The following is a 111,094-nucleotide window of genomic DNA, read 5'->3' on the forward strand; positions in this document are numbered from 1 at the left end:
AGGGGTGGGATGATTTGGGAATAATTCTTTCTTTTTTTAAATAACTGAGGCTTTGAGTTTAGAGGAGCTAGTAACTGAAGGAAAAGAGGAGGAAATGGTGCTGTGAAATTCTCTGTTGCACCAACAACAAAGAATGTAGCACCATTAAGTATCCCAGGAACATAAAAGCTGATACACCCTGGCCAGATTCCTTTTTCCGCGCATGTGACATAACGCGTGCCAGGGACACCAAGGGCCACAGGAGAACCCAGCTGATTTTAAAAGCTGCAACCTCAAAGCAAATATTGCCTCCTAGCAATGCCAGTGCCTTGACTGGAATCTCTCTCTTTTTAAACATATAGATAGGGCTTAATCGTTTGGTGACAGTACAGATAATACACACTCAAAGTAAGAAAAATACATATATAATAAATAAAATTCCATAAGAAAGCTGAAAGTCTTTCCCCTAGGATATTTATAGCCTTAAATACCTACGAGGCCTGACAATTACATTCGCAAACTCATCCTAGAAAAAGTGCTACATATCTCATTGCTGAGTATCACTACGGTCACCTTCGGAGCACTCCCCTTGGGAAGCTATGCACTGACGCCAGCACCTAGTCCACCCTTTAAAGCAATTTTGGTACTCTTTTTCTAGAACAGCCATCAGAGCTGTCGTCATTTTACCTTTGATGTCCTGAATGTCATCCAAATGTCTTCCTTTCAATATTTCCTTTATCTTTGGGTAAAGAAAGAAGTCATTGGGGGGCCAGATCAGGTGAGTAGGGAGGGTGTTCCAATACCATTTACTTACTGGCTGAAAACTCCCTCACAGACAGTGCCGTGTGAGCTGGTGCATTGTCGTGATGCATGAGCCATGAATTGTTGGCAAGTCATCTAACTTTGGCAAGTCAGGTCATCTAACTTTTTCATGCAGCCTTTTCAGCACTTTCAAACAGTAAACTTAGTTAACTGTCCAGTTGGTACAAAGTCATAATGAATAATCCCTCTGATATCAAAAAAGGTTAGCAACATCGTTACAAGTTCACAAACTTAATTGTTAGACCTTATACATTAGAAGAAAACACAGAAAATTATTTAGCTAAATGTCTAATTAGAGAAGTTAGAGGAAGAACAACAAAGTATACCCTAAGAAAACAGGAGGAAAGAACTAACAATGATATGAGCATAAAATAAAAAACCAGAAAACAAAGATACAACAAAGCTAATGAAATCAAAGCTGTTTCTTTGAAAAGACTAATAACATACACATATCTCTGGCAATATTGATCAAGGAAAAAAAGAGAAAGCATAAATATTGTTTGTAATGAAAAGGGAGTTTAACTACAGATATAGCAGATTAAAAACTGAAAATATAGTGAAAACCTTCATGCTAAATATTCAAACTTAGAGTGGATAAATTCTTAGAAAAATATAATTTACCAAATAACATAGATTATATATGTATAGTCTATATAGTCTACATAATATCAAAAACATATCTTATATATACATATATGTGTGAGTGTGTATATGTGGTTATATGCAGTATATAACATATATATCTCACAAAGAAATACCATGCCCAAATACTTTTAAAGATAAATTCTACCCAAATATTCAAGGAAGAGATAATCCTAACATTAAGCAAGCAAATTACCCTGAGGGAGGAGAAGGGATAAATTGAATCTTGACCACATGCCAGAAATAAAATAAATTCTAAGCAGACTAAAACCCCAATATGAAAAAATGCTGAAAATCCTGATAACAGAAATAATTACCATTGCATACTCAACCTTTTGGCAAAAACAACAACAAAAAGCTGATAATACCAAATGTTGACTGATAAGAGGTAAATGTCCCAAATATCTAAAGAACACATAGAATTCAATGGTAAAAACAACAATCTGATTAAACAATGGACCGAGGAAATGAATAGAGGTTTTTTCCAAAGAAGACATTCAAATCGCCAGTAGCTACATAAAAAGGTGGTCAATATCACTAATCACTAATCATCAGGGAAATACAAATCAAAGCGACAATGAGATATCACTTCACATCTATTAAATGGCTAGCATCAAAAAGAAAAGAAATAACATGTGTATATATAATGGAATATTATTCACCCACGAGAAGGAAGGAAATCCTACCATTTGTGAAAACAGGATAAAATTTGAGGCTTTTATGCTAAGTGAAATAAGCCAAGAAAAGACAAATACTGAATGGTATAACTTATATGTAGAATCTATTAAAAAAAAAGTTAAAACTCATATTTTTCACCATTAATTATGAGATTAGCGGAGGGCTTGTCATATATGGCCTTTATTATGTTAAGGTATTTTCCTTCTATACCTATTTTATTAAGTGTTTTAATCATAAATGGATATTGTATCTTGTCAAATGCTTTTTCTGCATCAATTGATATAATCATATGATTTTTGTCCTTTATTTTGTTTATGTGATGTATCACATTGATGGATTTGCAGATGTTGAACAAAAAATCTGAAGACATTTATACATAAAGACACGTGTGCTCCAATGTTCACTGCAGCTTTGTTTACGGTGGCCAAGACATGGAAACAACCAAAATGTCCTTCGATAGATGAATGGATAAAGAAGTTGTGGTATATATACACCATGGAATACTATTCGGTGGTAAGAAAAGATGATATAGGAACATTTGTGACAACATGGATGGATCTTGAGAGTGTAATGCTGAGCGAAATAAGTCAGACAGAAAAACAGAGAACCATGTGATTTCACTGATATGTGATATATAAACCAAAAACAACAAAAGAACAAGACAAACAAATGAGAAACAGAAACTCATAGACACAGACAATAGTTTAGTGGTTACCAGAGGGTAAGGGGGGTGGGGGGTGGGAGATGAGGGTAAGGGGGATCAAATATATGGTGATGAAAGGAGAACTGACTCTGGGTGGAGAACACACAATGGGATTTATAGATGATGTAATACAGAATTGTACACCTGAAATCTATGTAATTTTACTAACAATTGTTACCCTCATAAATTAAAAAAAAACACAACTCATAGAGACAGGATAGAAAGTGGTTGCCAGGTTTGGGTGGGTAGGTAAAGTAGGGAGAGGTTGGTAAAAGGGTACAAACGTTTAGCTGTAAGATGAATAAGATCTGAGGCTCTAATGTAAAACCATAGTTGATAACACTGTATTGTATATTGAAATTTGCTAAGAGAGTAAAGTTTAATTGTTCTCATAAAAAAAGATAAATATGTGAGGAGATGGATGTGTTAATTAACTAGATAGGGGAATCCCTTTCATTATAAATGTATATCAAATCACCATGATGTACTCTTTAAATATCTCACAATTTTGTCAATTATACCTCAAGAAAGGTGAAATTTAAAAAATACCAAGTGTTGCCAAGGATATAGCTTAACAGGAATGTATATACTGCTCTTGGGAATGTCAACTGGTACAACCTCCTTGGAGAGTGTGAATGTGAATATTAATTGCCTAAAGATTAGACATTTAACAATTCGTTTTCCTTGTTTACCATACCTCAATATGTTTAGGGCAGAATATCCTTAGGCTTAGTGTATGAATCATGTTTGGTTTAACCAGTCAAAACCATCCCATAATCTTTTGCCAGATACTAGCTTTTCCAATGGGTTGCAACTCCATTGTGGTCCATTGATTGTAAAGGGAAGTATGATGAAAAACTTCTGGTTAGTAGGACATTAAAGACTCCAAGTCCAGTGGGGTAAGGGGGATCCCTCTGTTCCTCAACCATGTCCCCATCTTTAGTCAGAAGTGGCCTACTCCTAGAAACATGGGAAAGTTTTTCCTCCTCCCCAACCCCCCCCCCAAAAAAAAAGGAGGAAGGGAGAGAGGGAGAGAGGGAGAGAGAGAGAGAGAGACCATTTTTCACATATTCTTTTCTCTTGTTTGAGACATTGGACTGAGATTGTATTGCCTAGAGTTGTGGAAGCCATCTTGTGATCATGAGGTGACAGCAAGAGAACCAAAGCCATGACACTTAATGTATAAAGGATGGAAGAATGGGAAGTGGCTGGGTCCTTTGTTGACAGTGCTAGATAATTAAATCTTTATTGTTTAAACAACAGTTATTATAGTTGTTTTCTGTAACCAAAAGCTTTCTTGATAGAACAGTTATCTAGTAAAGAAAAGCTTAAGATCTAGAAATTTCACTCCTAGGTATATACCCTAAATAATCCTCACAAATATGCACAAGAAACATGTCCAGAGATATTCATTGCAACAGTGTTTATAATGATAAAAAACATTGAACAATCGAAATATTCATCAACAGGAAATATGGATAAATAATTTGAGTTCTACTGTGTTTCCCTTAAAATAAGACCTAGCCAGACAATCAGCTCTAATGCATCTTTTGGAGCAAAAATTAATATAAGACCCAGTCTTATATTATATTATATTATTATATTATGTTATGTTATGTTATATTATATTATATTATATTATATTATATTATATTATATTATATTATATTATATTATATAAGATCCGGTCTTATATTATGGTAAAATAAGACGAGGTCTTATATTAATTTTTGCTCCAAAAGACTCATTAGAGTCAATTGTCCGACTAGGTTTTATTTTCAGGGAAACACGGTAGTCATACAGAAGAATATCATACTAAAATTTAAATAAATAAACTGGAGTTACGTGAATCAATAGACTATCTTAAAAGAATGTAGAGCAAAACATACAGGTTGCAAGAGGATTCATATAGTATGCTACATTTAGACAGAATTTCAAAACATGGAAAACAATATTATATTTTGTTTATAAATGAACTAATATATAATACAAATGTAAACCATGCATGGGAATGTTAAAGATCAAATTCATTATAGAATTTATCTCTGGGGAGAAAGGGAGGGAAATGGTTTTGTTGGCTTCAACTCCATCTCAATATAAAATATAAAGTGCTCCACAAATACTAATTAATATAGATAATAACAAGAATATTCTAAGACTTCTCTAAAGACACAAATGCTGTAGCATTTCATTACTTTATAAGAACCGTCAGTCAAGTCCTTTGTAGTCTACCCCACCCATCATGTATCAAAGCGTACAGCATTTAAATTGCAAACGTTTGAGGCCTATAATTAGTGAGAAGTAGCAGACAGAATAATCTCAATGTATTACAAGACTCCCAAGGTAATGTCTGTTGGTACAAAATAATTGTGAGCCATATATTTCTTTTAAATGTTAGTCATCATCCTTTGCAAAGTACACCAATCCACACAACCCTGGATTCAGTGTACGTATAAGTATCACTCCTACAATTTCTCTCATCTTTGTCATCCTTCATTTTCAAAGACAAATTGAAAAATTAAAACATCTTCATCCTATTGTCAGAAAGACCCTGCATTTCAAAATCACAAACCTTTCCCAAGTTCGGATACTAAGACAAATAAGAAGTTACAAGGGAATTCAAGTTTATTGAAAAGGAAAGGATATGGGAGAAAGCACTGTTTTCACCAGGCAACCTAGACAATCTTCATTCTACATCAAAGGCCAGATAAATATCAGATATAATTAATATTTCACTCTTTACGGCAGGTTTTTCCCAGTATCTTAGAAGTAATATTTCTTGCATAGAATTCAAACAGAAAATTGCAAAACCTTTGTAGACCACTGTAGTAAAAGAATTATGTGGAAAAGAGTTGATGCTGGAAGGGGACAAAGAAATTCTAAGTCCTACGTCAGGCAAGCAACAAGGGGCCAAATTTTTTGGATAAATGAAAACTATCAATCTGTCACTGTCCCAACTGTGAGTTCAAGAAGTAGAGAATCAAAGGAATAAAGCACTCATACCACACTAGTGGGGAGGGGCTGCTGGGTAGGTTACCTTGACCATCCGCAGAGGTCCCAGAACTGAGTGGCTCTGCTTTGCCTCCTTGAGTGAGTGGCCCCAAGTGTCCAGCAATTCCCTGGCAGTTAGACTCCCTTAAGAGAAGTATTAATTCCAATATGGTGATTGTATTGTGAGTTAAAAGGACCTATAAGCCTTCAGAGCTTGGACCAGAAAGGACCCTTTCCTTGAATCAAGAGGGTGGGAACAAGAGGGTAGTACCATATTTCAGTCCAACCGTGGCACCCTTTTTATAAGCTTCTGCTGTGAGAGCTGACTGTCCAGGGTGAGACAATAAAGTGACAATGGAATATGGACAAGAATGGTCTGGGAGGCTGATTAAGTCAGAGAACTGGAACATAGGCACACAGCGGGGCTACAGATAAGGTGTGCAGAGGCACCAGAATATAGTGAATAAGGAAGGCAGGTACTCTCTAGGTAGAGAGGATGGGGTGGGGGGAGATGAAATTAGGATGAAGAGCAATAATCAAGATCAAAGAGGCCAAAGGTCAAGTGTAGGATGAGGCAATAATGCATTAAATGTACAAAACTAAGGAAAAAGGTAAGTTCTGGTGGGCAGGAGTGGGTAGCAGGCTGCCCCCATGTCTTGCTTAGCAGGGCTCCAATCACCCTAAGAACACAGTGATGGCCCAGAGCCTTGGCCGCTAGCCCCCAAGCCCTACTGGCCCCACCAACTAGACGTACTGGCCTCTTTGTTGGTGCCTCGTCTAAGGCTCCACTCCTCACCAGCGTTGTACACACTGCTGGTACAAGACTCCCTCATGTTTCTAGTTACCTCACTTCGGGTGCTGACTTATCCCACTGTGTGTGTGGTCTCCTGTGAGTCTGAATTCCCTGTTGTTTCCAACTTTCCACTCAGTATTCCCCCTTTGTCTGCTCCAACAATCTGACTTCCTGGCCGTGAACCTGATCACTGACCTTTTGGTCCTCTCTCCAAAGGCCAGCCTTTGGCCTGCTTCCCAATTGGGAGAAAGCTTCCTGGCAGATGCTTTGGGGTTCCACCTGCACTGTAGAATAAAACGGAGATCAGCACAAATAGAGCAGAAATGTCACAGAGAATGAAGGAAATGGAGACAGTATTGTGGGTGATGTCTGAGTGGTCAGTTTCAAAAACACAAACTGGAGAGTCTAAAAGAAAGAGAGGGGAAGGAAAGGAGGAAGGTACACAGGGAAACAAAAGAACTGCTACATGAAGCAAGTAAGCTGAGGCCATTTTCTGACCCACTTCTGGCTGTCTTCATTTCCCTCTTGCCCCAGAGGGAAATGCTCTCTAAATGAGAGCTGCAGAAATTTCTAGGGGAAGGCAACTGGAAACCAAGCTTGGGTGACATGTGTGGTGAGAAAAAAGCATTTCCTGAAGGCAGCCTCTGATAAGGACATGCTTTCAGCTGTTGTCTGCTTACTGCTCTTTCAAAGGAAAGCTCTAGTTGCCCTACTGAGTTCTAAATTTTCAATATTCTATCTTGGTAAACACAGAAAGAAAGAAAAGGCAGCTGAGCTTCCAGCTCTGCAGGTCCCTGTTCTCAGACTATCTTTTCCAATCCAGTTTGGCAGTCAACTTGCTTTCTCAACATCCTCTTTTTGGCCTTTAAATCTCAGTCTGAAACAAAAGCTACTGTACCATAGTTTTGAAAGTTGCTAAGAGAATGAATTTTTAAAGTTCTCATCACAAGAAAAGAGAACTGTAACTGTGTGGTGGTGGATGTTAACTAGACTTACTGTGGTGATTGTTTCACAATATACAGATGCTCCTTGACTTGTGTTGGGGTTTATGTCCCAATAAACCCATCATAAGTTGAAATATCTTAAGTCGAAAATGCATTTAATACATCTAACATACCAAACATCATAGCTTAGCCTAGCCTACCCTAAATATGTTCAGAATACGTACATTAGCCCACAGTTGGGCAAAATCATCCAACACAATCAACCCACTGTAGAGTGTCAGTTACCCTGATCGTGTGTCTGGCTGGGAGCGGGGGCTCGCTAACCCTGGCCAGCATCACGAGTGAGTATCGTACCACATATTGCTAGCCTGGGAAAAGACCAAAATTCAAAATTCGAAGTACAGTTTCTATTGAATGTGTATTGCTTTCATACCATCATAAAGTTGAAAAATTGTAAGTCGAACCATCGTAAGTCAGAGACCATCTATATACTTATATCCAATCATTATGTTGTACATCTGAAACTAATATACTGTTACGTGTCAATTATATCTCAGTTATATATTAAAGAAAGAAAAGAAAACTAATTTTAAAAAACAGATAAATTAGCAGATTGTTCACGTTTGCCAAAGTAGTTGCTCATTTTGAAAAGTATCACCATAGGGTTTTTTTCCCCAAACTTACTAAACACAAGTTTTCCATAATTATTAGTGGACCAGCTCCCTGGATAATGTTTATTTTCAGATGATTAGAATCATTCTTTTCTTCTAACACTCCATGGATAAAAATTAACAATCTAGGATAAAAATTAAGTTCATATATAGTTATAGATTTCTTTTCAGTCCAAATTTGGCATCACATTTTGGCTTGGAGAGAAGCTTGAGTCATAACTTCAAGTTTGCAAGAACTTCATGTAGTGGAAAGAACTATTCCTGATCATTAAAGTTGCTTTTTCCTGAGAGAAAAAACCAAATGTTTAAGAGTAATAGCCCTTAATGATTCCACACAACATTGTAAATTTATTATCACAGGGTCCCTCTCTTTCACCTGAAAGAGCTGGTCCTATCAGTGCCAGATAGCAGGTAAACAAACCATACAATTCATATTCCTTTCATCCCCTTCAGTAACTGAACCTTGATTATCTAATTTGTGTCAAGTGCCATTCCGAGCCTGCAGGGAGAGGCAGAGAATGCATGCACAGATCTATCAGACCCTGGAGGCTTCCTAGAAGTAAAAGGTTGGTGGGAGTGATAAACTGCCACTAAACTGCTCTTTCTGTATGTCAATTCAATTTCCCTTCGGTTTTTAAAGTAGCCTCAGGGGAACTGGAGCAGCTCTGAGACTGTGTATTTAATGGAAAGAACAAGGGCTTGAGCGTCCCATAACCCAGGCCTGATTCTCTGCTCAGTCACGTAATAGCTACAACCTGTACTAATGGATTCATTACTCTTAAACTCCAGTTTTCTCATCTACAAAATATTAGTAAAAATATATCGTATACCTCATGGAGACTTGCATGAATTAAATCAGTGTAGTCTAATTCAACGAGGACCCTGGAGTCAGACTCATTGGGGTTCAAATTCTGGCTCAACCCCTTCTTTCCTGTGCGAATCTGGGCACGTTGCTTAAAGTCTTTAAACCTCAGTTTCTCCAATACATATAACATTCATAAAAATGATTCCTACCTTACTAGGTAGTTGTGCCCAGCAAACGAGTTTATCCATAGCAAGAACGTAGCACAGTGCCTGGCACACAGCAAGCATTCAAATGAATGTCAGCTGGTATTAGAGAAAGCACTGCGCATAATAAACGTCATTTCCTGTTCTCTTAACCAGGCTGAAGATTAATAGGAGACAGTTGTGCTAAAAGTGCCCAAAGGCAGACCCTTTCCTGTACAAAGCACTTCTTTCTCTTTTTTCTCTTTTCAAAAGTGTTCTGGCACACATTAGCAAAACGCCTTGGGGGAAGGGAGCCGAGAAAGACTTTAAGTGTATGTATTTCCTTCCCAATGAAATCCATATGCTTTCAGAAGAAACAGTCCTGGGAAGAGGCCAGTTAGAGACTGTGCCTAAGACCGGAAAGCACAAAAGAGACTTCATGAGTCCAAATTAAAGATAGATCATTATTACCATTACTATCTTCATTCACATTTTCCTATGTATGCTTTTTAAAAAGTATACATTGTGGTTGGTTTACAGGTTAAATTTTATTTAAGAGGTATTAAAAAACAAAATTCAACTGAATAAATATGACGATATAATTGGATTTATTTAACGATTCATGAATCAGTCAGCATCCCATCTAGCAGATAAAAAGGAGCTCCGAAGAACTTTATATTTTATATTTTAAAAGCAAATTAAGCCTCTTGGGAAAGCATAAAAATATTTTTGAAGTTTTAATGCTTGAAAATACTGGTAAAAATCATCTCATGAAACTAGAAGGGATTATTTTCTATTTTTCAGAGGAGGGTGGCTAGAATAATGATGGGAACCATGTCTTTGTGCATCTTTGTCTGACTGCATGATGAATTGTGCCTGTGAAACTGTGACTTTCTTCTCTGTTTCTGTTTTTGCGTCTTTGTCTCAGCCTTCTTTTCTCTCTCACGCATGCGCCGTGCTGTAATAATTATACTTGGTGTTTGTCCAGCATTCTTCCCATTTATTCCTTGAAACAACTCTATGAGGTAGAGGGTGGTTAAGGCAAATATTACTATTGCCATTTTTCAGATTTAAAAATTAGATACTGAAAGGATAAGTGACACAAGGCTAGGTACAGGAAGAGCTGGTCCTAAAACCCATGTCTTGTGCTGGTTCCACAGCTGCAGCCGGGATTCCAGAAATCATGCAGTCCATGACGGGAGCAGGGACACAGCACCCCCAGACATATGGCTCCAGTGAATTTGACAACTGGTGGGTGTGATGCTCAGCACAATTCATCGTTAAGTTCCCCTGAAGGTGCTCCCAGGAGCTCCCGTCCTGGCTACTGAGTAGCCCCCATCCACCCAAAATAGAGGGGGGTGTAGAAGGTGTTCGGTTGGGGGGACCCAGCGACACATATACCCTCTGGACTTGGAGACTAGGATGCGGAGCTCCTCTTAAAATTAAAATTTGCTACTGAGTTCAGCCATTTTTAGTCGAGATAGCTGGGGAGATATTACAATAAAATTATTTCTGAAAAGATTAATTTAGTTGTCATTTTGGATTATTATCCAGTTAATTCTAGCTACACAGATACTGGAGTTGAGTAGCTTAAAAAACATGTTTCCATTTTCCTTCTCAAAGGATTGATTTAGTTATGTAAAAATGCAAAAGATTAGCAAAATCACCTTCATATTGTGATTAATTGAGATCGTTCATGCTGTATTGTCATAACTTATGAACCCTTCATCAGATTCCTAAATGAAGTCTGTATGTTCCCTTTTTATTATATTAAAAAACAAATCCTGGTCTGAGAAGGCTGAAAAGAAACTTTTAAGGTGCACCAAAAATAGTTTCTACCTTTTAGTCTCCATTGCTATTGACAATTACACAGAAAAGAAAAGTATTGTGAGAAACATTCCACCCAGAATACACTCAGGTCACAATTCACATTCCCTTTCTTAAGATGCCCAACTGTGACTAGAGAAAGCGAATTCAATTTAATCTTTGTGGCGCCCTCTAGCGGCTGAGAAGAATCATGAATTCAGTGTATGGACCCAAAAAGCCAGTGATCTTGGATGCATTTAAAAAATAGCCATTACTAAATTTCCCATTTAACATTGAAATTGTGTCCAGATCAGGAAAGCAGGAGGGAGTGGAAAGAATGTGGAATCACAAGACTTGGACCTGAGTCAAAGCTCTGTCATTTACCAGCTATGCGAACCTGTGTCTGGCTGGTCAGTTTCTGCAGCGCTGAGGTTGAATCTGGAATTTCTTATCGGAGATAAGAGGCAATGTCAAAACTGGAGGGGTATGTGATTCCATTTATCTGATATGTCCAGAAAAGGCAACTCTATAGAGACAGAAAGTAGATTAGTGGTTGCCTGGGGCTGGAGATGGGAATGGGGATTAACTGTAAATGGGCACAAAGGATCCGATTGGGGTGATGAAAACATTCTAAAATTGGGTTGTGATGATTTTTGCACAACTCAGTAGATTTAGTAAAAATCATTGCAATGTACATTTAAAATGGGTGAGTTTTGTGGCATGTAAATTATACCTCAATAATGTTTTAAAAAACAACTGGGGGCTGCCGGATGGCTCAGTTAGAGCGCAAGCTCTCAACAACAAGGTTGCTGGTTCAGTTCCCGCATGGGATGGTGGGAACTGAGTTACACCCCCTGCAACTAAGATTGAAAATGGTGACTGGACTAGGAGCTGAGCTGCGCTCTCCACACCTAGAGATTGAAGAGCAATGACTTGGAGGTGATGCGCCCTGGAAAAACACACTGTTCCCCAATATTCACCGATAAAAAATTAAAAAAAAAAACAACTGGAGGGGAAGGCAGAGTGGAAGGCAGAGTTAATAGCCCGTTAATACAGGTACAGGTACAGAGCTAGGAAGCCTGTACCTTGTAACTGAGTCAGAGGAAAAGGGAATGTGGTACAGTGTAGGGGTGAGCAGGAAAAATGCTTAGGGCAGGTGCTGCTGTTGGCAACTTTATTTTGTCCACTTTGTATTGTCCGTAGCTCCTGCCAGGTGAATCACCCGAGGTTAGCGTGCTAGAAGCTGAAAGGATAAGCCTCTGGGCCCAGTATCCTATTGCAGGGCCTCCATGGACCCAACGCAGAAAGTTCTGACCATTCAGGGGCATTTCTGAAGGAGGGAAGACTATTAAAGCAGCCAACTTGATGCACTTGCATGAAAATGACCATTTTGAAATGTAAAAACTGTGTTTTCTTCCTAACTTTTCTCAGTAACAGATAATTCAGTGTGGTTGGGGAATTAGATGAGATTAAGGAGTAGGCTAGGGAAAGAATGTCTATTTTTTTACATTACTTACTAATACAAAACTTGAAAGTATGAGGATAGATAAAAGTACCAGAAGAAAGTTCAGGATATCTCTGTTTAGTTGGGTAGAGAGAAATTTATTAGGAATAACACCCAAACCAGAAACTCTAAGAGAAACGATAGATGGATTTAGAGAGAGAGAAAGAGAGAGAGAGAGAGGAAGGGAGGAAGGAAGAAAAGACACAGATGATATATTAGGAAATAATATTATATGGTACATACCAAACAGGTTTACTATAATAGACACTTACAAACCAGAGAAAAATGGGCAAAGGCTGGGTACAGATAATTCACAAAAGGAAAAATCAATGAAGAAATACAATCTGTCAACTCATGAAATAGCATTTAGTCTGGCTACTAATGAATAAATGTTATTAAGAAAGCAATGAGTTATTTTTCACCTATGAGATTAGCAAAGATTAGGAAGATTGACATTGATTTCACTCTCAGTGTCAGGTAAATTGGTACAGCTTTCTGGGGTGCAATTTGGCACTGTACTTCAAAATGTAAATATGCATACCTTTTGGCCCAGAAATTTCACTTTTGAGAATTACTTTATGGTAATAATAGGACATGTGTGAAAAGATATATAAGTTAGGATGTTCATGACTGAATTACTTGTAAAGGCAGAAAAATAGAAAGGTTTTCAACTGCCCACCAAAAGGGATTTAATTATTGCATATCTAATAGAATATGTGCAGTAATTAAAAATGAATGTGATCTATATTTTGTGGCATGGGGGAATGTTTATATTATGTTGCTAAGTAAAAAAGATCAGTATCATAAGAGCATAAGTGATGTAATTACATTTTTGTTTAAAATTCTACTGTGTGTGTGTGTGTGTGTGTGTGTGTGTGTGATGGACATGAAGATGCACTGCCCAGATCTCCCTTCAGAAAAGGACCTGTTGCCGAGCTGACAGCCCCTTCAGGAATTGCCTCAGCTGCAGAGACACCTCTCCCAATGTTTTTCCCTTCTGAGCAGGGTGGGTGGGCACATCCTGAGGGAGGCAGGGTATAACGCTAGTCATTTCAGCTCAACAGAAAACTCTGATGGGCTCTGTTCACTCCAGAGCTCCTTCAGGGCCAACCAAGGCTGTCAGCAGGCCTGCACCCCAGCTCAGTTTCTCTCTATCCAATTCTGCTTTCTTCCCCTTCTTTACACAGGTGTTGACCCCCTAGATAATTCTTAAACTCCATCTCAGAATCTGCTTCCCAGAAAACCCAACCACTAATTTTTATACCTATCCAGTGGAGAAATTCTGGAAAAAATATCCACCAAGTATTTTGTGTTGGCTGGTTTTTATGTTACAATTTTGGGCATGGTCTGCCTTTTGTAAAATGAGTATTGATTATTTTTGTCATCAAATTAAAATATAATGAAGTGGTTTTCATTTTAGAAAATAAAATGTTAATGGTTTGGTTTTATTCTGGTCAAAATGACCTCATGAAAGTATTAGGATCAAAATGGCAGCACCTAAGCCATCTGGTGTGCACCCTTATGAATAGGGAGGTGAACGCTTCTGAACACCCTTCTGGCCCACACCCTTCCTACTGCTCTAGGTCTTGGTCCTCAAGCCTCCCACTCCTTTACCTTCGGAGGAAAATGCTGGTGTTTCCTGCTTAGTGGTCTGCACCATTTCACCTCCATCCTGATCAAAACTCACACACATCTTTCAGATCTGATCCATCCAAGTGAGAAGCACCACCAAAAATGAAGGTTTGTGTCAAAAAAGGCCGAGAAAGGGAAGCAGAGAACAAGAGGCCTGAGTAAGCTAAAGGATAGGACAGAGTGGGAGGCTGGGAAGGAGGAGAAAGACGATTTTAATGAGTGAGACTGGAGATTATAAACTGTGCTTCCTTTTGAATGTCACTTGAGAGATACAAGTACAGATTAGAATTAATTTGCTTTTGGTGGCTGCTGCATTCTCTGATAGTGTCACCATAGAAAAAGACTGGGCTGAGGAGAGTGAGATATTTTTCTCTCCAACAGTAATAGCTCAAGCCTTTAACCCACCTCTTCATGAAGGACTTCAGCCACTTCCCCATTCACCAATTCTTTCCAAGAGTCCTAGATATCGTCTCTCTTGTAGTCAGGAGCTCTAACACTCATTGTGCTGCTGGCTGCTCATAAAGTGACAAGGCGGCAATCCCCCTCCTCCATAACTGTCCCAGGGACAGCTGATGTGCCTGCACACAGCATGGTCTTTATATGCTCCCAACAGCCTCTGTCCTAGTCCCCTGGTCTCTAGGATTGACCGAGGAACAGGTACCTGAGATACAGGTCCGCCTCCTCTTAATGTTTCTCCCAGATGCATATGCAAAAATTTAAAAAGTGGTATCTTTCTCTTTCATCCAAGAAACCACCACGCACTTCACGCTCTTGTGGTCCTACCCCCTAATTCTAAGCACAAGCCAGAACCAAGCTGGCTCAAACTGGGACCGCGCCTTAGTCAGTCACACCAGCCTGCAGCAGAGTGAACTGAGCTTGGGATCGTCAGCTCCTCGGTCTCGGGCTAAACATCTGAGGTTAACACACCTGAGCTGTCGTGTGGCTAGGCAGGCAAACGCAACTGCCAATGGTTGCGTGGACTTTGGGACTCCACGTGGGTCTTTAAGAGGGTGGACAAACCCCCTTTCGTAGTTCCTCAGTCTGCTGGACTCACAGTAAGAAGACAGAGCTAACAGTGGTCTCTGAGCTTTACTAAGCGTTACTCGCTTGTGTAACCAGAAACCTACAGCCAGATTATTGAATGTTAAATATTCAGGGAGTTAAGTTATTATAAAAAATGCACTGTGTTCTTGACATTTAACAGCTATAATTTTGCTTCAGTTGTTTAAGATACAGCTTCTCATGACTGGTAAGGAAACAATCTGCTGTGAAGGCACAAAGCAGTGACATTTACGTAACACAGGACCTTAAGGCAACAACCATACAGTTCATTTTGGCTGACGAGTGAGAGATCCCTGCGAGACTGTATGTGAAGAGGGGTGGGCAGGCATTATTGGAATTTCTGTTGTACCAACTGAGAATTAAGGAGCATTTACTGAATGGGCTTCCTGGGTATCAATATTTATTAACAGAATTCCAGGATGCATAAGCCCACAGGATCAGTCATTTATTCAGTATTCTGTGGGAGGCATTGTGCTGAGTCCTGATACTTTAACAGAATATTAACTGTCCTAATGCGCCTTATGTAGAGGACATAAAGCCTGTAGCTATTTGAAACTCCCAACATTGCAAAATCTATGCAAAAATGTGTAGTAAAACACACACACGCACAGGTGTACACACGCAGGTGTACACACACACACAATCAGTGCTTTATGGGAATGGAGAAGAAAGCTGGGTTTCCCTCTAATTAAATGATATGTTCTCTAACTTTTTAGATACTTGAAAGCTAATTTAAGCTCTGGAAAAGGTAGGACTCATCTATTAAGTGATCTTTGTGATGCCCCAAGGTGACAATAGATCCTTAATGTAACCACTGAAATGCCAGCATTTTTTTCTCCTTTTCTGCAGTGTTACAGAGGGCTCCATTGTCTATTCTCTCAGGCAGCTCTTCCTGGCAGATTCCACATGAAATCACAGAGGGCAATTCTCCTGCCTTGGGAATGGGAATGCTGGGGGAGGAGAACTCCCCTCTGCCATCAGCTCAGCTCACACAGAGAGGAGAACGGCTGGGTGGACCGGCACTGACAGGTGCTGAGATCTCAGGGCCAGGTCCGCACTGGGATCGGAGCCCGCTGACCACACTGTGAGCCTGGCGCTGGGTGGAGGCAGGACACCCAACACCCCAGCTTCACCAGGCAGCCAAGCCCCTGTCTCTGTGCTGAAAATCCAGAGTTGAGGGTCTCCTCTTGGATGTCACCTAGAAGTGACTGAAGGAAACTGAGTTTTGGGCAAATGGAAAGAATTCCCATGGGATGAAAGAAAGGGTTGTCTCCCCTAGGTTTGTGTGTGCGTGCACACGTGTTCATACGTGTGTGTGTGTGTCCGCCGTGGGTGTCCTGTAGGTGGGGTTGGGAGGTGTAAGTGGGTAGTAAGGAAGCACTGCCAACTCTTCTTGGGAGCTCAAGACAAAATCCAATTAAATTTCTACTTCATAGGATGCAACAACAAAAATGAACATTTTCAGATGGGTCATCTATATGTTAAAAAGTAAAACCCTAAAGGAATGAAAAAGAAAAAGAGAGCTTCTCAGTGAAGAGATTGTAGGCAGATCCGAGATAATATTCAGGATCCTCATTCCTCTTTGTGACTGATTAGATATGAAAAGCAGGGCCTGGTGACAGATTTCTGGCTTCAGCGCCTGTGGGAATGTGTCCGCTCAGAAGTGTGGGGAAGGACAACGCTCGAGTCACCCATCTGCACGCCCCAGGCTGCTCTGTCACCAGATTCAAACAGGTAGTCCCTGAATTGCCCACTACAACAATTACTTCATTTTGCCACATTGTATGATGACATTTTTTGAATAAAAACTTGGGACACGCAGATTCCTGTGTGTTCTGACAACGGGGCAGGGCTGTGCCTCTACATGAGGGTGCACGGTCCTCAAGTTGGTTCTGCTCTTGGAATTCAAGGACATGTTCAAGTGTGGGAACTGAAACGCTGGAAGCGCTTGGGCGGTGTGTGTTCTAGGTCTTCGGTCATTAGGAGAACCATGTCTGACCTCACAAAAGCACAGTAAGAAGATTGATCTGGACAAATCTCAGGATTCCATAATCCCCACATGAGGCCTCTGAAAGAATTCTTTTTCCAAAACCATGTTTGAATCTCAGAAACCCCAAAGGAATTCAGAAAGGAACAAAGTACCTTATTTCTTTCTTTTTCATTAACTAGGTAAAAAAAAAAAAGAAAAAGAAAAGAAAATCCCTGATGCAATTGCTTTCAATGGGCTACAGTTTCAAATCTAGCCTAATTGGAAATCACACGAAGGAAAACATCAGTAGGCCCTTTGTCAGCTATGGGAGCAGGAGGCGCCAGGCATGCTGTTCAGCACAGCTGAGGTGCTAGGATTAGGTGCAGGCAGCGGCTGCCTGCTGTGCTGTGAGTAATAAGGTCCTTTGTCCCTGACCAGGAGTCTGGTGTCTTCTGCCAGCACCAGTGAAGCTGTGATTGGCAAAGTTGTGAGTTTGCAAGCAGCATAAAATTTCAACCCCTTCACAATTCTTGACATTATCTTGTATTGTCATCTCTTTGGGCCATCACTTGAGATGCAACTTTAATGTTGCTCTTGCCAGGTTCCTGCTAGCTTCCCAATTACCTTGACTCTTTCCTTACCCCCATCAACGCAAGCATCAGGCCAGTGTGTCACTGGGCACACATTTAGTTATTTTTATTAATAGCTCTATCGTGTAATGAGTGCCTGTAGGTGCCAACCACTCCTTAATACACGATCACTGTTATTTGCAACAGTTCTGAGTTTAGAATTATCCCTGACCTGAGGCTAAGGGTTAAGAAACTTGTCCCATATCACAGAGCCTAGTGACAGAAACAAGATTCCTACCTGTACTTATCTGGTAGCAAAGGTCGAGTTCCTCCCACCACAACCCCATGACACCTCAGTAACGCAAATGGAGTTTCAGAGAAAAACAAGAAACATTTTAATGGTGACCCTGGCCAGCCTGCTTAATAATGTCCTCCCCCGAATGACTACAATGACCCCATTCCCTGATTTGCTGTCCTATTTTATTTGACCCCGATCATTGCCAATCCACAGTAATGCCTCAACCCTTTTACCATCAGCATCTCTTTTTCAAGGTAGAAATATTAATGGTATTTTTTCACAGATCATTAGAAATCTGTGTATGAGGAAATGCGCTAAGAGGGATTGAGTCATGCATGATCTAAGACAACAATGACAGGAAGTACAAGTTGAACTGACCCTTGACAGCAGTGAGAATGTAATCCATGACCTCAGCTTCCAGTCTGTGGGGTTTAATATGCATCCACAGGAAGCCTGAGTTGGGAGTTCACAGCTCCAAGTCTTCTCCATGGGGGCTCATTTGAGGGATGGCTGCTGTCCAGCCCTGTACTTCCAGGAAATGAGACTTCGATTCCTTGTAGTGTTAACTTTAAAGGAAATGCATTAAGACAATTCTTGAAAAGAGAAGAGCATTTGAGACAAAGCTGAATGAAAAGATAGAAAAATCCACAACTCACTTTCATTCTGTCGCCTGGCAGCTGCCGCCACATATGCACTGGCTGTGAAATTCCCTGTGGTCGGCAAGCAGGTGGTGGAATATCCACTAACTGAGCCACTGAATCATACGTTTCCAAGTTCCTCTACTTTCCTAGAATTCACTAAGCAACTCAGCCCTGGGGATGCCTTGGGGTATGGAAAATTTGAAAACAAATTATGTGTGTACAAATTCACCCCCACTACATGTTGTAATGTTACTGTATTTTCCCAGCAGAATTTCTGTTCATTGCTGTCTTCAGGGTAACGCCAAGGGTAAATGCGCGCTAAAATATACCAGGATTCAATAGCTTACTGTTTGTGTGAACTATCATCAGAGCTGAGTAGGCAAAAATTATACATTGAAGAAGCCATTTAAAGAGGCAGAGATGCCAAAAGTCCAGAGAATATAAGAGGAAAAGGGAGATGGTTCCAAACAGTAGAGAATGAAAAATATTGGTACGTGCGAATAACTGGCTTGATCAAATCACTGAGGTTAATCAAGAATGCCCAATGAGTGGCAAGAAATTTGAAAATCCTCCTTGGATGTTTCTTCTTACTCAACTTTCCATTCTGGCCAGGCCTTGTAGCCCAGCCCTCTTAGACCACGAGGCTGTGCAACATACTGAACAAGGACGAGACCAAAGGAGGGAGCAGGCCTGGCCTGGCAGTGTGCCACCAGGTCAGGGTCCTATAAAGAAAGAAGAGAAAGTCAAGAATGAGTGCAGGTTTGGATCTGCTTACCAGCAGCCTCCGGCCACTTCTATGTACAGTGAAACCGACCACAGTTTGCAGCCCTGTCAGTCCAGCCAGCTGCTGGCCAGTTTTGGGGGCTGATGTAAATCACCGTCACTGGAAGTCTGCTCAGACTGACTGGTGCAGAGCCATACTGTGGTTTGACTGGCAGAGCACTAGGTTCTCTTAGCATTATCCAAAAGTATCGTGTGTGTGTGTATGTGTGTGTGTGTCAAAAATGTTGAAGTGAGAAATCTCCATCCCAGTCAGATTCAGCCTTCAGCATTATTTTATTCTGGCTTGTGGAACAAGGCTTACCTCTTGTTTATGTATGTAATTTGTTTTGTTTTTTTTTGGTTTGGGGCAAAAAATAGGACAAAGCTTCTAAAGCAATAGTATCTTAAAGATGGGGTGTCAGATATGAAATTTGGGGTGTTATGGCCCCAATATGACTGTTGTATTTCTTCCTAGCGTATGTTTTTCTTCCTATACGTTTCTGGGTCTGAGCACGTCTTTCTTTGCTTTTGTCTCAGCATCACTTCTCTTTTACACTCTCTATTTACCTGTATCTATTTGTCTCCTGTTTTTGCCTCTTTATTACCCACTCTTTCCTCTACTTTTCTTCCCATTCATTTATTCAAAGTTAGATTGAGTGCCAACCGATGTATATTGTCTCTGAGAATTGTAAAATTCCTTCTCTCCCCCAACTCTGAGTCAAGTGCAGGTATTTCAATTGATTTCACTTTCAAAGGTGAGTGCCCTTGAGAAAAAAAATTGTTCTCGACCATTTCCCTAACCCAAGATGGAGTTTTCTGGGGACGCACATCATGTTGATGCTGTATTAGTTACACAGAACGTTGGTGCCCTTGAAGGCTAGTAGAAAATACGTCGGGAAAAGGAGAACCGAGACTCTCGGGTATAGAAAAACGAGACAATAATTTCTGTAAAAATGAAACATTTAATTAAACTGCTTGATTTTCAATTTTTTTCAAATATGGAACACATGGTTCTATAAAGCATGGGACAGGAGCTAAAAATGGGATAATCTAGTCAAAGTTTGAATTTTTTCAAATCTACAAACAATGCTTTTCAATCTTAAAATGACTCACTCCTGTGACTGGGAGGCTCCCTAATTTATTTCTCTTACATTGTCAGAAAATAGACCTCCTGAGGGCCTCAGGCTCTGAGTGCTTCTGGAATCCTAAACATGATGAATCCCGCAAAGACACACCAAACCACCTTGCAAGTAGTCAGCACTAGATACACGGAGCTGAAATTCATTAGAGAAAAAGATAGTATGCTGGAAATTATTTTTCCCCTGGAATAGGCTATCACACTTTCTAAGAATCTCTCAATTGCTTATAATTACTGGAAGGTCTCATGTTTCACGTCAATAACTCCAGTATTGTGGGAAACTCAGAAGACATGAGGAAAGACAGAATTCATTATTAATGAAAATACCGCCGCCCTCTAAGGAAACACAGTGCACTTAATGCTCAGCTTACCTCATCTTTCCATCAATAAATCCATGCTCTCTAATTGTTTATGACATCCCTTGGTAGGCTCACTGGAGAGGATGACAGCTAATTAACAAACACATTTTGGCCTTAATTAAGCTATCCTTTCCTGTCTATGAGACTACTTCAATATAAATGGAGACTGTTTCTGCTTTATTTTATTCCCAGTATACAACTGAATTCCAGATTAATTCTTTTAAAACATGATCCTATTAAGATTCCCTTATCTAATGAAATACACATATTTTGTATTTTAAATGAGGAGGAGAATTCTCTTAAGAGGTTAATTTGTTTTTCGCTTCCCCCCTTTTTTGCTCTTTCTTAACTGATGGTCTTTGAGGGTATTAGTTTGCTAAGGCTGCTATTGCAAAGTATCACAGACTGTGTGGCTTAAACAACAGAAATTTATTTTTTCACAGTGCTGGAGGCTGGAAGTTCAAGATGAAGTTTTTGGCAGGGCTGGTCTCTCTGAGGCCTCTCTCCTGGGCTTGTAGATAGCGGTCTTCTCTCTGTGTCTTCACATCATTTCCCTCTGTACGTGTCTGTGTCCATATTTCCTCTTCTTGTAAGGACACCAGTCAGACTGGATTAGGGTCCACCCTAACAGACTCATTTTAATGTAATCACCTCCTTAAAAACATTTTCTCAAAATACAGTCACATTCTGAAGTATTAGGGGCCAGGACTTCAACAAATGAATTTTGAGAGGACAAAATTCAGCCCATAATAGTGAGGAAGAGGTGACGTTTCCAAGAAGTGGTAGAGTGTGTGGTTAAAGGTGCCACCTCTTGGAGCCAGACTACCTGATTTCAGATTTCAGCTTTTCCACTTGTCAGCTATGTGACCTTGGGGAAGTCTCTTAAGTTCTCTGCCCTTTGTTTTCCCTATCTGTAAAATGGGTTAATAATAATGCTCAGGGAGCTTTTAATGAAGATTAAATAGATGCTTTATACATAGAGAGTTGTCTGTAATTATTACAAGCTTTTTCCTTAAAATGCTTAAAGACTATAGGACCTATACATTTTCCCCACAGAAGACATGGATGCTGTGTCAATAAACTAAAAATGTGAAGAACATCTTGATCCCCATAGTGTAGTCAATTGAGATGATTATTTTTAAAATGACATTCACAATTTTCTTTTATACTCAAACTGTATAATGACTCTTGCATTAGGGTGTGAAATGGGTTTGGGCCACATGCGACAGATTTCACTGAAGACCATACCCTGCCACCCTCCTCACCCCAGTTCCATTATCTTCTCCCCCATCTGAACCAAAGGCAGAAATGGGTGCCTAGTTCTACCTAAGCAAACCTGGTCCAAGGTCAGGGGCTCCAAATTCAGATGCCTGCTTCTGTTTTCACAACAAAACTCCAATTCTGGACCAATGTCCCTCTTTATTGCTATCCATATACTGGTAGCGAAGTATTTTTGGAGCAAGTTGCCCCACACAGGCCAGTTCCACTAACATATTATGGCTGCCAGCCTCTCCTGGGCCCTTTGCTCTGCACCACTGATCTTTTTCCTTACCCCTGATCCATACCAGCTCCCATCCTCCTAACAGATCTCCCCATTCTTACCTCTGCATTCAAATACTATACTCAAAGCACAGCTCTCTCTCTCAGTCCATGATAACATTCTTTAGTTTCAGGTGCACAAACCAATGTAATAGTTAGACATTTATCATTTATATCCCTCACAGTAACAACCCCCTCCCCCATCCACTACCCCTCTGACATCGCACACAGCGATTACATTTCCACTGTCTCTATTCCTAATGCTGTACTCCGCTTCTTGTAACTATATATATGTATAAAATTGTAGTTGACATTCATTACTGTTCAGCTTCAGCTTCAGATGTACCATGGTAACATTCTTATTCTTCCCCAGGAACACAGTGGTTCTAGCAACGCCAAACTGCTTAATTCCACACACATCACGTTGAATCTCCCTGCTGGGCCTTTGCTCTTACAGAGAATGCCTTCTTTTTCTCCATGCTTCTCTGCCTTTGTCTGACTTACTTTTACGCTTCTTTGAAGACGTGGCTCAAACATCACACACCCCTCTCCGAAGCCTTCTTTGATCAGCATCCTGCTTCCCCTGAGCTGGTTGTGAGTTCCTCCTTGGTGCGTCCAGGACTCCCTGCACACGTCTGTAGCACTGTTTTTATGGCATTGGTATACAATTATCTGTTGATGCATCTGTCTCTCCCAATAGACTGAGTTCCTCATTTCTAGAAGTTCTGTGTGTTCATTACTGAATCTAATTGTCCAGCTAGTAGATGCTCCAAAAGTATCCTGTCTTTCCTCAAGTACACAGACTGCCCTGAAATCATTGTGTGCTGAGCTCCTAAGGGACAGGGGTCAGTCTTAATTGTTCTTCCGTATCCATCGGGGTTCTTAGCTGCAACGAACAAAATCCATTTGTGTCAACTTAAATATACAAGGATTTTTCTAAAAGGAGCTAGGTAGCTCACTGAACCCGTAGAAAGATCAGAAAGTTGGGCTTGAAAATAGGTGTGAAAAAAGGAAACTAAAAGAAGCCAGGGGCACATTCAAAAGCACACCACCAAGCCAGGCCACTTGATGTCCAGAATGTACTGCCTTCCCACTGGCATTGCCCACTGTTCCTGGAAACTAGAGGTCATTTCAGCATCTGCCATAGCCCTCCCCCTTGGTGGGTCATCCACCTTCCCTACTTCCTGGCTTCTCTGGCTCCCAGATCACACTGGGGTGCACACATCTGATTGGTTAAACCTTAGTCAAGGTGCCCAGACTCTGAATGTAAGAGACACTAAGAAGGTGAGTAGCTGATGTTTTCAGCCTGGTCAGAGAAGGTCAAGGAATTCTTTAAATAAGGGGGGTGGCTCAGGCAATGGTGGCCTGATAACAGCAAATATCCATTATAGACCCCTCAGGCTTAGCACAGGTTGGCAAACAGTAAGTGCTAAGTAAAGGCAGATAAAAAAATAAAGTATGAAAGAATCTCCTTTGTGTTTCCAAAACCCACATTTTTATTGAATGCATTCGACATATAACTTGTATAAATCTAAGGGGTACAATGTGTTACTTTGATACATTTATATATTGTAATGTGATTATAGTTGTTGCGATATTCTTCACATTACACAATTATAGTACAATATTGTTGTCTATATTCATTATACTGTGCATTCGATCTCTATAGCTTATTTAGTACTCATTGCAAGTCTGTACCTTTAAACAACATCAATCTTATTCTTCCCCACCTGTCATCACCTGGTAACCACCATTTCACTCCCTGTTTTTCAGGAGTTTGACTTTTTTTAAGATTCCACATATAAGTGATATCATGTAGTGTTTGTCTTTCTCTGTCTGACTTATCTCACTTAGCATAATGTGCTCAAGCACACACAACGGAATACTATCCAGCCATAAAAAAATAGATTATCCTGCCATGTGCTCCAGAAATTCACTTTGCCGGGGAAAATCTTGATCTGGCCCACAATCCATGTTTTTGAAGAGGATGGGACAGGAGAGAAAGGACAGGAGAAGAAAACTAACACGTATTAGGTGTTGTGACGAGCACTGTGCAGGCACGTTAGATACGTCCCTACTGGTGACAGAATGTCACATGCAAAAGGCAGGTACCACATCTATCTTATCATTTATCTGATGCCTAGTGCTTAGCGCAGCGCCTGGCATATAGCAGGTCCTTGATAAATAAATACTTGTTGGTGTTGAACACTGCTACACAGGAGGTACTGTGCTATTGTGTTCATGTTCAGATTAGGTACTTATGCCAGCACAAAGCTAGTGAATGGCAGCTGTGTGGCACTCAGTCCCATGTTTTCTCCATCATCACATCTGTGTGGATGCTAAAATATGGATTGCCAATATGCAAGCTGTTGGGAGGAGCGACGTCAGCAATCCGGCAGCATAGGACTGATTCTAGACTCCAGCCAGAAGCCCACTCATGACATGCTGGGAAAACCTCACCTGAGGATCCCCCCAGCTGGCCCAGGGGCATTCCCAAGCTCCAAGTGCCACACCCATATCTCCTGTAAAACTCCTAGAAGAAAACATAGCAGGTAAGAGCCTTGACATCAGTGTTGGCAATGATTTTTTAGATTTGACACCAAAAGAAAAAGCAACAAAAAGAGAAATAAACAAGTGGGACTCCATCAAACCAAAAAGGTTCCTCACAGAAAAGGAAATCATCAATAAAACAAAAAGGCAACTCACAGAATGGGAGAAAATATGTGTGAATCATATATCTGATAAGGGATTAATATCAAAACATATAAAGAATTCACATAACTCAACAGCAAAAAAAATAAAAACCCAAACAATTGATAAAATAACGGACAGAGGACCTGAATAGACATTTTTCCAAAGAAAACACAAATGGCCAACAGGTACATGAAAAGCTGCTCAACATCACTAATCATCAGGGAAATGCAAATCAAACCACAATGAGATCTCACCTCACAACTGTTCGAATGGCTATTATCAAAAATATAAGGAATAACACGTATAGGATGTAGAGAAAAGGTAACCCTTGTTCAGTGTTGGTGGGAATGTAAATTGGTGCAGTCACTATGGAAAACAGTATGGAGGTTTCTCAAAATATTAAAGATAGAACTACCAGCAATCTCACTTCTTGGACTATATCTAAAGAAAATGAAAACAGGATCTTGAAGAGATATCTGCAATCCCATCTTTAATGCAGCATTATTCAAAATAGCCAAGACATGAAAACAACCTAAGATGAATAGATAAAGATGTGGTACACACATATACCGGGGGTGCCAAAAAAATGTATACACCTGACTTGTATTCATCTTTTGTTATTGGTATATATTCAGCATTAAAATTTAATACCTTTTTTCTTTTCTTAAAATGTGTATACATTTTTTTGGCACCCTCTGTATATGGAGTATTATTCAACAATGAGAAAGAAGGAAATCCTGACTTTTATGACTGACAACATAGATGAAACTTGAGGACATTATGCTAACTGAGATAAGCCAGACAGAGAAAGACAAACATTGTAACGATATCACTTATACAAGCAAGCTGAACAGGTAAAAACAAAGAGTAGAATGGTGGTTACCGGGGGTGGAGGTATTGGGGAGATGTTGGTCAAAGGGTACAAACTTCCAGTTGTAAGTTCTAGGAATATTATGTGCAGCAAGGGGATTATAGCTAATACTCCGTTATATACTTAAAAGTTGCTGAGAGACTAAATCTTAATTGCTCTCACCACAAAAAGAAAAAAACATATATATATATATATATATATATATATATATATATACACACACACACAATATATATATATGTATACACACACACATATCTATAGAATTATGCAACATGATGGAGGTGTTAGCAATGCTGAGGTGGTGTCATATTGCAATGTATAAATGTATCAAATCAATACCTTGTACACGTCAAACTTACTCAGTTATATGACAATTATATCTCAAATTAAAAAAATAACGCAGGCTATTGCTTGTGTGAGATTCTGGGATTATTTTTTAAAGCTTTGATTAACAAAATCTCCTGAGGACCTTGTGGATTTACAATCTGACTGCCTGCCCCCACCTCCCAAAGAAATCACATTATTAAACACATATTCGTTTAGATTACAGGCTTCTAGAAAATGGAGTCTGACCTCATGGCTCAGAGGGTTTCAAAGCCGTGTAGCAGTCCCGCTCTTCAGGTACACATTTTCAGTCTTCAGAAGTTGGAGCAGTGTTTCCATAATGATCAAATGGCATGCCTCCTGAGGTGCCCTCCCCCGTTCTGATGGCCTGCTTCTCAGCTGGATTGTGTGTCTGCTGGAAGTGCTCATATGAGACTGGTTTTGGAAAAAAACGCTTTCATCATGAGTTGAACACAGGCATGCCTCCAGCTTTTGCTGGTCAATTTACACTTGCCAGCCCGGTTAGCTCTTCTGTCAGAGACACTTCACGCCCCCTAGTGGTGTCAGCAGCAGAAAGAACAGGCTGACCTAGATTCCCTTTCCAGGGCCTACTATTCTTCACTCCATGGAGCTATCGCTGTTCCAGGCAAGTAAGTGCAGGAAACGAACAAACAAAACCCCTTCAGGAGGGTTATCTAGGGTCCAGTGGCTGAAAACTTTTTAATGAGGAAAAGTTCTCTTTGAAAAAAAGCATTTGAGCATATTTGGTGGAAAATAAAAAGGGAACTTTATCAGGGCCGCACCCGGCCATCCTGCACTGTGTGTTCTGTGTGGACAGTGCCCGGAACCCAGCGTGTTGCAAATGGCCCCCCTTGGCGTGGCTCAGTACAGCTGCCCTGTGGGATTCCTGCATTTTCTTGGGAGCTAAACCAAAGCCAAGGCATTGAGGATCCACCTGCTGTGGCCTATGGAGCAGCTGCCGAGGTCTGCTTGCAGAGGAAAGGGACCTGCCCTCAACCTGGCACTGGTGCCCTGGCTTGTGACCATCGGGAGAGGGGTGCCCCACATCTGTCTTTCTGGAAGTGCACTATGGCTGAATGAAGGATGAGCCGTGACCCTTACAACTTGGGCCTTGTTCTGATACACTCACATTTCTTTTGGGAGGTGACCTGATATACAGAAGGTATACACATTTTAAGATAACATCTGGTGTTGTTCTAAACCATTAAAAACAAAGAATCTCAGTGAGTTAAAGCCAATTCCCATTAACTATAGAAAAATGAGATCGTTTGTGTCTTGCCAAGGCAAGGGTACAGAAGAAATGCCAAGCATCAAATCTCCAATGTCATTTTAACACAAAATACGAGCCTGCCAAATAAATATTTAGACCTGAGAAATTTCAGAAGCAGGTGAACTGAGCGGTTGGTTGTCTTGCCTCTCTCTGGAGCAAGCGCCAGAACTGCAGACTTAGCTGTGTGACCTTGAAAAATTAGTCTTCTGATCCTGTTTTCACCTGTAAAACAGGGTTTATGACACCTTTCTCACAGAATTTCTGCAACAGTTAAAATATCTGTATCTCATATATATTATACATATATGCATGATTATATAAAGTATCTACTATAATGCCTACCATAGTAGATGCTCAGTACAAGTCAGTCCCTTCATCCCCTATCTTCACAATGGGGTGCTCTCCTTCGATGTCTCTGCACCTGGGAGGATGCCGTCGGTACATGTGATGAGGCAGGTCCCCATCAACACTCCTGCCGCCTGCAGGTACGGCGCTTGCTCCAGAGAGAGGCAAGACAACCACTAAGTTCACCTGCTTCTGAAATTTCTCAGGTCTAAATTTTTATTTGGCACGCTCGTGTTTTGTTTTAAATGACGTTGGAGATTTGATGCTTGGCATTTCTTCTGTACCCTTGCCTTGGCAAGACACAAACAATCTCATTTTTCTATAGTTAATGGGAATTGCCTTTAACTCACTGAGATTCTTTTTTTTTTTTAATGGTTTAAAACAACACAAGTTTATTTTCTTACAATCCTGAAGGTCAGAAGTCCAAAATTGGGGCTTAGGGGGGATAAATCAAGGTGCCCGCAGGGCTGTGTTTCTTCTGAGTGTCAAGGAGAGAACCCATTCTTTGCCCTTTCCAGCTTTCAGAGGCTACCTGTATTCCTTGGCTCTTGGTTCCACATTACTTCAACCTCTACTTCTATCAACACATCTCCTGTCACTGAGATTCTTATCTGATCTTGAGTGGCTAAAAAAATAAATTTGGTTGTTGATGTAAAAAGTGTAAAGTGTGGTGACAACAGGTCCTGCAGCGAGGAGAGAACTTACTAGATAGAATCAGTGGCCCGCAGCCCTGGCCACTACGTGCAAACGTGCTGCCAGCTAGCCCACACTCAGGTGTCTCCATGTACTAGCGTCAGCCTAGCGCCCCCCGCAGGCCTCTCACAGCTCTCACGGAGACAGGAAACAGTGAGCAGCCTGCTGAGCATTAATTACACTTGCCACTCTGCATCTAGTTTTTCTGTTTAACTTTTGGTCCTGGAATTCTAAATCCATCTAGACTTAGGGGGCTGGACAGTTTTTTAGGGGCAGTTCTGAAAACCGTTTCTCATAATTATACAAGCTGACAACTAATAGCTGTAGTTAGTTAAGACAATGACATGCACTCCATATATCCCTTAAATCTGATGATCAATTAAGAAAACATTTTTAAACACATACACCTCAAAATTGAGCTTTGTAATAAAATATATCCTGTTTTGTTGAGATGCTTTCCCTCAGTCGAGCATAGTTCCCTCCAAGTCTCCTGGGCAAGGTGAAGGCAGCCTCTTGTGTAGTCAATACTAGTGGAGAAACACTGGGGGGGAAAAGGGGGAAAGGGGGAAGTGTATATAAGTGGTCATTCTTTCTTCAAATGCCTTAACTGTCTCATTCAACAAATATTTATTGAACACTGACTATGTGTTATGAATAATGACACTCTTGGGTGTATACCAGTGACCCAGACAAAACCTCTGCCCTCACAGAGGGGACATTGCAGTGAGGACAGATAGATGATGCCATGCTAAACAATATTGGAGCCTAAGGCAAACAGTGAATTTTAGTATTTTACTCATCACGGATTTTTCTTATTTTGCATTTTGATTTTTGAAAATATTGCATCAAGATATTTATTTTGATTCTCTTTTTGTGCCTGAGGCACATCTTCCTCCCCTCTAGTCCCGGCCACGAGACGGATGCTGGCAGATGCATGCTGGGTCTGAAGAGCACTGCCCACATTTCCCCTTTAAGACCTTTGCACCCATTTTCCCCAGCTGCTGAGAGTGTTGACAGCTCAGAGCCTGACCTCAAAGATTGCCTTCAGACGCTCAGTGCCCTAGTTCAAGGTCATGCCCTCTCCCCAGAGACAGTCTTCATCCAATGGTTGATCAATGAGGAGAGCCCAGAATACCAGAGGCCAGATGATAAGGCTTAACTGCCAGATGTAAGATGGGAGCAAATATCTCACTGAACAGCAAGGTCAGAGCAGCAAGCAGGGGGATGGATGCACAGAGAGCTATGGAAATGGCTGGAGTCCCAAGATGCAAGATCAATCTATACCATGTTCTCTAAGTGTGGTCCCCTGACCAGCGGCATCAGCGTCATGTGGAAAATGGTGAGAAACCCCAATTCTCAGGCCTGAGCCCCCACCTACCCAGTTAGAAACTCAGCATTCTGTATTTTAACAAGACCTCTAGGTGATTCCGGTGCACTGATCTGTATCGTCAAGAGAAAGGAATGTGAGGAGGCTGAGGGCAGCTGTGTCAGTAAAAAGTCAGAATTCTTTGACCAGCTTCTGGACCTGAGCTAATTTTAAGAGTCCACTGACTAAAGGGAAGGCCAGTCCTCAGGAAGAAGTTCCCTGCAACAGCTTGGCAAGTCTCCGTGTCAACTGATCTAGTCCTCCCCCAACAGGACCAACAGACATTTACTTAGGTAACCGTACCCTGGGGAAAGGAAATAGCCCCAAATTTTGAAAACTAGTGGACACAAGGTCTGATATTGTCAACGTAAGAAACGTCCAAACCTGTGGAAAATTTTTGTAAGAGTTTATTTGAACCCAACTGACCACATATGCCAGGGAGCAAGATCTCAAATGCTCCAGAGAGTAACAGTTTTGCAGCTTCTTTTATGCATTTGAAATTAAGGAGTGGCTATAAGGAAGATTGGAGAAAGCAAGGTGGGAAGTGGATAATAGGATAGTGGCCAAGATTACTGCTCTCTTGAGAGTTAATACCCCCTTGAAGGGGTATTACTGCTGGCATTTCAAAGGTGTGTCAACCTAGAGGCTCAAGAACAATGGACAGGGCTTGCTGAAGGCAAAGATAAACCTTTTACTAAAGAAGTTATAGGCCTGGGGCTTGACTACCAACCTTGACCTGCCCAATTAGGAATTTATGATTTGATCACCCTGTGAGGTTACTTTCCATAGAACCCTCCCTCCTCCACAGAAGCCACTGGAGCATTTGAGGTAAGAAGTAACATGATCTGATGTATTACCAGGATCACCCTGATTCCTGTGCTGAGAATAGCCTGTAGGGAGGCAAAGCGGGGGAGACAAGGCAAGAGAGCAGTGGCTTGGACTAGTGTGACAGCAGCAAGTGCAGTCATAAGCTCCCAGATTCTGGATGTATTTTTAATAAAGATCCATAGGATTTGCTAACAGATAGGGTGTGAGGTACAAGAGAAAGTACATTGTAAAGGATGACTCCAGTTTTTTGGCCTAAGCAATTAGAAGAATGGAGTCTCCATTTAATTTACCAAGAGGGATAAATCTGGGAAAGAAGTTTGGGAGACAAGATCAGAAGAATAATTTGGAATATGTTGAGGTTAGATATCCTTTACATAGCCAACGAGATGGATAGGAGTTGGATATGAGTCTGGAGTTCAGGAAAGGAATCATCAACTAGTGGATTTTGAGAGCCCTCAGATTCAGTACAGGGAACAGGTGGGGATAGGAAAGAAACTTTAGTCACTCAAACATTAAAGGTCTAGGAAAGTAGTTAAAACTACGCAAGGAGCAGAAAAGCTGAGGAGGCTGGAAGAGGTTAGTAAGGAAAACCACAGGCATGTGATATCCTGGAGGCCCCATGACAAAGGATTTCATGGAGGGGATAGTAATCAACTATGTCAAATTGGTAAGGTAAGGACTAAGAATGAGCACTGAAGGTCACTGGTAACTTTTCCCTGTTTTTTTTAGTTTCAGGTGTACAAAACCATGTAATAGATATTTACACCCCTCTGACATCATATATAGCTGGTACAATTCCCTTGACTCTTTTCCCTATGCTGTACTCCACATCTCACGACTATATATATATTAAATTGACATTCAATATTATTCAGCTTCAGCTTCAGGTGTACACTGAAGTGGTCAGGCACCTACACCGTCCATGCAGTGGTCTCCCTAATGAGACAAGTGGTGACTTTGATAAGAGAGCTTAGACACAGTGATGAGGGCAAAAACAACTGTTGTGAGTAACAAGGGGGACAAGAATTGGAGGTGGGGCATAGACAGCTCTTTAAAAAAAATTGCTACAAGAGGAAACAAACGTAGAGAAGGAAGTAAGGTCAAGAGAGGTGTTTTTGTTGTTATTAAGATGGGAGAAATATCAAGATATTTGTGTGATGGTGGAAATGATACAGTAGAAGGGAAAACTGATGAAGCAGGAGTGAGGGGGAAAGGCGGGAGCCATGTAGAGAGTAGGCAAGAGGGGAATGGGATCTAGTACACAGGTGGAAGCGTTTTCTTCGGCTAGCAGTATGGATAGTCCATCTGTAGTAACGGCGAGAAGGCAGGACGGTGGGAAGCTGTCCAAGGGCATGGCAAGGTGAGGAGTTTCTTGTAGGTAATACTTTCCAATCTCATTTCATGAATTAGTATAGGTATTACATCACTAACTAGTTAGTGTAAAAGGATTTCAATGTAAAATGGAACCGGAGGATATGAAATAAGGAATTTTACTCATGCGCCCTCAGAAGAATGGGACTTAAGAACTGAAAGACTGATTTCCCATAAATGCCTGATTTACAGAAGACTGAGACTTAATCTCCAATGAACACCTGCCAAGAATCCCTCCTCATCCTTCAGCCAATGAACTTCCTGCTTGGACTCTGGCTGGACTTCCCCCACACTGAGCTTGTTGCCCAGAAACACAGCCCGCCCCAAACCATCAATGGACTTGGCTGTATCTTTCATGAATTTCATGAATTACAATTCCTCTGCCATTCCTGAATAAACTCTATTTCTCGTAACTTGAGCTTGCCTCAGTTTACTTCTTTAATGTAGGCTGAAACTAATAATGGTCAAGTTATTTTATATTTCTAAACCACAGTTATCTAATTTGTAAACTGAGGATACTATTTCCTGTATTATAGATTATTGGGAGGATTAAATGAGTTAATACATTAAACTAAGTATTGGAAAATCCTGAAAGTATAACTAGTACATACTAAGCAATGTAAATAAGTAACCTTTACCCTTTATCAATAGATATTATTTTTAATGGAGCAATAAAAAGTGACAGAAGGAGTTGGGAAGTATATGTTCCAGAACCTAATCTTCTTTCAAATAAGGTATGTTAAAGACATTTAAAAAAAAATCACTTAAATGTTTGAACTTTTTCCTCATTTGTAAAATTAGCTATCACCTGAATTACAAAGATCACTGATTGTGAAAATCAAATGTTGCCATGTATTATGTTTTTGAAAACTAAGTACTAAAAAAAGTTTCTAAGAAACTTTGAGATTCAGTTTATTTTAGCATTTTTAGAGAAAAATATTATATCTACATGTCTAATTACAATGACATTAAAATTCTATTGCTTTTGTAACCTACATGAACACATAACGATACTGGGAAGAAAAACAACCGGACAGTGTCTGGCAGCTACCTTCCCATTCAAGGATAGATCGTGTTGTACAGACACTTTATTTTTTTCTACCTTTACTAGTTCTTAGGGGCAAGTCTTACAGACCAGGGAGTCTCTCCAGGGATTTCTGTATCCCAGGCAACAGTGTCATCCCCGACACAGAGTCCCCTCCAGGACAGCAAATCAAAGCTCTCTGATAAGCTAGGTCCCTCAAAGCAGCTTTGGGTTCACCTTTTCAAAAAAGTTTAATCTCCCAACAATGATCAAATAAGATCATTAAAGATCAATATTACATTAATTATTGATTTAAAATTATTCTGGGTTACTGTAATTCTAAAAAGGATTAAAATAGGCCTATAATACTTAGGCATTTCCCTCTCCTCATAGTGGATCCAGTCTCTACTTTGTTGGCAGTTATAAAATTGAAGATCTGAAAAATGTTAAAATATGTCTTAACTACGGAGATTATTCCTAAAGTATATTTCACAGTAATAGTCTTCACACACTCCCATCTATTTTGACTTTCATCTAAGTATTTCTAAAAGCTATGATGTAGTTACTATGAGCCCTTTACTCATGAGAAAATGGAAGCTTGAAAACCAGGGGACACAACACAGCTTCCCCTGTGGCCTATAACACAAGCCACACCGTCAACATTGCCAAAAGTGGCTTGCAATCGCTGAAAAACAGCTGCTTGCTGTCAGGTGAAGAACTTACATAGAGCCTTGGGAAAGATGATTCAACTACATTTAGAGGTATGTTCTCTCAACCCAATAACCAATAGAAGCAATAAAGGTTGAGAACTATAGAACCTATAATCAAAAACCCTGTGAAGACAGTGTGTGATAGGCTGGCCCAGCACTGCCTCCCACCCCACTCCTGGGAGGCTCTGGCTGCTGTTTGTACCAGGTGGACACTGGCTCCATTACCCCCCACTCCCTCTTGAACCAAAGTGAACACAGAGCCTGAGTCATAACATGAAGGTGGATGCATCATCTGGGTCAAACAGGCCCCAAAACAGATCAAAAGCCACGAGGTACTTAGAAAGGAGAAGCCTTGAGTGTGCACAGAAGAGCAGTAAATGGGAGCAAACTCACCCAGAGAAGCAGCGACCAGCAACCTTGAGGACCTTGGAGAGGCTGAGAGCTTTCCATTTCGAGGGCCATGTAGCCTGGTTTGACTTTGTTTCCTGCCCTTAATGAGACACCCTGCTATATCCTTATAGTAAACCCACTTCTATTTCAGCTAGCCTCCGAGGTTTTCCTTTGCTGTAACTCAGGAACACCTGAATCAGAAAAACACCTGAATCAGAAACACGTCCTCCTATGCATTTACGGACCAGATCCCTGAAGACAGCAAGGTCACCCTGCGGCAGTGATGATTCAGTTCTAGAACCCAATTTGCCTGATTCCCAATTCTGCTATGCTACCCAATCTCCTTTATGAATCAGTAGGGACTGAAAAAGTTTGATCAGAAATACTAAGCAACCTTTTTCAACATTGGCTTGGTTTATTACTAAAGTCCTAAATTAAACCAAGTTTGTGCCCACATAAAAATGCTTGCTTTCTGGTGGTTCATCTCAGCCAAGGTTTAAAGTACTGACCACACATAAATTAGAGTGGCCTAAAATCCATCTGTAGTCACAAGATAAATAATTTGCACCCTACTTCGTGGTGAGATCAGGCCCAACGTGTATATCCTACTTCCCTTGTTGGACTACATCCTGCATTGGAGTGTTTACATAGACACAGCAACGATTTGGTGAAGCCTGATTGAATATTTCTGTTAAGTTCACATTTACAAATATTACCTTCAGAAGCATTTTTAAACCTTTAAGAGGGGAGACAGTGGAACTGCTGTAAGAATAACTGAAGAGTGTGTCCTAAGGGGCAGTTACCACAGCTTCCTGTGTCCTGAGTGAGTGTGGGTAATGGCTCCCCGTACACATACGTAGAGGGCTATGTCACCCGCAAGATGGGATACAGACAGCAAAACCCCTATTGGGATGAGTATTAATGTGATCCAGGGGCCTTCTTTTATCTTTCTTGAATGCTAAAAATATGGAATACAGACACGGAAGATGGTATTCTGAACACTGAGGAATATGGACTGGCCTAGCTTTCCACACTGTGAGTTTGTTAAATTTGGAATTTGATGAGCTGCATCTGAAAGGTTAACCTGCTTCTGGGTAGTCCCTAGTGACCTGGCCTTACGGGCAGGTTGGTCTCAACTCCCAAATGTGGATTGGCTAAGAGATATTTAGGGGTCCTCCTTGTGGTTGACCTAAGATTTTTGATGGAACTGCTATTCCAGGTAGGCATGCAGGGCTAGTACTTGGGGAAGGCATAGAAATCAAGTACGATATACACATAAAGATTATGTAGGTTTGTTAGAATTAAAATTTGTCAACCAAGAAAAGAGGTTCACTCAAGTTTTGGTATACCTTCAGAAAAAGTTTAAAGTTTGGCTAATTCAGCCAAAGAGTTAAAGATACCAGAATAGTTTGCTTGTTTTGTCTGTTTCCAAGAAGACACTAAAAACTACAATAATAAAATCCCTATTATAAATTTTAGATTACCACATATACACTGAAGAGTCTATCTTTCACAGTGTCAGAAAACTCAATTCTTTTTATATAGTTACAATAGAATTAAATATGTGGTTTGGTCCACTCACCAAGAAAATTAGACATAGCTTTTATTGTGTTTAAATAATTTTACGTTATTAAAATGTTTTCAAGGTCTCAAATAAAAACATTCTGTCATGTGGACTCAGAATTAAAGGTTATTTTTACACTTTCTTTTGTAGGCCAGATACATGATTTTTGAGACCTATGTGCTTCCTGATACACATGTTAAATACCATGTTAAGTCTTAATTGTTGTGAAATCACATTCGTAAGAAAAGTAGGACGCAGCAGGATAACATAATGTGACTTCAGGGCATTACACATTTTTAGCTCTGAGACTACAAGGGACCCAATGGCAGTGGCAGTACTTTTGCCCACTGCTAACTCCTCTGCATCCCTGAGACCCCCAAGTGTGGCCTCTAATATCACTGGCTTCTAAAGGAAAGAGTGCCTTGGGGGTAGCTTATTTCATCATTTGAGGCAGGAAAACAAATCAAAATGGGTTAGGAACATGATGTTGTTTTCAGAGAGCACTGATGCTTTTAGAAATGTCAGAGTCATAAAAGGACATTAACATTAACATAAAGGGACTTCCTACTGGTCAAGTTGTGAGACTCTGAGCATCTAATACAAGCACAGCAAGATAGTCATACAAGTTTAATTTTTGTATGGCTGTGATACAAGTTTAATTTTTTAGTAAGTAGGGGAGCGTACACACTGACTATTTTATTTCTTCTAATAATTTTGTCTGTTGATAATATTTACACATATAGTTATTGCTATCCGGGTAAGTATTCAAGAATAAACACATGGAACTGTAATTTGGCCAAATGATCCTGGCAGAAGTTACAATAAAAAATAGGGTGGCTTTATTAGCACAAATAATAGGATGTATGGAGAGCACAAGTAACAGGATGTATGGTGAGCACAAAAAATAACTAGGTAGAAGGTAACATGATGGCCATAAACGTAACTAATAAAAAGACACAATTCAATGTATTTTAAAATATGAGTTACTCAATGTGCTGAAGAGACAAGTTAATTGCATTCAATCCCTCATTACTAAGAAATGAAAGCTGTAGAATCAAGATTCTATGTCTTTTGTCAGCTGTTTCAAGATTTCAAAAGACTCATCCAAACTATGTACTCATAGTTTAAAATTTTTCCTAAGATTTAGTTAGTTTTAGAATTAACTTTTAAATGCTCAAGAAAAATTGGGATTCCTAAATTTTTTTTCCATATAAATTTAACAAAGTGATCATTAAGCAAAATACATATAGTTTTGCACATTCTTCCTGTCTAAAAGTCCCTCAGACAACGAAAGAACCTATTTTTTTTTCCTTACAAATTCATACTTCAGAAGAGAAAGACTGTAATTATAGATTCTTAACAGACCCTGCTAGAATCCAAAGGAAGAGTGATTTTAAGAGGACTTAAGAAAGACAAGGCTTGAGTTGTCTATTCTTACCAAATACAGTCATTTGCGTGGTTTTAAAGACAAATGAGTCATAACTTAGCAGGAATTACCTTTCCATATTAACCACTTGGGTAGATGCCATGAAATATAATTGAGACTACTGCACACTCTTTTTCCTTCTAACCACAAGACTTAAGTTGTGATGGAGGGAGGTCCCCAAAAGATAAAAAGAATCTGAAGCACAAAATGTTGGCCCAAGAAAGAAAGGACAACTCAAAATGTCAATACTTCAGAAAGCTACTATTTGACCAGTTGCCAGATCTTTAGGAATCCCGTGGAATTGTGAAGATGCTTCTCAGAGAAAGAAAAACATTAGTCGCATTTAATCTGACACATAATAAACACAAAAATATTAGAAAAATCATGATTTTGTCAAATCATAATAAATATTCACCATACTCAGCATATCATGTGGGGGGGCGACGGGGAGAAGAAAGAATAGAAGAGTTCATCTAATTTGGTAGCTTTATGAGCATTACCTTCCCAGCATTTGTTCTGGAGAGAGTGAAAGATGGGTCCTGGAAAGACCCATCTCTTAAAAATAAAACAAAACAAACAGAAACATCTTTGGGAATACAAGTACTCTGTCTGCAAAATTATGCACAATGTCAGTTAATTCAAGTGCTGGTATCACACTGATCTGCACTGATTACACAACTTTTTTGAGTCATGCAGATAAACCTGACATGATAAAACCTGATGGGGGAGCTGTATTCAGAATGGCACTCAATATGGCCACAGTTCTGTCCATAAGTAAACACCACGCTGATACACTGAAGCGGCTGTGTTGAGCTGGGGAGGGTGAAATTCAACCAGAAAGCTTTTCATAATTATGGCTTTTTTCTCATTTCTTCATCCCAATCAAAATCTAATGCTTCATCTTCTAGTTCTGGTAAAGTAAAGAGAGATTTTTCAGAAAGAATGAATCGCTCAGTGGATCCCTCCAACTGAAAAGTTTTCCTTTTCTTGCCAAGCATTGTAGCTGTGGTCGTGGGAGGAGGGTTTGGACCTGTCTCGCCCCAGTTCTTACTTTTAGAAAAAGGAGATTCTGATTTGGACTCAGAGGAGGAAGTAAAGGAGAAGTTGGCCAATTTGGCTAGTGTGTAAGCATGAACCTTGCTACTTTGGTTATTGCATGAAAGCACTTCCTCTTTGCCTCTTTCACAAGTAAGATGCAAATGCCCAGTCTCATTCCGAAACTCAAATTCAGGATGAACAAGTCTCTTGTCAGGGTCATGTTTCCTCCTCTCTCTTGATCCGTCTTCCCCTGGTGGCTGCTGTGACACCTCCTTTGCCTTCCTCTGCACCTGATTGGAGCTTCCATTTCCTGAGGCAGAGGTCAACTTTTCTGGACCCTTCACAGGCAGAGCTGCTTCTCCTCTTGTTCCATGCTGGGAAATTTTGTGACTCTGAACTGCTATTTCAGTTGTGCCAGGAGACACATGGATGTGGTCTTCAGGTGAGTGGATCAGTTTTGACTTCCGTTTGAAAGTAAATTTTGCCAGTCTGGCCACAGGAGGATCCAGACTCTCAACACTTTCAAGTTCAGACTCTTCCGCCTGAGCAAGGGATTTTTGTCTCTTTCGCTTGGGAGTCTCCAATGCTCTTTCTGGGCTATGCATAGGGATGCACGGAGAATGGGAAGGGCCTGTGGGCTGTGCAGGTGCCCTGGCGGGGTTTAGGCACTGCTCCTGGGCCCTCTCCGTGCGCAACCTGTGCAATCTCCTGGGGACGTGATGAGTCAGTACTGAGTCCAGTTCAGCAGCAGTGACAGCTGCTTCAGAAACTACTGCTGCCTTTTTATCCTTTTTACTCTCAACACTGTCTGGCCTCAGTGGAGCTTCTGTCTCTCCTGGTGCTGGAAGCTGTCCACTTTCCAATTTGCTCTTTTGGCCTGGCTCACTCTTTTCCTTACCCTGAGATTTGTTGTTGGAGATTTTCAAAGCCATTTTTGCCCCAGTTGTTTTGGGACCAGGAGACACAGGAACAGTGTTTTTAGGTTCAATCTGATGGATTGCCATGGAGTCAAACCAATCCAAACTGTCATCTCTTCTCTCATGCTCAGCTGAATGTTTTCTACTTGTTGACCTATTAGGCCCCAGATGGAGTGGGGGATTGGTAAGTGGGCTTCCCTGGGGACTGCCTCCAACAGCGGGGGTTTGCATGCTACAATTCATTTCCTGCTGTGTTGATGTTGTGAACTGAGATTCTTCCACTGGATCATTTCTCGAGAATCCTGCAGTAGTCTCTGCCCCCACTGTCCCTGGCTGGGATTGGTTCACACTCTGATTCTGTAACCTGTAGCAGAAATAAAGAAAGAAAGGAATGTAGTAAAGGGAAGAGAATTTGCTTTAACCTTTTCATTTCTTTAGGGTCTGAGATGCCATCTAAAGGGTTAAGTCCCACATAATTTCAAGTTAACATCAAATAAGGTCTCTCAGAGCAGTGGGAGGAAATGATACTTTTTCATTATAATAGAATTTAAGTGCTCCAATAATCATTCTAATTTAACCTAAAGTTGTAGTAAAATAAAGAAAATGAAGTAGTCGATTTGTCTATAGTGTTAGTTCTCCCTGAAAGTCCATTTAATTCATTTAAGATTGTCTGAAGGTCAGTGTAAAATGCGCAGTCTTATCTTTTGTGTTAAATGTGCAACAAGACAAACTTGTAGCTATTTGCAGAGCAGCTTATTGCTGATCAAGAAAGTGGCTCTACTTGCTTAGTAGCCAGTTTGCAGATCAGAACCCAAGTGAAAGGCTAGAAATTATGAGCTCTCACATCTTTGCCTAATTGAAGTACTGCATTTTAAGGCATCTAAAAAGTCACCTTCCTCGAGAATGAAGACTGTGATTTCTCCATACCCTGCTTCCCACTGCCCCATCAGGCAATCACGTTCGTGGTAGACTTCCCCCAGGCAATTGTGGACATTTTTCCTGCAAAGCCAGCCGTGTTTCAACATGTGTTCTGGGCAGCCACTCTCCATCAAGTTGATACAGAGTCAAGTTGATACAGACCCTCCTTGAATGAGGGATCTGATCAGTGACATCCATTTTAAATCTTGGGTATGTAAGAAACTGAAATAATGCCCGAGTACTAACTTCTAACAGAGATTGTAGTTTCTCAAAAGGAGGTCCTTTAGAAAGCCCTTCCTAACAACCTAGAAACGCCTTTTCAGCGTAAGGGGCAACATGACCCTGCTTCCGTGTACTAAATCTGAAAAAGAATTACACCAAAAAGCAGATGAATAAATTATTCTAAAACTATGTGCAATCATGGAAAAAGGAATAGAATACATTAATTTTAAACAAATTTTAAATTTAAATATACTAAATACATTAAAATGTTAATAAGATTACATGTGATTTTTATCTTATTAATTCATTACTGTTATTTTTCAAAATACTCTTGTAAAGAACATATACCAGTATTAACTCTTACAATCAGGAAAAAAAATCACAAAAATTTTATTGTGAAATATTGGGCTATATTCACACATGGCAGATTTGGAAACATCAATATAGCAAATCCATGTTCATTGTAGTCACAAACCAACAAACAAAAATAGCTTTTACTATTACAACTATCTAGTATGGTTTCAGCATCAAATTGCGGTCAAGAATAGTCATAATTGTCAGAGCTCCATAACCATGTCCTAAAAAATAGGGAATGTTCAGAGGCAGAGTAATTTAGCCCTATTATTTTAGTCCAATTCTGACTTTGGGAATTAAATTCTGCCCTACATAAAATGTCTACAGTTTTGACTACAGCCTCCTAAAAGACAGCACGTTTGCACTCTGGTTTGAGGTGGGTAGAACGGACACCATTTGAGGCAGGCTGTCACTAAATGCATTTTTCTGAAGAAAAGTGTGATAAAAATACAAATAGTTTTATTATTGATACGTGATATACTTAAGGCATAGAGAACTCCTTCCCAAGGGGAGAAACCCATGTTTTCTCACATGATAAGATGAGCTTAAGACAGTATCTGGGGTAGCTGGTTTTGTTGCTTTGAGGATCAACACTGAACAGGGCCCTGCAGTATAAAGAAATGTCAGAAAAAGAGAACATTTTAGGCAGAATTTTATTTTTTAGATCATCACCTACTCTTTTTTCCTCCAGGAGAGTCATTTTGAATTTGGTAAGTTCAATTGCTATTTTTCTCTCACATAACACTGATTCTGAGCCTCACATTTCTTCCCTGCCTGAATCCAGCATGTTTTTGGTATCAAAAAGAGCAGTTTGTGGTCAGTCAAAACGAGCAGTCTTTCCATAAGCAAAGCCAAGCCCAGGGCAGGCCGAGGGGCCCGCTCCGTCAAACCATAAAAGAACCACAAGGATAGCTTTGCTTTTAACACCATGCTCTGGATCATTAAAAAAACCAGGAAATCAAAAGAAAAGGGGGGTGATTTTATACCAAGTGCAAATTCATTGCAGGCTGGCATCTGGGTGTTAGCTGGACAAAGCCAGCCCCACACTTCCTAAGGAAGGCTGTGCTGAGGTTTTACAAATTAGAAAGAGAATGCTGCTGGGTGAAGGAAGAGAGTGAACAGGAGAGAAAAGCCAGGGAAAGCATTCTAAAGTTTCACTTAATGCAGTCAATACTCCTAGTGTGGCCCCACAATGTCCTGCAGCTGCTCCACTTCCACAAGAACTCCAGTCACCAGCCCCGGCTTTGAGATCAACACCAATAACCAGGTTAAGGTCAGTTAAGAAGCCACGCAACTGATCATGAAGATACCCAAATAGATGCACTTGCCATTCCTCACTCCTGTTTCATAGGTACGGATTCAAAGTCTAGCTTTTTAGAAGCTCATGTATTTAGGGAATGTGCCAAATGTTAAAATTCAGGCCAAAATTCTTGAGGTAATGCATGTGACAGAGTCCTTCCCATGTATCCACATTTTAAAAAGTCGTTAGAAAGGTGATTTGTGAAACATAGCTTTTGAGTTGTTACCTGTAGGATGAAAAACTGATCTGCCTCTTTGACATAAAACACATCATTCTCACCGGGGATTTTTTTCAGTCTGACTGCTAAATATGTAAATTTTTTAAACTCATGGATTTGGGCATGTAGGAAAGGAAAACCATGATGCTTAAGGGAGGGTCAGAGATGCTGCTAATGAACCACAAGGGCCTTTTCCAGGAGCAAATTGGTACTACTTATCTCCACTTCTGTAACCTTCCCAGCATACTAGTAGCTCAGGCTGGCCTGAAACCAGTCTGGGTCTCAGTCTTCTTCTACTTCTGATTTTTTCTCACCAGGATTACATAAAGACTAATGATCAAATATTCATTATGCTGGGAAGAAAGCTTTAAAAACAATAAGAATAGGGGCAGCCCGTTAGCTCACTTGATTAGAGCGCCATGCTCTTAACAAGGTTGCCAGTTCGATCCCCACGTGGGCCACTGTGATCTGCGCCCTCCACAACTAGATTGAAACTACTACTTGACTTGGAGCTGATGGGTCCTGGAAAAACACCCTTAAATAAATAAAAGCTTAAAAAAAAGAATTACAAAAGACCAAAACAATAAGAATAAAATATTAATGAACACTAAGACTCCCTATGTAAACTCCCTTGTAAATGTCCTCCCCTGGCAAGGAAAAATGATATGGCCAAATTATTAAAATATTTTGTGTCTGGGTCTGGCCTGGGATAGACTGCTCTCCTGGAGTCCACCTTCTTCTTTCTTAACAGCAGGCTCAGCTGCCTCTCTGAATGGCATTGCTCTACTTCTTATATTGAGCCAAAGAAAGAGAAGAGGAAGAAATGGTGGTAGCAAACATGATAAAGCCCATTCACCAAGGCGTCTCGATTCCACAGCAACTGTGAATCTTGGGTGTGAATTATAGGTAACCTACTTTAGTGCTTCTCATGTAACTGTCACCCAGGGTGATAAATTTTGCTATATGTAGTAAAGAACCAGTCTGTGTTCTCCATGAGGTTCACCAAACCAGCAAGTCAAGGAAACACAACTATAGAAGGTGGTCTCCAAAGATGGTAGCCATCAGGTCCCCCATTGCTGTACGTCTGTGCCACTCCTCCCATCAAGGTGTGGTGTCTATTTCCCTTTATCTTGCATGTGGCCTTTATCTGACCTTGTGACTTGCTCTAACCTATAGAAAGTGACACTGCACCAGTCTTGGCCCAGCCCATAGGCGGCCTGGTAGCTTCCACTTTTGCTCTGTTGGAGTCCTAAGCTATCGTGTCAGAATTCTGACTACCCTGCAGTAGTGAGAGCCCAGCCAGGCCCCAGTCATTTAAGACACCCAAGCAAATGCACCACATATGTGATGGAAGCCATCTTGGATATGCCAATCCCAGTTGAGCTCCCAGTTAAATGCAGGAGTATGAGTAACCCCAGCTGACACTTTGTGAAGCCCAGATAAGCCATCCCCACTGAGCTCTCCTGAATTTCTCTGACTCCCAGAAAAGTGAGCACTAAAATGGTGGTGGTATTTCTTTTTTTAAGCCACCGAGTTTTCGTAGTTGCTTATAAAGCAATAGGTAACTGAAACAATCCTCTATAGATAGTACACACAGATTTTTCACTTAATTTATAGTTCCTTCATTTCACTAAATTTGCCAAACAAGGATTTTCCATTATATGCCTTTCTTGGTTTTCTTTTCTCACCTTTCAAGTCTTGTTAGCTCTTCACTCAAGAGGTCATGCAGCTCCAGCTTTTGCAGAATGAGTTCACACTGCCTCTGGTACTGCTCTAGGGGGTTTTCAGGAAAGGAAGTGTGGAGCGCATTCACACCTCCCAGCAATGCACCTCCCTGAGGGGATGAGAAATAGAAAATACCAAGGAGAGTCAGCAGGCTAGCCTACATAGAAGAAGTACACACTAAGGAACACTGATCTCAGATGGCGCAGAACAGCGCTTCACACCCCGATCTTGGACTCAGAATCACCTGGGAGCCTTTTCCAAATTTCAGTCGTGCTCTCCCCCATTCTTGGTGGCAAGCATAGCTCTAGGGAGCCACACTCTCACTAATGGGACCATGAGCATCTCTTAGGTATGTTAAGGAGCAAAGGACTGACACCCACTACTTTATACTGATGGGAAAAAGCAATGCTACTGATGCAGAGAATGTTTCCATGACAATGTTTTTCCTTCTTTTAAATGGTTCCCTTTGGGTATATTTCCAGGAATTATTAGCTCTAGAATGTGATAATTTTTATAACTCTTGATATACTATAAATTGTTTTTCTAATGCTTGCAATTACAGTGCTAATATTAGGTACAAAACATCCTTACCTGCATTGAGGACTCCATTACTGACACCACTGTAATAGCATCTTCCAGAGTCACAGTGTCACGAAACATCAGGCGAGCATGAGCTAAGAAAAGAAGATGTATTTGAAATTATGATAGGAATATTTTATAAATATTTGAGGTGATAAATGTAATATTACACCTGATCCCCCTCAAAATTGTATTTTATGAATGAGCTAATAAATTAATTTTACTCGACAAGCACAAAAACTGAGTTCAACTAGTTTGAAGATTGTTTCTCTAATTCTTCTGCACAGCCCATGGCAATTCTGCGTGTTTATATAAAAAAGTAGGCAGGGCTCCAAAAAATTAAGGGGCTATATACAAGCATATTTTTAATATTCAACAACCTCTAATCCTCACTTTCTGGTCTATTATAGAAACACACAAAATTAAACTCATTTCTCATCTCTGGCACTTCTGTTTATCTGTGAGCTTTTCCAAACTACCAAACTCATGAACCTGAATTTTGGGTTTTTCTTGCCCTAATATTAACTATAAATCCTTGAAAAAGTGAAGTGTATTTGTTTTATAGAACTTTTTATTAAGCATATATTATGTCATCCTACGGTAGTCAGTTCATGTGAAATTTCTTTTTCAATTATTTAAAGGGCTAAATGTAAAAGCCAATGTTAGAAAAAGAAAGTCTTGAGATTCTGTTAGCTGTATTTTTGCATGTAAGTCTCATGCCTTAGGGGTGGGCTAGAGCATGGCATTATTAATTTGGTGTCATTATGTTAGTGGCGGATTGCTAATAGGAAACAAATCCAAATAAGGCCGTATCCCACCCAAAATGCTAACAAACTGCCACTGAAAAACAAAACACCAGTAATTAAGACTTTCTAAATAACGATGTCTTAAGTTATAGGAGGTCCTGAGATTACAAAGATTCTTCTTCCTTAGTGCTACATTTCACTCAAGACCCCTATCTGTCCCAGAAGAGTGGAGGTTTCCTAGCCCAGAGCCTTTACTTTGTAAGCAGCTCTGAGCATCTCAGAGTAGGGATTATTCTTTGAATAATCTTTGAATTTATGGTGCTAAGTCCCATGCCTTGTACACACTGGGGACCCCAAAAGAAAATTCATTTCTTGAATGAAACCAACCTTCTGCTAAGCGTATCAAGCTTTCCAACAGGCGGATGGTTGTCCGGGCAGCGTTCCGGGAATCGCTCTGCCTTTGCATCTGGTAGTACCGGAGAAGAACCTGATTACCCACATCAGACAGTGTGGGCTGTAGATTCCGAATGAGGCAGAAGTAGGTTTTCATCTTTTCCATGCTCCAGAGCTTCTCTGATTTGCTTGGGTAACCTGTATACATCAGGTGTTGGGTCAGTAATTTCTGTGTCATAATTAAGTCTAGTTTTCTTTGTATGCAAGAGGAGTAATCATGTATCCTAAGATTGCCCCTTCATCACAATAAACAGATTCACTACTTTAATCTCACCAGTGGCAGGTAGAGAAAGACCCTTTACTTCTGGTCAGTATTCTGGGTTCAGTAATTGGCTTCTTTCACTGCTTTTGCTCTAAGCATCTCTCTATTGCCTGTTAGGTAGGGTACCTTGGGTATTTATTTAATTTTCTTCAAAGAGAGTTTCATTTGGTTACATATATTTTTTCTATGTCAATTTAAATGATTTGTCTCTGCATACCTTTGTTTTCTAAGATAAAGGATGAAATTACACGATCCCAGTCTTCATTCTTCGTATCAAGCAAAACCAGGATCAGGTCAAATCGACTTAAGAGGGGGCTGCCAAGGGCGATGTTCACAGACACAGACTCGTGCGGGTCGTACTGGCCTTTGGGGTTAGTTGCTGCCAGGATGGTGGTCCTTGTGTTCAGCTTGCACACGAGGCTACCAAAAGAGAAGGTACAATTCACTGACCGCTGAAATTCAAATAAAAAACAAAATGACACTTGTTCATAAAAAGGGGCAGCTGTTGCACCTTGAAAATCTAGAGAAACCCATGTGCAGGAGAATATGGAATGATACAAGGAGGTATCACAAACACCAAGTTCAGCAAAGTACATTTACACTAGCCTGTCTTGAAGAAAAATAAGTGTTCAATAAATACTTATCACCTTACTATGAGCAGAGCCCTCTGCTGGGTGCTAAGAGGCATACAAAATTAACTAAACACCGACACTGCTCTTAAGGAGCTTGCAATCCACTAGCTATAATGGTTAGACAAGGCAGAATACCGTAAGTTCCAGAAGTATTAAGGTGTCAGGAGAAGTAAAGATGATGTGTATTCATCTATGTGGATGGAAGAGACGATCAGAAAACCATTACAAAGTCGGTTTTGAAGTGGGCCCTTCATGACCTGTGGATTTTTAAAAATTTTATTGGGGAATATCGGGGAACAGTGTGTTTCTCCAGGGCCCATCAGCTCCAAGTCGTTGTCATTCAATCTAGTTGTGGAGGGGGTGAAGGTGGAGGGTGAGGGTGACTTTGGAGAATGGTGACTAGTTGAAATAAAAACTTTCTGTGTGTTCACTTTGTTTTGATTTTTCTAAAACTGAAAGAAAAAAACAGAGGTGGATGGGAGGAGGGAGGAAGAGAGGGAGGGACGGAAGCAAGGGAAATTATGAAAAATAAAGGTTCATTAGTATTTTTTTTTTTTTTAATGGGCAGTGGCCCATGCGGATATCGAACCGGCAACCTTGGTGTTATTAGCACTGCGCTCTAACCAACTGAGCTAACCGGCCACCCCAGCATCAAGTTTTTGAAGAGAAACCGTGAAGGAAAGATTGAAGGGAACTGGCAGTGGTGGTGGGCTTGAAGGGGAAGGACCATGGAAGGGACACATCGAGGAGACAAGAGCAATGGTCCAGGAAGAAGCACCAAGTCCTAAGCGGAGCAGTGGCAGGATAGGTATGGATGTGCCATAACATATACACTGCTTTTTAAAATTATTATTGACGGGCAAATCCTCAAAGTAATATGGTACAGTCACTGACAATAAGAAATGTAACATTTTCTCTGTAAAGCTGTATGCTCTCCACTCAATGACTGCTTTTATAGTGGTGTACCTGCCTTTCAGGAGTCAGAGCCCTGCGACATCAGCAAACGTGCTACATTTGTTAATCCCTGATCTATTTCCAGTTGGTTCTAGCAATTACTTCATGCCCTAAGACCGACAAAGTTTGAGAATCTTTGTGGTAAATGGCACAAGAAGATACTCATTAAAGAAGAAAAAGAGAAACAAGGTACTTCCACTAAAAACTATAAATTCCTTTTTTAAAAAAAATTTACTGAAAGATGAAAATTCAGACAGTCCACATTTTATAACTTATGTGCCAAAATGCTTTTGTAAAGGCAGTTGTTTAGCACTTGGAATCCAGTTTCCCATAAAAAGTGTAATAAATGGTTCCTAACTAATCCCATAAAAGCACATTTAATCCATATTGAAGTGAGGCTGTTCACATTTATCATAAAAAAGGAATATTGCTGCAATACTGGCAAGAAACAAAATACAACTGCATATGCAATATTTTATAAAATTATTTTTAATGTGCGGTAAAATTATTCTTACTCTCACTGATCAACAAATATTTATAAGCCATTTCCTATGTGCAAAGAGCTGTGCTAAGAATTTAGAAAGGTATACAGCTGGTCCTTGCCTCCAATTAGTTTACAGGGCAACTCAACACACTGCCTGTCAGACAGTGCATGCGCAATGGATGATAGTGTCTCCATCAGCGAACAGAAACCCCTGTGGGAACCTCTGGGTATCAATAACGTGTGAGAAGTAAAATGAACTAGCAAAGACAGAAAGAAGGTGGTTAATTGTTCCTAAGGTGACTGGAAAAAAAAAGAAAAGAGTCAGCTTAAGGAAGAGGGCTAGAGAAGAATTATATGTGAAGAAAAAAGGTTGCCTGAGGGGCAGTTAGTAGAAATGCCACCAATGAAAAATAGAGGAGTGGGCAGGGAAAGCAGAGATTGTGTGAGATAATAAGTCAGGCAGCTGCCTGTAGCAAAGGAGGAGGATGGGGGCAGTGCCAGGAGATAGAGAGGTCTCTGGTCATGAAAAAGGGGAAGGCAGTATATAAGCCTGTAGTTGCAGACCTGTGCTACAAACATTACTGCATTCAAAACTGAACAGGGCGTTCAAAACCACAGATACACATACATAGTCGAATCCTAAGTACTTCGTCTACAGTAATAGCTCACTACGTTACTGAGTGAATGAACTCACAAATTAGTGTAAGACAATATTGATTTTTCCAATTCAATATGAACTCCACCTTACTCAATAATAGTAAAGATATCTTCCATATCTGTGATACCGAGCACCGTGTTAGGCTTTATGCATACATAGTATTCCTAATCTTCACAATAACCTGAAAGGTAGCTATTTCCATCACCGATTTAGAAATTAAGAAACTAGAAGTCCAGAGATATTAATAACTTCCCCAAGGTTACAGAGAGAGCGGCAGAGCTGAGATTCAAACCCAGATCTGCTTAGCTCCAAAACCAATGCTCTTTTACCCCCAGACTGTCACCCCGGTGGTGTAACATTTCTGATACACAGTTCCTATAGTCTTAAAGATTTTGCTTGATATTTCAGGTATTTAGTTACTTGCCTTATTTTTTTCCTAATAAATTTGATCTTCCAGGAGGGACTATCACTTATCGTTATAATCCTCACACTGCCTGTCACATTTTAAGTGAGCAATAAACATGCACTAAATAAGTGATAAATAAAAAATAAAAATAAATAAACCTTTACTTAGTTCAGTATTTCTAAAATTCAGAGTCATTTTATATTCAAAAGCTTCAATAGTCACAAAATAATCATGCTAATATTTTTTTCCTGCTTAACTTGGAGTGAAAACATTCCAGTTTCTGAAAGAGCCACTTTCCATTTTTAATCTATATATGTAAACTTTCTTACAAACATAGTAGTAATTTTTCTAAATATTGTAAAGTTGGGTTACATAAATCATTTTTACCACTATAGGCCCTCCAGCAAGTGGCCTTGCTTTTTTGACCATCTCTCATTACATCCTTTATGAAGATCCCCATCTTCACTCACGGCTTTATCATCTAAATTCCATCACGTTCCAAATTTAACTCTAGATTGTGGTAGTAGCTGCTATATGTTCACCAAACCTCATTTTCTTTCTCTCTGGGTGCAGAGCAAGATTGTATTTCCTATTCCCCCTTTACAGTTAAGTAGGGCTGTGAGACCAAGTCTTGGCAATGGAATGGAAGTGGAAGAATCTATGCTACTTCCAGGTCAGGCATCTAAAAGCCTTCTTGTGCAACTGTCCCTGTTTTCTCTCTTTTTGCCAGCAGAGTCTAGATGAGGAAAAGGCTCTGGAGTCAGAAATCCACCTGAGGGAATGAGCCTGGGCCCTGAATGATGACGTGGAGCAGAACACCCCACCCTCAACCCATCAGACTGTGACATGAGCAACACATCTCTTGGCAAAATATTACAGGAAAGAGCTGAGTAAAGAAAAGAACTGACCAGTTTTCAAGGAGAAATGGAAAAGAAAAAAGACAGCTCAGAAGTTTGAGGCTTTGAAGGGTTAGGAAAAAACAATTGCTTCTAGATTCCAGAAAATATGAGGGAAGATTGAAAAAGGCTTTGAAACAAAGGCACAGTAAATTTTCTGTGTGTCCAGTGACCCAGATTAAAGGTTAAGTCTTCTGCCTAAGACACCCTTAGGGTAGCCATGATTAAGTTGAATAAGAGCAATGGAGGCCACACCCATGTTCACGGCAGCACTATTCATGGCAGCCAAGAGGTGGAAGCAACCCAAGTGTTCGTGGATGGAAGAACGGATAAACAAAAGTGGTCTATACGTACAATAACATATTATTCAGCCTTAAAAAGAAAGGAAATCCTGTCACATACTATAGCATGAGTGAACCATGAAGACATGATGGGAAGTGAAATAAGCCTGTAATGAAGACAAATACTATATGATCCCACTTATATAAAGTATCTAGAGTAAATTTATATAAACAGAAAGTAAAATGGTGATTGCCATGGAGTGGGAAAGGAAAAAATGCAGACTTGTTTAATGGGTACAGAATTTCAGTTTTACAAGATGCAAAAACTCTGGACGTTGGTTGCACAACAATGTGACTATCCTAACACTACTGAACGATACACCTAGAAATAAGTAAGAGGGTAAATTTTATGTGTCTTTTCAGCACCATAAAAATAAATAATGGAGGTTGTTATGGATTGAATGTGTCCCCCCAAAATTCATTATGTTGAAGCCCTAACCACCAACGTGATGAAATTATGAACTGGGGTCTTAAATAGGTGATTAGGATTAGATGAGGTCATGAGGTTGGAGCCCCCAGAATGGGATTAATGTCCTTATAAAAAGAAGAAGAGAGACTAGAACTCACTCTCTCCACACTCATGCACTGAGGAAAGGCCATGTGAGCACACAGTGAGAAGGCAGCTATGGACAAGCCAGGAAGTGGCCATAAAAAGGGAACAAACCATTGATACATGCAACAACATGGATGAACCTTGAAAACATTATGCCAAGTGCTAGTCACACACAAAAAGTTTCATCTTGTATGATTCCATTTATATGACATGTCCAGAATAGGCAAATGTGTACAGACAGAAAGTAGATTAACATTGCCAGGGACTTGGGGGATAAGGGAAATGGGGAATGGAGGGAATGGAGTGACAGCCAAAAGGTATGGGGTTTCCCTTTGGGGTGATGAAAATATTCAGGAATTAGATAGTGATGATAGTTGCAAACTCTATGAATATATTAAAATCCATGAATCTGTATGCTTTAAAAGGGTGAGTTTTATGTGGTATGTGAATTACATCTCAAAGCTGTCATAAGAAAAACTCAGAGGAAATGATCACAATAAATGGTACATTTATAAAAACAACAATCTTTGTTTCCCTAAAAATGAGCATTTGAAAAATGGGGTAACCACCCCACCCCCACCCCCACACAAAACTATACAAAATGAAAACTTGTTAATGATATTCTCATAATCCATTCATTACACTTATTTCTGCTAACCTTACATGTTAGGCACACACACGCTCCCCCTCTTTTTAACAAGGTTGATAAAGTTGACAAATTACCTTTTACATCTAGATTGACTCAGTGAGTGGTAACGTGAGATTCTCAAGCCGTGGGACTAGGAAAGAGGAAAGGGGTGGAAGTACGGCTCATATATATCATCGAGAAAGAACTGAAAACTCTCAAAGTACTTGATCTGAACTTACAATTTCGCATGCTTAGATGCCTCTGTGGAAGGCTTCTCAGCATGTTCCACAGCCCCTTCAGCCCACTCGGGGTCAGAGACCTCTCAGCTTGGCAGAAAGGCTGGCTCCCTCCTCTCCCATCTCCCCACCTTAGCCTGAGGCTAGTTTATAAAGGATGTCACCAGACATGCAGCTTCACCCAATCCGGAGGAGAAGAGGCAAACAGGGTGCCTGGGTGTGGTGCAATCTTACCTGGAAGTTCTGGTCCCTAAACCAGCCTCATCAGCAAGAACCGAGGTAGGTTTCAACAATGCAGATTCCAGGGTCCTGTCTCAGATATTCTCATCAGTAGGCCTGGTGTGCACTAGAAAACTGACAATCAGCAGAATGGGGACGGGTGCTGTGGCTCTTCTACGGCTCTTAGAATCACAGTGCACAATAAATGTTTACTTGTGCATCTTGCTATAAGGCTGTGAGCATCTTGAGAACAAAGGCCTTATCTTTTCCTCTGTGGTGTCAGTAACTAGCAAAGAGCATGACACTGCTTAGTGCTCAGGCAAGTTTCCTGAGCAAAACAATAAATTGCCATCTTGTTGTTTTTAAATTTTAGACTGTACTTCCTACCTAGGCATGTGAGTATAATTTGGTAGCACCAAATATATATAATTTCAATGTCAAATTTTCTACTAAGATGTGTCCTCAGCAAATAGCGAGGTATCCTCTATTATTTAAGACTCTATTGATACCCTGCCCTTGATGAGATACTATCCTAGTTAAATTTGAAAAGAACCTTCCAAATAATGAAATGTTATCTTCCCCAAATCATTATCTTTCCCAAATCATTATTTAGTTCAGCATTCCACAGCCTTAAAGATCACCATCGCATAAAGCTCTCTCAAATGACTTCACACTCATCAGGCACAGCAACTGATCTGCATAGTTTCAAAAGACAGCTCAATTCAAATACAGGTAAAATACTGATAACCCTTTTTAAGCTCATATTGAGCATTTGCTTCTTGGTTTTCTTTTCAATCTCATTAAGCAGTCAGGACAAATGTGAGGGATTAAAATCTCAAACTTTAAAAATGTTTTCAGATTTCAGTAACATAAGCAAAGAACAACAAAATTATTGGTTTTCTCAAACATGTATTAATTCAATAGGACCTATATTTTGGTAAATTGATACTGTTAAGTTACATTTTAGTAGACTCCAGGTATCCTGAGTGTTTTAGCAATTTTTTTTTTGGTATTCTGACTACCCACAACAAGCTTTTACACTGCGGAGACCATACTAATTGGTTCCCTCCCAGCCATCTGCACATCTGATCTGAATGGTGGGTGTGTGGTTTATGATATGGATAAAGTTTAACCTGGAGTCAAAAAAGAATTTGTACGGAACAATTGAGTGTGTGGTTCTTATTTTTAAAAAGAACTCTCTAACTTTGTGCAGTGTATATAAAGTGACAAAAACTGAAAAAATCTCTGAGCAACTCCCTGCAGCCTTGGAGGCCAGCCAGATATTCTGAGCCTGGGGTTCGCACTAACATCCATAGGGAGACTAGACTTCAAATAAAAAATCCTTCACAAATCAATCAGACTTTAGTCACTTGAGACATGAGAAACAGAGAGAGAGAAAACAAAAGCAGAGATTTTCAGGAGATCCTGAAAATGATAATCCAAGGCATCAAACATCTCAAAAGAAAAACCTGGGGTGGTCCTAGAGAAAAGGCCCAGAATATCTGGATGATGATGGCTCAATGAGATTCCTATTTTAGGGAATAGAAGCCTTTGTATTACAGGTCATAATATATGGCATATGCACTGTATTACCTTCCTAAAATTAAAACAAAAACTCTGAATTCCAACATGCATCTGGGGTTTCTGAAAAGAATTGCAGACCTATAACAGTTAAATAGCATTTATTACACTCCAGGTTGTATCCTAAGAACGTTACATGGATTAACTCACTGAGTTTCCACAACAGCCCTACAAAATAGAGTAATTCTCACCATCTTACCGATGAGCAGGCCAAGGCACAGAGGAGTCCAGTAATATACATGCCCAACTGCAGGTAGCAGAGTTGGAACCTCAACCCAACCAGACTAGATCTGGAGATTCTTGTGCTTAATTATTACAATAATACACCCAATGTATTCTTGTGGTCATTTTATTTATTTTTTTTTGTGTGTGTGTGTGTTTTTTTTTTTTTGAAAAGCTAGGGCTTATTCTATGAATCCTTAGAAGGTCTATGTTTCTTTTTTTTTGTTTCTTTTTTTATTTTTTTATTTTTTTTAATTAGTTTCAGGTGCACAAGACAAAGCAAAACTTAGACATTTATCATTTATATCCCTCACACTGTGTGAACCCCCCTCCCCCATCCACTATCCCTCTGTACGTTCCCAAAACCTCTCACCTTCCCCTTATCCCCATCTAGCATTTCCTCCATGTTTCCAAAACTGTTTCTGATTAGTTCATTCACTTATTCTTTTCTTTAGATTCCGCATATAATAGATCATATGTATTCTTGTGGTCATTTTATAGAGAGAGAGCTCTTGATGCAGTTTCCATGTCTAGCACAGACCATGTTCAATATATCATGACATAATGTGAAACCATATTTTATGTATGTACATATTCTGCAATAAACCGGCCAGCAGCTGAATTTGTTTGTCATGGCTGAGCTTGTGGGCCAGCCCACAATTTGCAGCATCTCACAGGTGGCACCTTAAAGGTTAGCCATTTCCTCATTAGATGCTTGAATTCCTTATATAAAATTTTTCTATTCTAAACTTGAAGACCTCTGCAACCCTATAGCAGGCTACTTGATCTCTAGACAGCTCTAACCGCTAAAAAGTCTTCCTTGTACTAACTCTAAATATGCTTCATTGAACCTTCTAGCCATTGATTCTAAGGGATACAGAACAAGTCTAATTCCATTTCTATATCTGAGTCCTTTGAAATAATTGTAGATAACTCTCTCTCCAATTTTTTCTATAAATGCCTGAAGGAAAACATGGTTAATGTTTTTAAACCACACAGCAAAGTTGGTATTATGAGTTAAACAAGAAAGAATAACTTTTAAAAATGTGTATTTCTAGGTTTTCATAGGATAATGGCAGCTGCTTATGTCCAAATCTCTCAACATATTTTCCAGATACATACGGATAAACCCGTAAAATAAACTAAAAAGTGTGTGTGTGTGTGTGTGTGTAAGACAGAGAGAGAGAGAGAGAGAGAGAGAGAGAGAGAGAGAGAGAGAGCGAGAGCGAGAGAGAGAGAGAGAGAGAATATACTAGAAACTTCGATTTCCCATCCAAGTACTAACCAGGGGGATAGCAGATGAGGGTAAAGGGATCAAATATACGGTGACGGAAGGAGAACTGACTCTGGGTGGTGAACACACAATGTGATTTATAGAAGATGTAATACAGAATTGTACACTTGAAACCTATGTAATATTACTAACCATTGTCACCCCAATAAATTTTAATTTAAAAAAAACATTTCAATTTACACGTAAATAGGCAAATAGACATTAGAAACCAGCAAAGCTAATCTAGAGCCCATACTGAAATAGAAAGATCAGTGCAGACTAAGCGAAAAGCAGGAGCGAGCCAAAGGGTCCTCATGATAGTGGCACACAGATAAGGTCACCCCTAGGCAGAGAGAGGCTCACAAGGAGGGGGAAATATAGAGAACAGGTCTGAGACCTTGTGAATCAAAGCAGTAACTACTTTAGTGGTTACCAGAGGGTAAGGGGGGTGGGGGGGTGGCAGATGAGGGTAAGGGGGATCAAATATATGGTGATGGAAGGAGAACTGACTCTGGGTGGTGAACACACAATGGGATTTATAGATGATGTAATACAAAATTGTACACCTGAAATCTATGTAATTTTACTAACAACTGTCACTCCAATAAATTTAAAAAAAGAATTAAAAAAAAAAAAGCAGTAACTACTGGGGAACAGAAAGGAACCTGAAAGTTTCTGGAACCAGAGGTGGCAGTCTTGGGGAGGGTCATGGAGAGCTGGAAGGCTGAAATACTGGTCATGATCCATGGCACAGTTCAAAGAGGTATGAAACTCTGGATAGTAGCCATGACAAAAGAGAAACATTCAAAGAATTTTATCTTGAAAAGACAATCATACAAATGTTTGCCATAATAATAACGATAATGTCAATGCCTACCATGGTGCAATGGTCTAAAAAGGAAACCCCAGAGAAAAGTTCATTACATCAAAGCGCTCAAAGTGCTTCTCAGGCAAAACTCCTTTCAATACAGTGTACATTTGACACACGGTGTAAAGGAGAAAAATTGACTGTAAACAGTAGTAGCAAAATAGAGTTCCAGTCTCATCTCCCAGCTGTGTGAGTCCTCGCCTTTCCCAACAGACAAAAGAAATCCAATTTGAGAATTATTCTTTAAATAAATTATTTCCCTTGGAAGATGTCACTTCAATTTTGTAAAAAAGGGTTTTACTGATGATACATGTATCAGTCTCCCTGGCACTGTTATTCCTTCCATTCCCTTCCCTTATATCCTCACGTGGTGTCTTACTGTGCAAGTTACCATCAGTGCTCACAGCTTGGGCTATGAACCTGTACCTATTCACATGCTGTTACCTGTTAGGGAAGAGATGAGTACAGAAAGAGTTAAGTGTTTAGAAACTCCAATAGCAATTTGATAGCGATTTCATGTCTGTTGAATCTAAAAATAAATTATTTACATTTACATACTTTTAAAATTATAATTTACAGGAAAATTCAAAATTTTAAGGTGCCCTTCTGCAGTCAATCCTCTCCCCTGACCCCCAATCCCTGGCAGCCACTAATCTGATTTCTCTCTTTATAGTTTTTGCCTTTTAGAATTTCATATAAATGGAATCATAAACTACATTGTCTTTTGTGCCTGTCATCTTTCACTTCACATAATCCTTTTAAGATTCATTCATGTTGTTGCATGTATCAATAGTTTGTTCCTTTACATTACTTATTTGTATTTATATCTCATTGCATGGATGTATAAAATGTGTTTTGCCATTTACCACATGGTGGATTTCTGGGTTGTTTTCAATCTTGGGTGATTATGAATAAAGCTTCTGTAAGTATTCATGTACAGGTCATTTTTGTAAATGGATGTCCAAGTTTACCAGCATCATTTTTTTGAAATGACTATCTTTTTTCCATTGACTTATCCTGGCATCATTATTGAAAACCAATTGACTATACCTGTGAGTCTATTTCTGGACCTGTATTCTCTTCCATGGGTCTATATGATTCCCAATATTACAGCAACTTTGCATTCCTGAGATAAGCCCCACTTCGTTATAATATATAATCCTTTTTATACACTGCTGGATTTATTTACAAAAGGATTGGTAAGAATTTCGTGCTATGTTCATGGGGGGATATTGGTCTGTAGTTTTATTTTCCTGTAATTTCTTGGTCAGGTTTTGGTGTTTCCATGGAATTTTTCTCTATCCTTTTACTTTTAACTTACCTATGTGTTTGAATTTACTCAGTTTCTTGAAGGAAGTATTTAGGTGGGTCTTGCTTTTTTATCCAATCTGACAATCTCTGCCTTTTAATTGTTTAAATGATTTATTATTAATTATTGATATGGTTGAATTTGAATCATCTTGCTGTGTTCTATTTGTCCCATCTATTCTTTGTTCCCCTTGTCTCCTTTTGGATTATGTTTTATGATTATTTTACCGCTGCAACTGGCTTACTGGTTATGCCTCTTTCATTTTCTAGTGGTTGTTCTAGAGTTTCCACCTGTAACTTATTACAGTCCACCTTCAGAAACTCTTATAGCACTTCACGTATAGTGTGAGGTCATCACAGCTGACTGGGTATTGGCGCTGTCACTGCTGTCCTACCCTGTGTGCCAGACGTCAAATTCTCCCAGTATTGAGCTGCCATCACGTCTTCCTCGTGTGAGGACTGCAGTCAGCGTTGGGAGACTACCCTCAGTGTTTCTGCTCTAGCCTCAGCTTCCAGCAGGCACTGCACACCTGCACCACAAAGGGGCCTCTTTCCACACCCACACATTCCCCAGAGGCAGACTACTATTGCTTGTTACTCGGGGTGAGGAGTATTTGAGGTGAGGGGAGATCTAAGGAGAGCGATCGGCCTTTCTGTCTGTTCCGTCTGTGGCAGCTGAATCCTGCCATGTGCATGGTGGTTCCTGGGCAGGAGAGGTTTTTCCGTCCCACTGTACACTCTGCTGTATACTTGTTTAGGGCCCCGGACTTTCCTGCCCTTCCCTCAGGGGAAGATAGCTTTTGCTTCTACCCTTCTCCCAGAGGCAGCACCTTTTCCCTTGGTTCCTGTGGGAGGGAAGGAAGCTTCTCTAACCTCCTGAGGCATGTTTTTTGCTTCTATCCTTCTCCCAGAGGCCCTGCTTACAGTGATCAGGTTTTGCTTTGTATGAGAGATGTGTCTGGGGAAGCAGCAGGGTTTTGTGCCTATTCCCCAGCAGCAATCACGTCTCAGGCTTGCACGACTAGTGAGCGCAGGGAAGGGTCACTCTGGTCTTCTGTCCTGCCCATTTTTTCGTGTGAGCATCTGGCAGAGGCCCATGAAGAAGGGCTTGCAAGTGAGAACTCCCCTCGTGTTTGGAGCTCCCAGTTATTCTAAACTGATATGCTAGCCCACACTTGGCATTCAGGGAATTTAAAATTAATTTTAGTTATTTCTCCTTATTTGCTTTTATGGCAGCCATCTCTTCCTCTCATGCTGTCCAAAGTGACAGGTTGTGTGCCTCATCTCTTTTTGGAGGGGCCTGTTACACTTCGGAATTAAGTTCCCTTGATTTTCCTTGTAAATTCAGCTCCCTGGTAAGTTCAGGGAATGTTATGACGTTTGTGGACTATCTGGATTTTTCTTGTTAGAATGGGAGGGACATGCTCTTACTGCTTTCTACATCCTAAGTGGAAGAACTTAGGCTTGCAATTCATATGTCTTTGTTTTTTTTAATTTAATTTTAAAAATAATTTTATTGTATTTTATAAAAATATTGCTCTCCGATAGACTGAAAAAAGCATTAAAACTAGTCCTTCCCCATAAATAGTCTGGAAAGCACTGTTCCAGTGCATAAAGTGGTTATAGTTACTACAAGATTGCCCAAGCAGTGGGTGCCACGGCAAAATGTTTATCTACCGGGACTTTTCTTTTGGAACTTATGACACAAAAGGTTCATACTAAGTCACACTTAGCAGAGGGTAAAGGCAGTAGGAGTGGTTAATAAAATATTTTCACTTACAAAGATTCATTCTGCAGCCTATATTATATAGCACTGCCAATGTTCTCCCTTTCAAAAATACCTTCATAGCATTTGTTCCAATTTTCCCTGATGTCAGGGTTAACTATCTAGGAATCTTTCAAAATGCCTCAAATTTCCTCTGGAAAAGGTATAGCAAAATAAACCATAGATTCTACAAACCAGTAAATGTACTAATTGAATGGAGACATAAAGAGAAAAGAAAGTAGCCTTGAAGACACTTAGTAAACTATTATCTGTGATTCCCCTGATAAACAGTTTTGAAGCAGTAATTATTTTTAAATATGTTCTCTCATAACACTTTTATCATGGACATATCACTTTGCTGCTCATGTCTAGCTTTCCCAACAAAGCAGTGAACACCTCAAGGACAATGTCATATTCATCTTTGAACTTCTCAGTGCCGAGCACAGTGCCTGGCATACAGCAGGCTCTTAATAAAGACACATTTGAGTCAATATCTGCTGAGTGAAACGAACAGATCTGATAATGGTTTTGTCTAGTTTTTCTTGTATCTTTTTCCTTTGGGCTATATCCTGCTCTCACCTCTCTTACCCTTCCTTTTTTGCTAATGTATATGAATAGATCTCACAGACTCTATGACACAGTGTCTGCCTGGATCCCAAGTAACCACTACTGTTTGAAGACTCTGCTGGCAGCCCTATCTGCCTGATCAGCTGGCCTCAGACTTCTAATAGTAACATTAGGGCTGAGATAGTTCAGGCTCTGTCCTTTTCTTGGACGACCTGGCAGCCTGCTTGGTGGTCAGCTTTTGTAGCCAAATAAGTTTCCCATAACCACCTAGGGCCTGGATGAATGGATTTCTATCCGAACCTGCCTATTTTTCCCCTTCATCCAGGGACTCACATACCTCAACCCAAGCCTCCTCGAGTCACAACAGGTACTTCATCTTATGTTAACATACATTATTATTATTCTGTTTTCCATATGCTGTGATCAAGCTTCCATTAAGCTATACAAGGAGAATGCCATTGAAAGCAGACATTTTTTAGATGTTGTTTTTCCCAACAACTCATTTTTACTTCCCTCACTTACCTCCATGGGAAAACTAGTATGTGTCTTGAAAGGTGTTAACTGACCAGATATATGCTGCAGTTCAGTAAGGTTCACATTTTTCCATAATCATGTATTAACTAATCTCTCCATTCCAATAGATTTTAAAGAAAGAAACTCTTACCCAGCCTTAGCGACACTTATGGTCTGCTGCTCCATTGCCTCGTGGATACTGGTTCTGTCATGCTCTTTGAGGCTGTTAAACTCATCGATACAGCAAAGGCCTGCATCTGCAAGCACTAAAGCCCCAGCTTCCAAATTCCATTCTCCTGAGTCCTTTACAGCCGTTACCGTCAGACCTAAGGGAACAAGCTGTGTCAGCTTTTGTTTTCAATAGCAGCATACTTACCCATGAAGAGAAATAAATACCTATATTTTAAATGGAAGGTCATAGAGTCAAGGCTTTTATTTCTAGTATACCAAGAATGGATGGCATCAGGACAACTACTTCAGGTATCCAGTCACTGGGAGGTCTTAGAAGGTCCTATGTTCTAAAATCTAATAGACGTTATCGAGTATTTTGTGACAACCAGAAGTCTCCAAATTCTCTGTCTCTCCTTGATAGGTACCCTCACTGAGCAGCCTAAACTTTCAGGAGTAAGCAGATCTCCAGAGATCTTATGACAAGAGGTTTTATATTGTATACTGTTTACAGAGAAGGGTCCAAAGACAGAGAACAGCAGGTATTATAATCCAATGATGAATGAAAAGTTTGCTCATAGTCACAGAGGATTCCCTTCATATGTCTTATCTGATTTTAATTCACTCTTTACACCAGTCAATAAAGCAGAGTGGTCAAAAGCTAAGGCTTTGGAGTCACCTATATTTGCATTTGAATCCTGGGTCTGTCATTCTGGCTGTTATATTGTAGGCAAGTTTCCTAATATATCCAGGCCTCAGTTTATTCCTCTATGAAAGGGGATAACAAGAGAAAACTGTTATCTATTTTATAGATTCTTCGATATTCAAATAGAATATAAATATGATTCTTTATAAGGTGTATGATACATAATGAGTACTTATCATAACTTTTGTTGATAAAAACTGATAAACCTCTGGCTAGACTGATCAAGGAAAAAAAGAAGACAAAAGTTACAAGTATCAGGAATGAAAAAGAGGGCATCACTAGAGGCCCTACAGACACTGAATTAATAATACAGAAATACAATGAACAACTCTAAGTCCTAAGTTTGACAGCTTATATGAAAGGGTCAAATTCTTTGAAATATATAAACTGCCAAAGTTTATCTTTAAAAAGATAACATGCACAGTCTTATACCTACTTTGAAAATTGACTATGTCATTAAAACCTTGCGTCACAGAATTCTACAGGCTGAGATGACTTGATGGTGAATTCTACCAAATCTTTATGAAAGAAATAATATCAATTCTACACAAAATTTTCAAAAATATAGAAAACCAAGAAACACTTCTCAACTTATTTAATGAAACCTGCATCATCATGGTACCCAAAACAGATAAAGATATATTAAAAGAAAACTACAGATCAGTATTCCTCATAACATAGATTCAAAAATCCTCCTAAAAACAAAAAGGCAAATCAAACAATACATAAAATAACAGACCACAAACACAAATAATGATAACAAATCATAACTAAATGGGGTTTATTTTGCAAATACAAGGCTAATTCAACATTTAAAAATTATTCAATGCAATTCACCATATCAACAACCTAAGGAAGAAAAAGCAAACTACCACCTAAATAGATACAGAAATAACACTTGACACAACTCAACAATCATTCATGATAAAAGACAAAAACAAACAAACAAAAAACACTTTCAGAAATCTAGGAGTAGAGGGAACCTCTTCAATCTTATAATGGGTGTTTACAAAATTCCTTCAGCTAACATACTTAATGATAAAAGACTGAATGCTTACCCCCACTCCCATCCTCACCACTATTATCAAAACAAGGCAAGAAGATCTACTCTCATCACTCTTATTCAAAATCACACTGGATGTTCTAGCCAGTGAAATAAAGGAAAATAAATAAATAAAAGACAGATTGAAAAGGAAGAACTAAATTTTCTATATTTACAGACTATGATTATGTAGAAAATTCCAAATAACCTACAAAGACGTTCCTAGAATAAGTGAGTATAGCACGGTTAAAAGTCAATATATAAAAATTAGTCTTATTTTTATATACTATAAAAAAATTAGAAATTGCAATTTAAAAATAATACATTTATAATAACACCCCCAAATACAAACTACTCGGTTGTAAATCTTTAAAAAAAATATGTAAGATCTCTATGCAAAACTATAAAACACTGACAAAGGAAGTAAAAGATGACCTAATCAAATTGAGAGATATTCTATGTTCATTGAATGAATTGAAAACCTCAATATTTTAAAGATGTTTCCCCAAACTGCTCTATAGATTTAAAACAGTTCCAAACAAAATCCTAGCAAGATTTTTCTTTGTATAGAAATTGACAAGACGATTCTATAATTTATACAGAGAAGCAAAGAAAATAGAAAAGTCAAACCAAAAACAAAGTAGGTCTCATTTGACCCATTTCCAGATTTACTTCAAAGCTACAGTAATCAGTTCAGTGTGGTATCGGAGGAAGGATATAGACAGAAGAATGGAACAGAGTTCAAAACTATGCCCACACATGTATGGTCAAGTAATTTTTGATAAAAAAGCAAAAGCAATTTAATGGAGAAAAATAGTCCACAAATAATTGTATATCCTTATGCAGAAAGAAAAAAAAAATCAATCTTGCTCCGTATCTCACATCTCATACAAAAACTAAGTCATAATGAATTAAAGACCAAAATGAAAAATGTAAAACTTCTAGAAGAAGACTCATAGAAGAAAACATCAAAGAAAGCTATATAAATTCTTCCATTTTCTGGTCCAGCATTTATGGAGCTTAGAAGTTGCTACTCCATCTTAACACCAACTAAAAACCTGAACAAGCTGAGAAAGCAACAATTCTAAGATCCATCAGAAAATGAAGTCACAGGGCAAACTACTGCCCCCAAAATTATTAAGACAGAAAGACAGAGAATCGCAATTTAGCAGAGCAGAAACCGCCATGGGAACAAATACTGGGATAGGAAAACCTAAACTGCAATTGAGAAATTGCTGGAAAGTCAGTATAGACAACTCTGAGGATTAAAAACTCCAGAGGAACCAAGTCATGGGGCTGGGAGGGGGGAGTGGTCCCCAGACTTTTGTGAGTTTTAATTCCAGGAGCTCTACCAGGTTCTTACATTGAATATAGGTGATTTTTCTCTGATATTGTAAGCGGAGAGATAGAAAGTCTAAGAAATAATCAAAAATAAATTCTAGAGATCCAAAGATCAAAAACACTGTAAAAGAAATGACGAATGCCTTTGGTGGACTCATTAGTAGACCAGACATAGCTGAGGCGAAAAGAAATCTGATAGTCAATAGAAACTTTTAAAACTGAAAAGCAAAGAGAAAAAAAGACGGAAATAGAACAGAGTATCTAAGAACTATGGAAACAACTACAAAAGGTATAAATACATGTAACATATGTAATGGAAATACCAGAAGAAGGAAGAGAAGGAACAGAAGCAATATTTGCAGCAATAATAACTGAGAAATTCCTCAAATTAATGGCAGACACCAAACCACAAATCCAGAAAACTCAGGGAACACAGAGCAGGAAAAATGTTAAACAAAACTACACCTAGGTGTATATTTAAACTTCAGAAAAATTAATGAAGACAAAATCTTGAAAGAAGCCAAAGGGGAGAAAAAAACATTTATTTATACAGGAGCAAAGATGAGAATTATAACTAACTTCTTCTCACAATATTTGAATATAATCTTAAAAATACATTAATGCAAGAATAGCATTCACAAATGAAGACATAATCAACTAGGTTCTGCACTGGTTAGATAACATCCAGGGCAGGAGTCAGCAAACTATGATCTGTGGGCAAAATCTGGCCTGGCCACCTGTTTTTGTAAAAATGTTTTTTTTGGAACACAGTCATGCTCATTATTTACATATAGTCTATGGCTGTTTCACACTACAATGGTGGGTTCAAGTAGTTATGACAAACACTGAATGGCCCTCAAAATCTAAAATATTTGTATCTGGCCCTTTATAGATAAAGGTTGCTGACTCCTGATCTGGAGTAGTAATGTCTACTTTGAGACCTCGAATTTTAAAAGAAATAGTAAAAAAATAAATAAATAAATAAATAAATAAATAAAAAAGGAAAACAGATCATGAAGGACATGTTAACAATGCCTTAAATTTAAAGACTAGTTCATAGCATGGTGTGTATGATTAGCTTGAAAGAAAGGTTTAGAGACATGAAAAGAATTTTTACGTATTTAGAGATCTATCCTATGGAAGAAGAATTAAACTAACTTGGGGCAACTTCAAAACAAATAACCTAGAAAAACAAGTAGATTTTTACAGGGAAATGCTGGAAATCTTGAGGTGTTTAAAAGGGAGTGGGCTATCTTACAAAGTAGTGAACTTTTCCTCAAAGTAACTATTTAAGCAAAAAGTGGAACGTTCACTTGTCAGAGACAATGTAAAAAGGTATTCATGCAATGAATAGGTAGCTGGACAAAAAAAAAAAATACCACAACTTATGGGATACAGCTAAAACTGTGCTTAGAGAGTAACATAACTATAAATGCCTACATTAAAAGAGAGGAAACATCTCAAATAAATAATCTATGCTTTCACCTTGAGACACTGGAAAAGAACAAAGTGAACCCAAAGGAAGCCGAATGAAGGAAATAATATTAGAGCAGATATTATCGAAATAGAGACTATAAAAACAACAGAAGAATGGAAACATAGAGGAAACCAATGAAACCAAAATTGACAAACTTTTAGCTAGACTGACCAAGCCAAGAAGAGGTAATAATCAAATTACTAAAACATAGAATCAAAGAGGGGACATTATTACTGATTTTACAGAAATAAAAAGGATTACAAAGGAGCACAATGATTAACTGTATGTCAACTAATTAGATAACTTAGATGACTGACAAATTTCTAAAAAGTCACTACCAAAACTGACTCAAGAAAAAGAAAATCTCAACAGATCTATAATAAGTAAAGAGATTGAATTTGTAATTTAAAAACTACCCACACACAAAAGCTTCACTGGTGAATTCTACCAAACATTTAAAGAATCAAATACCAATTCTTCACAAACCCTTCTTTAGAAGTAGAAGAGGAGGAAACACTTCCTAACTCATTCTATAAGAACAGTACTACCCATATACCAAAAATCAAACAAAGACATCAGAAGAATACTAAAGACCAATATCTCTTATGATTACCAATACAAAAATCCTCAAGAAAATACTAGCAGACCAAACTCAGCAGTTTATAAAAAGGATTATATATCATGACAAGGTACTGTATCTAAGTAATGAAAGATTGGTGCAACATTTGGAAATCAATGTAATATTCCCATATTAATAGAGTAAGGGATAAAAGGCACACGATCATCTTAACAGAGGCAGGAAAAGCATTTGCAAAATTCAACAAACTAGGAACAGAAGAGAACTTTTTCAATCTGATAAAGGGCACCTACAAAAAAATCCAGAGCTAACATCATTCTGAATGGTATAAGTAAGTCTAAACGTTTTCCCGCTAAGATCAGAAAGAAGACATAGAAGTTCACTCTCACTACTTTTATTCAATATTGGACTGGAAGTCCTAGTAAGGGCAATTAGTCAAAAAAATGAAATAACAGGCATCCAGAAGGGAAAATGAGAAGTAAAACTATCCCTGTTTACAGATGACATGATCTTGCATATAGAAAACCCAAAGGAATCTACTAAAAATTATTACAACTAATAAACAAGTTAGCCAGGTTGAAGGATACAAAATCAATTTTTAAAATTGTATATTGGGAGCATTTGAGAATTTGCTGCCCAGCACATGTCATCAGTTTGGCTCAAACTCTTATAAAAATTCAAAAAATAAATAAATAAAAATCAATACTAGGTCTATACACTTGCAATGCAGAAAACAAGAGTAGATTAAGAAAATACTAATTCCATTTTACAATAGCATCAAAAAGAATAAAATACCTAGGAATAAATTTAGCAAAAGAAGTACAAAACTTATACTTTGAAAACTACAAAACACTGTTGAAAGAAATTAAAGATGATTTAAATAAATAAAAACACATTCCACATTCACTGACTGGAAGACTTTTAAGATGGCAATATTCCCCAAAGAGATCTACAGATTCAATGCAATCCCTATGTACATCTCAGTTAGCTTCTTTGTAGCAATTGATAAAGTGATCCTAAAATTCATATGGAAATTCAAGAAATCTCAAATAGCCAACGCAATCTTGGGGGGCGGGAAATGGCATAACCACACTTCTTGATTTCAAAACTTACTCCAGAGCTACAATAATCAAGACAACGTGGCAATGGCATAAGGATATATACCAAGAGAACAGAATTCACTGTACAGGAAAAAGACCATACGTTTGTGGTGAATTCATTTTTGATAAGGGTTCCAAGAGAATTCATTGAGGAAAGAACAGTCTTTTCGAAAGATGCTGATGGGAAACTGGACATCCACATGCAAAAATAGCAAGTTGGACCCCTACTTCACATTATGCATAAAAAAGAATTCAAACTGGATCAAAGACTTAAATGTAAGATGCCGAAAGTACACAACTCTTAGAAGAAAACACAGGTGTAAATCTTCACGGCCCCTGATCAGGCAATGTTTTTGAGAAATGACACCAAAAGCAAAAACATAAAGAAGAAAATATAAATTAGACTTCATCAAAATTAAAAGCTTTTGTGCTGCAAAGGACACCCCCAAGAAAATGAAAAGCTATCCCACAGAATGGGGGAAAAAATTTCCAAACCTGATAAATACAAGTCTCTGATAAAAAACTTGTATTTAGAATAAAGAACTCTTATAGCTCAGTAATAAAAAGACAACCCAATTTTTTTTTAATGGCCATAGGATCCAAATAGACATTTCTCCACAGAAGATATAAAAATGGTCAATAAGCAAATGAAAAATGTTCAATATTTTTAGCCATGAGAAATGTAAATCAGAACCCCAACGAGACATTACTTCACGCACCACTGTTAAAAAGACATAATAAGTGTCAGAAGGGACGTGGAGACTTTGGAATGCTCATACACTACTGGTGGGAACGTAAAATGGTGCAGCCACTTGGGGAAACTCTGCTAGTTCCTCATAAGGACTTACCGTATGACCCAGCAATTGCACTGTTAAGCACAGACCCAGAGAAATGAAAACATTTATCCCTCACAAAAATTTGTACACCAACGTTCATAACAGCGTAGCTGTTATTAAAAAAGAAAAAAATCACTGTGTAATCATACTGGGGAACTTGGAACTGGATTCTTTGTATGCTGGATTCAAGGCCTTAGCAGGCACAATTTTTACCAACTTAAATATTGATTAATTACCTATTAGCTCATTTGTGAAATCTTTCCCTTTCCTATCCTTTCTAGTTTTTGACCTTTTCCAAATAAGCCTGTATATAAGGCATCCAATCTCACTTGCCTAGCTTCTGTCAAGCATATCTCGCTCCATTTAATGTTGTTTGTCTCTATAGTAACCAACTCAGAAAGCTGCTATGCTTACGGTGGCTTTGTGCAAGCAGTGGTCTAGCCAAGAGATGTTTTAAAGATTTAAGTCCTCTACTTATCACCACATTTCTCCTGGGAAATGGAGAGAGCCTCTGATGAATGTGAGAGGTGGAGGGTTAGAAAGAAAAGGATGGAATGTACAACATGAAGGAAATGAAGGAAGATGGATTACATGTGGAGACTGAGTTCAAAAGGAAAACAAGTTTAGAAGGAGCTTCATTTAAAAGAGGACTGAAAACACATGGTAAACAACTAGATACAAGGAACAGAAAATATTAAGCATTTCCATTCGTATTCTTCTGGTCAGAATAATATTCACATCAACAAAGTGTCAACAACGAACATAATTATGGTGCCTCAGAAAGCTGACTGACCTCATTGACAGCTATCCAAAGGGTGTTTATCAGTATTGTCCAGCTATGGATAAGGGCTCAGACACAGTTTGTATCAACAAAATTCTAATCTAACGGTGGGTAACAATGAACACAAAACAGTGAACTGTTCTTAAAGAGGTGGAACAAAGAATAGGGGAGGGGGTGCACTCCATGTAACAAATACGGCACCCTAATAAAAAGTATCAGGGTGCATTCCAGGCTTCAACCCCACTACCTCCCAGTCATCCCTTCTGCAACAGGAGGTTTTACATCTGCAATACCTCCATGGAGAGACACCCACAGCTTTGCCTGGGCTGGGCCTCCTGTCACTGCCAGTATATACCTGGGCCAACCTCATTCATGGAGCTTCGTTTCTCAAGAGTTCATTAATCAAGTCATTACGACAGTATCTGCCAGCCTGTGGGTTCTTCCAGGAAATGAGACCAATTGCTTTTTCTACATATAAAGTCCACTTTAAGTACTATCTGACACCGTAAAGAGAAAGTAGGGAAGCACTAGGGCAGCAATTAAAGGAACGGATTTCTGAGCACCAGTGTCCTCATTTGTTATATGGGGATAATACCTTACCCTCCTACCATACCAGGATGTCGCGAGGCTCAAAATGTATCTATCTATCTATCTATCTATCTATCTATCTATCTATCTATCTATTACAAATACACACACAGCCTTTATTATGACACTATATCACCTTCTATTCTGTATCATACTTAGTTATCTTTCCTATTGAACCACAGGTCCTTGTAGATAATACCCATGTATGTTTTGTCTTTGACTATTCCACAGAGCCTAGGACAGTACTTTCACACAACAAATGCTCTCTCTATATACAATGAGTTATTATTAAGATCATTACTGTAGCTTTTATTCCTTCTAGAAATGGCTATAAACTCCAGCAAATCTTGACACTGTACTTTTAAATATAAAATTTTAGTTAAAACTATCATTAAATTTTGACATCCTATAACTAATAACAGGGAGCCCTTTAAGTTTAATTAAAGATATTACAACAATCCTTAAATAAAATTTTTGTAAAAAAGATTTGACTTGTAACAATGCAAGTGTTTCTTCAAAGAGAATTCAACAGTGATAATGTAATTAACCCAGATGGACTCTAGGATTTGAAGAAAGGCAAGACGTTAGTACTTTCATTCCTGTAACTTCTGCAGCAGGCAAGGACTGAGACTTGATTTCTTAGCTTTACTACATTTTAACTCAGTGTATTTTAACTTAATCCAATTTAAATCTAGTACATTTAAATTCACTCTTCCATCTTGCTTTGTGTGTGATTTCAATTTAACTTCTAGTTTAAGAATCTCAGAAGCCCTCTGTAGAGGAGCTTGGGATCACAGAAGCAAGCAGTGTCTTGTCTCTTCAGAATTTAAGCTGCATGCCCAGCAGTAGGTACTTCCTCTGAAGACCAGCTACAGCACACCACTCCACACCCTACTGGCATGGCTAAATGACCACCTCATTTTACACCACAGAAAGTACTTTATAACTGACCAATAATTGGATGAAATAAATTTAGGTTACAAGTAAGCCTAATTCTGAAGGGGAAAAAAAATTATAGCTGTATTAGTTTGCTAGGGGTACCATAACAAAATATCAGACTGGCGGCTTAAACAACAGAAATGCATTTTCTCAAAGTTCTGCAGGCTAGAAGTACAACCGTATTTCCCCGAAAATAAGACTGGGTCTTATATTAATTTTTGCTCCAAAAGATGCATTAGGGCGTATTTTCAGGGGACATCTTATTTTTTCATGTACAACAATCTACATTTATTCAAATACAGTCATGTCATCTTCTCCTGGAACATCGTCTTAACATACTAAATGCGGCCATCTGCCTGACGATGTTAACTGGGGCTTATTTTCGGGGAAACACGATCAAGGTATCAGCAGGGTTGGTTTCGTTTCAGGCCTAGCTCCTTGGCTTGCAAATGGCCGCCTTCCTGCTGTGTCCTCACATGGTCTTTCCTCTGCGCATGTGTACCCTTTATATGCTCAAATTTCCTCCGCGTAGAAGGGTACCATTTACAGACTGGATTAGGGCCCCTAAGGGACTAATTGTAATTTTACCTCTTTAAAGGCCCTATCACAAAATATAATCACATTTGAGGTACTGGGTGTTAATACTTCAAAATATGAATTTGGGAGGGGGATACAATTTGGCCTATAGCAATAGCTAACAAAGTTCATTTATTTGTGTCCTAGGCACTAATTTAGGCTTTGTTCATCTTAAGAGACAAAACAACCTTTTTCAGCCATCCTTCCCTCAAATAATCTGCACAGAAAGAAGCAATTTGGGGGTTACATTCCATGTAGCTCTCCAAACATCATGTGGGCCCCCATGGGTACTTAATACATGACAACATTCATAGTGACTTACCTGTTGCAAATATGGGTAGCTGTCTGAGAGTCACCAAAAAAATTGTTCAGAAAGATTTTATAGATTGCCTCTGAAAGCAGAATGATGCTTTTAAAATTTCACCCCCTACACCATGCCAGGTAATTTAGAAATATGCCAGGGCACATCTGGGAATCTCTTTGGTCTTTCCTGTATTGCCAATGGTGAGAAAACTATTGGACAGAGCACTCAAAAGTTCTCTAACGTTTTTTTTAAAAGATTTTATTGGGGGAAGGGGAACAGGACTTTATTGGGGAACAGTGTGTACTTCCAGGCCTTTTTCCCAAGTCAAGTTGTTGTCCTTTCAATCTTAGTTGTGGAGCGTGCTGTTTAGCTTCAAGTTGTTGTCCTTTCAGTCTTAGTTGTGGAGGGCGCAGCTCAGCTCCAGGTCCAGTTGCCGTTCCTAGTTGCAGGGGGCACAGCCCACCATCCCTTGCGGGAGTCGAAGCGGCAACCTTGTAGTTGAGAGGACACACTCCAACCAACTGAGCCATCCGGGAGCTCAGCAACAGCTCAGCTCAAGGTGCCGTGTTCAATCTTAGTTGCAGGGGGCACTGCCCACCATCTCTTGCGGGACTCGAGGAATCTAACTGGCAACCTTGTGGATGAGAGCCCACTGGCCAATATGGGAATCGAACCGGCAGCCTTTGGAGTTAGGAGCATGGAGCTCTAACTGCCTGAGCCACCAGGCCGGCCCCCAGTTCTTTAAAATGTTTGAAGAGCAGTAATAAAACAGTTAAGACAGGAGAGGCAATATAAGAGGACTGGGGCCAATTCCTGTGGCTTCCAGTCAACTATTAGGGAGGTTTTTCCCTCCACCTTCAATACTGTTGTATATGACATGTTAAAAGATTTGAAAGAAAACACATATCCTGTTAGATATTCTCAGTTCTTGATGTTGTATGTTCACCAAAAGCAAGTTTTATGGTAGATGTACCCTATTATGACACAACTATGGTCAGACTGCAAAATGTATTTTATTTTATCAAGTTTATGATGCCATTTTTATAAAGTGAATTATAATGTCTTTAAGGCCTGCAATAATCAGAAAACTACACACACCATTCTTAAGGGAGTCACGTTTTAATTTTGAAACAGTCATTTATCTTGTATATTTAGTGCGTCGTATAGCATACAGCAATTTACACTTTACCATAGCAAGTGTTAGGACCTGAATAAGAGTGAACACAGAATAGTTTATTAGTCATTGTAATCTGTGCCTATCACCACAGTATGACTCATACGCTAATGCACACAAACAACTGGGCTTGAGGAAACCATTTCTAGTAGGTCCTATTTGACTGCATTGACGATAAAATGACCCACACTCTAAATAGTTCTCCTAAATGTGGGAAAACCTGGTATTAGCTGTCTCATATTTACTTTCAAGAGACTATCAGATGACGAAGTCTCATCAAAAGCAACCTACTGAAGTATGAACAATGCCCAAACAATGACAACTCAAAATTCTGGGCACTATACTAAGAGAACACTCTTCCAGCATAGGTGATGCTTAAGAATTTTCTCTCTGAAATTAGCCAACTTAAGTGGTTTCAGTCACAACTCTTAAGGAAAAAACGATGGTTTATGAAAAGCAGGTAATAACACAAATTTTTACACCACTCTTACTTAGAGATTCAAACAGTTCAACCTCACAAATGTGTTAAAAGCTCTCCCTTTCTCCACAATGGTGGTCAAGCAGCATAAATGAATCGACATTGAATAAAGCAAAGGCTCCTAGAAGTTATGTGAAGTGCTACAAATTTTTATTTACTAACGGTTTAGGTCATATATTTTTTGAAAATTACGTATCTTTGGTATGCCTTTGTGTTCTCTACTCTCCTTTTCCCTTCTCAGATTGTATTTGTTGCTCTTTGGTCGCCCGATACTTCCATTTTCTCCTTTTATGCTCCTGTTACACCAAAAGGCAGCAACCACGAGTGTAACTGATCACTTCTCTAGTATAATCTTCTTCTTATTCTAGGACTTTCCAGATAGGAAAGGAAAACCCAGTTGCAGCCCAAATACTATCTATTCAGATTTTCCAAGCAAAGTGTGTGCGCAAAAGCGTCTCCTCGCCTTTCATTTTGTTTCCATTTAACTAATAGCGCTGTTGTGCCCAAACGCAGATATCGGCTAAGAGCTAGCTTTCCAAAATGGCTTTGCTCCTTTCGAGATGGCATTGGTCTACAAAACGCAATTTATTTCCACTGCAACCAACCCTTCTCTCTACCCGAAATATTACCCAATACACAGACAGCTGAACCTAGTGAAAACAACCGAATCACATCTGCTAAATTCAGCAGAGCCGGTATAACCGTTGGACTATTGTAAAGAGTGAAAAAACACACACAAAAAAAACCCGAGGGGCGGGCGGCACACAAGATCCCGTCCTCCCGCCGCCGTTGCAGCCGCGAGCACGCCTCCCCTTCATGACCACGCCCCTCGCCGCCACGGCCGTGGCCACGCCCCTCGCCAAACCCCGCCCCGCCGCGGCCACGCCCGACGTGAGGCGCGGGAGCCGCCGGGCCGGGGGCGGGGCCTGCACCCTCCCCCCAAAGCCCCCCCGCCGGCGGCGGCCTCCGCGCGGGCCTCCCAACCCATATTCCACTCACTTTGTTCTCCGCCTTTGTCCTAATCCACACCAGCAGGTGGAGCCGCAGTTAAAGTTTCCGAGTCCATTCAGGGAGCGGGAGCCCATCTTGCTCGCCGCCAAGGCCCTCGGTGGAGGAGGAGGGTCAGAGCTCGGGTGCAGCCAATCGCGAGCAACGCTGCTAGTTATCAGAGCAGAATGGGCTGTAGTTTAGTGAAATAGGAAAGCTGCAAAACACTGTGGAGTGTTCCCGTGTAAATAAAAAGAGGAAAAAAAAGTTTCTCAAGTCGCCGCTGCACTACGTCGGGCCGGCGCCGGGGCGGGGGTCTGCGCTCTCCCGAGCGGCCGCGCGCTGGACTTTATTGTGCCGCAACAAGCCCCCGTTCCCATTGTTTGTTTTTTTCAAAATATGGCAAAGGTTCAGGTGAACAATGTAGTGGTGCTGGATAACCCTTCTCCTTTCTACAACCCATTCCAGTTCGAGATCACCTTCGAGTGCATCGAGGACCTGTCTGAAGGTGAGTCGGGCGCCCGCCCGTCGCCGGGCTGTCAGTTGCGGGCTGCAGACGTTGAAAGTTTCCCGGGCCCGGCCTCGCGCGGGCGGCCGGTGCTCGGCGCCGGGCGGGCTGCGGGCTCCGGGCTTGGCTCTGCGGAGGGAAACTTGAAGTTGATGGACGACGGCGCCGAGGCGCGCGAGGCGTTCAGCCGCAGCCCGGGCGCCTACCGCGGCTCAACTTGCTAGGAACTTGTTCCAGCAGAGGTAGCCATGTTGTCAGCTTTGTCTGGTGGACCGGCGGCTCGCGAGACCCGCACTCCCGCCGGCGGAGCCGACCGGGGGTCGCGCCGGGCTGGCCCCGCGCCGCGAACGGCCTCCACGGTCCCCGCGGGAAGGCTGGGAAGGGGTAAGCATGTGTGTGGTCGCGCCGGCGAGTTAGCAGCGGAGCCATCTTACCCAGAGTAAAGAAGTGGGCCACCGACCCCGGCGTCACGACGCCTCCTCTCCGCGGGTGACGAACACGGCGCCCCGCCTGCCCACCTTCCTGCCCCCGAGTGGAAAGGCAAATCCATTTTTAGGGCTTACGCTGGAGTCGCCGCACTCTCTTGGGTGGCCATGCCCGGCCGCTTTGGGGAGGAGAGCGAGGCTGTCCTCGCGCTGATTTCTGGCTCCCTCGACCAACCAGCAGGGGAGGCGGGCGCAGGCTCGGCGCCGCGGGCCGGGCGCCGGCGCTCCCCGGGGGCCGTGGGTGCTCCCTGCCGGCGCCCGGGATGCCCGGGGAGCCCGGGATGCTCGCGCGCAGGCTCGCCTCGAACAACGTGGACTCCTTTCCTTTAATGACTGAAATCTCTGTCTTTCAGGAACAAAAATACTGTTAAGCTAGAAAGTTACATTTAACCCAAGAGTAGAAATAAGTAAAATACTTAAATAATTACCAGGACTTAATTACTGGCTTCTAAATCTGAAAGAACACTTTCTTCACGAACGTATTGAAATCTAATTAAAATAACTCCACATCCAAACATCCTGAACATAAAACACAAGTGGGCTAGGAGATAAAAAGTAAAGTCCTAATGACAATGCAAACAATTTCACTATTTTTTCTAAGTATGTTTTAAGGTCTTAAAGAAGATAGTTTTAATATGTGCAGTAATAAATATTTAGAAAAGTAAAACTTGTCAAGGTCTAATCTTTACGATTTTATTAAAATAATTCAGTGCTTCATTTTGGAAATTTGACGGGGAAAACCTTTAACTTCAGTGGTAATTTTACAACTAAATAGAGGACATAACTTCTTTGAACTTAGAAATTTAGCAAAGTTCATTTAAAATTATTGTGCTAATCAAGTCATGTAAGGCACTTCACTATGAAAATTAGTTTTTAATCTATAAGATGTATTTTACGTAGGGTGTTAATTTTTTAAATTATAAAAATACGCGCTCATTGAAATAAACTTTTAAAAGTTGTACAGACACATACAAAGTAACAGTCCTCTACTCAGTGCCTTCCCCATCTCACTCCTGTATAAGTAACCATAATTAACACTTTAATCTGTGCTCCTCTATAAAGTTTAAATGCGCATATAAAGCACATAGCACATATACTGGGGTGCCAAAAAAATGTATACAATGACTCTGGTCAACGTTGCTCAAGCAGTAGTTCCAGTAATCAGAAGTGTCTGGATGCTGATGGTAACCACATTGAGCACCTCGTAATTGCAGAAGTCCAACGTGACTTGTGTTCACCTTTTGTTATGTGTATAGATTATTACAATTTGAGTAGTTTTTTTCCTTTCTTAAAATGCGGATACATTTTTTTTTGGCACCCTCTGTATATATACCTTGTAGTGCACATTTTGGAAGATGATTCGTTTGTTAAAATTCTATATAGGCCATTGATAATAAAAATTAAAGGGGATTTTTCTTGTTACTCTGAAACCATTTGGTTACTTTCCACTAGTATTACTATAAACATTTCAGCTACCAGGACCATTTTTTTATACCCAAGTCTGTAATTTTTCCATTTTATTGTCAATTGCATATAAAAGTGGGTAAATACAAGAGAAATTATTGATCAATCCATTCCAACACTACATTAGGAGGTCTTCAAATTTCAGGTATTTCTCAAGTGATGCTTTCCATTATAGGAGCCAATTCTGAAGGATGTTACAGGGCTTTGACATTGGATGGTTGAAACCTGCCATTCATGGAAGCAGAACTATGTTCCATTTTTACCTGGAATCAATTCATAACCCAGCTGAGTCACCTCAGAATTTTTACAATACGAATGTCAAGAAAACACTTATTTCCAATTGTATACTTCACTTCCCAGGGCACCTCGACTGGGCAATTATTTAGTATTTTTTTTAGAGTTTAAGCTGAGTCATATCAAAGCTGCAAAGGAATCTTTCAAAAAGGTGCCATGTTTGTGTACTCCACCTAGAGGCTGTGTGAATTAAGGAAATTGAGTTAGCAAAGGCTTCTTAGAGGTTCCATACTTTTACACTATTGCAATTCTTTTAAAAATCTGTTCTTGAAATGAAACTATAGAATATACAATGGTACCTCGGTTTTCGAACGTCTCCATTGACGAACATTTTGGTTTATGAATGCTGTAAACCCAGAAGTAAATGCTTCGGTTTTCGAACACGATTCAGAAATCGAACATATCACACGGCTTCCGCTGAGTGCAAGATCCTGAGGCCTAGCTGTCAGCTGTTTTCGAACGTTTCAGAACTTGTGGATTACGTTCGAAAACCGAGGTACCATTGTACTGACGAGAAATTTTCACTTCATAATTTTGTCTCAAGTCCCAAGCCAGAGGTTGGCCACCATTTTTCATAGTTTAACTTTTCAGTAGCCCCCAAATATGTTCACTTTGCTTTAAAAGATGCCCTGTTGGCTTTGCTTCAGAAATAGCCTTGCAGAGTATTTGCTCTTAAGATAATTTAGTTGTTTCTAATATAAGCCTATGTCACAGTGGGTAGGGCAGCAATCTGCAGATTGAACGGAGTCGTTTCTGTCAGTCAGGGGCGATAGAAGACCTTGGGTGTATTTGATCTGATGGTCGGTCACCAAGCCTCCTGGTACAACCTTTGATTGACTTTCCTGCTATCTTTGTTAGGGATTTCTGGTTCTCTGCTTCTTTATTGAATGGAGCCATTAAAAAAAAAAAGTTGATCAATGTCAATAATTAGGCTACCATCAGTTGAATACTTACAGCGTACCAGAATTGAGCACAGTGCTTCATACTTTCAAGCTTAAGGCTTCTTCTAATTCCCAAAGACTATATACTTAACACTAGACCACAGGTCTTCCCAAGTAGTGTAATTAGTTTAAAATTCCCTTGGTGACTTCCCCCACTCCCACTACAAATGGAGACACTTGCAGGCTGGGATTACCATGATCACATGAAACAATTAGTTAACTTTTTAAATAAATAAACTCCTTCAACTGATAACCTGTGTAAAGCATCTGACCCTATCCCTTCTCCCAATACAGGGGCAGTGGAATAAAAGCTAGGTTTAAAAGAAATTAAGAATAAAACAACTGATGCAAATTTATAAATACGTACTGGGTATTTTAAACTCAGTAGTTACAACAAGCATCCCATAAGCATAAAAATTAAGGTATAGGTGTTCCCTGAGTTAGTCTAGATTATCTCCTCATGGCCTCTGTGCTCACCCATGCCTCACCCTCCACCCCCCAAAATTAACTTCCTTTATTCCACTATTCATTTAAGAGCTAGAAAGGGAAGGATCTATCTTCTTAAATTTTTGCAAAGAGCCCAGGCTTTGGAGTAGCAGAGACATAGCTTGGATTCTGATTCTTTGATTTGCTAGCTGTGTGAATTTGGGTACTTAGCCTCTCAGAGCTTTCACTTTCTTACTTGCATTATAGGTACACTTAAATCCATATGGTAAAGCTGTTGAAGTTTAAACAACAGGTGTGAGGTGGCAAGACAATGCCCAGCACAGAGTAGGTATTTTATAAAAGGTTTATAAATCCTGACTATGTGCCTATGTCAGATCACAAAAGCCAACATATACCAATTAGGAGGCCAAGAGCACTGTATGTACTAGTGGTACAGCTGCATATGAAATGAACAAAATATTACCTCCATGTGGCAATACCTAGTCTTATCCTTACGTGGCTGCTTTAATAGCTTTAACACCCTTCTAAAAACAGTTCTGCCACTTGGATTTTGGGTTACCTACCTAACTTGTGGGCCACTAGTTTTGTAACCTACTTTCGATTGTTCCTCATTTCTCTGACCTCCTATTTGGACAGCCCCAAGGCTCACTCCCTCGGAATCCTACCTATTTTCAAGGCTTCACATGTAGACAATTTCCAGATCTACTCATTATCTCCACTTAGATATCTAGTAGACATCTCAAACTGAGCATGTCCAAAACTAACTCCTGATGGTTTCCTTCCCTTCCCCCCTGCAAAACAAAAGTGACTCTTGCTGCCTCTACAAGATTTACCCAGAATGTGACTGCTTCTCACTCCCATGGCTGCATAATTTCTTGCCTTAATGATTGAAATATCCTGTTTTTTCCCTTGCCCTCTTACAGTCTGTACTGAACACAGCAGCCAAAACTATCCTTTTAAAATGAAAGTTGGATCTTGGTCACTCCTCCACTCAAAACCCTCCAATGGCTTCCCATGCCACTCAGTGTAAAAGCCAAAAGTCTTTATGATGGCCATCAAAACCTTGCATAATCTGACCATGCCACTCACCCCCAATCTCATGGTGGGTTATTTTCTCCTTGCTTGTTCTGCTCCTGCCCTTGCGGACTTGCTTTTTCTTGCCAAGCACACCCACCTCTGGGCCTTTTGTATGTGCTGTTCTTTCTGACTAGATATTCATTTTGCTTATTTCCTCTCTGTAATCTTCATCAACAAAGAGATGATCTAACGAGATGTCAGATGCTGGACCCTGCGTCTGGAAATGTGCTGGAAGCTGGAAATAAAATGGTCTAGTCTAGGACAGACCCATGACATAATAGGTCCTCATAAAATAACTACTGACTTAATAAATTAAGTATAAACCTAAAGGAGCCTTTAGTTCAATAAACGACAGTTTTTGAATACCTTATGAATAAGTAGTACCTATACTATTTTTGGTATCTATTTGGGGAACAAAAATATCTCCACAATTACACAAAAATGGCAACACATGGTGGCTCTAACTAGATTCTCCACAACTGACCCAGAAACACCCCTGTGGAAGTGCTGGTGTGGTCTCAGTGCAGAGAATCCAAGAGGCAGGACACATAGTGCTAAGCACCTTGAAAGGCCCAGGAGGTCTCAGATGATTTGAATTTGTAGTTTCTTCCTCCCCCTACTAAAGAGGAGGCTCCATCAAAAGAGCAGTCGTTTTACTCATCTTTGGGTTCTTCTCAAAAAGCACCTTGTAAAAGTTGCTCAATAAAATCTGAACTACATATAATGATTGAATTACACAGACTGTCTTGGGTTGCACTTTAGTGTGTCTTACTCCTCTTCATGCCAGTTCCCATTGTATATACTCTTCTATCAAGTGGTAAAAGGATCTTTGGTTTCCCCTCCCCAATTTAAAGAATGTATGACATGAAGGGACTGTGATCCTTTAATGACCCTTACTTGATGAGCCCCTTACTTCTGAGCCACAGGGAAGTTGGCTAATGGTATTTTCACTCTGGAGCTCTTTGATGATTTGGATCTGTGCAACACAGTATGGGGCAGTCCTTCCAAAGTGTGTTTAGTACATTAAAATATGACATGAAGAAGTGGGGGAGGGATTCCATAGCCAAACAAATTTGGAAAATGCTGGATTAACGTTATTGGTCTTTATCAGAACACTTTGCTAGTGTGCTTTATGAATCCTTATGACAAGGTTGAAGCATTTCCCAAGTTTTGAGGGTAGAGGGTGGGGTGTGTGTGTGTGTGTGTGTGTGTGTGTCCCCCTGCCCAGGGACCAGTGTTTCACAAAAGAGCACTTTGAGAAACTGGTACAAAAATGTTAAGAATTTCATAAGGTGCATTTCAGTGCCTTTCTGGATTTTCTGCTACGAGAACCAATTTTAGCAGCAGTAAATGGCTAAGTGGTCATTAAAAGGGTCTTTGATGTCATCTCGTAGTGTAATTACTGAATATGAAATAATGTTCTGGTTTTTAACCCTAGACTTGGAATGGAAAATTATCTATGTGGGATCTGCAGAAAGTGAAGAATACGATCAAGTTTTAGACTCTGTTTTAGTGGGCCCTGTTCCTGCAGGAAGGCATATGTTTGTATTTCAGGTAAGATTATTCTTGGTAAAAATGTATGCCAAATATGTTTATAAACAGACTCTAGCCTGTGGTCCTTATCCCTTTCCTTTTGGGTTAAATCACTCTGCTTCTGTTGCATTTACTTTTGATCTGCTTCCATCACGTTTTAGGAAGTCTCTGTGCCATAAAGGAACCCCACTTCTCGATTATGGTTGCAAAGATGTTAATGTTATGTCTACTTCAGGGTTTGCACAGCACACAGTAAACCTTATACTGTGTCATGGCACACGTGCTGGTTAAATTTAGGCTCTTCCTGTGAATAGTCCCTTAGTATCAGACTTTCAGGCGGTGGCTGTTCAAACGGATTCAAAATACATACTGACTGGTATAGTTAGTAATATGCATCTTCACTTTCTGGTTTCAGTCACCAGGAGTGACGATGGTAAAACGAACAACTTTATTTCAGCGTAATGAGCTAGGTTAACAGGGATCTTAGTAGGTCGAGATCTACTGTGTGATCTTGGGTCACAGTAGTAAACTGACGTCCAAGTTTACTAAAGCATCTAATAGACACATTTTATAGAGGATTACTGTTGCAAGTCTACTACTTTGTTACTTGGTGGGGAAATTCTACTAATACAAATTACGATCTCAGACACCACTGCCAGCATTTGGGGCTATGCCAAGACTTCAGACATTGTCTTCTGTATTCAAGTGTTACTTTTTAAAATCAATGTTAAATTGTTATATAAAACTATTCAGTGGATTTCCAATTATCCATGCTTATTAGAGGGAGGTATTTATAATAGTCCAAAGAGTAACTAGCTACAGGTTTTTAAAAACTATTACTAATTTTGTTACAAGTACTTCTATACAAGAGTCCCATCAGTTAAGTAGGTCCCACTGAAGACATTTCATCCAGAGAGAAAATTAACTCTTCCTATCCCTGACTGCCTACTTTCTCACTTCACAGATGGAACAAATTTAAATGAATACTGTTGGTCAGATAATCCCATTACCGTCAGACATGGGCCAAGAATTACTTAACCTTATGGTACCTTTAGAGCTGCTACCTTTCCCTCCCCTCTCCTCAATGGAGAATTCAGAATCTTGGTCTCCTGGCCATAGTGCTTTTTATTAAAAAGTGACAGATAATTTACTGTATCTAAACAAATGGTTTAAAAAGCTCAAATATATTAATATATTAACTAAAAGGCTCAAATATATTAATTAAAGGTTCTGTTACCCTGAGTTGGGTGAGTGCGAAACCTTGGTGAAAGACATGGGGACCAGAGAAAGAGTGTGTGGGGAAGTAGTGCAGTTACAGACCTGGTTCACATCCTGCTTCACTGCTCCTTGAGGCACGTTTGACTTTAGATAGGCTCCCTAACCTCCCTTAGTCACTTCAGTCATCTATAAAATGTGGATAATGCCCTACCTCATAAGAACATTCTGAGTATTAAATGAGGAATAAGCAAGTACAATGACTGAGAAATATTTCTATAATTAGAACTAAACTTTTATTATTCTCTTAGCTTCTTGAAATTGTTATATAAAGAAGCAGTATTTCCTTTGACCAACAAGCCGGGAGAATGCTTACTTCACCAAGGATAATTCATGACACACTAAGAAACTTAGTTTAACATGGAGTGATACACCTTTTTATGCTACTATAAAATCTTACAGATAAATCCCTTGTTTTTTAAACAAAACCCTTAAAAATCTTTCCTGTGTGTTTATGTTGTTAAAAACACTGTAAACCAAAAGCTTAGCAGTGTTGTAGAAAAAAAGAATTATTCAAAAATATTTGCTTCTAGTGATTTTCCAGTGGTTTTATCTTGGTATCAGGGCACATGTTGCCAAAAAGCAGAGAGGAAGCACATGCAATTTACATAGGTTCAGTCTATGTGTTTCACAAAATGTACCATTATCAGCAGGAAGGGATTAAATAGTTTTTGTTTTGTGCTTTTAACTGCCACAGTATTCTCCTGGTCTGCCATGATTTTGCCTCTCAGAACATGCCTTTCTCATGAGCGTATCAAAGGATAGCAGCAGATGTCCAGACATCTATCTGGTGCTACTGGTTGGAATCAAACACCTTTGTGTATCACTTCTCCAATCTCAATGATCAGAGAGGCTACAGGTTTTTCTACTTGAACTTGCTTAAGCTGAATCCTTTGCCAAACAAACTTGCAAACAGAAACATGCCTAGAACCAATGTGCTGAGGGGATGGGAATCAACATGGGGGTCAGTTCACTAGCAGTACTGAACTGCCTCTATTTCCCATCTCTACCCACTTCCAGCTACATTAGAATCCCTGCAAGTAACCTAACCCCTCTGGGGATGGGTGTGCAGGCTCTCTAATGCAAACAACATATTCTCAGGACACACACTGGCACCATTCTGGTATCTCTTCAAAAAGATCATAAATATCTCCAGGGAAGGAATTGAGTTATGCATGAATTTCAAAATACTATATTTATATATATTGTGTGCCCAGAGCTGTGCCAGACATGAGATTATAAAGAGGAACTGGATGGGACTCCTGCCCAAGATTAAGCTTATAATCACAGGCAAGACTGAAGGACAGATTGTTAAGACATCCATTAGTAGAGGATCCGTGTCAAGTAATGAGCGCATAAAGAAGGCTGCCATTAACGCTACCTGCTGAATTAGAAAGGGCTTCACTAAGGATATATTTGATGCAAACGTCAAAGGATGAATCTTTCAGTATGTTAGGAAAGACCTTTCGGGCCAAGGGAACAGTGGCATGAAAGATTATCACTCCATTTTAAAGAACCTGTGTATGTTATTCTAGAATAAGAGTGTAGAGTTAAAGGGAATATGAATGGAGGTGTTGGCTGGAGACAAATCGTGAAGGGCCTTATAAACAAAGTTAAAGAACTGAGATTTTTATCTCTTAGAAATGGGAGTGGTGATCAGAGATTTTAAAACCTGGTGAAGGAATAGGACTAGATCTGTGCTTAGGTAGCTAATGCTGGCAGCAGTGCAAATAATAGGCTAATTTAGTCTGAAAATTATGACTGGAAAAGGTTAGAATCAATAAGAGGATTGATTTAATTTTTTACTGTATTTTATGAAAGGTTTTATAATTGAATATCGCATAATCCCTCATCAATGACAACATGCTGTAGCCAGATTTATTTTACTCTAGAAGTTGTGGTGCTTTCAAGTACCCAGGGTCCTTAAGTATACTGTGAAGAAACATGAGAACTATATTTTCTGGCTGTAAGTAAGTCTCAAAAAGGAGCATTTGCTTTCCCCAGTATGATTTTCAAATCTTTGTTGTTGCTGTTCCCTCAATTGATGGTGCACAGGGTAACCAAAACTCCAATCTTCCTTGCAGTTGATAGCCTTTTGTGATGTGTGTTTCTTTTCTTTTTAAATTATTCTAGGCTGATGCACCTAACCCAGGACTCATTCCAGACGCAGATGCAGTAGGTGTCACAGTTGTGCTAATTACATGCACCTATCGCGGTCAAGAATTTATTAGAGTTGGCTATTATGTAAATAATGAATACACCGAGACAGAATTAAGGGAAAATCCGCCAGTAAAACCAGACTTTTCTAAGGTAATGTTCTGACTATTCCTTTTTCATTACTTTTACTATACAGTTTCAAAACACTTGCCATTTCATAGTAAACCATGAAAACAGCTTTGAGACAAAGTAAATTTGAAATGGTCCCTGTGCCAACTGGGCAAACTAATCATTGTTCCATCAGCATGGATGACCTCAAACCCTCTGTCCAGATGAATCATCGGCAATTAATATTGGTCAGGCACCTTCAGAGTCTCTCATGGGTTAGGAAATTGAAAGTGCCTCCTGTAAGAAACAGACTTTTATTTATGGCTTTCTGTATGGCATTTCCCATACATCATGATTCTGTTCGTTTCAACCTTTAGGACATTTAGATTTATGTTTGTTGTACTGATTATTCAATAATATTTTTGTCTGTAACTCCCCAAAATTGTGGGGGTAAATTTTGTTTGTTTTTCACATGAACATTGTTTTCTCAGAACACTTACATGCATATTTTATCTGTTGTTCTTAGATGTTAAACTGAACGTCTTAAATAGTTCTGGTGATGGAAAACAGTTTAGCTTCTGAGTGAGAAGCTAAAATCTGTAGACTCAAAAATACTTAGTACTTTATGATTTCCCATTGGAAACTATAAGTTTAGTAACTGGTGATTTTTGAGATTGAACACATTACCTGCCAGATCATGTAAGAAAAATTACATGGGAGTAAAATGGAATGCATTCCTAAAATAAGGCTAGAATGTCTTTATCCTGGTGTAGGACCTTCCATTGATCCAATTAATTAGTTACCTATATGGCATCTTGAATAGCAAAAAGAAATTAGAATACTGTTTTTAAGAATGAGCCATAAAAATTAAAAGCTAGAAACCCACTAATAATGAGAAATTGTATGTGGGAAATTTTCCTTAAATATTACTGAAGAGGTAACACATCAACCTAAAGAGCGTATTAGTTTGTTAAATAAAGCATCCTTACATAGAAGTATTCACCATAAGAAAGAAGAGATTCCCTTTTATGAAACATAAGTATTGAAGAGGTAGATATTTTGTTAGATAGTAAAAAATCTGGATGAATTCCCTCAGATTTTCCATATCTTATTTCCATTAGGCTACAGTAATTTCTTTGCTACAGCCCTACTCCTAGTTTATTACTTATGTTTAAGGTGCTTTGTTTGACTTATTATTACCTTTGTATGTATATGAGCTTAGCTCTTTAGGAGGACTAATATAAAGAACCATTCTATTAAGCTCCTATTTGTAGATGGTGATCTTCCTTCGTATTTATACCATTTATATATGTGTCTCTTCCTCTAGCTTCAAAGGAACATTCTGGCATCTAATCCCAGAGTCACAAGATTTCACATTAATTGGGAAGATAACACAGAAAAACTGGAAGATGCAGAGAGCAGTAATCCAAATCTACAATCACTTCTTTCAACAGATGCATTACCTTCAGCATCAAAGGGATGGTCTACGTCAGAAAACTCACTAAATGTCATGTTAGAATCCCACATGGACTGCATGTGACCACCTGCCATCCCTCTAGTACAAATTAAGCTATAAAAACACACAGAACTATTTCCCTGAAATTCCATTAAGTCATAGTCAAGACACAATGTGAAGAATTTGTTTTAAAAACATCCTGTAGAAAGTTTATAAGAAAACCAGTATTTGAGCAAATTGTGGAATATAAATACAACTATTTTTAAGTAACTTTTTTCTCTAATGTGTTATTTTATTTGTTCTGAAACTAATCTGATTAAAACATATATATTATATTCTTCTCCTCTGATACGTAATTAAAGCACTTAAAAAGAAATATGAATCATTAGACCAGGTTGTAAAGATGTCTTAGCCTCTTGGACAGTAATGTTTAGACCACTGTTTTACTGGCCTTCAAAAGAACAAAGTTCACCTCAACTAAAATATTTCTTCCTGTAATAACATATAGTTTGGTTTAATTTAAGGGGTGAATTTACAGTCTTTTTTGGCATGTCCTTAAATAAGGGATTTGAAGTCAACTAGATGCTACCAAGAACTTTAGGATCTGATTTTCCAGGCCATCTTGAAGCTTCCTATGGCTACTACTCGAGTTCACATAATGTTAAATAGTATTCAGTTTGGTTTCTAAGATAATAACAAATGTGGTTAATTGTTTATAAAGTCTTCTGGCTATGGTTTTTGTTTTTTTGTAACAGTTTAGGACATCAGAACACTCCTTGAGTCATGCATCATTATTACCCAGTGAACGCAACACGTCAAGAGCAGATACAGACTCCGAGTTTAAGAATAGACTATAGTAAATTAGATTTATAAAAATACCATAAACTTAACTCTTTAAAACTGTTTTCATAGATCATTTGTTAGCAGCATTTATATAAAAACAGTAGATTTGGGGAGGTATACATAGCTTTATCATAATAAGTCACTATTTTGGAAACATTTTCGCACATGTAGTACTCTTCTCCATATTCCCTGACACTCATGCAGAATACAATTAGGCATATTTGTGATGAACATATTCTAAGCTTTTCCAGATAATTCTTTTTAAAGTAATCTTGGAAAGGAATTCATTTAATGGGCCAAAAGGTTCTTTGATGAGAGCTAGGTCCTTCCTCAGAAAGTTTCTTATGCTCCATTAAATTAAGTGTAGAATATTCTCATTACTCTTGCTGCTAAGCAAGACATCAGCCATATGATGCAGAGTTATGCAGTGCCTTCATATCTAAAACTTTTATACTGCACTTTTTAAAGCTTTTATTTTGAGGAAGGGAAAAGGGCATTTGTCTGAATATGGAATATAAGTTGTACATATTTCCTGTCATTCTAAAAAAGTGAATTTGTGATACAAAATTTTGCTAAATGTTAAACTTTGAAATTTAATATACCAGATTATTAAAATACTGTCCACTAACTAGTTCATAGACTTTAAAAGTAAAATACATCCTACTGTTAAAATTATATGAAGAAAATTTCATTTTTGTCTAACTGCAATTAAAAGAAAATGTTAAAATATTAAAATGAAAATAAAAGTAATACTTTCCAACAAAGAGCTCAGTGATTAATATAACAAGAACTAGTATGTGCTTGTTATAAATAAAACATATATAAGTCAAATTACCAATAATGCAATTCACTGCTGAGTTTTTATTCTAATTATAATATTGGTTTGTATTGACATCCAGGGGTTAGGTTTTTACATTAATTTGTAAACTGACAGCCAATTTTCACAGGCGTTTGATACTTAAAAACATTAAAAATTGTTATGGTTCTATAAGACAATCTTTAAAAATAAAAATAGATTTAGAATTCAAACATTAGGAACTGAGAAACTATAGTCTCCCCCCACCACCCCCATTTAGCCTCATTTAAGACTATCTGAATTATAGCTAGAAGATAGAACTGTTTTTCCCCTTTTTGATCATAGTAGATAGCTGTGTCCTGAGAAGATAAACTTGCAAATTATACCACAGAAGAGATAGGTGAGTAGGTTGGAGGGAAGCAGGATACCATTTGAGCCGAGGAAACATTCAGAAGTCTGAGGAATGGGCATGCATTTGCTCATTTATTACCTTAATAACCTTAGGCATCCACGTGTCTTACCCTCTGGTTTTAAGATTTGGGGTTTCTAGCTTTACTAAGACAGTCTATGGCAGCAGTTTTCAAAACTTGAATCAATGGTTGAAAAAAAAGTATGACCCCATAACAAGTATGCATTTATATTAACAACTTTCAAGAACATGCACCCTTACAGTTACCTTTACAGTGTGCAATGTATTCTGGTGTCTTACTGGATTTCATTTTGAAAGTGCTGGTTTTGACTCACAGAATTGACTTTTAGGACTCTAATGGGTTGTGATACATGGTTTGAAGAAAGGCTAGTCTAGCCCTTTTGGTAGATAAGTAGCAACAACTTTTCTATAGTCCTAAAATTTATATTCCCTCTAGCTGTCTTTTCCCCTCCTGTTTGGATTACGATCTTGGCATTAAAAAAGGGAAAAAGTGCTAATACAGTGAATCAATAGCCATTCACTGTAAAACTGTCCAACTATTCTGATATTACTAGCTCACAGATAGCTAGACTCATTTCTTGGCACTCCACATAATTAATTTAGGAAACATTCCACATAATTACTTGGGAAACAACTTTATTGTTTGTTGCTGGTATCATTTTATACAGAGCTCTAGAACACTGGGACATAAGAATTTAAAAATGCATATGAAGTGTTCTTTATGTTCTTGCCTACTTCCCTTCCAGTATACTGAAGCTCATCCACTCCTCTCAATTCACAAATCCTTTCTTGTCAATTCTTAATGTACTATTCAATTATAGACCAAAACCTGAGGGCTCCTTAGAATGGGGCTCTCATTCTGTAGCACCATTAATGGAGCATTTGCTGCTTTGTAAGTATAAAATACAAGCTTCTCATAAGAAATCTGAGCATATAGGCCCTAGGCATTAGGCTCCCCTAACAAGTAGCAAATAACATTTGCAAAATGTGTGAAACCAATGGCCTATTAAAGAACAAAAGGAGAAATATTTCCCCAATCAAAATGGTGTAAAAATACAATAAAATTGCATCAAAACATTTTTTAAAAATTTTTTCCTAAGTCACTTTATAATCGAATTTTGACATTCTATCTGCAAAGGCTTTTAAATGTACTTGTGGAAGAATCATCACAATGTATGAAAATAAAGCTCCACACTGTAGTGATGAAAACAGTTTCCATATACTAAAACATATTCTACCCAAAAATTTCCCATAGGAGCTACTGTTCCTGGTGAGATGTGAGCATGAAAATGCTTTAAGCTCAACGCCATCTACCTACTTTTGTAAAGTGAGATTTTTTTTCTCTTACTTCATTCATTTCAGTGTTGTTTGCTGGGTCTTCATAAAATGCCAGGTGACACATACTTTTTCCTGCACAAGCATGGGTAATCACTTAGAGAATGAGAAAATCAAATAGGATCATTCAAAGCTAAGATGCAATAAGATACATGGGGTAAGTTTTTGGAAAATAACTAAGTGATGGTGGAGGTTCTAAAATATTTTCTTAGAGCTACGAAAGAAATGCAACGTATTTCCTTCCATTTTTGACAGTGACTTGAAAGTTAGCTTAAAATTTTTCCAATTATAAGTGCTTTTCATAAGAAAAAAAACCATTGTGTTAGCTTCTGCAGTAGCATTAAATAAATTAAAATTGTCATGTAAAATACCTGCACTAGTAGATCCAATTCCTGTGGTGAGCACAGATCTCTGTGTAATCTTTGCTGCATATTTGAGGAATTGCGATTTCCCTGTGCCAGGATCTCCAACCAATAAAAGATGAGATTCACCTAGAAAAAAGTAAATAATGGAAAGTTTTAAATCTCTATGAAAAGGCCCATGAACAAGTATAATTAATCAAAAAGAAAATGGTCCACTTGGAATGCCAATACAATTTATATTTTATATATTACTTTTACTTAAGGTCATTTGAAGAAAGATTTAAAAGTTAAGTGTCATCATAAATAACAACCTTTAATTTCTGAGTGGGACATTTAACATCTAAATTATTTTAATAGTTTCCGTGCTATTTCCAGATGTTAGGCCTATGTTTAATGTTTTTATAGAAAATTTGGCTTATAAAGTTTTTGACTTTTTTAAATCCATTTTTAAATACCAAACTACTGTGATTAAGTCTTCATACAGGCCATATAAGTATTTTGTTCTATTTTTATTTAAGCACTTTAAAAAAAAATGTTTGGGACTTTGTAAGTGCTTTATAAATATCACCTCACTTATGATTCCAACAGTTAAGTGAAAACCTTTTAATTTTATGAAAATTTTAGTTTAATGAAATATCTTAGAGTACTCTTATTTTTCAAATGTAACACAAATGAACAATAAGAATATACTGTGCTATGTATTATTTTACTGATCAAACAAGTTTCTTTAGTAATATTTGAGAATTTTCTAAATGTATTATTAGGACACTCTTTTACATTTGGCAGAGTGCCTTCCAAACTAGGTAATGAAAACATAGAATACACATACACCTTATTATACTTCCCATTCCATACTGTATTGTATGGTTTTAGAGTACCTACAAACAGCCTAATTGACAATAATGTCCTTGTACTCTTATGGTTTAGTCTACTTTATGCCAGATTCAGGTCAGTTAAGTGTGTTAGCCGCAAAAGAGCTTTCTGCCTTTTGGACATAATTACATACTTAGAGTAATCTTTGCTTGAATGCGTGACCTACAGCAGTACATGGCAGACGGCACATTTGCTACCCACCAGAAGGGGAATCGGCAGGAAGATGACAGACAGCAGCAGTCAGAGAAACACTGACAGTCACAGATGGAGAGACACTGACGTGGAGACATTAAAAAGCACTATTTCTGCTATCTTCCTCTTGAAGAGAGACTGGGGATGCAATGAAAAACAGTAATAGACATGTAAAGATTTTATTTTGTGGCACCCTTAGTGGTGGAAGCAAAATTCATTAAAACTCATTAAAAAACTTAGGATTTCTTTGGAATTCTAGAAAGCAGCTCCTGATATGCAGATGTTGGGTTAAGTATTAGATAGTCAGACAACTGTCAGCTTTAAAAGATTACATTTGGAAAATAAAGCTCAACAAGCAATTTTTATTCAGGAAAGAAAAGTTCTAGCGTCTCTCCTTATATGTATTACTACTTCTCAAAATTTTAAATAGATACTAACCTCTGACTCGTGTTCCTGTAGCATCAATCCTTTGAATCCCACCAGCCAGCACCATGGCCACAGCAAGCTTTACTAGATACATCCCGAAAACTTGAGGGCATAAGCTGGCCAATATTTCATTTCTTCCTAGCAAAGGCAGAAAGATCTGAAGTTACCAACAATTTTCAAGAAATCGTAACTGAAATTTCTCTTCTAGTCCTATTTTCCTATAAACACACTCTACCATCAAAAATGATCAAGACCATTTCCAAATGACTGAAAGGAGTGAATAATTTAATTCTGGTCCTAAAAGTCCTTTTCTTACTAATGCTATGAGATGAAAAGTCTGTGTTTTATTCCTGGGTGCTTCGTGCTTACATTTCTATAAATTTATAGTATACTTCAGAAGGGACAGAAAAGAATTTCCTTTTCGGCCTCCTCAGTCCAACATTATCTCTTAAACATACCAACAGCTGTACTGTCTATGCAGTAATTTCAGTAAAATTACTCCACTGCCTAAATAAAAGGAAGGTGCTCGATCTCAGAAACAATGAATCAGATTGTAGGAGCCAGTAATCTTTAAATAAATACAACAGGTACTCGGAGCTCATGAGCTTCTCCAGAGGTGTAAGAGAAGTAAAACCAATCCATCCTTGTAAGTTAATTCAGCATTTGCTTTAACCAATTTGGTAAATTGTTTTAGTCAGAATTAAGTTACTAGGGTATTAATTAAGAAGATCATTATACACTTCAACTCTAGCAATCCAAGCTGGAGGTCTTGGATTCTTCTGATCATGTGCATTAATTATGAGAATACCAGTGTTTTAGGTTCTGTTTTCAAAAATGTCAAAGCACCAAATCTGAGAGTCTGTCTGCCCCATCCATGAATAAAGTAGGTATTTCATTCGGTCACTGGCCTAATCAACCAATAGAGGAACCTATGAGATTCTAACAAGCCGTTCCTGGGCCTGTTTTAACTTCCATGGAATTCACCTCTGTGATGGTACTGTGTCCACATTCATGTTACCAGAAGTTAATGTCCACAAGGTGGCAACTAATTTGTATGTTTCAGGACTTTTATACTTAACTCTGAGTTTGTAATCTTGTTTCAGTGACAGCTGTTTTGAGGAGGAAAATAATCATACTAGTACTCCTTTAGCTGATGATTCCAGTTCCAGACATTTTCCTGCCAAACCATCAAGGGAAAGGAAAAGGCCTTTCTCCACAATTTATGGTCCAATACACAAAGGCTACTTTTTGTAATGAATCAAAATTAACTCAGTAGCAACTAAGCTATGGGATGGCAAAAATGGTGAAGAAAGAAAATATTTTAGTAAAAAGAGGACCAAAAAGAATTAGCAAATCCTGGAAGTTCATTAACTGCTGGTGGGAATCCCTTCCTTTATTGAGGTAGACCAGCCCAGAAGCAAAAACAGGAAGAAAGTCCTGGAATCGAAGCAGATGAGAAGACCTGACAGAGGTAGGTAAATTCTGAGCAGAAACTAGAGACTACACATACAAAGAAAGACAAAATAGTCCCAACAAGCAGGCTTAAGTGTAGGCAAACTAACCTGGGCGACATCTAAGCCACAAACTAAACCAAAGTGCCAGCTCTGTTGAGGAAAGACGGATTCAGAGACCAGAGCTCAATGTGCCAACAGGAAGCATATCCCAGTGGTAAACAGCACAGGCTTTGCTGTCAGATGCCTGGATTCAAATCTCAGTGTTATTACTTACTAGCTGTCTGACCTTGGGCAAGATTCTTAACCTCTCTGCCTCCATTTCCTCATCTGTAAAATGGAGGTAATAATGGTATCACACAGAAGTGCTGAGGGTCAAAGGAGTTAATAAGTGTACAGCACAAAGGAAAAAATAATACCTGGCACACAGTAGGACCTATTTAATGGTTAACTATTAATTTACCCGTATTACTTTTGCTTATTTCTGATCTTAAGATGTCCTTACACTGTAGTCAACGCAATATATATACTATGAGGACCAGAGAAAAGCAAAGGGGAAGAGCCGTTCCCCTAATTTGTTGTTTAGTTGAAAAACTCGATTCCTTGGATTTTGTGGCAATAGAAGCTCCCATGGCTACATCATGGAAGGAAATGTGTTAGAGTGGATACTTCCCCCCTCTCTACCTCCCTCCCAAACTTCTGGTTCTAGACCATGTTTATAATGTGGCTTTGGCCTTGTAATCCACTATCGTGGCATAGCCTTCAGTTACCCCGATGAAGAGAACTTCTTAGATCTAAGATAACTGAGTCACCCCAGGGTGGGCTGATGGCCCAACGGACCCCAAAGTCTACATCTGGGTTTCTACCCAGCATCTAAGCACCAGGGCATGGTGTCCCTGATGTCACTGCAGAGCAGAATAAAGCCTTTGGCTCCTCCTAGTCAGTACCCACAGTATCAGGTCTTCATGAAGCAGGTCACCTCCTGCTTCATGCAAGAGCTGAGCAGTGAAGTAATATCTGGCTTCACACTAGCAAAATGAAGAGACCCTCTGGATACAGCTCCTCACCCTCACCTACCCTATCCCACCCCCAACAAACACACATATGCTTTGAAGAGGTGAAATTACTGTGCTGTTACTGGGTACTTGGGAAACTAACAAAGCATGACAAAAGACCAAAACTAAGAATCTTTTCACGCTAAAAAAGAAAAATGTTGCTTAGTTTTCTCCGTCTTCCTACATTTAACATTTCTCACAAAGTTACAATATTTACGAGGTCTGACAATTAAGTTCGTGAACTTGTTGTAATGATGTTGCTAACCTTTTTTGGTATCAGAGGGATTATTCATGATGACTTTGTACCAACTGGACAGTTAACCAAGTTTACTATTTGGAAGTGCTGAAAAGGCTGCGTGAAAAAGTTAAATGACCTGAACTTTTCACCAACAATTCATGGCTCTTGCATCACGACAATGCACCAGCTCACATGGCACTGTCTGTGAGGGAATTTTTAGCCAATAAACAAATAACTGTATTGGAACACCCTTTCCACTCACCTGATCTGGCCCCCCATGACTTCTTTCTTTATCCAAAGATAAAATAAATATTGAAAGGGAGACATTTTGATGACATTTAGGACATGAAGGGTAATATGATGGCAGCGCTGATGGCCATTCCAGGAAAAGAGTTCCAGAAATGCTTTCAAGGGTAGACTAGGTACTAGCATCGGTGCATAGCTTCCCAAGGGGAGTACTTTGAAGGTGACCATAGTGATATTCAGCAGTGAGGTGTATAGTACTTTTCTAGGATGAGTTCTTGAACTTAATTGTCCGACTTCGTATTTCTTCCTTTTAGTCAGTAAATGAATTGTACATCTATACCCTTCTAATTAAAACAAGATAGACTCTTTTTCATTGCCAGCACAAAGTGCTTCTGATGGTCTGGACAGAGCCTGTCTTGTCTAATGCCCTTCCTTCACTGGCACTAGGTAGAGTTGAGATGTGGCACTGCAATTAATAAGATATGACTGTGTTCCAAGGAAGAGCTACAGATTTTTGTAAGGATATGATCCTAAGAAATAATTTTAAGTAAAAAAAAAAAAAAATCATTAAAAATATACATGGTTCTTAAAAGACATGCTTAATAAAGCCACAATATAGAGATTTTTGTTTTTCTGTATAGATCAGATAAGAGAATGATCAGGAACCATGACATATGTACTACACACATAAGCAAAAAAAAAAATTCATACCACAAAATAAGAGCAAACTACTTCTAAGTTAGGCAAGTAAGAGCCTTATTTTGTGAAATGATATCTGTCCAGTTCAGCATCTGATTTAAGAATAAATTACTGTGTATTAGATTGGAGATGAAGTTTATCAGAAATAGCCTATTACTGCCTTTGGTTTATTTTTCTCAGAAGATACAGGACAGCCAAGGAAGAATGAAAATAGGCATTTGATGGTTTTACTGGTGTTTAATACACTGGGGAATTTTAAATAAAAATATTCTGCAAACCCAAAGCCTGTGATATTTTAATCTATGTAATTATATCTTAGTGTCATAATCAAAATTTTTGCTGTGATGACAAAGCTTATTTTTTTGCATCTTTCCATTCACTCATCATCTCGTTCCTGCTTATTTCCTGTTTTTAAATCTTCAACTAAAACAGTGTGAAGCTGTCCGTATAATCTAAAATATATCAGAAAAGAAATAATGGCTTTAATAGGACGAGGTATCGTAATAGGATGAGTCTCTGCCTATTTAAATAACGAGGAAATGTATGTTTAACTGGTAAAGAAGGAAGAAAACTCTGAAATCATTTTGGCAGTAAAGATGTTACAATAATAGTAAGAAACGTAAAATCTCTTGGAATCCGACCTTAATTTTCCAGGAAGATCACTAATTAGAAAAGACGGCCAGAAAAGGGCTTCCCAGGGAGACAGTGGCTGGAGGTACTGCCCGATGCTGCTACTCTTAGAACTCAGTCACTGAGTTGTACAGCTTGTAAGGCTGCTCCCTAATCACAGACAACATATTTAACTATTGAGTGAAATGCCCTGAATAGTTGTCAGCTTCATACCCTTAATTACACACCTGCAAAAGGATTGCTCTTATAGTGTTCCCAAAAATCTTCAAATTCCTTTCGGACCTCCTCATCCATGATGATGCCCGCAGACTGCTCATTATTTACTTGGACATAATTGGCTTTCAGGACTATCTCCAATTCGCAGCGCACATCCTGCTGAAAGGGCTTCCACCTTTGCATTACAACCCCATAAATCGTGAGGTCATCACCTGGGGAAAAAACACCAAGTGAGTCCAGCAGTAGAACCTGCATGCTGGGCACAGACTTGCACGACAAAGGACCAGAACTAAGAAATAAACCCCTCCCCGACCAGGGTTTAAAGTGTGGTATGCTCATCCAGAAAACAATGTGGGTGCAAAAACCACCACAGGTTCCTGATTTTTTTTTTTAAACAGGTACTTGTATCTGCACAACTGAAAGCTAAAGTCAGTCTTTTTATTTTTCTTAATCTGTCACATTATAATCACACCAAATTACTACCCTTCACTGGGAAAATAATTTACTGGATGGTTTATTTGTCATTATCACACTGAGTGAAATACTCATCCTCTCAGATCTCTAGGCATATAGCTGTCATTTAAAGAACTGAGAACTGCAGCCAGAAGGTTAAACTATAATCAATTTGGTGTCAGAAAAGGAGACAATCTTTGATTACTGATACTAGCTAGTTTCACGTATGTTAATTTTTACTTACCACATTTGTTAGCATTTTATTCACTGTCTTTTTTATTTTAATGAACAAAAGAATGAATGCACCAAGAAATGAATGAATACCTGTTCTACGTCAAAGCTCCTTTCCATAAACTAAGAAAGAACAAGATAACAACCCTGCTTGCTCCTTCTTAGTAGCTTCCTTCCCACCTGAGGAAACTTTCCCATTCCTGGTGGACAGAACAGTAAATTTTCACAGATTTTCCTAAGCGGCCTTGGGTAGTTTATAGGCACATTCTCCAAACACTGACATCTGTGCTCATGCAATTCAATGCATCAGTAACATGTCTTTATGAATGCTTGGCATTCAATATTTGGCTACTGGAGAAAAACGGGCCAAAACTAAATAGACATATAATCCTAGTCTCCAAAGATTTCAATCTTGTTGGACATACCCGAAGCTTATCCTGATGTTTATATTTTGCACAATAAATAACGTCTCTGAACTAACAGGCTGTGTCAAATATATGGTTGCTGACACAAAATCCCTTACACTCTCTAAATTTCAATATGTGATGTATAATCCACAGAGTTTTTTATTTTCTCAAGAAGTGTTCTGTAAATGACAAATGCATGGAACTTGGTGGTAGCAATTCACAGAATACAAAGCATAATTCTCACCAAAGGCAACTTCATAGTAACAAATTAAACAGGTACTTTAACCACGTTTTCAAGATCCTGCCTGACCCACTGCTTGGAGGGTTTTTAAAGCCAGTGAAAAATAATGATCATTTATTATACTTTCTGCCCCAAACTTTTTAGATGAAAATGACTGGGGCAACTTTATATGAGCACTTAGAACAGTCCTCTACTATGGTCATTTTAATGGGTTACACTCAGGTTGTTTCTAAGTGAGTCCAATGCGGAACTTAACTTTTAGATACAGCACTCAGTAGGAATGATCTGACTCCAATAAGCAGTGCTACTATGGAAAATGCAGACTGCTGAAGAATGGCCAACAGCACTGACTTGTCAGATCTGGATTTCAATCCCAGCTTCGCCACTCACTGGCTATGAAACTCAGCAAGCTACTGAACTTTGCTGAGCCTATATCTTGACCTACAAATGGGAATAATTATATTTACATCATAGGACTATAGTGAGAATTAAATCAGATGATGTTTAAAAATACAGTATCTAGAATATAAGTGTTCAACAAATACTAGCTATTATTGTTATTCTAAACCTACCTTACATTTGTAGAACAACTAATACCTTCAAAAAGCCTTCACTATATACATGTTTTCATTTACTCAAATATGTACCAAGCAGCAGATTCATATGAGCATCAGAACAATTGTGGCTATAGGACAGTCCAAGGCAAGAGCTACTCATTTTAAAGTTTTCCACAGTAAAAGTTATTATAAACAATGTCATTTTCCAGAAGCTAGTTCTCACTCTCATAACCTAATCTCTTTGTGCTGCTCTGTCTTCTTTAGCATATTTACCGCAGCAGCCATCGCAGCCATCGCCATCTGTGATCTGCGGCACTGACAGCCAGCAGCACACAACCTCCAACTGCATTACCCTCCAGTGTCAGACTGGGGTTCTTAGCTAGACTGTAAATTCCTGGAGGGCAAGGATTATGCCATTTACATCTTCTGATTCCCACAGACATTTGAAGCTATGGATAAATCAAAAGATATCTGTTGATAAGACTGCTTCCATCCATTCTTTATTATTATTAGTGACGTGAAAGAAAAATAGCTTAAGATTTTTTTCAGTTTAGATGAACTGCATGAAAACAGCTTATTCTCTATCAACGGATATTTTCATGTTCAGGCTAAGCTCATACAAGCACTGCTTTGCTGATGCAGATATTACTGATTTTGGTTAAAATCTAGAGTCCTATATGAATAAGGTACTTTGACAGAGTCTTGTCCATTTAGCAGGAAATCCATGATCAAGCCAGTTATTTCCCTAGTGTACTGTTTATATAAGTATAAACTGTTAATATATTTGATATAAATTTCAAACTACGAGTTAGTGATTCTTGGGTGGATGGGGGGGGTCTTTTGATAAAGAATTATCTTGACTCTAGATACCGAACTCTTTTAAATTTCCATAGAGTGCTTGCCTCATCATTTTAATGAAATGTAAGCTCAGTAAATATTTTATAAATGAGGCATTTGGAGAAGTCTAGGTTAAGCAAAGAGAAATGATGGAATTTGACAACATGAAACATTATTGATCTGTTAAGTAGGGGAGAACTGGGATGTAGAGTAAGAGATCAGACATACCTCTTACTGCCCAAGGCACACACTTGTGCTATAGACATGAAGGGTGTTTTAGTGAGAATGAAAAATATTTAAAGGAGGGAATGTTGAGGTGAATTAAAAGGCAATTGCTGACATTCAGCTAAGGTTTAGCAATCATTTCCATTTTCTGACCCACCTGCCTGCAAGTTAACTTAAATGTTAATAAAAAGGAAGTGGAAATCGTTAGGCAGTTTTTAAGTTACTTGGAATACATGGCGTAAAGAGAAAGGATAAGCTCTCATATCCTCCTTACAGACAAAGGTCTGGACAAGGCCTGGGACTGCGTGTAGGGAGCAGAAGATGCTGGTGTTAGGGGAACAAGTTTCCATTCTTTTTTTGGGCTGGAAATATAGCCTTAGAGAAGCTGATGAAAGATTTGCAGCTCTGAGGACAACTTTGGGACTGAAAGTCTATAAATCCAAAAGGCTTTCAAGCTCTCTACCAGTCCGAATTCCGTCAGTATGGTCAGAAGACAGTGAGGGAGAAGAAATGATGAGGACAGCTGTGTTGATATATAGACATCAAGTACTTTGGTTAGAAGAAGTTTTTGATTAAAACTTTTAAGATGATCACTTTGAAAGCAGTCTATGATTTTCACCTTTTGGAACTGAGCAGTTCCATGTAAGTTTTAGAGCCCTACTCTCTACCAACAGCTGAAGAAAGCACCCTTTCTCATTCTCTCTTTTTGCATTATAAACGCAAATTATCACCAACATATTCATTTAAAAAAACATACCAAATGTTATTAAAAATATCTCCTATGATATTTAAATGTGATTACTGCAGAAGAGAATAGTATTTACCCACTTGAGTGACACTGCTGATTTACGAAATCTTCTAATATCTTAATTTTTCAAACAAAAGTTTTCCCTACCATTTTCTTTATAAAAACTATAATTTAAAATTCAACATAAACACCTCCATTCCATAGACATTGGCCGATACTAATCCTCACCCTTCCACAAACACTTGTGTGTTTGATTCTTCCCAAGCTTCCCAATGAGGCAGTAAGGAGACAGCTGAGTGACAGGAACAAAAGAGAGCTTAGGAGTTGCCTGGTTGGTGGCCTGAAGATCAAAGCATAATTTAGAATGACTTCCCAACAACCAGGCTCTGGAGCTTGGGATTTCCTGAACAGTTCCAAGGCTCAGAGGGTCTCTGTTTTGCCTGGAACACTGTAGGTCATCCAGATAACTGCCATCACGAGGCCCAAATAGCTAACAAGATGTTGTACACCCTCTGCTTAAACTCACCACCATCCAAGGCCCATGTTGGGCACCTTTGATTATTAGATACTGAGTCAAAATCTACTTTCATGTAGCATCAGCCCACTGAAACCAATAGCATCTATAATTCCAATTCCATTTCTATACGACAATCTTCCAACTAATGGAAATTGGTTGTCATGTCCTTCCTGAGGCTTATCCATGTTAAACACCCACAGTTTTTTTCAATATGGTTTCCAGTTCCCTCTCAATTCAGGCAATTGGCCAGTGGAAGCTCTGAGGACCCTCAGAGGATAGAAGACCAAAAATCAATCTGACTCCTATAGTGGTGTTAACAACACAGAGAGAAACAATCACCTCCTTTCTTTTGGACCCCCATAAAGCTGCAGTAGTATTTGATGGTCACATCCTCTGATGTTTCTTATGTAACTGCTTGCTAAATCCAACATTTCAAAAAGTTGCTCCTGTTTAGCTATGGTGCATTGTAGAGAGTCCTGGACTAGAAGTCAGTGGAGCTGGGTTCATGTTCTAGTTCTGTCACTGAACTCTCCAAGTGATCTTGGGCAAGTTAGGTTTTTCATGTATAAAACAAGCAGCTGGACTAGACTGCTAAACTCTAGCCCAGTTTCTTTCCTGCTATCAGGGCCTACCTCCATGCCAGGCTCTGCTCTTAAAGTGAGCAATTACTCTCACTCTTGGGAAAATAAAAAGTGGCTTTTCCTAATCAATACGTTAGGACCCCCTATACAAGCTAACAAAAGTTAATTCTTACCAGATTTGCAACTGTCTACTAAGTCATCTTCTAGGATAACCTTCATAGATCGTGGAATACTTCCAACAGATAGCCTCTGAACCTAGCAAGGAAAAGAAAACAGATAATGAGTACACTTAACTACACGCTAAGTATTAAGAAGCCTAGCAGTTCTTGAAATTACCATTTTTATTTCTGATATTATCATACAATGTAATTATGATGGGGATTTATGGGATTTTCTTGCAAATTGTGCCTAATATCAGTTTAAGAATTCACTAAAACTAGAGTAAAATAAAACACCAATATGGAAAACATCTCCAAGACAACCTACCTTGTGGATGGTCAAAATAAACACATGCTCCAACTACTAAACATAATAACAAAGTTACCCAGAATGGAGAGGCAGTTCTTTTTGATCTCTAGTCCTAAGTAAGACCTGGGACAAATCACTAAGTTCCTTTGATCATTCCTTAATAATAGAACTCTGGTTTTAGTCCATGTGGACACGCAACAAGTAAAAAGACTATATCCCAGGCTAGCTTTTATGTAGGTGTGACCATACTAAGTTCTGGCCAATGAGATATAAGTAGCTATGTTGTGAGAAACTACTCAAACTGAGAGACTTGGGTTAGATGGCAGCTACTCTTGCCTATCCTTCCTTGTTCCTGTTCTGAGTAGGATACAGATGTGAAGAAGCTGTAGCCACCATCTTGGACTACAGACAACCGGAAGAATAGAAGCCATGAGTCAAGAATGGTGTAGAAAGACCAAAGGAGCCTGAGTCCTTGACACTGAATAAGCCTTTGTGTTTAAGTGACAAACACACAAAAAATAATACAAATAAAAAAATCAGGCTCACTCTCATGTACTCATGTATTAAAAAGGGGTTATATAGGGCCGGCTCGGTGGCTCAGGTGGTTGGAGCTCCATGCTCCTAATTCTGAAGGCTGCTGGTTCGATTCCCACATGGGCCAATGGGCTCTCAATCACAAGGTTGCCAGTTCAACTAGAGTTCCGCAAGGGATGGTGGGCAGCACCCCCTGCAACTAAGATTGAAAACGGCACCTTGACCTGAGCTGCCGCTGAGCTCCCGGATGGCTCAGTTGGTTGGAGCACATCCTCTCAACCACAAGGTTGCCGGTTTGATTCCTCGCAAGGGATGGTGGGCTGCACCCCCTGCAACTAGCAACGGCAACTGGACCTGGAGCTGAGCTGTGCCCTCCACAACTAAGACTGAAAGGACAACAACTTGAAGCTGAACGGCACACTCCACAACTAAGATTGAAAGGACAACAACTTGACTTGGAAAAAAGTCCTGGAGGTACACACTGTATCCCAATAAAGTCCTGTTCCCCTTCCCTAATAAAATCTTTAAAAAAAAAAAAAGTGGTTATGTACACCTCATTTGGCACAGCAAATAAAAATTGGGCCTAAACCCCAAATCCAGCCCACTGAAATGTTTAACAACCAATTAAATGCATTTAATTTTCTCTTATCCCTTAGTTAAGAACTCTAGTTTGAACTTCCTAAATATGCACTTAATTTTAACATAATTATTAAATCATTCCACTACCCTCTTGCCAATGCTCTCTATAAAAAGATGTTTATTTCAGACTATATTTTCAATATAGTCTAAAGACTATATTGATATATGTACAACAGTTTCACACCTGATCTTCCACAAAGTGATGACACAAGTTTCATTTGTAATCTGTTACATGTTCCCCAGGCCTAGAAATTTGCACAGAGTTGAAAAACACTTCTTCAAATTAGTCATTTTTCCTATTGATTTGATCGTTTACCTGTTCCTGAATTTTGATTTCCTGATAATCTCTACACTTGGTTGGAGAGGAAGCCAAGCCTGAGAGGCAGGTGAATTTTGAAGAATCACAGCTCTCCAAGCTGGGACATGAGGATGGCCGGCTGAACGTGTAATACTGCTCAAAGTCAGCCTTGACCACAAAAACACACTTGCATTTGGTACACATGTAATCCCGTTCAAACTCCAGGATCTTCACCAGACTGGTTCGAATCACTGTCCCAGTGACAGATAAAAAGTGTCCCACGTCCTTGGTTTTAGGGATGTGCTCCCTCACCAGCTCAGGACAAATTGGCAAACCTGACGGAGAAAAACAACAACAACAAAAAAACTACATCAATCTTGACATCTGACTACACAGAACAGACTTTCCTCATATTTCCTGGGGGAGAAAGGATAACTTCAGAAGAAAAAAAAAACAAACAACAAAAAGAAACCCTTGTGTTTTATTTAAGAAAAAAAATCAGATCAAATCAATTAAGAAGACAGAAAAGAATTATTTCAAATAAAAATTATCAAAGGATTCTTTTTAAAAGTACGTATCTAGATGACATAATAACCAGGATTTAAAAAAAAGGATTGCATCTCATAAGAGGGCTATCTCAGTAGGATCTAAGTACAGTATGTCATCATAACCACATTCAACGAAGAATATACTGCCATGGGCCACCCATATAATCAACTGATGACTCTGAGTAAACCACAAAGTTCAGTGATTAAGAGATGGTAGTATAATGACAAAAGAGTATCACGATGATAGAAGGCTACTGCTTTTTTCAGGTAGTTTCAGGATTTATTAATATGTAAGTCTGACAGTGTCTCCAATCCTTGAATTACCTAGAGGTTTACCCACAGCATCACTTTATGCTTTAAAAACCTTGTGTATTTCACCATTAATAAACAGTCAACTTAATAGGAAGAAATGCCAAAGAAAGATTTTATGCACAAATGATGCCCTTTCTCATTTGAGCTACAATGTATCATTGGAGTAGAGAGATGCTGACTGTGATGGTCAAACGCTGCCTCCTAACTGGTTTATCAAGATAGCATATCTTATACTGGTTCATGTCCCATGGTCCATTGTCTGGTCCTCAGAATTCAGTAGTTTGGAAACCTGGTAAGTATGCACACAGAAGACAGATCTGTCAGATTTGCCAAGCTCACGAGAAATAACCATGATAGGTATGATTATACTTTAAGTTTCTAAGGTCAACACATTTTTTCCTGTTGATAGATCTACTCTGAAAGCCAAATAATAACAGTAATCAGAAGATAGTTCAGGAAGCATGGAATTAAAAAAAAAAAAAAAAAAAAAAAAAGCAAATTAGATGAACTGAATGCTTAAGGCACTGGCTACATTAACCTGGTGTTACAGATTACAAATCCATAGATACTTAAATTTTCTCTGTTGCTGCCTGAGATTCTCTCTCCATATACTGTATACTGCACAGTCAAGGTGGGCACTGCCAACAAGACTTCTTTTTCTATGCTTCCAAGGCTGACTTGCCCACTTTCTAATGAAAATATTCTTCATTTATATTAACTCAGATTGCATCACATTTTGCTAGTAAGGGAGCCATACTGTTGCTTAGGATAATTTTTATATGTCTATGTTCTATTCTGTGTTGAGTTTATGATTTAACTCTCAGAAAACAGACTTACTTCCAAATTCCTGGGGAATGCTTCATTAGAACCCTCTGGGGCTGACAAGTGCTACTTCACCTACACAGTGGATATATTTTTAAGTATAAATTACAGTTATTTCTCAGTGCTCTCAATTCAATATGTGTTGGGGTTCTCAAAATGTTCCTAGAGAATAACATGACAATAAAATCCTTAAATAGTCACCTGATATCCTGGCGTGAAGATTCTGCTTCATGGAGACACCCTCGGGCTGGGAAAGGGACTCGAGAATTGTTAAAGCTGATCTTCGTAGCGCATCATCAAAAACAGTTAGTACTTCATTGGGGAATGAGTTGAAATATTCCCCAATTTCCATGTTGGTCTCGAAAAGGGTCATGGCATTGACCACAACTGAGTAATGAGCATCTTCATCTCTTTCCTTCAGGATTAGAAGAATATCGTTCTTATGGTATTCTGAAACATATGACTCAAACACTTGACTCACCAGCATAACTTGATCGCTATTCATCTTGAATCTAGGTAACTGAAGAAAAAGAAAGGGCTGTATTATATTTTGCTATTCCAGATTTACACACAAGTTAACAAAATAATTGTTTGGTTGTAAACATCCTGAATTTAGGTAACACTATAATCTCAAAATATTACCTGAATTTAAATTTTAATTAGATCTGAATTATCTATTACTTAGTAAATGTATTATTTTTTAAGTGGGTAATTAATTTCGTACTGATTATCAAAATCCAATATGGTCCAATGCCTTTCCCATATCCTGTCCCAAAACTTCTTCCTCATTAACCCTATGCTATGTAAAAGGTTCTTGCTTTTTCTTTAACCACATTCCATACACACACTTACTCTCAAGTATAAAATCTTAAATGCCAGTCTTTTGGCTAAAGTTACCCCTGGTAGAGTTCTTTGAAAGCGTTCCGGTTCTAGGCTTTATTCATATAAAGAATATCTCCCTCTCTAGTCACACACACATATGCATGTGTATTCTGCTACACAAATGGAACACCCACTACTAATCAAATTGATAGCCAGTTCTGACTTGAATAGTTATCAGATTGGCTTTAGAAATCTACATTTGTAGGTGAAGTTACATCCTATTTTCTCTTCCTAACCCAGGGAAACTATTGGCTTCAGTAAAAACAGATGTCAAGAGTGTAAAGAAACTAGGTAATTAAACTGAGGAAAGGACAATTAGTCTTTAAATGAAAATAAGTATGGTATATTTCAATACTTGCCTAGCTCATTCCCTTGGCAACATTTTTTAAAATTTGTATCAATAGATTAGAAGGGTCTACCCCCATTTTATTTTCATGTATACATGCAGACATCTACCATGTACAAGTCACTATGCTTTGAAATGAAAGCACAATAAAAGGTACTCTATGCCCTCAGAGAACCAAAGGAGAGATCCAATATACCAGCACTCTAACAGTGGTAAAAATGCAATATGAATAGGAGCACAAAGGAGAGAAGGATTAAATTTAAATGAGCTGACAATCCCAGAGGTGGTCATGGGCAGTTACAAATAAACTGTCCAAATTGGATCATCTAAGAAACTCTTATTGTTTAAAAACAGAGAGAGCACCTAAGGACAGATGTACTTTGACTTACTTCATTTAACCAACACTTACTAAACTAGGCTCTAGAAACAGAACAATGATTAAAGATTGTTATAAAGCTCACAGTTCAGCATTGTAAATATGTGTTATACATGCTGCTTATTAGCAATATTTTACCTTCTCTGGGAATCTGTTCTGGAACGTGTGAAAGGAGGAAAGAGGGTATACAGCAGTTCGGCCAAGAATCCTGACAATTACATGATGCCAGTGTGAGATTAACAGATGAGTACATGCATATCTAAGAGAATAAGTAAAAGTAAATTTGGTCACTACATTGATAAGTAATTTGCTCTGGTTAGGTAATATAAACTCAGCCAAGTGTAAAAAAGAAAAAGCACTTGGGAAGGAACTAATCATACAGTATTTCCATGATGTAGCCTTTCCTTAAAACAAACAAACGAACAAACAAAAACAAAAAAGCACAAAAAAAACTGGACTCCTAAAAGTGGCTACAAGAGAATCTCTCAGATTCTACAAATGCATATTAAATTTGGACCCACAAGTTTAGCAATTTAAGACAACTCCACATAGGGCAGGAAGAGGGCAGCAGGGGAATTCATGGTCCAGATTAAGGTCAGATTAAATTCCGTCTAGTCTGTTTAAAAATAACATCTTTTAAAAAAAATAGCATTCACTTTCAATATCTGTGCAAAACTGATCAACTGTTTCTATGAAGGTTGCTAACCCTATAAACATACCCACCCAGACGGACTGGAGGCACTTACTCTTTTTTACAAATTTCAAGTTCCCTTCCCGTTTCTTATTGAGTGTTTGAGGTTAAAATACAACCATGTTGCATTACTTTATCCTCTGGACCAAACTGAAGCACCAACAAACAAAGCCAGGAGGGTGAACAAGCGGTGACTGGAGCTAGGTGTTTGGGAATCACAGGTGGCCCAGGCGCCGCCCGCACCTGCTGGAGCCACGCCCCCTCGCCCGGGGGCGCCGCTTCTCAGGACCCGCCCCACTGCCCCGCCCCTTTCCCGTTCCCGCGCGTTCTCTCCGCGCCTCCTCCCCGCCCTTTCGGGTGCCAGCCGGCGCTCGGCAAAGGGGGTGTCGTTGTCCGAGGACTGCTTTCCACACACGTCTCTGGACGCGGCTCCTGCCCTAAAACATCTTGGCAGGTCTCTGACATTTCCCGTGTTCAGCTACCGGGCAGCTCTGTCGCCGGACCGGTCCCGGAGTTGAACAGTTTTTGAACTAACCAAATGTGGGCGATACTCTGGACTAACTGCGGAAGAAAACATAATTAACGGTGAAACGAGACAGCTGCTGTCACTTACTGGCGGATAAGCCGTGTCAGAAGTCACATGGAGCGCGCCGCTCCCGAGGCGGAGGGGCGCGGAGAGCTCGGGCCTCGCAGCTGCGTCGCACCGCACCCCAAAGCCGCTAACTAGGGCTGGAGCGCGTGCGCGGGGGCGCGCAGGCTCCGGCGGGCCCGCCTCCCGCCAGGGCGAAATAGGCGCCACCCGGGAGGCTCGGCCCGCGCACCGCCTCAACTTCACCGCTCAAGTGGCTCTTCCGGGTGGGGAAGCGGGCGGGACCGCGCCGGGCCTGGCGCCTCGGGACGCGAGAGGCGGGGCGGAGCGGATTGGGAGGGTGGAGGACGGTCCGGGAGGAGCAGAGAGTCTGGGCGGGGCGCGGAGCCCGAGGCGGGGCTAGAATGAAAAGCCGCCCCAGGTGGAAAGGGGAGGCGGCGGGCGGAGGTGCGGTGCTCTGACGGATTGTTTAGATTGCGCCTTTGGTCTAAGAGCTCCGCCAAACCCAAGGCCAGGGACATTTTTCTGTTGTATTTTCATCTAGAAGTTTTAGAGTGGTTTTATGTTTAGGCCTATGGCCTTTTCTGAACTAATTTTTGAATATGGTGCGAAGTATGTATCTTAGGTAACTTTTTGTTTTGTTTTGCATATATATATCTAGCTCCGTTTGTTTAAAAGAGCTATCCTTTTTCCACCAAAAAGACTTTGCACTTATGCGAAAATCAGTTGTCCTTTATATAGACTTTACAATTCTGTTGCCAGATCTATTTGTCTGTTTACAAAAATACCACATTGTCTTTGGTTACTGTGGCTTTATAATGAGTCTTGAAATCAGTGTTTAGCATCCAATGTTGTTCTTTTTGAAAGTTGTTTGGGTTCTTGTGTTTCCATATGAATTTTAAAACCAGTTTGTCATTTTCTGTTAAAAAGCTGGGTTTTTGTTGGGATTGCATAGCATCTATAGGTCAATATGGGAAGAATTTGCATGTTAATATTGAGTGATACGACCTTTGAACAAAGTAAACCTCACCATTTATTTAGGTGTTAAGTACTTAGTATCTCTAAACAGTGTTTGATGATTTTGTCAAATCTCTCAGATTTGTCCATAAAATCATGTGGGAGGGGGAAATCATACTTTTTTCTTTTTAAAGATTTTATTGATTGATTGATTGATTGGGGAAAGGGAACAGGACTTTATTGGAGAACTGTGTACTACATCCGGGACATTTTTCCAAGTCAAGTTGCTGTCCCTTCAATCTTAGTTGTGGGAGAGTGCCGTGTAGCTTCAAGTTGTGTCTTTCCAGTCTTAGTTGTGGAGGGCGCAGCTCAGCTCCAGGTCCAGTTGCCATTGCTAGTTGCAGAGGGTGCAGCCCACCATCCCTTGTGGGACTTGAGGAGTTGAACTGGCAACCTTGTGGTTGAGAGCCCACTGGCCCATGTGGGAATCGAACCGGCAACCTTTGGAGTTAGGAGCATGGAGCTCCAACTGCCTGAGCCACCGGGCCGGCCCGGAAATCATACTTTTTGATGCTATGTAAATAACATTTTCAATTTCAATGTCTGATTGTTCCTTTCTAGTATGTAGAAAAATAAGGTTTATTTATTTTTTATTATTTTTTAAATTAAAACAAAAGAAAATTTTAGAGCAGTTTTAGATTCACAGCAAAATTGAGCAGAAAGTACAGAGAATTCTTATATGCCCTCACAAGGGTGTCCCCATACAGGCACAACCTACCCCACTATCAACATCTTACCAAAGTGGTGCATTTGTTACAATTGATGAACCTACATTGACACTTCAGTATCACCCAAAACTCATGCTTTACAGTAGGCACACTATTGGTGTACATTCTATGGGTTTTGACAGATAAAATAACATGTACCCACTATTGCAGTATACCAAGTTTCACTGCCCTAAATATCTGTGCTCTATTCATCCCGCCCTCTCACCTAAACCCTGGTAACAACAGATCTTTTTACTGTATCCATCATTTTGTCTTTTCCAGGATGTCATGTAGTTGAAATCATACAGTAGGTACCGTTTTCAGATTGGCTTCTTTCACTGTGTAATATATGTCTGAGGTTCTTTCATGTCTTTTTATGGCTTGGTAACTCATTTCTTTTGGTGCTGAATAATACTCCATTATCTGGATATACCACACACTTCACTCACCTACTGAAGGATGTCTTGGCTGATTCCAAGTGTTGCCAATAATGGATAAAGCTGCTATGTAGATTCATGTGCAGGTTTTGGTGTGACAGAAGTTTTCACTTCCCTTGGGTAAATACCAAGGAGTGTAATTGCTGGTTCATATGGTAAAGAGTATGTTTAGCCTTGTAAGAAACCACCAAATTGTTTTCCAAAGTGGCTGTGTTATTTTGTATTCCCACCAGCAATGAGTGAGAGTTTCTGTTGCTCTACATCCTCTTCAGCATTTGGTGTTGTCAGTGTTTTGGATTTTGTCCATTCTAATAGGTGTGTGGTGGTATCTTGTTTTCATTTTGCATTTCTCTGATGACATACTCATATGATGTTGGACATCTCTTCATATGCTTACTTTTAATCTGTATATCTTCTTTGGTGAGGAATCTTTTCAGATCTTTTGCCCATTTTTAAACCAGGTTGCTCGTTTCCTTATTGTTGAGTTTTAAGAGTACTTTATCAGATGTGTCTTGCAAATATTACCTCCAATCTGTGGCTTATCTTCTTATTCTCTTGGCATTGTCTTTCACAAAACAGATTTTTAATTTTAATCAAGTCCAGTTTATCAGTTCTTTCTTTCATGGATTGTGTTTTTGTTGTATTTAAAAAGTCATCACCACACCAAAGGGCATCTAGGTTTCTCCTACATTCTAGGACATTTACAACTTGGTGTTTTACACTTAAGTCTATGATTCACTTTGAGTTAATTTTAGTGAAGGTTGTGAGATCTGTGTCTAGATATTGTGTGTGTGCGTGTGGATACCTGGTTGTACTACCATTTGTTGAAAAGACTGTCTTTGCTCCATTTGTCAAAGACCTGTATTGTCTTTGCTCTTTTGTCAAAAATCTATGGACTGTATTTACATGGGTCTATCTGTGCGCCCTCCAGTCTGTTCCATTGATCTATTTGTCTATTTTTTTCACTTAGTACCATGCTGTCTTGATTACTGTAGCTTTATAGTGGATCTTAGTCAGGTAGTGTCAATCCTCCAACATTGTTCTTCTCCTTCAATACTGAGTTGGCTATTCTGGGTCTTTTCCCTCTATGTAAACTTTAGAATCAGTTTATCAACATCCATGAAATAACTTGCTGAGATTTCATTTGAGGTGGGATGAATCTGTAGATCAAGTTGTGAAGAACTGACATTTTGACAGTATGGAGTCTTTCTATTCATGAACATGGAATATCTATCTCTCCATTTTAGATTTCTATCTAAGTGCTCCTTTTTTGGGTGCTAATGTAAGTGGTAATGTGCTTTTAATTTCAAATTCCACTTGTTCATTGCTGGTATGTAAGAAAACAATTGACTTTGCATATTAACTTTATATCCTGCAATCTTGCTGGAAGAGGCCTTGGTTTTGTTCATATGGTTGATTTGTGGATATTGTTCAATCCTTCCATCCCTGACATAGATCCCACTTGGTCATGTCGTTATGATTCTTTTAATGTATTGTTGATTTTGGTTTGTTAATATTTTGTTGAGAATTTTTGTATCTATCTTCATCTAGGATATTGGCCTGCAATTACCTTCTTCTTCTTCTCCTTCTCTTCACCCCCCCTGTCCCCCCCCCCCCACACACACACCTTCTTCTGTAGTGTCTTTGTCTGGTTTTGGTATCAAGGTAATGTTGGCTTCATAGAATGAGTTTGGAAGCATTGTTTCCTCTTGAATTTTTTGGAATAGCTTGAAAAGAATAGGTATTCTTTTTTAAATGCTGGGTAGAATTCACCTGTGAAGCTGTCCATTCCTGGACTTTTGTCTGTTCAAAGTTTTTAGATTGCTGATTCAAATTTGTTGCCAGTAATTGGTCTGTCCAGACCTGACCTTACGTATCTCTTCATCTGGCGGTTCATCTGTATCCTTTATACCTTTAATAAACTGGTAGGTGTGTTGTGAGGTGCTGTAGCAGATTCATCGGAATGGGGGGTGGGAGGTTGTTATTAATAGAACTTCTGCTCGATAGCCAGTTGGTCAGAAGCACAGATATTAACCTGGGCTTGCTATCGGCATCTGAAGTTTGGGTGGGGTGGGATGAGGAGGGGAGGGGTAGTCTTGTAGAACTGAGCTATTAATCTGTGGGATCTGATGCTATCTTTGGGTAGATAGTGTCAGAATTGAGTTGAACGGTAAGGTACTCATCTGGTATCAGAGACTTGCTTGTTGTAGGAAAAAACCCCCACGTATTTGGTGACCAGAAGTGTCAGAAATGAAGTGTTTTGTATGAGGAGTAAAGGAGACACATAGGAGATTGAATTGAGGCTTTCCCCTACAACAGGAGGAGGGCAAGACTGAGTTTTTCATTTTATCTATCTATTCATCTGTTGGACATTTGGATCGTTTCTACCTTTTGGCTATTGTGAATAATGCTGCCATGGCCATTGGTGTACAAGTATCTGTTCGCATTCTTGTTTTCAATTCTGCTTTGGGGTATATACCTAGAAGTGGAATTGCTGATCATATGATAATTATCTTTTCAGATGCTTAAGGATGGGGGCTGGTTGCCAGGGAAACGAATCATGTGATTAGAGGGTTGGACCCCCTTGGTCTCTGGGAATAGAGAAGGGCTGGAGATTGAGTTCAGTCACCACTGGCCAGTTAATTTAATCAACCATGCCTGTGTGCTGAATCCTGTATAGAAACCCAAAAAGACTGGATTTGGAGAACTTCCAGGTTGAGGAACCAGATGCTTTCACATGTCACTGTGCTGGGCCCTAATATCGTCTAGGACAGATGCTTTGTTTGGGACCTCACC

At 39.3% G+C, this 111,094-nt stretch overlaps 2 protein-coding genes and 2 long non-coding RNA genes across 16 annotated transcripts; 2 read left to right on the forward strand and 2 right to left on the reverse strand.

Moving 5' to 3' along the window:
- Positions 1–20,395: 20,395 nt before the first annotated feature.
- Positions 20,396–106,458, reverse strand: MCM9 (minichromosome maintenance 9 homologous recombination repair factor). Of its 11 annotated transcripts, XM_074333493.1 has the most exons (17): positions 106,162–106,446; positions 104,996–105,116; positions 103,455–103,773; positions 101,590–101,906; positions 99,806–99,887; positions 94,847–95,047; positions 90,313–90,438; positions 88,819–88,938; positions 60,376–60,550; positions 46,338–46,540; positions 45,793–45,996; positions 44,672–44,754; positions 44,044–44,189; positions 34,403–39,708; positions 29,116–29,251; positions 26,631–26,816; positions 20,396–23,375 (listed from the first exon to the last, which is right to left on the reverse strand). In XM_074333493.1, the coding sequence occupies exons 3-14, from the start codon at positions 103,756–103,758 to the stop codon at positions 38,241–38,243; spliced, it is 3,429 nt and encodes a 1,142-aa protein (XP_074189594.1). In that variant the 5' UTR covers positions 103,759–103,773; positions 104,996–105,116; positions 106,162–106,446; the 3' UTR covers positions 20,396–23,375; positions 26,631–26,816; positions 29,116–29,251; positions 34,403–38,240. The 11 variants fall into 11 exon arrangements, with proteins under 11 accessions (XP_074189594.1, XP_074189593.1, XP_074189592.1 ...); XM_074333492.1 differs by lacking the exon at positions 29,116–29,251; XM_074333491.1 differs by having other exon boundaries at positions 29,116–39,708.
- Positions 38,731–51,761, forward strand: LOC141571701 (uncharacterized). 2 transcript variants are annotated; one of them, XR_012496726.1, is made up of 4 exons: positions 38,731–38,869; positions 47,321–47,560; positions 47,730–47,895; positions 49,985–51,761. It is a non-coding gene; the product is annotated as an uncharacterized LOC141571701 (long non-coding RNA). The 2 variants fall into 2 exon arrangements; XR_012496725.1 differs by lacking the exon at positions 47,730–47,895 and having other exon boundaries at positions 49,988–51,758.
- Positions 73,673–85,313, forward strand: ASF1A (anti-silencing function 1A histone chaperone). 2 transcript variants are annotated; one of them, XM_019740959.2, is made up of 4 exons: positions 73,673–73,806; positions 79,953–80,068; positions 83,456–83,632; positions 84,915–85,313. In XM_019740959.2, the coding sequence occupies exons 1-4, from the start codon at positions 73,698–73,700 to the stop codon at positions 85,125–85,127; spliced, it is 615 nt and encodes a 204-aa protein (XP_019596518.1). In that variant the 5' UTR covers positions 73,673–73,697; the 3' UTR covers positions 85,128–85,313. The 2 variants fall into 2 exon arrangements, with proteins under 2 accessions (XP_019596518.1, XP_074189602.1); XM_074333501.1 differs by lacking the exon at positions 73,673–73,806 and adding an exon at positions 74,055–74,190.
- On the reverse strand, positions 102,037–103,448 carry LOC141571702 (uncharacterized). Its single transcript, XR_012496727.1, has 2 exons — positions 103,269–103,448; positions 102,037–102,720 (listed from the first exon to the last, which is right to left on the reverse strand). It is a non-coding gene; the product is annotated as an uncharacterized LOC141571702 (long non-coding RNA).
- Positions 106,459–111,094: the final 4,636 nt, after the last annotated feature.

This window comes from Rhinolophus sinicus, linkage group LG05 (genome assembly GCF_036562045.2).
Source record: "Rhinolophus sinicus isolate RSC01 linkage group LG05, ASM3656204v1, whole genome shotgun sequence".
Classification (NCBI taxonomy): domain Eukaryota; kingdom Metazoa; phylum Chordata; class Mammalia; order Chiroptera; family Rhinolophidae; genus Rhinolophus; species Rhinolophus sinicus.

What these genes read in the sequence shown, in the direction of transcription:
- ASF1A (XM_074333501.1), top strand. Translation starts at nt 74,055, where the DNA reads ATGTTGTCAGCTTTGTCTGGTGGACCGGCGGCTCGCGAGACCCGCACT. An exon ending in CGCGGGAAGGCTGGGAAGGG is followed by an intron (nt 74,191 to 79,952) that starts GTAAGCATGTGT and finishes TTTTAACCCTAG; the next exon opens with ACTTGGAATGGAAAATTATC. An exon ending in GGCATATGTTTGTATTTCAG is followed by an intron (nt 80,069 to 83,455) that starts GTAAGATTATTC and finishes AAATTATTCTAG; the next exon opens with GCTGATGCACCTAACCCAGG.
- MCM9 (XM_019740956.2), bottom strand. Translation starts at nt 103,758, where the DNA reads ATGAATAGCGATCAAGTTATGCTGGTGAGTCAAGTGTTTGAGTCATAT. An exon ending in TCTTCACGCCAGGATATCAG is followed by an intron (nt 101,907 to 103,454) that starts GTGACTATTTAA and finishes TTTCTCCGTCAG; the next exon opens with GTTTGCCAATTTGTCCTGAG. An exon ending in AAATCAAAATTCAGGAACAG is followed by an intron (nt 99,888 to 101,589) that starts GTAAACGATCAA and finishes TTTCCTTGCTAG; the next exon opens with GTTCAGAGGCTATCTGTTGG.